Source organism: Tamandua tetradactyla, chromosome 6 (genome assembly GCF_023851605.1).
Source record: "Tamandua tetradactyla isolate mTamTet1 chromosome 6, mTamTet1.pri, whole genome shotgun sequence".
Taxonomy (NCBI): Eukaryota; Metazoa; Chordata; class Mammalia; order Pilosa; family Myrmecophagidae; genus Tamandua; species Tamandua tetradactyla.
The window spans coordinates 415,335-557,243 of NC_135332.1; the positions used below are offsets into that span (position 1 = coordinate 415,335).

At 52.0% G+C, this 141,909-nt stretch overlaps 2 protein-coding genes across 2 annotated transcripts; one reads left to right on the top strand and one right to left on the bottom strand.

Moving 5' to 3' along the window:
- The first annotated feature begins 9,351 nt into the window (after positions 1 to 9,351).
- On the top strand, positions 9,352 to 56,790 carry USP22 (ubiquitin specific peptidase 22). The gene is made up of 13 exons (XM_077163338.1): positions 9,352 to 9,526; positions 29,706 to 29,838; positions 35,473 to 35,586; positions 36,839 to 36,940; positions 39,409 to 39,578; positions 40,834 to 40,981; positions 41,076 to 41,181; positions 41,644 to 41,802; positions 49,128 to 49,254; positions 50,003 to 50,094; positions 51,623 to 51,685; positions 52,309 to 52,458; positions 53,092 to 56,790. Exons 1-13 carry the CDS (start codon positions 9,389 to 9,391, stop codon positions 53,132 to 53,134), a joined length of 1,545 nt encoding a protein of 514 aa, XP_077019453.1. The 5' UTR covers positions 9,352 to 9,388; the 3' UTR covers positions 53,135 to 56,790.
- A 3,197-nt stretch (positions 56,791 to 59,987) lies between these two features.
- Positions 59,988 to 111,790, bottom strand: TNFRSF13B (TNF receptor superfamily member 13B). The gene is made up of 5 exons (XM_077163339.1): positions 111,735 to 111,790; positions 81,949 to 82,086; positions 79,282 to 79,533; positions 71,155 to 71,337; positions 59,988 to 70,638 (listed from the first exon to the last, which is right to left on the bottom strand). The coding sequence occupies exons 1-5, from the start codon at positions 111,751 to 111,753 to the stop codon at positions 70,409 to 70,411; spliced, it is 822 nt and encodes a 273-aa protein (XP_077019454.1). The 5' UTR covers positions 111,754 to 111,790; the 3' UTR covers positions 59,988 to 70,408.
- Between the last annotated feature and the right edge of the window lie 30,119 nt (positions 111,791 to 141,909).

Genomic DNA, 141,909 nt, shown 5'->3' on the forward strand with positions numbered 1-141,909 from the left:
TTTTACATTTGAAGTCTAATTTGTTGGATATTAGTATAGCTACTCCTGCTCTTTTCTGGTTGTTATTTGCATGAAATATCTTTTCCCAACCTTTCACTCTCAACCTATATTGATCTTTGGGTCTAAGATGTGTTTCCTGTAGACAGCATATAGAAGGATCCTGTTTTTTAATCCATTCTGCCAGTCTATGTCTTTTGATTGGGGAATTCAGTCCATTAACATTTATAGTTATTACTGTTTGGATAATATTTTCCTCTACCATTTTGTCTTTTGTATTATATATATCATATCTGACTTTCCTTCTTTCTACACTCTTCTCCATATCTCTCTCTTCTGTCTTTTTGTATCTGACTCTAGTGCTCCCTTTAGTATTTCTTGCAGAGCTGGTCTCTTGGTCACAAATTCTCTCAGTGACTTTTTGTCTGAGAATGTTTTAATTTCTCCCTCATTTTTGAAGGACAATTTTGCTGGATATAGGAGTCTTGGTTGGCAGTTTTTCTCTTTTAGTAACTTAAATATATCATCCCACTGTCTTCTAGCTTCCATGGTTTCTGCTGAGAAATCTACACATAGTCTTATTGGGTTTCACTTGTATGTGATGGATTGCTTCTCTCTTGCTGCTTTCAAGATCCTCTCTTTCTCTTTGACCTCTGACTTTCTGAGTAGTAAGTGTCTTGGGGAATGCCTATTTGTGTCTAATCTCTTTGGGGTGCGCTGCACTTCTTGGATCTGTAATTTTAGGTCTTTCATAAGAGTTGAGAAATTTTCAGTGATAATTTCTTCCATTAGTTTTTCTCCTTCTTTTTCCTTCTGGGACACCCACAACACGTATATTTGTGCGGTTCATATTATCCTTGAGTTCCCTGATACCCTGTTCGAATTTTTCCATTCTTTTCCGGATAGTTTCTGTTTCTTTTTGGAATTCAGATGTTGTATCCTCCAAATCACTAATTCTATCTTCTTTCTCTTTCAATCTATCATTGTAGGTATCCATTGTTTTTTCCATCTTTTCTACTTTATCCTTCACTTCCATAAGCTCTGTGATTTGTTTTTTCAGTTTTTCTATTTCTTCTTTATGTTCAGCCCATGTCTTCTTCATGTCCTCCCTCAATTTATCGATTTCGTTTTTGAAGAGGTTTTCCATTTCTGTTCGTATATTCAGCATTAGTTGTTTCAGCTCCTGTATCTCATTTGAACTATTGGTTTCTTCGTTTGACTGGGCCATATTTTCAATTTTCTGAGCGTAATCTGTTATCTTCTGCTGGCGTCTGGGCATTTAGTCAGATTTCCCTGGGTGTTGGACCCAACAGGTTGAAAGATTTTTCTGTGAAATCTCTGGGTTCTGTTTTTCTTATCCTGCCCAGTAGGTGGCGCTCGTGGCACACGTTTGTCTACGGGTTCCACCAGTGAAAGTTGCTGTGGGTCCTTTAACTCTGGAAAACTCTCGCCGTAGGGGAGGTTTGGCAGCCGAAGCGTCTTGGATGAGTGCCAGCCGGCCCGGGGGTCCGAACGCAGGGAGGGTCGCCGGCCGCCGCAGCACGTGAGAGCGCCCGACCAAATTTCCTAGTCGGCCCGGGGCGCCAAGCGTGGTGGAAGGGCGCCAGCTGTCGCAGCCTGGGAGAGTGCACTGTTCCCAGGTGGACCGGGGAGTCACGTGTTTGGAAGGGACCCCCTGGTCACCATTCTCCGCAGTCTGGGGATTTCTGACCCAACTCTTTCAGTTGGTCCGGGGGGCCTCGCCTGGTGGGGACGCCAGCCGCCGCGGCCTGAGGGGACCACCTGCCCAATTCTGCCAGCTGGCCTGGGAAGGAGGAAGGGAGGGACCCCGGCCGCTTGCCGTCCCGCCCAGGAAAGCCCGCATCCCTCGGTGTTCTCACTGGAGCTGGTTCTCCCAGTCAGTCAGCCATTCCAGGATGGGGTACACTGTCCCTTTGATTTCCGTCGTGGCTCCGGGAGCTGCTCTGTATTGTCTCCACTCCCCCAGTAGCTGTTCTGGAGGAGGAAAGGTGAGGGTGGCAAGGCTGTCGAGGCTGGTGGCGGAGGAGCTGGTGAAGGCGGGGGAAGAGGGCACCGTGGTGGTTGGAGAGCCGCCGGAGCAGGAGGGGGAAGAGGGGAGAAAGAGAGGGGAGAAGGACGGCGGGCAGGTCGGCTGCTGCGGGGCGTGGGCGCCGCGCGGCGGGCCGGCGGAGAAAGAGCACATACATTCTTAATATATAAACATTCCATACATGGTGTACAATGAATGGCTCACAATGTCATCACATAGTAGTGTTTTCCTCACCATGATCATCTTTTAGGACATTCGCATCACTCCAGAAAAAGATATAAAAAGAAAAAAGAAAAAAACTCATACATACCATACCCCTTACCCCTCCATCTCATGGACCACTAGTATTTCCATCTATCCAATATACATGTATTTTTTAGTTTAACATTTGTTCCCCCTATTATTTATTATTTTTTAATCATAGGTTTTACTTGTCTGTCCATGCCATAGTTAAAAGGAGTCTCAGACACAAGGTTTTCACAATCACGCAGTCACATTGTGAAGGCTTATCTATTGTTCCTTCAGCCCTTAATAAATGACAGGTGCGTGCTGAGAGGATATATGAGCATGGCTGAGCTATAACTCACCCTAACTCTGCAATGCAGACGCGTGCTCTTTGCTGCCGGTATCTGAATTTAGCAGACGGGTAAGCAGGCAGTCTGTCCAAGGGTACCCTGCAATAACTGGTAGAGCCAGGAGTCTCATTTAGCAGTCTGACTTGTTTTTGTTTTTCTTTTGTTTTGGCTTAAAACAACAGAAATATAGTGTCTCACAGTTCTGGTGTCCAGAGGCCTGAAATGACGGCGCGAGCAGGGCCTGTGCTGTCTGAAACCTGCAGCAGACCCCTCGCGTGCCTCTTCCAGCCTCTGCTGCTGCTGGCATTCCTCGGTGTCCTCTGGTTTGTAGATGCAATGCTCCAATCTATGCCTTCTTATCTATCGTGTCTGTCTATGTCTCCTCTTCTCATAAAGACATTGGTTTTCTCGGATTTTGATTCATCAGATCTTCAAAGACCCTATTTCCTAATAAGGTCGCATTCACAGGACAGGGGTCAGGATTTAAACGTACCTCTTTGGGGGCCACAGTGAAGCCCAAAACAATAAGTAATTGCAAAGGAAATGCATTTTCATACTTAAAATCTTTTACCCCTAAAAAGCCAGCTATCACTTCAGCTAATTGGCCTTCATCATAGAACAGCAAATTGCAGGTTCTCAGCGCCCTTCCTGCCATGGGTCAGTCTTCTACCCACCGATTGTTCCTCTCCTCTCCTGCACCAACTTCACTCCTGTAAACCGCTCGCTGCACCTTCCCTCCATCTCTAATGGGGCTTCCCCGTCAGCCTAAAACACCTCTGAGCCTCCCCCATCCTCTGTTCCAGCCTGGGCTGGCTCTTCATCTGTCTCTGGCCATCACCTTTTATCTCTCTTGTACATCTCAGTCAACCTTTTTGAAAATAACCTCCATTCCTCACCTCCCAGGTACGTTTGAACCACACCAGTCTGGCTTCTGTTCCTACGTCCATACCCAAAGCCGTCTTGGCATGTGGCTGCTCTTAGCCCTCCTCTGTCTTATAGGTCGTTCCCTTGGCTGTCAGCACAGGTCACACCGTCATGGTTGAGGCGTCCTTTCCCGCAGCTCCTGGCTGATCCCCGACGCTGGGCAGCTCCCCTGCGGTCGGCCAGGTAGGCGCCTTCTCTTCTGCCCACCTGGCCGGTGTTTTGAGCAGATGGATAAACTCTTAAATTGAGTTCTCAGACCCAGATTTTATGGAACAGTGTGAATGTGTGAACCTGAGCTGAATCTCTTTCTCTGGACCTTAGTTTCTTTACGCGCCCTTATATCTGTGACATTTTGTCCTTCCTTTTAAAGTCTTAGTGATTTTCAGTACAAAATGGTACATGAACATTTCCCATGGTAACAAGTTTTGAACATTATGGATTAAGCCAAGTCTCTTTCTACCCAGTGGTTAACTATTGTTGGCTGATTTGACAGTTTCTTCCAGACGTTTAATACATGCCTATAGAAATTCATAGTATTTTTTTTTCCTGTAAATGTCAGCCTATTATACTATGCCAGTTTGAATCTGTGGTGGATCCCAGAAAAGCCAAGTTCTTTAATCCTCATTCAGTATTGCTGGGTGGGAGCTTTTTAATTGTTTCCATGGAGATGTGACCCACCCAACTGTGGGTGGTAACTTTTGATTAGGTGGTTTCCATGGAGATGTGTCTCCACCCATTCAAGGTGGGGTTGCTTACTGGAGCCCTTTAAGCGGGAATCCTTTTAGAAAAAACTTTAGAGCCACCAGGACCGACAGAGCCCTGGGGAAGCTGTTGAAGAGGTCTGGAGAGGAAGCTAGCAGATGTCACCATGTGCCTTTCCAGCTCAGAGAGAAACCCTGAACGCCATTGGCCTTCTTGAACGAAAGTAGTTCCCCTGATGCCTGAACTGGAACTTCTTCAAAGCCTTAGAACTGTAAACTTGCAACTTAATAAATTCCCCTTTTAAAAAGCCATTCCATTTCAGGTGTATCGCGTTCCAGCAGCGTACAAACTGAAACACATACTATCTGTAAGTTTCTTCAGTGTGAGTTATTCACTCAGTCATACAGACATTCCATGTGAACACTCACAGATCTATTTCATTCTTTTTTTAATATAAATTTTTTTGATTACCTAAGCTGTAGGTTTACAGAAAAATCATGTGGAAAATAGAGTTCCCACGTACCCCCAGCCTCATTATTAACACTTTGCATTAGTGTGGGACCTTTATCATATTGATGAAAGAATACTATTACAATTATTCTATTAACTATAGCCTGTACTTTCAGTAGGGGTTAGTTTGTGCTGCACGGTCCTATGCTTTTTATTTTATTTCTATTCTAGTAACGACTACACATCTAAATTTTTAAATGGTTGCATAGTGTTCCCTAGAACGGCTATTCCATAGTTTGTGTGACCATTTGCCTGTCACTTAAGTTATTTCTAAGGCTCTCCCATTAGAAAAGATGTTGTACCAAACACCGTTCCACACGCCTCTTTTGGAGAGTGTATTCTGCAGTTTTAATTTTATTTCTGAGTAAGGCTGTTCTGGTTGTGGAACACTTAAAATCATTATTTTTAAATTCAGAGAGCCCTGAAGTCCTCTTGGGGTGGCTTGGTGGGGTGTGCCCCAGAACATGCTCTAAACCCCATCCAGCCCTCGGGGCGTGGGCTCGCCCCCCTGAGGAGGCCCGGCTGAATCGGGAGGGGTCTCTGACCTGTCTCTGGAGGTCCTGGGGGAGGGGGAGGTCACAGAGAGCACCTGAAGCAGGGGAGACCAGCGGAAAGGCCGGGGGAAGCCGCGGGGCAGGGCCCAGGGCCCAAGGGTCCCCGTCTTCTGGAGAAAGCTGCACCTTCCTGCCGCCAGTCCGGACTTTTCTTAGCCTCAAAACCGTGAGCCAATAATTGCCACGCTGTTTACATTGTAGCGATGAGGAAATCAGAACAGATGACTCAGTGGATATTTAAAAATGCTGTAGGTACATATTAGGGGCCTTAATGCTAAAAAAGCAAGTTTTCAAAGCACTCTTCAACAAGTGGTTACAGGACAGATCCCAGAGTTTGTCACGGGCGACCACACCATCCTCTCCTATTTTTCCTTCTAGCTGCTCCAGAACATAGGAGGCTAGAGGGCTTAAATACTTTTTTTAATCACAAACTATGCTTTTTTTCCTTCTTTTTTTTGTGAAAAATAACATATATACAAAAAAGCAACACATTTCAAAGCACAGCACCACAATTAGTTGTAGAACATAGTTCAGAGTTTGACATGGGTTACAATTTCACAATTTTAAGTTTTTACTTCTACCTGCTCTGAAATACTGGAGACTGAAAGAGATATCAATTTAATGATTCAGCACTCATATTCACTTGTTAAGTCCTATCTTCTCTGTATAATCCCACCATCACCTTTGATCTTTCTCCCTCTCTTTAGGGGTGTTTGGGCAATGGCCATTCTAACTTTTTCATATTGGAAGTGTCTGTCACTAATATGGGGTAGGGGATGGAACTATCTGATGTTCTGGAGAGGCTGGGCTAGGTTTCAGGATTTATCTGCACCAGGGACACATCTGGAGGTTGTAGGTTTCTGGAAAGTTACTCTAGTGCCTGGAACCCTTGTGAAATCTTATAAATTGCCCTAGGTGTTCTTAGGATTGGCTGGAATGGTCCTGGATGGGGGTTGGCAGGTTTTGATAGGTAGCAAGATCTATGAAGCTTGCATAAGAGCAACCTCCGGAGCAGCCTCTGGAATCTATTTGAACTCTCTCTGCCACTGACACTTTGTTACACTTTCCCCCCCCATTGGTCAGGATGTAATTGTTGATTTCAGGGTGCCAGGTCTGGATTCATCCCTGGGAGTCATCTCCCACATCACCAGGGAGACTTTCACCCCTGGATGTCATGTCCCACAGGGAGAGCCATGATTCCACTTGCAGAGTTGGGCTTAGAGAGACCGAGGCCACATCTGAGCAACAACAGTGGTCCTCCAGAAGTAACTCTTAGGCATGCCTACAGGGAGTCTGATATTCTCTGCTACCTATGGAAGCTTCACAAGAGTAAGCCTCAGGATCGAGGGCATGGCCTATTGATTTGGGTGTCCCAAAAGTTTGACAGAGTATCAGGGGATTCCCTGCTGGTAAGGTTTAATAGTTAGTCTTTCTCCCCTCCCTCAGGGGTCTTTGCCAATACTTTCTTATTGTCTGCTTAACATACTCTAGGATGTTTCCAGGCATTACAATAATCTATTCAGGATTAAAGGACCTTTTTCTTATTCTGTGCTGTGTTTCAATTTACAATTTTACTTTTTAGTAAACTAGTATTTTCTAATTATCTGTAGCTTGCCTTAACCAATGTTCTGGGAATGCTCATCAGATTCTCTTATAACAGTTTGCTTGGATCAATTAATTAGTTTTTTGACATATTTGTAGAGCATCTTCAAGGAGTAGATACTTTTCTGGGCACTGGGGGACAGTAATAGTAAATAAAACAAAAATTATCATCCTCATGAACCTTAAAACATATACATGTATTTTTAATTGTAACTATTTTTAAACATTTTTTTAATTGTGAAATAGGACACATACACAAAGAAAAGAAAGAAAAAGCAGTAATTTTTAAAGTACACTTCAACCAGTAGTTACAGAACAGCTTGCAGAGTTGGCTGTGGGTTTGCTGTAACTATTTTTAAGTGGACAATTCTGCGCTATCAAGTACATTGACAATATTAGGTAACTTTCACCATTACCTATTTCCCGACTATTTTCATCATCCCAAACCGAAATTCATTCCTAATAAGCAGTAGATCCCCACTTCCCCTTTTCCACACAGGCTAAAAAGTCCTTGGGGGTCACAAATCCATGCAAAAGAGTGGACCCGGCCTGTCCCTACACACGAAAAGTAATTCCAAATGGGTCACTGACCTAAGTAAGGAGCTAATGCATAAAACTCTTAGGAGAAAACGGCCGAGGACCTTTCGGACCTTGTGTGGGGCAGTGGGTTTTTACAGCCCTCAGGGAGTTTTCATGCTAGCGCGGAGGTGACAAAGAAATAAGTAAATACATCCTGCGTCACAGAGAAGGTAAAGCAGAGTCGGAAAGGGAGGTTTCCTCGCGGCCGGGCGGGCGGGGCTTGCCCCATTCAGTGGCCGGAGGGGAGGGTGGACAGAGAGGGCTGGAGACACGCCTACGGGAGAACTCTCCAGCCCCAGGGCGCCAGGGCAGAGGCCTCGAGGGCAGAGGTCAAGGGGGGCCCGCCGGCCTGTCCTGACCGCAGAGGCTGTTTTCCCGTCCTCAGCCCCGGCTGTCTGCACCACACACATTCTCTGTTTCTTGTTCGGGAAGCCCCGGGCCGTGGCAGGCCTGGCAGCGAGTGTCCCTTCTCCTGCCACCCGTCGGGGACGCAGAGGCAGAGGCGGGTCGGGCTGGCGCGGCCCTCTCCGGGCCTCTCCTGCCCCAGACGCCGCTGCGCCGGCTTTTGAAGGGCTCTCCCCGGGGCGCCCGGCTCGGTTATGCGTGGACCCGCCACATGGAACTGACACGAGTACGGGTGGGCCGCGCAAAACACGCGGGGCCTCGAAGAACGAGCACAGCAAGCGGGAACTGTCTCATTACTACTCCGAGACTATTCCATGTAGACAGGACATTATTTTGGCTATATTGGGTTAAATAAAACATTAAATTTAATTCCCCTTGTTTCATTCCATTATTATTTTTATTCTGGTAACATGTGATCTAAAATTTCTCATTTTATTCACTCGAGGGTTCAATCGAGTGGTGTTCATTATTTTCACAATGTTTGCTGCCATCCATTACGGAAACTCTTCCGTCACCCCATAGAGAACCTGGGCACCCATTAAACACGAACCCCCACCCCCAGCCCCGGAACCTGTGTTCTGGTCTCTGATTCTACAAATCTGCAGCCCCTGGTCATTTCCTGAGATTATCTAGTATTTGTCCTTCGCGTCTGGCTGATTTCACGCTACATGACGCCCCCCCGCCCCGGGCAGCCCCGCGCCCCACTTGTCCGCGCGACGTGGCGGCCGGGGCGTTTCCAGTCGGCGACGGCCGCGCCCAGCGGGCTCCCAGCGCCGGCCAATGGGCCGGGGGCCAGTGGGGGGACCCCGCGCTGCTTCTCTGCGGCGGCGCGGGCCGGTTCCGGAGGCGGGAGACCCGTGGGCAGCACCGGGCGAGGGGTCCGGAGGCACCGCGGGGCTGCGAGGGGAGGGCCGCCTGCGGGATCCGCGCCGCCCCGCTCTGGGCCCGCCTCTCTGCGGCAGAGCTACGGCCGGTGCAAACCGGATCAGCCGCCGAGGACCCCGCCAGCCACCCCCCTCCCAGATGCGGGGCGGGGCCGGGGAGGGGCGAGGGCGCGCGGCCCGAGAGGCGGACGAGGCGGACGAGACGGACGGCGCCAAAGGCCAATGGCCAGGGCCTGGCCGGTTGCGCGGCGGGCCAATGACCGGGGTCCGGGGGCGGGACTCCACCGCCCCCTCCCTCTAGCGCGCGGCCGGCCGAGGGGGGCGGGGCTCCCGGGCTGGGGGCGAGCCGGGCGTGCGCAGACGCGCTGAGGAGCTGCAGACCCCTCCCCCCGGCGCCCGCCCCGCAGTCGTGGCCGGGCCTGCGCCGAGCCCCGCCAAAGTCCCGGGCTGTGCGGTCGCCGCGCGCCCTGCTCCGGCGCCCAGGTCTGGGCCGCAGCCCCCCGCGCCCCCGCCGCCCTGGCGTCGTCCTCGCCCCCCTCGCCGCCCCCCGCGCGCGGCCGGGCCCTGCCCGCAGCCGGGTCCCGGCCCGAGCCCGAGCCCGAGGCCATGGACGCTGAGCTCGTGTCCACCGCGCACGGCTGCGCGCACTTGAGCGCCTTCAAGGTGGACAACTGGAAGCAGAACCTTCGGGCCATCTACCAGTGCTTCGTGTGGAGCGGCACCGCCGAGGCCCGCAAGCGCAAGGTGGGCCCCTCGGGCGTGGCGAGGACCCTCGGGGCGCCTGGCCGCGCAGCTCCCGGAGAAGGAGGCGGGCAGGGCGGCAAGCTGCCCCTGGCTGCGGATGCCCGCGCGGGAAGGGCGAGGGCCTGGCCCGCATCCGTTCCCTTTCCTGCTTCTCCTCTTGGGCCTCCCTCCTCTCCCATCTCCCCTCCTCCTCCTCCCTTCCTTTCCTCTCATCCCCCTGTCTCCTCAGCCCCCTCCTCCTTCGCTTTTCTCCCAGCAGCCGGTCTTCTATCTCCCTCTTCCCGTCCCATCCCCCTCCCCTCCAATCCCCCTCCTCTTCCATCTCCCTCCCCTCCCTCCTCTCCCATCCCCCTCCCCTCCGCTCCGCCCTCCTCTCCCATCCCCCATCTCCCCTCCCCTCTCTCATCCCCCTTCCCGTCTCTCCCCTCCCACTCCTCCCTCTCCTATCTTCATTCCCTTTCATTTATCCACTCCTTTACCTTTCTCCTCTCCCCCTCTCCGCCTCACTCATCTCCCCTATGTCCCACCCTCTCCCATCTGTCTCCCTCTTCTCCCTCCCCCATCTCCCCCCCTTCCTGTTCCCTCGTCACCCCCCTCTCGTCCGCTTTCTCTGGCGTCACCCCCTTCATCTCACCTGCCATCCCCCCACTCCCGTCTCCCTCCCGTTTTTCCTCCTTCCCCTCTTCCTCTCCTTCCCCATTATCCTCCTAACCCTCCCGATCCCCCTCTCGGTACTCATCTTCCTCTCCTTCCCACTGCCTTTCAGCCTTTCTCATCTCCGCCCCTCCCCCTCCGCCCCTCCCCCTCCGCCCCTCTCCCTTCCCCCCTCTTAGGACCGTCACTTCTCCCTCCGGCATTCCCCGCCCCCACCGTCCTCCTCCCCTCTCTCTTGGGCGGGGGCGCGGAGCCGCGGCGAGGTGCGGTGGGCGGGTCTGTCCAGCCGTGGGTGGGGCGCCCCCCTTCCTTGGTCGGTCTGGAGCGCGGCTGCGGAGGCGGCTCGGGGGTGGGGGCGGGAGGGTGCGGCGGCGGGAGGGGCGGGTCTTCCCTGCGGGCCCCCCCCAGCCGGCCCCTTGGGCGTGGTCAGGTCGGGAGGGGGCGTTCTATGGGTGGAGGACCCCAAGCGAGTGAGGGTCTGGGGATGCTTAGGGCGCAGTTGTCGTTGCAGGGCCGGGCTGCGGGGACAGGCCGAGTGAGGTGGTCTCCCCCCCCCACTTTGTTCAGTGCTTTTTTCACGGTCGGACTTGGACGCGGGTGGGCGTGGCGGGCAGGGACGGGCAGTGGGGGACGTGGCAGCTCCCGCCGCCTGCAGGGCGGTCCCGGAAGGCTGCGGGAGGGGTGCAGTGTGGGGGGCGCCGCTTGGAAAGGTTGGGAGATCGCGCCCCGCCGCCCCCGGAGCGGGCTTAGAAGGGAAGCCCTCGTGGGGAGCCGGGACCCGCGGGTCTCCTCGAGACCTGCAGTGAGGGGTGGATTAATGGTTGGGAGTCAGGACGCACCCCTCATCCGAATAAACTTGGTTTTGTGGTTTAACGGTGGATGTTGTAGGAGTGTCGTGAGTGGCGTTTTCCCACTAGGGAAAACGATGCACTGCGTTCGAGGAATGCTCAGCGCTCGTTTTCTTTTCCTTTTGGTGCCGGGAAGCCTTCTCTCTTTAGGTGAATCAGTCAGAGTTGAACTCGGTTTCTAGTAGAAGCGGGTGACATTCTCGGAGCCCCTTAATCGGGAGTGAGATTGTGAGCTTTTAAAATTTCTGCCTGGCTTCAGCCGGTTTTTCTGCAGGGACCACCTTGTTCCCCCAGGTGCAGCTCTCCAAAAGCTTCTGCGTTAAGACGTCTGTGAGCTTCGTTTCTCCTCGGGTTAAGGCTGCTCCTCTCATGCTTTTTACCAGGGCCGACGGAGTCCATGAGCTTGACCGTATTTTCTGAAGGAAGGGTTTATAATGACTATGTATTTTTCTGTGCGTACCTCAAGTTAGCCCCGTAAATTCTGATCTCAGTTGCTAGTTTGAAAGCTGTCGAGTGGCGCACAAGGTGTGTAACGCGAGGGAGAGCTTGACCGGTGGGTGGAAGAGGTGGTAAATGGTTCTTTCCCCTTCAGGCCTGCCGGTTGCAGCACCTTTTGGTGATGTGCTGGCCACGAGCTCTTAAAGCAGTTCCTCCGTTATTCTCATTTTGGGTCTTTGGAGGGTCATTTCCTTGCTTCTCGTCTGGTCTGGAGTAAGTACTTTTTAGCGCAGTCTAGTGGCCCAGTGATGAAAGAGTTGGTTTGGAAAAGAACTGGTGGTTAACAGTCAATAATATTAACATTTGACAGTTTGCACAGGATTTTCAGCAGATCTATAGGCTTAATACATTTTTTGTTTCTGAAAATAGTTTCCTGTAAAACTTCAATTTAAGTTATAATCTTTGTAAATAAGTAAGGGCCTTTTAAAGTGACTGTCCAGTGAGAACAGCTATAAATCCCTGCAGAAGTGAATCCCTGGACGGAAGGAGTTAACCTTTTCTTGTCTGAGTAGAGTAGAGGTGGGTTATGGTTTTTTAATGCAAACGTGGATTCTTCTTTTGATGGGTGGGAAAGAGAAAAACATAATCAGATTTGGTCATTTCTGCCCAGTTTAGGCTTTTGGTGGAATTGCAGGAACGCTTTTGTTTTCCTGAATGTAGACATTCTCCCCTGATTTACGCGCAGGCTTACTACAGTGGACTCCCGCCTTTGCATTTGTGGTGTGTGTTTTGTAGAATAAACCTCTTAGCGCTTCAGGGTTTTAAGTAAACTGGCAACAGAAATTTCTGCGAGTTACCAGTTGTGGTGCTTATGAGCTACACCTGCATTGTGGATTGTTAGATGGTTTGGGGCTGGGTGATGGTTCTTAAAATAACGGTGCACTGCGTCCGCCTTTGGCCTGTTTCTGGTACTCTAAAATTCTAAGGTAGTTTATTCTCAAAACACGAAGCCCTTTTTGCCAATACAGTTATTTAAATACTTTACCACATCTGCTTCGCCACAAGGGAAGAAGGGTCCTCGGGAATATTGGTGGTGATTTGGGACCATGATGATGGGATTAGATGTGGGAGGTGATCTGGAGGATGGGAAACCGCATTTGCTGGCTTCACAGGAACAAACTTTGGGGCCTCGAGTAACTTTTGGGGAGGAAATTCCTTGGGAAATTTTTGTATTTGGGAGAGGGGCTGGAGAGGAGGAAAACTATTTGGGAAACAGTAGGTAAGAGGCAGAGGGCTTTAAGCTACAGAAATCATACCTTGCTGTAGCATTGTTTTCAGTTTCTATGTTTGTGGTTGTAACACGACTAGTTAGTGAAATGTGGATTGGACACCCTTTGAAGGCAATGGGATGACTCCATTGTTTTTCCGACCTCCCCAAATCTCTCCGGTCCAAAGTTAGCTCAGCAATAAAGGGGTTTGCTGACTGAGATCAATAATACACCCCTGGGTTTCTGCCTTGAATAATTGAAGTTAAAAAAAGAAAGTGATTTAACTAAAAATTGTCAAAAGACTGTTTAAACATAGATGTCTAGCAAGAAAATATTTTTCTTAAAATTTAAGAATATTTGTGGATGTCAGTGAAAATTCCTCTGCATAGGATGATATGATATATAATTGTATAATATATTGTGATTTAATGTATTATGTAATGATATAATATATATAATAATACATAAATGAATACGTAGGTAATTCTAGATGTTCAGAAATTGGTGAATTTCACTGAGGAGGCTTAAAATTAATGAAAATCCATGAATTAAAAAAAAAACTCAGGTGTTTATCACCATGAAGTGACAGGCAAATATAAACAGCATAAAGGCTTATTCCTGAAGTTCTGACACCTACTTTTTTTTTTTTTTTTTTCACATGGGCAGGCACCAGGAATCGAACCCGGGTCCTTGGGCATGGCAGGCAAGCGTCCTTGCCTGCTGAGCCACCGTGGCCCGCCCTCTGACACCTACTTTTAAGATCCCCTTCTTGTCTGGGTCCTCCAGATTTAAGAAGACTGGAATACATCTGTGTACATGTAAAGCAGAGTTGTACAATGTAATTACATGGAATCCTGAGTAAGGCTGGAGATCTTGTGGGTTTGTCCAGCTTAGTGTGATGCCCCCCTGTATCCCAGAGTAATTTGGGCAGAGAATATAAAAGTATTTGCAAAGTCCTCTTGGGAGACTGGGAAGAATGGAGGAAAGAAAAAAAAAACAGACACCAATTCTGTGTTTTCCTTTCTGTTTGCATGAATAGGCATGTGTGCTGTTGTGTTGTGTTATCTCTTCACCTGCCCATGCAGACAGATCAGACTTTATTTTTTTTTCCACGGTACCATTAATGATCCATTGAATGGAAATGCCATTGTTTCCTTTCCTTTTTTTTTTCCCCTTCCCCGGGGGCTTTCATTTTGGGTTAGTTTACTACGAATTTAAAAAATTTGGTCCTGGTAATCAGTTTAAAGAAGGAATAGTCTTAGGTAAGACATTTTTAAGTCTGTGTGTTGGTTTGCTGAGGGGTTGAAATGTGTGTGATTTGTTTACGTGGCCTCTGGTAGGAGTACACCCTTAAAGAGTGCGGAGAAGTGAGAGTGCCTGAGGCATTGTCCTCAGAGCCCACTGTCGCAGCTGTGCCTTGGCAGCAAGTGTTGCTTCTTGAGGTTACAGTGTTTTGTCTTTTAAATACAGTTGGTGTCGGTTGGTCCTGGTTGAAGCTAAGTGAGAGCCCATGGAAGCTTATCATGCTTTTGTATGTCTTTGAAAACTTACACAGTAGGGTGGATCCCTATAAAAATAAAATATGCCCTTTTATGTCCAGGCAGTGAGGGGGAGGGGGTTGAAAACCTGAAAGTAAGACATAAACTTTTACTTTAAAAGATAGTTACATAGAGCACAACTTTAGTGGCCTCACTTCATTTTGTGACTTTACAGAGTGATAATACAGGTTGTCATTGGTGTACAAATACCTGTTCTAGTCCCTGCTTTCAGTGCTTTTGGGTATCAAGGAGTGAGACTGCTGGGTCATGTAATAATTCTGTTTTCAACTTTTTGAGGAATGCCAAACTGATTTCCACAGTGGCTGCTGCGTTTTACAGTGCCACCAGCAAATTAAAGGGCTGCCATTTCTCCACATCCTTGCCAACACGCACTATTTTCTCTTCTTCCTTTCTTTTTATTTTTAATAGCCATCCTAGTGCATGCAGTGGTATGTCACGGTTTTGACCCACTTTCCCTTTTGTCCTCTATTTCCTGCCAGTGGGCAGCCAGGCCAAGAGGCTTGATCACACTTGTGCCTTCTTCCTCCGGCAAGGTGCAGGTAGCACGCTCTTTCATAAGGACCCCAGTCTTTCACCTCGCTCCCGGCCACAGGAGACACGCAGAGACTAGGTGTGTTAGAAGGAAACTCTGTTTTGGGGACTAAAATGACTAACTTTTCAGATCTTTGAGATCTCTTTTTTGCCTCATTTTAGTTGGTGAGCATCTGTAGCAGATGAGGCAAAGACCAGCAACTAAATAAAAAGAAATAGACTTGAGTGTCAGTAAGTCTTATTATCCATTGTTAGCAGCTCTGGTAAAAGGCCCAGGGAATGAAATGGGGCCAGCATGAAAATGAAGTTTCAGGACATCCTGGTCGCTCCTGGCGTGGGGAGTGTTGGAGGGTGCGGGGGCAGCTCCCACCTACAGCGGACTTACCTGCATTGGTGCCCCGCCCCTGCCGTGCCTCCAGCCTGACCCCGGGTCCATCCCCAAACCTCACTCTCATCTGCGATATTCATGCTTACATTTACAGAGCCCACATTTTATGAAGCATCATCACGCATGATCTCACCTTGGTTTTGATGGTAATTTAAATTTTTAGGCAGGTGTGGCAGGTAAGTCTCTAAGCTGTCTGAGGAGCTGAATACCTGCTGCACCTGGGCCCTGAACGAGGCTGCCTGCGCCTGCCGCCCGCGCCCACCAGCTGGCTCAGCTCTTTCGTGAGGGGCTGGACTGCGTGGGTTCCAACACCTGTTTTAACTCTGAGGTTCACAGGGTCTGGCTCTGGCTCTCTGAGGTTGGGAAATTATTTGAGAAGACTCTCTAGTTTTGGTCAAGTGCTTTAAACTTTTTGGCACCTTGTTTTCTTGCTGTAGAATTGAGGTGTTTATACCTGTTTCTCTGCTTATATCAGAAGTTCACTGTGGTGGAAAAGTATTTTGAGCCCTTGAAAAAGTCATTGCAGAAAACCCTGAGAATTGAATTCACCTCCCAGGACTGTCAGGTTGTCGTGGATGTGGTAATAGGTGGAAGTGTGTGTTTGAAGTGCATGTTGGGCCTCGTGCTGCTGGCTCGTACATTTCCACGTCTGTGGCTCAGCCCTCCAGTGCATTTAGAGGCAGCCTGCGCGGGGCGGGCACAGCTTGTCACACCTAAGGCCTCCGTTCTTTCCCACCTACCTCTGCCTTCTATTGGGACTAGACTAATGGACTCTAAGTTATCAAGTCCACAGCAAGTAGTTTAAATGGCCCCGTCTTCTATTCCTGTACTCTGCGTTCCTAGTTGAGTTGGTTGGGGTTTACTCTGCAAATCTCCCTGTATGATATGAAATCATTGCGAGGGCTCTGGGACCCTAGGCCTGCCAGCCTGCACACCCCTCTGCTCCTGCACTGTCAGCTGGGCGAGCTGCTCCACGGCTGTTGCAGGAGCCCCCCACGCCCCTCCCTGGCTGACATCGCCCCCTTCTGCCCCTGTATCCTGATCTGTTTGGAAGCCTGGCTGCCGGGGGGATTCATTTTCTCACCTGGGCAGGTGTCAGCAGAACGGAATTAGTCATAGCAGCAAGCGTCTTTTGAATCCTGCATTCTTCTTCTGTAACACATGACACAGATCTGTGCTTTAAGATGGTAGAAGTTTATTCCCACTTCTGGAGCCAGCAGCCCTGCCTCGAGTCCGGGGAGGACCCTCTTCCTGGCCTCCAGCCTCTGGCGGCCTCAGCGCTCTCTGCTCCTCCTCCACAAGGCCCTCTCCTTTGTGTGTGACTCTTGATGGGATTTGCAGCTTGCTGAGTAATCCAGGGTACTCTCCCATCAGATTCCTTAACTTGATCACATCTGCAAGCATCCTTTCTTCTAATATGGGTGTATCCAGGGGTCCCAGGAGTTAGGAGTTAGGACGAGGACGCACCTTCCTGGGTGCGCCACACAGCCCAGTACAAAATTGTCAAACTCCTGAGAGAACTGTCACTTCCTGATTTTAAAGCTTATAAAGCAGTAGTGGTCAAAAGAACGTGGTTCTGGCACGAAGACAGAAGTATTGACCATTGGAATTGAATCAGGAGTATGGAAAAAGACCACCAGATCTGTGGTCAGCTGATATTCGACAAGGCCCCCAAATCCACTAAACTGGGACAGAACAGTCTTTTCAATAAATGGGCATGGGAGAACTGAACACCAGTAGTCAGAAGAATGAAAGAGGAGCCCTGCCTTGCACCCTATACAAAAAACTAACTCAAAGTGGATCAGACACCTAAGTAAGAACTAGCACCATAAATCTTATAGGAGAAAATGTAGGGAAACATCTTCAAGTAATAGGAGGTAGCTTCCTAAACTTTACGCACGAAGCACAGTGAAAAGAAAGTTTTGGTGTCTTGTATACATAAATCACACAACTCACCAACAATAGAACAACTCAGTTATAAAATGGGCTAAAATACAGATGGCTTAGAAGCACCTGAAAAGATGCTCATTTCCATTGGCTATAAGGGAAATGCAGATCAAGACTACAATGAGATGCCACCTCACACCTGTAAGAATGGCTGCTACTAAACAAACAGGAAACTATAAATGTTGGAGAGGATGTGGAGAAACTGGGACACTTATGCACTGCTGGTGGGAGTATGCGATGGTGCAGCCACTAGGGATGACTGTTAGGCGGTTCCTCAGAAACCTAAATGTCAAGTTGCCCTATGACCCAGCAGTAGCAGTACCTGGTATATACCCAGAAGAGCTGAAAGCAACGTCACGGATATTTGCACATTGATGTTCATAGCAGCATTATTCACAATCACCAAAGATGGAAACAGTCCAAATGTCTATCAACAGATGAGTGGGTAAACAAAATGTGGTATATACATATGATAGAATATTATGCAGCAGTAAGACAAAATGATGTCCTGAAGCACATGACAAGATGGATGCGCCTTGAGGACATAACGCTGAGTGAAATAAGCCAGACACAAAAGGACAGACACTGTACTGTTCCACTTTTATGACCATGGCAAAGGTAAAATCAGGCTTATAATGCAGAATATAGGAGACTTAGAGATACACAGAAGTTAGGGATGGGTGAACGGTTAGCTCATGAGGTTGAACTCCAGTGTAAGGGAATAGATAGAAGTGAAGGTGGTTCTCTAGTGGGCCTATAAATATTATTACTATATTGAAGGTGAACAAGATTGAAAGGGGTTGTATAGACCCATGGGTCCCACTGATTAACACTACAAGTATAAATAAGTTCTTGCATGAACTACTTCAAAGGTATGAGTCTTGTACGAAGAGTGTATAATATCAGGGTGTAAGGGGAAGAATGCTATTGCATGCGTGGCTGTGGGCCGTGTTTCACAGGGAAACATGAACAGTGCCACAGCAACACCAGGGTACACAATGAGGGGAGGGGATAAGACAAGAATTAAGGGAGGTTTGGATTTTCTATTTGCTGAGGATGGTTGTTTTTCTCAGGAGCAAAGAAAATTGTCTAAAATGGAGAGTGTTGATGATTATACCACTAAGTGAGGATAAAAAGACGTGAACTATTGACTTTGGACATAATATATGATACCCAGTGGATGCAGGTGGCCGAGCATACGCGAGGAGAATGGTGAGCTGTGGTGTGCATGTACGATGGAATATTGTGCTGGCACAAGAAGGAACGAAGTTGCGAGGCAAGCAGTGAGGTGAATGAACCTGTGAGCATTATGTGATGCAAAATACACCTGAATGAAAGAGCAAACGCTGTGGTCTCATTTTGAAAATACTTACAAGAAAATTGTGGCTTAGATTGTAATTTTTTATAGCAGTCATATTTAGTCCAGATCTGTAATTGTTATTTCTAGATTCTGAGAGGCTGTGCTGTATAAATGGAACTTTGGGTACCTCTGTGACACCTGAGAGTCACATAGGAGCTCTGCAGTTCTGCACGTCAGCATTGCTGTGTACGAGAACTGTGATAGAAACCGAAAAAAAGAGATGAGGCTTCAATTAGAGAAAAGAATGAAGATGATGGGGCTGGAGCTAAGATGAATCAGAGAGGTGAGGAGGACATTGCATTTTAGAACCTCACCTACTCTATGAGACCAAAGGGAGGTTTATTTTGTCCAGAACCTAAATTTTCTGCAGCACAAAATCTGAAACATGACTTGTCTGGATAGATCATTTAAACAATCCAAACACAGGGGTCCAGAATGGAAACAAGGGCTTGTTATTCTGTATAGTGTAATGTTATGCCCAGATGCATCCCAGAGCGTGTTGAGCAGACAATTTAAAAATACTAGCAAAGTTCCTTGAGGGATGGGAGGAAAAATATGGAACTATTAAACTTTACCACTGGGGAAACCCCTGACACTGTATCAAACATTAGGGACACCGAAATCTGTCCGCGACTTCTCGCTCAGCGTCAAGCCCCCGGCCGGCGGGTGAGACAATGAGGAGAGACAGAGAGACGCAGACAAATCCGCGCTGGTGAGAAACACAGATCCAAGACACGTAGCAGTTGTAAGCACAGACCTTTACTGGAGTTAAGCTTGCATTCTCTGTTACAGGTTCCACGCGGGACAAGATACCCCGCGGGGGAACAACCTCTATGCGGCCGTCAGGCACGGCTCCCTGTGGGTCGTCTCCACCCACCCTGTCCGGGTAACCTCTTATATACTGTGCCCAAACCCAATAGGTTAGTGCCACGTATACAGAGGTGATTGGAAGATAGGGTTGGTGGGCGCGTGCGTCATACGCGGAAACAGGATGCGGGCGCCATCTTGACTCACTCGATGGGCGGGGGGAACTCTAGAGCAGGTTGCAGCGCGACCACTAGGCCCAACCCGGGAGGCGGCTCTCCACATCTCCCCCTTTTTTATTATTTTTGGTCCGTAGACCCTTTCTTAGACCCAGTGTCTCCATTGATGAGTGAGCTCCCGTGAGCTTGATTAGCCCACTACTTGTTTTGGTGCTTTGGGGAGTCTGGACTAGGCTTGCTAGGCACCAACCAGAATGCCTCCTCATATAGAGACCGGAGAGCCCGTGAACTGGAAACCACGTGACTCTCCCTGCAGTGCTTCGCCTCGCAACTGGGCTAAGCGGGGCTCAGGAGAGCGGCAACCAGAGTCGAGGGTGTCACTAGATGTCTCTGTGCAATGGCCGGAGTCTAGTCTGGCCAGGACCGTGACTCTGCCTTAGAGATCATCCTAAGACCAAAATTATGACATCTGGTGCCGCCTTTTATACCCGGGACACAGCCATGGGCCTTGCAGCAGATCCTGCCTTCGAGCGCCCCGCCCTGAGTGGCCGGGATGGACCGTCCGGTGAGGGGGAGGACCGGGCAGCGGGACGGTCGTTGCCAGGAGCATCAGGGGCGAGTGACATAGCCAACATGGTAGTGACACGTAATTGCTGCTGTGTCTGGAACAAGCGTTCTAACAAGCATTTAACAATGACTAATCCCACTAATAGTCCCACCGCTACGAGAATCCAAGTAGTCAAATTGGGCCAAGAGAACCATGAGGTGACTCGGTTCCACAGACTTTGTACAGTCTCGCCCAGTTTGGAAAGGTCGAAGGCAACGGGGGTTATTAAAACTGGTCCCCCTTCTAAACAATCGAAGGGTGACCGGCGTTTTCGTTGCTATCTCGTCAGTCGCCGCCGTCATCAGCAGAGTTGGAGACCGGATCTGGTGGCTCTGGTTGGAGGCTTATCAATTTTCTGGGCAACAGTTCCTTGGCGTCCTCGGGCGACGTCACGGTTCTCACCAGTCTTTCCGGAACCCACACTGGTTGACGTCCTGGTTCCTAGGGAAAAACACAAACAGAGCCTCTGGCCCAGCTGAGCACTGGGTCAGGGCCTTGCCATTGTCCTGACAGGACATCCTTCCAACGGACTAGACCTCTATGTGGAGGACTCGGAGTAGTATGCTGAAGAGCAGGTGTCATTCCTAGTGAATTTTCATTTAAAAAATTATATGTAAATAAGGCTACAGACAGTTGAGCCTTCGGGGACAGGCCGTGGCCTATTCCTCTAATGGTTTCCTCCGCCTTGCACGTCGGCCAGGCGGAGGGCCATTCCTGTTGTCTTATGATCGACCGATCAGCCCCGGTATCTAGCAGGCCCATGAAGGGTCTGCCTTGTACCTTAATAGTTAGCATGGGTCGAGACTCCAGGGACATATGGAGGCCTTCAAAAACTTCTCCAGTAGATCCAAACCCTTTATTTCCTCTCTGTCTGGTTCTACTCGGGAAGGATGCATGTAAGCTGGGCAAGAGCAGGAGCTGTGCCAGCTTATCACCCTCTGCAATGACTAGGGTGCCTTGCTGAGACTGAACCATAACCTGGGCAAAGCCTGTGAAATCCGAATCTACAATGCCTGGTATAACTGTTAGTCCTTTCAGGGCTGTGGATGCTCTCCCTAATATGAGCCCAACAGTCTTCGTTGGTAAGGGCCCTTTAAAGGAGGTCCCCACCAATTGGACTCCCATGGAGGGGGTCAGTACAAGCCTGGAGGTGGCACAGAGGTCCAGTCCTGCTGATCCAGGGGATGCGCGAATTTGGACGGGTGTTGTGTCGCCGGATGGCATGCAGGGGGGTCCTGTTCAGGGCGGCCAGAAAGGCGCACACCCTGCGCATTGAAGGCTGACCTACAGTCTTCTGCGCGATGGGGTCCCTTGTGGCAACGGCCACATAGCCTGGTTGCCGCATATGGTCTACCAAACTGTTGAGTGGCAGGTGGTTGGCCTTTATTGGGACAGTTTCTCTTAATGTGTCCCGACCGGCCACAGTGATAACATCCCTTAGGTCTTATTCCTAAGTCTTTGGTTTTCTTTGTATTTACTTGTAAGGAGCTGGCTAGCATGGCAGCTAGACCTGCATTAGTTAACGGGCTACCAGCATCTCTGCAGAGCCGAACCCATTCCGTCAGGTTTTTTCCTCTGTTTTGTACCAGGATAGCTTTACACTCTTTATTGCATTGCTCAAATATCATTTGTTTGACTACAGTCTCTGCCACTCCTGGATCTGAGAAAATTCTCTCAGCCGCAGTTTGCATTTTGGCTACAAAATCCACGAAGGGTTCTGTGGGGCCCTGATGTATGTTGCTGAGTGAGGCTTGAGCCTCTCCCTCACCTGTCAGCTTTTTCCAGGCTCCTACGAAACAACGGAAAATCTGGGCGTAGACTTCTTGAGGGAACCCTGTTTGATTCTGGGAGTGGGCACCTTTCCCCAATAGCATATCTGCATTCCACCCGCCACGTCTCCCCGCTGCGTTTTTTGCGGCTTGTTCCTCAGCTAGCTCCTCAAACCATGCTTTCCAATCTATATATCGGCCTGGTGGCAAAGAAGCACGGGCCAGCTGAAAAATATCTGCGGGTGTATGATTCAGGGCGGAGAGGTTTTCAACCATATTCAGGGTAAAAGGGGCATTGGGGCCATACTGATGGACGGCCTGCCTCAATTCCTTTAAAATTTTGTAATCATATGGTTCATGCTGATTGTTACCTTGGGGATTGATAATAACTGGGTACATTTCTGAGGCTGGCTGTGGCTCAAGTGGTTGGTAACCACCCAGCATGCCAAAAGGTCTAAATGTTGAGAAAGGGGTCCACTTCCAGAAATGTCTCCCTCTGTTACCTGATGACGAAGAGTTCTGAGGGCCTGTGTACTCGGGCGGGGGGCACGGCAGTAACTGCCCCTCCCCCGACCAGCCTGTAGGGGGTTCCCGGTCTCGCAAAGGAGGGCCACTGTAATTACCTGATTCGGCCACCAGAGGGAGCCCGTGGTGAGGGTTTTTGGCGAGATCACCAAAACCATTCACCGGAAGCCGCCGCGTCCCTGCAGCAGGCGCTGGCGGGGCGGAAGGCTGCGTGGGTGAGACAGGGGGCCTCCCCCAATCGATCAGCGGAGGCGCGTCTGCACCCTCGGTCTCATCACCATCTGACTCTGAGTCAGAGGTGTCTGAACTAGCGCCAGACTCTGGCGGCTTACAAGTGGGCGGCTCACTTTCACAGGAGCCGTCCGCTAAAAGGGTCTTTAAGGGAGCTAACAAAGGTAAACTTCCGGACTGCCCCATGTTTGCAGTCGGCACTGTACTTTAATCACTCGGAGAGCTCTTCCGAGTCCCCGGGGCTACCTGAAAGCCCGCGGGCCTTAACTCTCACGTAATAAGAAGTACTCACCTTCTCGCGGTGATCAAGCGCGGGAAGTCCGCTGCGAACTCAAGAAGCACGTCCTCACCAGCTCGGGGAAAGGCAGCAGAAGGGTTCCCCGTACGGGCCACCACTTGTCCGCGACTTCTCGCTCAGCGTCAAGCCCCCGGCCGGCGGGTGAGACAATGAGGAGAGACAGAGAGACGCAGACAAATCCGCGCTGGTGAGAAACACAGATCCAAGACACGTAGCAGTTGTAAGCACAGACCTTTACTGGAGTTAAGCTTGCATTCTCTGTTACAGGTTCCACGCGGGACAAGATACCCCGCGGGGGAACAACCTCTATGCGGCCGTCAGGCACGGCTCCCTGTGGGTCGTCTCCACCCACCCTGTCCGGGTAACCTCTTATATACTGTGCCCAAACCCAATAGGTTAGTGCCACGTATACAGAGGTGATTGGAAGATAGGGTTGGTGGGCGCGTACGTCATACGCGGAAACAGGATGCGGGCGCCATCTTGGCTCACTCGATGGGCGGGGGGAACTCTAGAGCAGGCTGCAGCGCGACCACTAGGCCCAACCCGGGAGGCGGCTCTCCACAGAAATCAATAGGCGAAGCCCTTGATCTTGAGGCTTACTCTTGTGAAGCTTATATAGGTAGCAGAGAAGCTTAGACTGCCTATAGTTATGCCTAAGAGTTACTTCTGGAGGACCCCTGTTGTTGCTCAGATGTGGCTTCTCTCTCTCTAAGCCCAACTCTGCAAGTGAAATCATTACCCTCCCTGCTACATGGGACACGACATCCAGGGGTGAAAGTCTCCTTGGAATTGTGGGATTGACAATGTTTTCCTGACCAAAAGGAGAAGAAAAAAAGAAGTTAAAAGTAGCTGAGAGAGTTCAAATAGTTTGGAGGCTCCCATGTAAGCTTCAGCTAGATACTGCTGTTTATCATGGTTTGCCGAACCCCAACCAGAACCACTCCTGCCAACGCTGAGGAACACCCAGGGCTCTGTCTGAGATTCCACGAAGGTTCCCTGCACTCTGATTATTCCCAGAAACCTGCAATCTCCAGATGGTTCCTAGAGCAGATGAGTCCTGAAACCTAGAGGCCCAGTCTCTCCAGAACATCAGCTAGTTCTATCCCTGTACCCCATATTATTGACAGCCCCTTTGGCGTGAAAAAGTTAGAATGACCATAGCCCAAATACCTCTAAAGAGTGAGAGAAAGATCAAAGGTGATGGTGGAGTTATAAAGAGAAGGTCAAGTTTAAGAAATGAATATGACTGCTGAATCATATTGACATTTCTAGTCTCCAGTACCTTAGAGCAGCTAGAAGGAAAAACTTAAATTATGGAATTGTAACCCATACCAAACTCTGAAGTCTGTTCTAACACTTATTGTTGTGCTGTGCCTTGAAATTTATTGCTTTTTAGTATATGTTATTTTTCACACACACATACAAATCTGTGCATCCACATTTTTAAAAATGAGGAAACTGAGCCAAGGAGAAAACGTAACTTGCTGCAGCCAGGGAGCTGTACGTGGCTTAGCCTGCAGCCCGCAGCTGTCCCAAGATGTCAAGTGATTCGCGGGAGCTCTACGCTGGTGTGCAAGAGTTTCTTGATTTTTTTATTGACAAATCTTCACACACACACACACAGTCCACACATGGTGTACAATCAGTGGCTCACAATATCATCACATAATTGTGTATTCATCACATAATTGTGTATTCATCACATTGATCATTTTTAGAACATTTGCATCACTCCAGAAAAAAAAGAAAAAAGAAAATGCTCATACATAACATACCCCTTACCCCCTTCACCGACCACTAGTGTTTCCATCTACCCAGTTTATTTTAACCCTTATCTCCCTGCCTATTATTTATTTATTTTTTATCCATGTTTTTTACTCATCTGTCCATACCATGGATAAAAGGAACATCAGACACAAGGTTTTCACAATCATGCAGTCATTGTAAAAGCTCTATCATTATGCGACCCAAACCTTTTCAAGAATCAAGGCTACTGGAACACAGCTCTACAGTTTCAGGTACTTCCCTCCAGCCTCTCTAATACACCATAAAATGAAAAGGGATATCTATATGATGCGTAAGAATAACCTCCAGGATAACCTCTCCACTCTATTTGAAATCTCTCCGCCAATGAAACTTTGTCTCATTTCTCTCTTCCCCCTTTTGGTCAAGAAGACTTTCTCAGTCTCATGATGCCAGGTCCTGCCTCATCCCAGGATTTCTGTCCCACGTCACCAGGGAGATTTAGACCCCTGGGAGTCATGTCCCACATAGTGGGGGAGGGCAGTGAGTTCACCTGTGGAGTTGGCTTAGAGGGAGAGGCCACATCTGAGCAACAAAAGAGGTTCTCTGGGGGTGACTCTTGGGCCTAATTTTAAGTAGGCTCAGCTGCTTCTTTGCAGGATTAAGTTTCATAGGGACAAACCCCAAGATCAAGGGCTTGGCCTTTTCGTTTGGTTGTCCCACCGCCTGTGAGAATATCAGGAATTCACTAGATTCGGAAGCTGAGTATTTCCTCCTTTGTCCCCAGTCCCCTAAAGGGACTTTGCAAATACTTTTTTATTCTCTGCCCAAATTACTCTGGGATACAGGGGGGCATCACATTAACCTGGACAGACCAACAAGATCTCATGCAGTGTCCAGGATTCCATGTACTACGGTGTTCACCCAAACTGGCCACACAGGTTAAATTAGGAAACGCGCAATCCAAAATATAAATTTTGCACCAAATAAACATCCATCCCTTTGGTCTCACACAGAAGTTGAAGTTTTAAAGTATGGACAATATCCTTTACCCACTATTCTGATTTACCTTAGTCCTATCCACGTCAGCTTCATTCATATCTCTGGTCAAAGTCTGATCCCTTTTTCAACTTTTTAAACAGTTCCTGTACTGCTGACTTTCATAGCTTCCTTCAGAACTCTGAGTTTCATGATAAATACCTGAAATTTCTGGGAACGACCAAGTTATATATGAAGCTCAAGTATCTCAGAATTTAGAACTAACTGTTACAATTCCTGAGTAGATGTGACAGCTGTAAGAACTTACAACCTAGGACCCTTTGCAAGAGGCCCCAGCCTGAGAACCCACGCTCTCGGCTTCAGTTCACTGAGTTTGTATGTTACGGTTAGTCCATTTGCGTGAGTCTTGATAATATTTGTCTTTTTGTTCCTGACATTTCATTCAACATACAGTCCTTAAGCTTCATTCACCTGGTTCAGACCTCACGACTTCATTCCTTCTTCAGCCGCTCAGTAGTCTGTCGGGTGTAAACCCCACAGTCCACTGTCTGTTCCTCTGTCGTTGTATCTTTGGCCGCCTCCATCCATTGTGGGTCACAGACATTGCCACCATAGGCACCAGTGTGCAGATATCCATTCCTGTCCCCACTCTCAGTTCCTCCAGGCATGCACCTAACAGTGGGGTGTCGGGATCCTGGGGCAGCCCCACCCTGAGCCTCCAGTGGGGCCAGCACCTGCCCTGCCGGGGCTGCCCCTCCGGTCCCTCCACCTGCCCTGCCGGGGCTGCCCCTCCGGTCCCTCCACCTGCCCTGCCAGGGCTGCCCCTCCCGGTCCCTCCACCTGCCCTGCCGGGGCTGCCCCTCCCAGTCCCTCCACCTGCCCTGCTGGGGCTGCCCCTCCGGTCCCTCCACCTGTCCTGCCGGGGCTGCCCCTCCCAGTCCCTCCACCTGCCCTGCTGGGGCTGCCCTTCCCACGGCAGTGAGCAGGTGCAGCTCCTGCGCCACATTTTCTCCAGCACTTGTTTCTGTTCATTTTTTAACAGTTTTACTCACACATGCAAGCCAACCTAAGTGTGTAATCCTGCCACTGTACTCTATCTGAAGACATTCCCTCTTCTTCCACAAAGAATCCATATGCCTTCCCAGCCTGCAGACATCTGGTTTTGTCAGGATGCCTTTGTTGCAATGTTACTGTTGACTATCGACGCTGGCTTGCATTGACTGTACTTTCTCCTGTAAACCATCCACTTTCAGCACCCTGCAGTGTTGACATTCGTTTGTTTCCCCATATGCAAAACCATTTTTTTATTTGTACGTTTAATCACCATTGTTGTACACTCTAGGCATTCCTGATTTCTACTGTCTCAGTCCTTATCCTCTGTCTTTCCTTCTGGGTTCATATGTGCCCCCAGCCCTCCTCCCTCAGCCATTCTCACAGTCGGCTTCTTTCAGTGTGTTTATTGTGCTACAATCAGGTAGTATTGTGTTAGCTGTTTCTGAATTTTTACAGTCAGTCCTGTTGTATAATCTGTATTCCTTCAGCACCCAGTTGCCCAATCTGTACCCTATTTCTATCTCCTTTTTGTCTCTTTTCTTAACTGAAATTCTTCAAGTTCATTCATTGATGTTAATTCATATCAGTGAGACCATACAGTATTTGTCCTTTTTTTTCTGGCTAATGTCACTCAGCATAATGTCCTTAAGGTTCATCCATGTTGTTACATGCTTCATAACTTTATTCTCTCTTGCAGCTGCATAATATTCCATCATATGTGTATACCACAGCTTGTTTAGTCGCTTGTCTGTTGATGGACATTTGGGCTGTTTCCATCTCTTGGCAATTGTAAATAATGCTGCTATAAACATTGGTGTGCAGGTGTCCATTTGTGTCCTTCCCCTGATGTCCTCTGAGTAGATACCTAGCAATGGGTTTGAATGCAAGATTTTGGAAGAATTGAAAGAGAAGCTGGTTTTACAGGAGGGATGCAGGTCAGAACGTAACTGTTTTCATAAGTGCTTGGTGGCGCTGATCACCCACCTTTGTTTAAACATCTTAATTTTGTTTTTGGTGCTGCAGATATTAATACTGTATTTCTGATGCTAAGGCTAGTTATATCTTCTGTAGTAGACCTTAGATGGCTTTGGCTTCTGTGGAAAATGAACTTGATAAAAATAATATTTAACTGCCCACTTTAGGATCTGTGCTGCCCTGTCCAGCGCTGTAGCCACTAGCCACCTATGACTATTACAGTTAAATAAAATAAAAAATTCTCTTCCTCGGTTGCAGTAGCCACATTTCGAAATTCTAACAGCCACAAGTGGCCGGTGACTACTGTAATGGGCAGTGCTGATATTGGACATTTTCAGTGTCCAGAACATTCTCTTGGACAGGACTGTCTGGAGAGAAATAATAATACAAAAGACAAAATATGTGTTAGGATGCTGGCTGCTTGGTTAGTGGTGGAGGACACTCCCTCGGCTTGTTGAATCCATCGGTGGGTACAGTGCTGTCTTCACAGGTGCAGCCTGCGCCGGGGCAGAGGCCGCCCCTGCCAGGTAGGCCTGGCCAGGTGGGTGGTTTTTCTTCTCAGGAGAAGCAGGCTTTCTGCTTTGGTTACTTCTCTTTACTCCCTGTGAATTGAGATCATATTCCTTCTAAGAAGGAAATGTTTATTCCATAGAATTCCGTAGAATTTTGAGATCTGTTCAAATTCCTTTTCTTGTATTCAGTCAAACGTTTCTGACTTTCCCCCAGTTCTCCTTAATCAGGTGTAATTGTTTCTCCTCTTTTCCTAGAATTTTATTTCTGTCTTCTTGCGTGCACACCTGTATTTGCTCTACGTGTTTATTTTGTGTTATGGTGGTTGCACATTTCTGATCTCCCCTACAGAAGTGCACCGAAAAGGAACTCACTCGCGCCCCTGCTGCATGGGCAAGCAAGCATGGTCCCCCGTACCTGGGTCGCGCTCTGTGAGCTTCTCAGGCTCAGGCTGCGTTGAGCTCCCTCACCGCAGTTTGTTTCCATCGCCTGCGAGGCATTCCATTGAGTGAAGATGCTGCAGTTTATTCTTTCTACACAGTGAATATTTTTTTGTTTATTTCTAATTTGGGGGTATTGGAAATAATATTAACATTCTAGCAGTGGAATTGTTTGGTTCATAGAGCGTATATTCAATTTAATAGTTAAGTTTCACCTTAATTTTGAAATTCTGAAACTACAAAAAATTGTGAAATACTAAAACAAGCATCATGTACATTCAGCCTGATTCATCAGTTGTATTTTTGCCGCGTTCACTTTATCCACCTTCTATAGGCCGTTTTTACGCCTGAATTATTTGAGAGGTGGTCGTGGTACTTGACCCGAAATGCGCCTCTTAAGCTCGAACGTTGCTGCACTGACCACAGCACGGTTCCCCAGCAGATCACAGAGCCCCCCCTGCAGTTCCTGGAGTCCCCCTGCAGATCCCGGAGCCCCCCTACAGATCCCGGAGCCCCCCTGCAGATCCCATCCCACAGCAGATCATAGAGCCCTCCCCAAGCAGTTCTTGGAGGTTCACTTCCTTGGTGGGCTGGGACGTGGCTGGTGCTTTCTGGGGCACACGCTGCGTTCCATTGATGGCCTTTGCTGTGTGAGCCCCTTCTGTGTCACCTTCCCTCCTTCAGCCCTCGGTGTGCTTGCCTCCCCAGCCCCCAGGCCCAGGCAGGAGAGAGGCAGGCGGCGGGGGTCGCCGAGGGCGTCTGCAGTCGCTGTGTGCATCGGGGGCGGCCTTGCTGCTCTGCTCATGGCTGCTGTGATTTGAGTTTAGAGGTATCTGTGGTCTGGGCAGTGAGTTGTTCCTTCTTTCAGTTCCTGCACAATTATTTGGGTCATGTTGCTTTCCCTTTCTCTCTCGCTCTGTTTTTTTTTCCTCTAAATTCGCCCTGGTCTTGGCAGCTGTAGCTGTGCCGATCGGGATCCCTGTGCTTGACTGTGTCTCTTCGAGAACCCCCATCCTGCCACGTGTATTTATCACTTTTCTCTATGCCTTCCAGGCGAAGTCATGCGTGTGCCACGTCTGTGGAGCCCACCTGAACAGGCTGCACTCCTGCCTCTATTGCGTTTTCTTCGGCTGCTTCGCGAAGAAGCACATCCACGAGCACGCCAAGTCCAAGCGGCACAACCTGGGTAAGTTCCCTTCCAAGGCGCGCCCGGCCAGGCCTCGCACGGTTCCCCGGCTCCCCTTCCTCCGAGACAGGAATGGCCCAAACATTTTGTCGGTGTCGTTAAGAATTGGTCGGCACCTCCTGCAGCCATGCATGATGAATCTGATGTTGTCCATGCTCGGCCCTCTTTAAAAGTCGATGCAGAGTCTTTAGTGCTCTCTGATGGGGTGTCTGAGCCTTGTCCTTGCTTTGACATGTGTTGTTGGGAGTTAGATTAGGCAGAAATGAGCAGAGATGCCTGGGCGTGGCGTGAGGTTATCGCCGCCGCCGGGGTAGGTGTTTGGTGTTCTTTCAGCGATGGGTTTTCATTGCTTCCACTGCATCTGTTCACTTTTCATAGACTTAAAGACTCAGACTGTGGTATACTCTGGCATTGACAGCAAGTGAATTTTTGTTGATTTTGTTTCCTGACTGTAATTGCTAAAGCTTTCTTTCTCCAGATTAGTGTTTTCAGCTAAGTGATTGTGAAGTTGTCATGATGTCTTCAAGAAAATCACTTTCTCAAGGTCCAAGCAGAAAACCTGTTCTGGAAAATACTTCATTGGGGCAATTGCAGTTAAAGATATTTTTTAGCATCTTTTCTAAAGTGCTGTAGTCTGATGCTTTCTTGGAAACATTAGTCTGAAAAACCCGAGTTGGGAGCAGTATGACATATCTTTCAAATCCACGTATGTCCTTTGAAGGTGCACATACACGGATCTAGGAAAGTAAAAATCCCATAGCTGAGATTTTTGTTAGTTGAAGCGATGTGTCAAAGAAGACCATTGAAGGTAAAACTTCTCCATTTACGATATGTTTTATCAGCTGATTGTTGTATCATGAACGCATGGCCACTGTCACCTCACTCACATCTGTGATTGTAGCAGAAACGCCTTTTGATTTCTAGGTGACATATGGTATGCTAGTTCTTATTATAGAAAGCATGAAAATTTGCAGGACAAAATCCGCTCCTCACTTTGTTTTATAGTTTACAAGTTTTTTTCTTTGAGTTTAATGAGTAGTACAAATGATAGTTTTTTAAACATCAGTTTTTTAGTTTTTTTAAACATTTTTTATTGTGAAATATAGCATATATAAAGAAAAGCAATAAATTTTAGAGTGCATTGTAATGAGTAGTTATAAGAACAGATTTCAGAGTTTGGTATGGGTTTAAAGTTCATGATTTTAGGTTTTTCATGCTCTGACACTGGAGGCTAAAAGAAATATTAATATTATGATTCAGCACTCATACTCATTTTTTAAACCCGACCTTACCTATATAACTCCTCCTTTCATCCTTCTCCCAATCCTGAGGGGAGTTTGGGTTGTGCCCTGTTCTAGTTTGCTAGCTGCCGGAATGCAACACACCAGAGACGGATTGGCTTTAATAAAAGGGGATTTATTTTGTTAGTTCTTCAGAGGGAAGGCAGCTAACTTTCCACTGAGGTTCTTTCTTATGTGGAAGGCACAGGATGGTCTCTGCTGGTCTTCTCTCCAGGCCCCTGGGTTCCAACAGCTTTCCCCGGGGTAACTTCTTTCTGCATCTCCAAGGCCTGGGCTGAGCTGCGAGTGCTGAGATGAGGAATGCCGAGCTGCTTAGGCTGTGCAACATTGCGCACTCTCATTTAAGCACCAGCCAATTAAGTCAAACGTCTCTCATTGCAGCAGACACACCTCCTAGCCGACTGCAGATGTAATCAGCAACAGATGAGGTTCACGTATCATTGGCTTATGTCCGCAGCAACAAGACTAGGTATGCTCACCTGGCCTAGTTGACAACTGAATCTAACTACTACATGCCCGTTCTCACTTTTTACATTGGAAGGGTCTGTCACTAATATGGGGTAGGGAGATGGAACTATCTGATGTTCTGGAGAGGCTGGACTAGGTTTCAGAACTTATCTGGTCCAGGGACCCATCTGGAGGTTGTAGGTTTCTGGAAAGTTATTCTAGTGCCTGGAACCTTTGTGGAATCTTATATATTGCCCCTGGTTTTCTTTAGGATTGGCTGGAATGGTCCTGGTTGAGGTTGGCAGGTTATGACAGGTAGCAAGGTCTACCTGAAGCTTGTGTAAGAGCAACCTCCGGAGTAGCCTCTTGACTCCATTTGAAGTCTCTCTGCCACTGATGCCTTGTTTGTTCCCCTCTTTTCCTCCTTTTGGTCAGGATGATGTGTTGATCTCCTCAACTTGAACTTAGAAATTTGAAGCAATCAACATTTTTTTAAACATGCAGGTTTTTTTTTCATTCAAGTCCCTTGTTATACTTTATTTTTTAAATACCAGAAAGCACATAACAAAAGCAAACATTCCTCTTTTGATCATTCTGTTTTACATCTATAATCAGTAATTCACAATATCATCACATAGTTGCATATTCATCATCATAATCATTTCTTAAAACATTTGCATCTGTTCAGAAAAAGAAATAAAAAGACAACAGAAAAAAAAAGATTATACATACCATACCCCTTACCCCTCGCTTTCACTGATCACTAGCATTTCAAACTCAATTTATTTTAACATTTTTTCCCTCTATTTATTTTTATTCAATATGTTCTACTCGTCTGTTGACAAGGTAGATAAAAGGAGCATCAGACACAAGGTTTTCACAATCACACAGTCCCATTGTGAAAGCTATATCGTTATATAATCATCTTCAAGAAACATGGGTACTGGAAAACAATTCTACATTTTCAGGCAGTTCCATCCAGCCTCTCCATTACATCTTGAGTAACAGGGTGCTATCTACTTAATGCGTTAAGAATAACCTCCAGTATAACCTCTCGACTCTGGAATCTCTGAGCCGCTGACACTTTATTTTGTCTCATTTCACTCTTCCCCCTTTTGGTCAAGAAGGTTTTCTCAATCCCTTGATGCTGGGTCTCAGCTCATTCTGGGATTTCTGTCCCACGTTGCCAGGAAGGTCCACAACCCTGGGAGTCATGTCCCACGTAGACAGGGGGAGGGTGGTGAGTTTGCTTGTTGTGTTGGCTGGAGAGAGGGGCCACATCTGAGCAACAAAAGAGGTTCTCTGGGGGGTGACTCATAGGCCTAATTTTAAGTAGGCTTGACCTATCCTTTGTGGGGTTAAGTTTTATATGAACAAACCCCAAGACTGGGGGCTCAGGCTATAGCATTGGTTGTCCACACTGCTTGTGAGAATATCAAGAATTCAACTTGGGAAGGTTGAATTTTCCCCCGTTCTCACCATTCCCCAAAGGGGACTTTGCAAATACTTTTCCAATCACTGACCAGATCACTCTGGGATTCATTGGGGCATCACTCTGGACAAACCAACAAAATCTTATGTCCTACCCAAGCTTCCATGTACTTATGTTGTTCAACCAACTATCTATATAAGTTATATTATTAGGAAATGCACTAGTCAAAATATAAATTTGTACCAAATAAACATTTTTTGCTTTAGTCTCACACAGAAGTTGAAACTTTAAAATATTAATTACCATCTATTTTCAACACCCTGCAGTAATTAAAACACACAGGTTTTTAAAAAATAACAAACCAATTTGCCCTCTTCTTCATCCCAGTAACATTTCCTCTCTGAAAAACTGATTTGAGTCTCTTTATTCAGTGCCTATGAAAACTTGTGTGTGTGGGTTGGTTGGTTTGCTTTGCACAGTTTCACACTCGCACAGCAGTAGCTTCCTGCGCTGGGAATGCTGTGGCATTGTGAAGTTGGAATCACGGTTCCGCAACAAAAACAAATAGCTTTCTTTTTTGTGCAGTATAGTTAAAAATTTGGTGGGTATATATTCACTTATGGCTATTTTGGGGATGAAAGTATATATAACATTTTTCTGGGAATGTTTTGTTCTTTCTTTTCCAAAGACAAGCAGTGCGCAGCGAGTCGACTAAGCATCTCAGGGTCACTCCTGGGAAGTTAGAGTTCCTGATTCTTACTGTCTGGAAACTTCCAGGGCGCGTCACTGTCCAAGTTTTATTTTATTACAGTTTTAATTCAACCCACTGAGCCCTTTCTTCCTCTACAAAATGTCGGAAATGAAAATGATTGGAAAAGTAGGTTTCAGAACCAGGATTTATTCTGTCTGATGAAATGGAGACAGACTGTGGTTTTTCAAGTGGGAGACTCAGCTTTTGCTTCTGTCTTTCCCGTAGATGGATGTTTTTGTCCAACTACCAACAGGTTTTCCAGAATTTCCATTTCTGGACTTTTACACTCAGTCCTGTCGCAGGTCCGTATTCCTTGAGCCCAGATGCCCTGTGCCCTCTTTCTGTCTCCTGATGACCTGTGGCCTACTTGGATTTTTAACTGGAAAAGCCCGGCAGGCCAACATGTGCTGTCTGAGGCGCTTCAGACCGCAGGGGCCATAGGTGCTGGAGGAAGGCCTGTGTATGGGCAGCGTGGCAGGGCCAGACGCTGGTCTCCCCCTGCCCTGGTGGCCGTTTGCCTTTGTGTGACCCGTGCTGGGGTCCCGTCACCGTTGTTCTGTCCCATGCAGCCAGCTCGAGCTGTCCATAGAGTTTTTGGGCTGAGATGGTGCCCCGGGAGCACCCGCGCGCAGGGGTTTCTCTGGGCATCCCCTGGTGGAATTGTGGTTGCTGAGAGAGCCTTGAAGGAGGCCAGGGGAGGGTCTCCCCATGCGCAGTCCTGGAGCTGCCCTGCTGCCCGGCCTCTCCCTGGCCTCCGGGAGCGCGTGTCCAATGAGATCACCTCTGAGCCTGGGTGCGGGCTCGGCACCACGCAGGCCGTGGGGACTTTGTCATGGTTTTGGGCAGGTGGGAGGGGTGGGGTGGGTTTGGCAATATTAATGGTTACTTTGATTATTATTTATCGTCACTTCTTAAATTGAGATTTAATAGGTCAGCTTTAGAGGACTTCCTAAGATCTGCCACAAGATTAACAGCCAAGCTCTTCCTGCTCACCAGGCAGCGCGTTCTTGCTGAGTTCTATGTTTTAACTTAATTCTCCCCCAAACCCGGAGGATTCGTCCCTGAGAACCGAGGTTTGGGGCAGGCGTCACCTGTCCGAAGCTGCCTGACTGGGGAGTCCGTTCCCCCAAATCCATGCCCCTTCCTCTCCACTCCACCTGCAGACCGCCAGGCCTTGTGCTGAGCGTCGGCAGGAGAAGGGTTTGCTGTGTGGTTGAGACCCCCGGCGTTGTTCCCAGCATGCTCCAAGCACTCTGTGTTCACCCTGTGATGGCAGGAGTGAGCGCCGAGACAGCTGGTCAGAAGACGGTTTTCCACCGTTCTGCAGCAGGAAGAAGGGCAGTGGCTGTGGCTCCATCCCGGTGGCCGTGGGCCTTGGGCTTGCTGTGGTCACTGACACAGTGTGTGTCTTTCGTGGGAAAGCGGCGGCTCGTGCTGCAGGCCCAGGGTGCTGGGTGCTGGGTGCCGGCACTCCGGGCCTCAGTTACACTGGGCCTTGGCCAGAACCTCCCGAGGGCAGGGCCACCTCCTCTGCTCGGGCCCGTCTGAAGCATGGACAGTCTTGTCCTCGGCTCCTGCGATCGGAGGGAAATGGTACAAACAATTGAGTGTCTAAAAACCTTGTGTTATGGTTTCACCTTCGCGTCCTCAGGCTTCCCTGTGCGCTGTGAGCTAGGCCTGTGTCTGCCCGTCCTCTCTTCCAGCCCTGGACCTCACGTACGGAGGGGTCTACTGCTTCCTGTGCCAGGACTACGTGTACGACAGAGACATGGAGATGGTCGCCAAAGAGGAACAGCGGAAGGCCTGGAAGATCCAAGGTCTGGTTCTGCTAGCTTCACTTTGTCTCTCACACCTGCAGTTCCCTCATGTCTGCAAAAAGCAGAACTCACTAAAGGAAAGGTCACTGTCCAGGTGGAGAGAAGGTGGCAGGGTGGCAGGCTGCGTTGGTAGGTTGTGGGGTGCAGGGAGCGGCCACCCCGTTCCCTGGGGAGGGTCTCAGGGTTTGCCGGGAGTGCAGGGAGGTGCTGCCCGCATATGGGGGCCCCGGGGTGCTGAGGGGGCAGTGGCCCTGTAGTGCTGCTCTGCTTGTCACTGGGGCTCTTTTCACTGCACACAGTGCTCCTTCCCAGGAGTATATAAAGTTGAGAGGTATTTGTACACGTTTTCTTTATTATTCATGCTGGTTGTCCTCAGTTTTCCGAGTTTTCACTTCCGGCCGATGGTCAGGACCCGTTCACGGTGCCGTTGTAGGCCGCTGCACCCCTAGTGCCCGACGAGCTTGTCTCAGGTGGCAGGACTGTCACTGCCAGTTTATGGAGAAGAGAGAAGAGAAATCTGTTTTGCAAATTCTTGTTTTGATTATTCTTCAAAAACAACCCTACCCTTTTTTTTTTTTTGAGGAAGAAAGAATAGAAACATGTTTTCGGTGATCAGAATTATTTGTTTCCACAGATTTTTCTAGACAACTCATCCTCAAAAAAATTCGTTAAGCATTGCAGCTAAGTCTGAGTTTGTTATTTCTTTGGGCAAAACACGTTAGCACAGGGCTAAGAAATGTGTGTCACAGAATAAAATTGAATTTTTCTAAAATCATCCATAGTTCTGTCAGCAAGATGTTAGCTCTTTCAAGTTCACTGAGCTATGCAGACATTTTATATACCATGGAAGAGGATATATGTATATTAGGGTGAAATGTGTTGCTTATTAACCTTTACCCTGTAGTTCTCTTTGGTTTGAATCTTTTAAGATTGGTACATTGGTCTGTTTCAGTTTGTTCACAAATGCCTTTCCTTGTTCCGCTCAGTCGTGGAAGGTCTCCTCCCAGTCCTTCTCGTGTGAGCTCAGGCCTGGACGCGGAGAGAGCCTGTGGGCAGCATGGGGCAGCCTTAGGGGGGCAGCCTTAAGAGGGGCTTCTTTTTCTTCTCTGCCTGGATCCTTGGCTTATTCGCAGCACTCTCGACACCCCTCAGTGTTCTTTTCAGCCCCTCGGCATGACTTCAGGAAGCGCTGGGGACGGAGCTCCCGCTGGGAGTGCTGGGGCCGCCCCTGGAACCGCCTCTCTCCTGCCAGGTGTGGGGGAGAAGTTTTCCACCTGGGAACCGACCACACGCGAGCTGGAGCTGCTGCGGCACAACCCCAAGAGGAGGAAGATCACGTCGAGCTGCACCATAGGTGGGTACGCCGGATGCGGCACGGCCGCCCTGGGGGTCCCCACTGGCCCCACCCCCGGCCCATCCAGCTGCTGCCTTGGGCGCTGCCCCCGCTGCGCCCTGCCTGGACTCTGGTGCAGAGCGACCAGCGGAGAGGACTCAGTGCCTGCGGCCTTCAGGTGATCCGTGTGTGAGAGAATGTTCTGTGAGCTCTCTAAGAAGTCTGGAAAGAAGTTGTCAAAAGTGAAAGTATCTTTTTTCCCTTTTTCGCTTTGGAGAGGCTGTGCTCTGACCTGGCCTGTTGCTATGAGAAACAACTTTGGACAGGTCTGTTAGAACTTTCATGGTGGCGTGAGTGGGGGGAAATACGCATAACTTTTTTTTTTTTTTTTAACATGGGCAGGCACCGGGAATCGAACCCGGGTCCTTGGGCTTGGCAGGCAAGCATTCTTACCTGCTGAGCCACCGTGGCCCGCCCATAACTTTTTTTTTATTGGCAAATCTTCACACACGTACAATCTGCGTGGTGCACAGTCAGTGCTCACAGTAGCATCACACATCTGTGTATTCACCACCGTGATCATCTTTAGAACATTTATATCACTCTAGGAAAAGAAAACAACTCATACATCCCATGACCCTTACCCCTCCCTCTCATTGACCACTAGTATTTACGTCTACCCATATATTTATCCCTTACCCCCATTAATTAATTAATTAATTAATTTGCACTTTGAAGGCAACTAAGTATATTTGTTACTTGTGTCCCTGGTAGTATTTTATTTTTTTAATTTTTTAATTGTGAAATATAACACATACAAAAAAGTAATAAACTTCCAAGTACATTTGGATGAAGTGATTTTTTTTTAATTTTTTAATTTTATTTTTTTAAGTACCAAAAACACCAGGCAAACGCAGACGCTCCTATTTTGATCATTCTGTTCTACATGTGTAATCGGTCATTCACAGTATCATCACATAGTTGCATATTCACCATCATGATCATTTCTTTTAACATTTGGAATGCGCACAGCTTGAGTCCTCTAGGGAGTCCTGAAAATGAGGGGTTGGAGCGTGTCTGCTTGTCCTTTTCTTGATGCTGAGTGAGTGAACCGAGTGACTGCACATGGGCCATGGGGAGCCGCTGGGCTGTGGCAGGGCGGCCATGGGGTCTGGGTGGCCGCGGGCTCTGGGTGCCTGCGGAGTCTGGGTGGCCGCGGGCTCTGAGTGCCTGTGGGGTCTGAGTGGCCGCGGGGTCCAAGTCGCCGCGGGGTCTGGGTGCCTGCGGGGTCCGAATGGCCACGGGCTCTGGGTGCCTGCGGGGTCCGGGTGGCCGCGGGCTCTGGGTGCCTGCGGGGTCCGAGTGGCCGCGGGCTCTGGGTGCCTGCGGGGTCCGGGTGGCCGCGGGCTCTGCGTGCCTGCGGGGTCCGAATGGCCACGGGCTCTGGGTGCCTGCGGGGTCTGGGTGCCTGCGGGGTCCGGGTGGCCGCGGGCTCTGGGTGCCTGCGGGGTCCGGGTGGCCGCGGGCTCTGGGTGCCTGCGGGGTCTGGGTGCCTGCGGGGTCCGGGTGGCCGCGGGCTCTGGGTGCCTGCGGTGTCCGGGTGGCCGCGGGCTCTGGGTGCCTGCGGGGTCCGAGTGGCCGCGGGCTCTGGGTGCCTGCGGGGTCCGGGTGGCCGCGGGCTCTGGGTGCCTGCGGAGTCTGGGTGGCCGCGGGCTCTGGGTGCCTGCGGGGTCCGAATGGCCACGGGCTCTGGGTGCCTGCGGGGTCTGGGTGCCTGCGGGGTCCGGGTGGCCGCGGGCTCTGGGTGCCTGCGGGGTCCGGGTGGCCGCGGGCTCTGGGTGCCTGCGGGGTCTGGGTGCCTGCGGGGTCCGGGTGGCCGCGGGCTCTGGGTGCCTGCGGTGTCCGGGTGGCCGCGGGCTCTGGGTGCCTGCGGGGTCCGAGTGGCCGCGGGCTCTGGGTGCCTGCGGGGTCCGAATGGCCACGGGCTCTGGGTGCCTGCGGGGTCTGGGTGCCTGCGGGGTCCGGGTGGCCGCGGGCTCTGGGTGCCTGCGGTGTCCGGGTGTCCGCGGGCTCTGGGTGCCTGCGGGGTCCGAGTGGCCGCGGGCTCTGGGTGCCTGCGGGGTCCGGGTGGCCGCGGGCTCTGGGTGCCTGCGGGGTCCGGGTGGCAGCGGGCTCTGGGTGCCTGCGGGGTCCGGGTGGCAGCGGGCTCTGGGTGCCTGCGGGGTCCGGGTGGCCGCGGGCTCTGGGTGCCTGCGGGGTCCGGGTGGCCGCGGGCTCTGGGTGCCTGCGGGGTCCGGGTGGCCGCGGGCTCTGGGTGCCTGCGGGGTCCGGGTGGCCGCGGGCTCTGGGTGCCTGCGGGGTCCGGGTGGCCGGGGCTCTGGGTGCCTGCGGGGTCCGGGTGGCCGCGGGCTCTGGGTGCCTGCGGGGTCCGGGTGGCCGCGGGCTCTGGGTGCCTGCGGGGTCTGAGTGGCCGTGCCTGCTGCCCCCAGGCCTGCGAGGACTCATCAACCTGGGCAACACCTGCTTCATGAACTGCATCGTGCAGGCACTGACCCACACGCCGCTGCTGCGCGACTTCTTCCTGTCGGACCGGCACCGCTGTGCCATGCAGAGCCCTAGCTCCTGCCTGGTCTGTGAGATGGCCTCGCTCTTCCAGGAGGTCAGTGCCGCAGCCGCCCTGCCGGGGCGGCGTTTCTTCCTTTTGCCCTTTCTAAGGTAAAGTGAGGTGAACGGTAAAAAGGAAAGGTGAGTAAGTGCCTCAGGACGACACGCTCTGTCCGTAGAAACTGTCGGTAAGGGCCGTTCAGGGGGCTTGCAGGGCAATGCAGGGCTCTTGGAAGGGGCGGACCCCCTTCCTTCCCCCAACCCGCTGCCCGCATCCCTGCCCTCGCCGTGAGGTGGAGCACTTGGGGTGGAGGGTGTGTGTTCCTGGGCACGGGCCGCCCGCCGGCTTGGTTCCGAAGGGTGAAGCACCTGCCCTCGGTGCTCCAATGGCTTGGCCCCTGCTGTGCCCCTCTGCCCGGAGTCCTGGGTTCTGCCCCCTGCCCCGGCCATGGGCCACTCAGCCTTGGGGCGCTCAGGGGCGCCTTCCCGACGGCTGGGGTCCTGGGGTTGTTGATGGGAGGCCGGCACAGTGGGCGGAAGACGTGGCCCCAGCTGAGAGGCGGGAGAACCTGCCCAAAGGCTGCCGAGGGGCTGTGGGTGCAAACCGAGTGGCCAGCAGGGAGGCCCAGCCCTGCCTCCTGCTCCAGCGGGGGAGAGCCTGCGGCCCGGAGGTGAGGAGTCCGCTCTGGTCCTTCTCCACGCATGTAGCCCCGCGCAGCCGCTCTCACCTGACGTCCTGACGCTGACACGGGAGGAGGGTCAGAAATGCCCTTCAGATGGTCGTACATGATCCCGCTGCCACATCTGAACAACCAAGTGCCTCCATGGGCGCTGCCATGGGGTGGTTCCTGAATTGAGGTGGATGTGCTGTGGTGTGGCTGTGGTGTGGCCATGGCATGTAGGACACACTGTGCTCGGGCTCCAGTTCACCGTGACAGACGCGTCACTGCCCTGGTCCCCAAGTGTGCGTAGTCGTGGGGAGCTGCACCACCCCTGCCCACGGGGTCCCTCGGTGTTGGCTGGTGTGCACCAGCCTGCTCAGCTTGGCTACGTGATAGGCGAAAGGGACAGGCCGAGTCGTTTTTATTTGCATTCAGTCTCACCCTAGCAAGTCATAATTCACCATTTAGTCTATTTGTGGGAAAGTGGTTGTTGAGAAGGTAGAACACTGTGAACTCAGAAGTCCATTGAGTCTTAGTGAAGATACAATAATAGAAAACAAACGCCCAGCTGCGTCTTTTGCATTAAGCTGGCACAGGCAGTCGCGGGTAAGCGTCCCTCATGCTGCGCTGTGCATGTCCCCCCCCCAGTTTTACTCCGGCCACCGCTCCCCCCACATCCCGTACAAGCTGCTGCACCTGGTGTGGACACACGCGCGGCACCTGGCCGGGTACGAGCAGCAGGATGCACACGAGTTCCTCATTGCCGCGCTGGATGTTCTGCACAGGCACTGCAAAGGTGAGCGCCTCAGGGCCCTGGGGGATGCGGTTCCCAGCCATTCCCAGACCGGTGCGCGTGGCCGTGGGCTGACCGTGGGGTCCTCTTCCTGCAGGTGATGACAACGGGAAGAAAGCGAGCAACCCCAACCACTGCAACTGCATCATCGACCAGATCTTCACGGGCGGGCTGCAGTCGGACGTCACCTGCCAGGTCTGCCAGTAAGTGTGTGGGGCTGCGGCCGTCCATGGGGGCAGCGTGTGTTCGTGGTTCCCTCTGTGCGGGTGCACCCCTGCAATGGCCGGCACCATCAGAGCCACCGTTGAGTGCTGTGACCGAGTATGGTAGAAGAGTCACCTTTGCCCCTAAGACCCTGACTTCAAATAGCAGACTGGCAGGAAATCGCCGTGGTCGGCATCCTGTGACGGGTTCCCCCACCCCCGGTCTGCTCCTCCCTCGCGCGTCCAGCTCTGTGTGCTTGGACGTGATGCACAGCAGTCCCTGGGGCACCAGCTGGGGCCCAGTCAGCACATGGTGTGGGGTCGTGATTGCCCCCAAGAGTGGTGCTCCCCAGCCCTGCACTGTGGGCTCCCCTGGTTGTGGAAACGGCTGCTGGAGGAGTTGTCCACATGGCCTCCCTGAGCACACCATGTGTCCACCATGTCCTTCTGCCTGTCCTCCAGTGGCGTCTCGACGACAATCGACCCCTTCTGGGACATCAGCCTGGACTTGCCGGGCTCCTCCACGCCCTTCTGGCCCCTGAGCCCCGGGAGCGAGGGCAGCGCGGTCAATGGGGAGAGCCACGCCGCAGGGACCACCACCCTCACCGACTGCCTGCGCAGGTAAGCTGGCCCGCAAGCAGGGCAGCCTCCCTTTTGGGGCCCCGCGGAGCGTGAGGGACGGTCTGGCTGCCCTTTGTGTGGTGCAGAGGAGGCTCCCGTCTGTCCAGCTCTGCCCCACGGGCTCCGTCACGAGCCTATCCCACCCTGACCCCGTCTGAATGAGCAAGGAGGCTTCAGGCCCCCAGTATTATGTGGCCTTTTCTCCAAGTGATGAAATGTTTGTGATTTCTGCGGTTAGTCTCGTTTTCGAATCTGGCAAGGGGTAAGTAGCCATGTGGTGTGACGTAGGATGCGGGTGTGATTCAGTGTGTCTGGGTGGCCATGGCCAGCCGCCGTGGAGAGGGTTGGTGTTTCTCATGGGGTTTTCGTGTCACTCGCGAGCAGGGCCGCACCTTTCTCCGTGTGTCTTGCTGCGTTGCCACGGCCGCATTTTAGACGCCTCGACCTGGTCACATGGAAAGGGCATGCGGGGGTTTGTTTATTAAGGGACGGTGTCTAGGAGGCAGCGGGGCCTGGTGTAGAGTATAAAAAGCAAGAAAACAACCAAAACCAAACATATTTTAGTAGAGTAAAAAAAGGCACTGTTGACATCACATTAGTTTCGTGTGCACTAAGGGAATAAAAACCTGAAGAAAGGGAGAAAAGGAGAAAAGGACATTGATTATTTTACCTGGCCACTGTCGTCAGCCCTGAGCAGATTGAACTCAGCCAAGCTTGGGGCCAAAGGTGCGTTTTGTACTTTGGGGTGTTAGGGGTCTCTGCAGTTGTTTGTGACAGTGCAGGGTTGTGTGGAAGCTCGGCCAGTGCCGGGCTGCACAGGAGAAGCAGACCTCATCACTCCTCTCTGCCGTTTGGGGTCGTGGGAAACTGGCGGTAGGGGGTGGAGCGCACGCGTCCTAGGTCATGCGGAGTCATCACAGCCGGTAGCTGTGACCCGAAGCTGCAGTCCTGCCGGGATTCCAGGTGTGCGGTGAGGCTGAGCCTTGTGGGAGCAGCCGCGGCCTCTGGACACCCCGTCCTCGCGTCCATCTTCTACCTCCTCCACCTCTTCCTGGCCAGGTCCCACCAGTCCTGGGAGGCCTTCCTTGGAATTGGGGTTGACAAAACCTGCTCCCTTTGGACCTCGTGGCCCTGTCGTAGTAGCCTCTCGTGTCCTTGGTGTCCCCACCTAGGGTGGGAAGGCCCGTGTTCCTCCCTGACATCCTCTCGGACATGCCTGGCCTGGGGCTTCCTCGCCGCCCCGTGGGAACTCAGCATCTGTGCTCACCATGGCAGTTCTTGGCTGCGAACAGCAGAAACTGACTCCATTTGATTCAAGAGCCATGGGAAGGCCAGGCGGTCTGCAGAACTTCCCAAACCAGCCTTCCCTCCTTGGACCTCTTAGTCACCCCAGGCCAGCGGCCTCCAGCTGGCCAGGCTGAGCTTAGGGCCCTGAGTGCTGGGGTGGGGGGGAACGCGGACGCCTGGAGGCTGGGCTCTGCCTTGTGCTGAGGGTTGGGAATTCCACAAAAGTCAGGACAGACCTGGGGTGGGTGGGTTCTTCGGGGCGGCCTGACTTTTCCCTCCATATCCTTCTATTTGTCATTAAGTGCAGGCCATGTCCCACGTGCCCGGCATCGTGGTAATTGTTAGGTGTGTGATTTTGGCATCGAGGCTGTTCGGGGTGATGCGTGCAGTGGCAGGACCGTCATGGAGTGTGGCGGAGGTGACAGCCAGTGTCGGGACAATTAAATGTCACCTGGAGTCCCGGCTGGGGAAAGGACGATGGCAACTCATCAGAAGCTCCTAGGAGAATTGAAAAAGAAAGCAGCAAAAGATTGCTTTTGATGGCTTAACATTTTGCCCACATTGGCATAAAATTTTAAAATGTGTGTTCTCATGGAGAGGTTTCTATTTATCAGTCAGTGACATGACATGGAATGTCATGTAGTTTGTGGATTGACCAGTTGATAGAAGGTGAATTCAGGTGGCTTCAACTTGTGCATCATCATTTGAGGGTGACTAGGTTGTTTATACCCGTAGTCCTTCCTGGCTGACAACAGAACAGTGCATCGGGAGTTTGGATCTGTTATTTAACACGAGGAGCGCAAATGAGAGCATTCCTGCAGGTGAAGTGTTGGTCGCCATCAGGGCTGCTTTTGTTTGTGTGTTTAGGGCTGAAGGCAGTTGGTGTTTCCTCCAGGGGAGTGGCAGGGACAGCGGTCAGGGCACAGCGGTCAGGGCCGGGAGTGCGTCCGTGGTCCCAAGTGCTTGTTTCTGCAGTGCCCACTCAGGGGACGGCCCAGCACCGGCCTCGCTTTAGCCACGGGCTGGGCTCCTGTTGTAAAATGTCAGCCTTTTCTTTACATCTGGGTAAATGTTTGTGATTATTTCTTCTTCATAGATTGATCCTTTTATTAATATGTGGTAATTTTCTTTGTCTCTTGTAAGAGTTTTAATATATTTAATATTTTGTCCGATACTTAATACAACCCTCCAAGCTCTCTTTTGGTGGCTTATTTGCCTGGAATATTTCCATTCTTTCATTTTCAGTGTACTTGTGCCTTTGGATCTAAGGTGAATCTCTTAAACAACAGAGTTTCTGCCATTCTTTGTCCTTTTTGGGGAATTTAATCTATTTCATTCAGTGTCATTTCTGATAAGGCAGGACTTCAGCCATTGTGGCTTTTTTATGTCTTATCTTTTTTGTCCTTCCTTTCCTTTATTACAGTCTACTTTTGTGTGTAGTTGATCTTGTGTGGCATAACTCGATTCCTTTCTCACTTCTGTTTCTGTTTGTATTTTAAACGTTTTTTTTTGTGGTTACCCTAGGGTTTGTGTTAAACTTCGCATGTCTATAACCTGCTAGTTTAAGAAGCTTTACTAGCTTTACTAGCATGCACAGTCTCTGTCCCATAACCCTCCGTTTCCCCTCTTGATGGTGTTTTTGTCCCATCTTACTTTATATTTTGTGCGTCTGTAACATGGAAGTAGGATTATTTCTTTCTCAGCTGTGCTTTAACCTTAGAGAAAGCAGAGGGTGGAGTTACCCGTGGGTTTTCTGTTTCCCATGTGGCTACTTTTCCTGGGGATCCTCTGGGCTCCCAGCCCTCTCTCCTGTTCCTTCCCTTCAGCTGCCAAGAAGCTCTTGAGGTTGAAGGCCATGGCGCTTCCGAGGGCAGGACTCCTGGGGACAACTCCTGGTTTTGTTTATCTGTGAATGTCTTGAATTCTCCTTTACTTTTCAAGAGCAGTTGTTCCCTTCAGTACCTTCAGCCTGTCGTCCCACTGCCTTCTCTCCTGGTTTCTGGTGGGAAACCTCACAGGGTCGTGACGCATGCGCTTCTCTAGTTACCACTAGAATTCTCTGTCTTTGGCATTGGACATCCTGGTTCGTACATGTCTTAGGCCAGGCGCGTTCAGGTTTGCTGGCTTGGACGTGTATGTTTGTGTCTTTCGTAAGATCTGGCAGAGTTTTGGCCTTTACTTCCTCAGATTGTCTCTCTGCCCACGTTTTCCTTCTCCTCTGGGCCACCCATAACGTGTATGCTGGCTGTCCACGCTGCCACACGGGTCCCTGGGTCTGCACTCTTTTCACTCTCTCTCCTCTTCACCGGTACACGCTCGATTGCTGTTCGATTAGCTGCTCCACTGTTTGCATCTCCTCTGAAGGACTGCGTTTTCCCTGGCTGCACCTCTTCCTGTTTCCTTGATGTGTGCCGTCTTCTGTGGACATCTGGGCGTCTGCTTGCTGGGATGTGCTGGGGCAGGCGGTCTGCCTGCTGCCTGGGGTTTTAGGGTGGCGTGGCTGTGCATTTAGGCTCTTCTCCGCTTGATCCAGTTTATCCTGAAGATTTAGAGCAGCCCGTGTTGAACAGTTTAAAGTTTCCTCGGGTCTCTGGGCACCTGACTTTGCCTGGGGCACGTGGAGTAACTAAACCTTACTGTGTGTCCCTGTGCTCTCCAGGACAGGGTTTCTTTCCTCTCCTCCTGCATCGGGGGCTGGTCTTACATTTATACACATGCTCTCCTCCCCAGCGATGAGCATTTGCTGAACTCATCTCCCATGCTCCGGACTGCCATTTTAGTCCAGTTTTGAGTCTGGGGTCTGCCCTGCCTGGCAGTGGCTCGGTTTCCCTCTCGGGCAGCACTTCTGCCTCTCGCACCCTCTGTGGTGGGGGGTCCTGGCCAGGTGGGGTCTATGTTCAGCAGCTCCCCATACTTAGGGGTGTGGGGGCCGTGTGCTCAGCTCGCCTGCAGTCACCCCCCCCCCCACGGGGCACGCTTGTTTTTGGGGGACAGCTTTGTGTGAGTGTGCTCGCTGACCACTGAGGCCACCCTGCGCCCTGGACTCATGCTGCCCACAGGCCCCCAGGTCGGTCCGTGTTCACCAGCGGTGCCAGGGTTCCACAGGTCCACGCCACTCCCACCTCACTCCCCCACTCGCCGTGCAGGGCTCACAGCGGCCGCTGCCCGTTTATTCTGCCTTCTCGAGGGGGTTGTCCGGTCTCCCTCCTGCTGCTGACCCCCACCCCCGGGCCTTGTGTCCAAACGCTGGATCACGGGGTAATGTCCCAACTCAGCGTAGATCCAGAGTCTTCCCTGCTGCTGTGGCCACACTCCTTTTTTCAGATTTCCCTGATTATCTTTAAAACATCCAGTTTCAGATCCAGCTGGGCCCATGGCCTGCGCGTGGTTGCTTTGTCTCACAAGTCTCTTAAATCCATAGCCTTCTGCTCCTCCCTTTCTCTTTTATGAAAAACAAGTCCCTTTGTCCTCCACCATTTCCCAGACTCCTGATTTTGCTGACTGAGTTTACAGGCTCTTCTTGCGGGTTCCAGTGAGACTCTCAGGGCCCTGCCCCATCTCTCTTCCCAGACAGTCACCCGCCCTTCACTTTGGGGCCTCTCGGGCCGGCAGGGCCAGCCCTGGGCGGACATCTCGAAAGAGGCATGGTGGCCGAATTTCTCGGAAATAGAAACGACTTCCTGGACCTGGTTTTGCAAATTGGGATTGTTTTTTGATTGTTCTTCAGCTCTGAACGTTGAGATTTGGCATATACTATATTGAATAAGCATCTGCTTTATTATTCTAATATCTGCCACTGTTCCTCTCCTTGCTGAATTGTCTCCTGCAGCCTTTATCACATAACTTATCTTCAGTGTTAGAATCACTCTTTCCCGAGTCCAGTCTGTCTTTAAAATTTTGAGATCATTGTAGATTCGGATGAAGCTAGCTGTAAAAAATAATAATAATAAAAAAAAGGTAGGCGGGCCTTGACCCAGTTTTCCCCAGTGGTGACGTGTTTTTTTTAATGCAGTTTTATTGACGTATTCATGTACCCTGTACTCATCCAGCGTGCACTCACTGGTCCCTAGTGCTTTGTGGCTGTGCCTTCGTCGTCACAGTCAGGTTTTGAACACTTTGATTACTTCAAGAAGATACATGTAAGTGTAAAAATAAAAAGTGAAAAAGAACATCCAAAATACCCCCATCCCTATTAGTTATTTATTTTTTGTCTTTATTTTCTTCTCTGTCCACCCGTTGGATAAAGGGAGCTTCAGACAAGGTTTTCACAGTCACTTGGTGATGCTGTAAAAGCTGCGTAGTTACACAGTCATTTTCAAGAATCCAGGCTACTGGGTTACAGTTCAACAGTTTCGGGCATTTCTGTCTAACTATTCTAATCCACCAAAGACTAAAAATGAATATCTGTATAACGCAAAGAAAAAACCTCCAAATGACCGTTCATTTCTGTTTGAAATCTCTCAGCCACTGAAATTTTATTTTGTTTCATTTCTTTCCCCCTTTTGTTCAAGAATCCCTTGATGCTGGGTCCCAGCTCATCCCAGGAATCCTGTCCCACATTGCCAGGGAGACTTACACCCCTGGGCATCACGTCCCACGTAGGGGGGAGGGCAGTGAGTTCGCCTGCTGAGTTGGCTTAGAGAGAGGGAGAGAGGCCCTCGGGGGGCGACTCTTGGGCACAGTTATAATAGGCTCAGCTTCTCCTTTGTAGGGATGAGTTTCATAGGGGTGAACCCCAAGATCAATGGCTCAGCCTGTTGAACTGGTTGTCCCCACTGCTTGCGAGAATATCCGGAATCCCCGGGTGGGGAAGTTTAGTATTTCCCAGTCCTTCAAGGGGGCTTTGCAGATATTTTTGTTCTCTGCCAGTGTTTATTGGACGTCACACTGACCTGTACAGCCAACTAGCTCTCGCTCCCTATTCAGGGTTCCATGTAATTACGGTGGTTGATTACACTGACTATACGAGATAAACTAGTGTGCTACAGAAAATACAAACTTTGCACCAGATACCCTTTCCTTTTGTCTCACCTGGTTAGAGCGTTGTTACTGTCCTTTGCCTTTAGTCTGGTTTGCTGTAGGCCTAACCCCATCTGCTCCCTTCGTATCTCTGATTGAACTCTCATCTCCTTTTCAGTTTCTCCTGCAGTCGCTGTGTGCGGAGCTCTAGCTCCGAGTCTCAGGTGTGCCCACATCAGTGGTGACATCTCGCAGCTGTATCTCAGGCAGGATGCGGTGTGGGTGCAGTCAGGTTCAGAAGGTTCCGCCAGCACTAGGAGCCCCCTGCCATCTCGTCACCCCTGCCCCATCCCCCTTGCTGCCCCGTCCCCCCTGCTGCCCTGTCCCCCCTGTCACCCCATCTCCCTGCCACCTCGTCCCCCCTGCCCCAGTCCCCCTGCTGCCCCATCCCCCTGCCCCGTCCACCTGCCGCCCTGTCCCCCCCGCCTCATCCCCCCTGCCACCCCGTTCCCCCCTGCCGCCCCATCCCTGGGAGCCGCCAGCTTGTCCCCTTTGTGTAACTTCAGCAGCATTGTGTGAGTGTCGTGCAGTGGGGTCTTTGGGGATTGGTTTCTCTCTCCCGCACCATCCCTCTGCATCCCCAGTTTGTTGCTTTCTGCGGGCAGCTTTGCGGCGCCTGGAGGCCCCGGTTTAGCCCCCCAGGGCATGGTGCTGCTTCCTGGACTTTGGCTCTATGGGTGAAGGTGTGTAAACACTCTTGCACGGCTTTTGTGTGGATGTTTTCACTTCTCTGGGCTGAGCACTCAGGATTGTGGTGGCCGAGTTGTGTCGTGCTTAGAGAAGTACTGTTTCCCCAGACCTGTGCTTTACAGTGATAGGGAGAGGATGAAGGAAGAAAGAGCTTTTCTATTTTTTTTTTCTAATTGTGAAATTATAAAATTCCTTGACTGTGTGCTTGTGTTTTTAGTAGGAAAATTAACCCCAATGAAACTAAGCAAGTTTATTCTTTTCTCTCTTTCCAAATATCTGTTATCCGTCATCTTTTTGGCCTAAAAATGTATTTTTTGAATGCCTTATAGATTTACCAGACCGGAGCACTTAGGAAGCAGTGCCAAAATCAAGTGTAGCGGTTGCCATAGTTACCAGGAATCCACTAAACAGCTCACCATGAAGAAATTGCCCATCGTAGCCTGTTTTCATCTCAAAGTAAGTTTTCTAGAAAACAGACTCTCGTGGCACACTCAGTTCTTGGTTCACAGAACGTCTTGGCTCCCAGCCTGTGGGTGAGCCGCGCCACGGCAGCGGGCTAGGCACGCGAAGGCCCTGGGGGTGGCCCTTTGCACTTCCCCTTCCGTCGCTCGTGAGGAGGCCGCGGGGCACCCCGTTTGTCATGGAGCTTTCTTATTTCTTCACTTCGTTTTTATGACTTCAAACCAAATCGTTCAATCCTGATCCCTGCCTGAGTTTTCTGTAAATGTAAAAACTGACACCACCAGAAAACACAGGCACTTGGCAGTAAGAGCCAGGCCGGGCATTGGCAGGCTTTTTCTGGAAAGGGTTGGATAGCAGATATTTTACAATTGTGAACCACATATTGTTCTTTGTTTTTCTTTACAATCCTTTAAAACTGTAAAATCCCCTCGCAGCTCTGCCTGGGTTCGTGAGTTCTGATCTGGGGCCAAGGGAGGGGGAGTAACGAGCTGTTTTTCCCATCACGGGTGGTGGCTGTGTAGCCTGGTTCTCTCCCGCTGCGCCCTTTGCTGGCTTTGCCGTTAGGTCGCTTTTTTGCTTGTGCTGGTGTTTATCCCGGAACGATTCCCGGACTTGAGCCCGATGCGTCCGGTGGGTGGTTGTGTTACTGACCTCTGAAGGAAAAGCCCACTGAGGGGGCGGGGGGGGCAGCAGCGTTGTCGGACGTCCCGGAGCCTGCGACCTCCTCTCCTCCTCTCTGCAGCGCTTCGAGCACTCAGCCAAGCTCAGGCGGAAGATCACCACCTATGTGTCCTTCCCGCTGGCACTGGACATGACCCCCTTCATGGCCTCCAGGTATGCGGCTGGCGGCCTGGTGGGAGGGCGTGAGCCCCGCGGCCTAGCGCTGGTGCAGACCTGCACGGGGGTATCTGTCCAGTGCTGTCTCTTTGCGGGTGGGGTGAACGCTGTTTCACTCTGGATTGTTCTCCAGCAAACGTGCCGCCTTCCGTGCTTGGAAAGTCAGCCCAGGCAGGGTCAGGCTGAAAGGTGGATTTTTAGCTGATGGAACCGATTTTGAAAGACACGTTAGCCTGAAGTTGTAGGTGCCATTTTTCCTGTTTTCAAAACTTTTCATAATAGAGCACTTGAAATTTACCCCAGAGAAACCGCAATGCCATCTACAAACACTTCCCGCAGCCGCTGAAACAGACCTCCTCAGGCTGGGTGGCTTTCAACAGGGGAATTCCCTCCACCGTTCCGAGACTGGGAGTGCAGCGAGCTTGGGCAGGGCGCGACCCTGTAGGCCAGGCCCGGCCTCCCCCCACCTGCGGGTCTCAGAGGTACCCCTCCCTCTGCCTGGGGGTCACAGAGTCCAGACCCTCCCCCCACCTGGGGGTCATGGGCCACCTCTCTGCCCCCCGACATGTGCCGTTGGTTGGCAGCCACCTGTCTCAAGACCTTTAGTTTAGTTACATCTGTAGTGATCCTTTTCCCAAGTAAGACCCCCACGGGCCCTGGCGTTGAGGACGCGGGTGTGTCCCCGGGTGCCGCCGGCTGCACCGTCTCAGGCAGGTTGGGATTTGTTACCAGCCTCGCCCCGACCCTCCCTCACCTTGGTCCCTGCTCAGGTGACCAAGGAAGTCAACAGGGCATCAGAGTTGCCTCCGGATTTCCAGGTTGTGGCTCCGTAACGGAGGGGTTTGTGGGTGCTCGTTTCCCGTATGGGGGAAGACACTGCGTCCCCAGCAGTCCCTGCACGGGCCTGTGTGTCGGTTAAGGGGGTGTGCCCGCCGCTGCCGTGCCCTGGCTTAGCAGGAGGTGAGCTGGTGGTAAACAGTGGTCAGGTGAGCCATGGCCACGGTTCTTCCTGAGGAAGCCACTGTCCTGGCTGTTCAGATGTCTTTGAAACCCTGCATCTGGGAGGATGTGTACTCACGGCATCCGATGAGTCCCAGAGCCGGCTCAGGAGTCCCCGGGCAGTGGACAGCCTGAGTGTCCTCTAAGAGATGACCATTGGTGACTGCCCCAGATAGGCCTGCGCTGAGCCCCCACCACGCAGATCCGCAGCTTGTCCTTAGATAGTCGAGGGAGGAGTTAGAATTCTCTAGAAATGTCCTTAGCGAGGCATTGAGCGCAGGTGGCTCTCATCATGCTTGGTCACTGTTGAGACTGTGCTCCTGGATAGGGTAGTGCTCCCCATTAGGCTTATGCTCCCCATTTAGTATTCCCCGTTAGTGCCCCCATTAAGGCTGTGCTCCCCATTAGTGCTGTCTGTTGGGCCATGCTCCCTGTTGGGGCTCCCCATTGGGGCCGTGCTCCCCGTCGAAGCTGTGCTCTGTGCATTACTTTACGTGGTGCTGACTTCTGGTGTCGTTGGCTGCAGCAAAGAGAGCAGGATGAACGGGCAGTACCAGCAGCCTGCAGACAGCCTCAACAACGACAACAAGTAAGTGGGCTCCAGGTGTCTCTGGACTGCATGGCTGTTCTTCCCCTGGCCCCTGGACACAGTCGCCTCTGTTAGTGGCCAGGCCAGTGTGCTTTCTTCTTCTGTCCTCACCTCCTGCCTTGTTCCCTGATGACCTTTGCTGAAAATAACCGTCTATCTGTTGGGCAAGGCCTGGCCCCCCCGGAGTCTGTGGCTAGACCTGACCAGCTTCTTGGTCTCTGTGGGAAAGCTGGATTTCGTCCCGGGAACTGCAGGGCCTGAGCCCTGGGCAAGCTGCTCTGCTGTCCTTTCTGTCCTGTGACAGTGAGTTCCTCTCCCTTTGCACTCGGAGTGCGGGAAGGAGGCGAGTGTGTTCATCACGCTGACAGTCCCCTCGTGGGCAGGGGTGGTGGCTCTGCCTCTCTGACCGTGGGCGCCACGGACAGTCAGGGCTGAAGGGGGACGACGAGGCTGGCCCTTCCTGGAGCCGCTGCTGCGAGTCGACGCGACTCCCGGGGTTGCCAGTCCTCGTCCAGCAGGCGGCCTCTCTTGGGGCAGCTGTGTTATGCCTGACGGCATCGAGTGCTTAGAGAGCACGTTCCTGGGGGCGGAGGGCACTGACCGCCGCTTCCTCCCCAAACCAGGTATGCCCTGTTCGCTGTGGTCAACCACCAGGGCACGCTGGAGAGTGGCCACTACACCAGCTTCATCCGGCAGCACAAGGACCAGTGGTTCAAGTGCGATGACGCCATCATCACCAAGGCCAGCATCAAGGATGTGCTGGACAGCGAAGGGTGTGTGCCGGGTGGAGGGGAGGGGGCAGGTGGGCCGGGGGTTGGTGGTGGGGTGGGCGGGTCCGGGGGTGTGCTGGAGTGAGGAGGGCCTCGGGGTGGGCTGCGGCACTGCCTGCCTTCAGGTGGGACGGGGTACACGTGCGGGCACCTCTGCGCTCGTTCACTCATTGCACCACCCACACAGCCACCTGCATGTGAGCTGTGCACACGCGAGCACCACCGCACTCGTTCACTCTCACTGCACACATGCACACTGTCCGCACTTTGGCCTCCCTCGTCATCTGCCCAGGGCCCAGAGAGGGGCCGCAGGTCCCCTTCCGTTTTGGACTGCAGGGGCGGAAAGCTCACCAAGGGTCCATTGCTGCTTGGGCAACAGGGAAGCTCGTAGAGAGGGCAGGTGGGGTTGCACACGCACCACGTCCACGCAGAGGCTGGGTGGCCACAGCGAGGGCCGGGCCGGCGAGGGTTCATGGACATTGGGCTTGGGGGCTCTCCTTGCCTTGGGAACTAACAGGCACTTGGCCGCGATACAAGACGCTGCAGGTGTGCACACAGGGACAGGTGGCCTTGTGTGGGGAGGGCCGCGTTGGTGCTTTGGTTTGGAGGTGAGTGCCCTTTCCCCTTCCTCCACAGGTACTTACTGTTCTACCACAAGCAGTTCCTGGAGTACGAGTAGCCGTCGCACAGCCGGTCGGAGAAGCAGAGGAACCGGCTGGGCTCCCTGGTGTGGATGATCCTGCCCCGCCCCCCTCATGGGTGCCTCTGCGGGGGGATGGCGGCTCCTGTGGACAAGCGCTGGGGGTTGGGGGTTGGGCTGGGGGTGGGGGTGGGGGGCTGTAGGAATTGAAAAAAAGGAAGGTTGAGGTGGGGTGGGTGCCGTGTGGGCTGGGGCTCTGCGTGGTGAGTTGTGGTGTGGCATGAGGCACAGGCCTGCCCTGCGTGTCTTGGCAGGTGCCTAGCCTGCCGCCCCCTCGCTCCCCCACCCCACCACGCGCTCCCTAATGGTGAATTTCATCCAAGTAGTGACTGTAAAGTGAGTGAATCAACGAGTTGATACTGAGATTTAGATTTTCTTTTTTTATTCTCAAGAGTGAACCTGCTTTTTACCTGCTGCTGTTTTCCTGCTTTCTCTCGCCCTCTGGCCCCGACTACCGCTGCAAAGCGCTTGTGTGATGCCGAGGCTGGTGGGCAGAGCTGTGCAGGGTCACAGACGTGGGCGGGCTGCTTTCTTGGTGGGTCCCGCCCCATCCCCTGCCCCCGTGTCCTCCGTCTGTCTCAGCGGCGCGGTAGGGGGTATGGTGGCCGCACGTGGCCTGTCAGCCCGCCGCGTGCCTCTGCTGTACACATTTGCGTGGTTTTAATTGTCGCAGGGAAAAGTCAGACTTGATGGAACGGGCTGCCGTGGGTCGCTGAGGCGGTAGAGCACTGTCAGTTTGTCCTTTGTGAGGTGTTTGCATGCATCTTACGTATTCAAACCTTATCTTAGACTATTTGTCCATTTCTGAGAAATTTTTACATTTATAGCCTAGGGATTTTAGGGGAAGAAAGGTGGTTTCAGTACCATTTTGAAAATATGCATCTCATTCTGTACTAGTCTTGGGAGCCCATTCTGTAGCTGAGCTGTCGAGTTCTGGAGAAAAGTAGAATAATTTATTCCAGGAGTTGGTAAACTTTTTCTGTGAGGTACCAGGTAGTAAATGATTCAGGCACTCGGTGGGCCCTGTGCCCTCAGCTGTCGTCGCATGGAGCAGCCCTGATAACCCCACACGTCGCTGTGCCGGGGCCCAGTGAGACTGGTACAGACACTGAAATTTGAATTTCATGTGATTTTCAAATGTCACCAAACACTTAATTCCTTTTTCTTCACCAATTAAAAAATGTGAAAAGTGCCCTCAGCTCGTAGGCCCAGAATGGACTGGGTCTGGCTCCCGGCTGCGTGCAGCTCCTGCCCTCTCGCTGGCTGTATGGAAGTGAGCGAACAAGTTGAGCAGAAATAACATGAGAATTTATGAAGCAGTCGCCGTGTGCCACAGCGTCATCACGTGGCAGATTCCCGAGCGACAGTTTTGCAGTCACTTTCCCAGCGTATCCTGTGTTACTTCTGCTTTAAAGAACACGTGTCGACATGTGGTTTTCGACAGCAGACGTTACCAGAGAAATAGGAACAGGTGCCGCAGCAGCCGTCCTGGCTAGTCCTGTGCAGTTGGGTGGCTGCTGTACACATGCCTTTTGCTTCTTTTTAGGGGCAGAGTCTTTAAATCAGGAACACCCTGGTGGGAAGGAAGATTGGCTTAAGGGGACTGGAGAGCTCTGAGCTTTCAGGCGTTCCCTGAGGTTCTGCAGCCCATGGCACCCGCCTCAGGGCGTTCTCTGGATGCCAAGTCCTACTTCACCTGGCGGCTCCCAGCATGTCGCCTGTGGCTTGTCGTCTGCTGCTCAGCTGGGACATCCCAAGTACCAGGGGCTGCCAGCCCTGGCCCCCGCCCCATTCCCTGTGCCCCCACCATGTTCTCTGCTCCCCATTTCCCGTGCCCCTGCTGCATTCCCTGCGCTCCATTCCCTGTGCCTCTGCCGCATTCCCTGCGCCCCATTCCCTGTGCCTCTTGCCACGTTTGCCACGTTCCCTGCGCCCCATTTCCCACACCCCTGCCGTGTTCTCTGTGCCCCATTCCTTGCGCCCCGCCGCATTCGCTGCACCCCATTCCCTGCACACCCACCGCATTCTCTGCGCTCCTGCTGCATTCTCTGCGCTTCTGCTGCATTCTCTGCTCCCCGTTCCCTGTGCCCCTGCCACATTTGCTGCACCCCATTCCCTGCACACCCACCGCATTCTCTGTGCCCCATTCCCCGCACACCTGCCTCATTCGCTGTGCCCCATTCCCCTCACACCTGCCACATTCGCTGTGCCCCATTCCCCGCACACTTGCCTCATTCACTGTGCCCCATTCCCCTCACACCTGCCACATTCACTGTGCCCCATTCCCCGCCCCCCTGCCACGTTCTCTGCACCCCATTCCCCACGCCCCTGCGATGTTCTCTGCACCCCATTCCCCATGCCCCTGCCGCATTCGCTGCACCCCATTCCCTGCACACCCACCGCATTCTCTGCGCCCCTGCTACATTCGCTGTACCCCATTCCTCGCACGCCTGCCACATTCTCTGCCCTATTACCCGCACACCCATTCCCTGCATCCCCACTGCGTTCTCTGCACCCCATTCCCCGCGCCCCCGCTGTGTTCTCCACTCCCCATTCCCTGCATGCCTGCTGCGTTCTCTGCTCCCCGTTCTCCGCCCCATTCCCTGCACCCCTGCTGCATTCGCTGTACCCCATTCCTCGCACACCTGCCACATTCTCTGCCCTATTACCTGCACACCCATTCCCTGCACCCCCACCGCGTTCTCTGCGTTCCCATTTCCCGTGCCCCTGCCAGCCCTTCCCAACTCCTCTGCTCAGCACCAGCCACCCCGGGAGCCCTGGGACTGGCGCTGCCTCTTACGGACACTGCCTGGCTATGCTTGTCCATCCATGTTGGCTCTTCTGACTGGTGTTGACATCTGCGATCTCCTTCTTGTTGGGATGGAGTGTGCACAGCCGACATCTGGTGAAGGTGCCCTTGGGTTGGCAGGACGGCTGTTCCCAGTGGAGGGCCGGGGCCTGTATCCAGGCTGAGGGGTTTGGGAATTTCTTCCTTTTAGCTCCAGTTCAGCAAATTGAATTCAGGAAAACTCTTTTTGCGTTGGCTTGAATTCACCCTGAGTAGGTGTCCAAATTGTTGGGGGCATCTGACCACAAAGGGGCCCCCTGTCTGACCCCACACCCGCTGGTGTGTTAGGAAAGCGGGTCTGAGCTGCCGGCTGTTGCTTCAGGGCGTTGCAGGAGAGAAAGGGGTTTCCTCTGAACTGTGTGGGGTGTAAGGAGCAGGCTAGGTGGCCGAGCGCGGCCCCCCTGGGGACACAGGGCAGACCTTTCCCAGAAGGGGAGAGCGAGGTGGGAGGTGCTTTCCCCGCCCCCAGCTCTAGGCCTGGCCCCAGACTTTGCTTCCTGCGGTGGTTCCCAGGCAGCGCGGACGCCCGAGTGCCGTTATGTTGGGCGCGTGCTCCTCATTGTGTGAAGTTGCTGTTCTTTTGACAACTGAAGTGACTCTTCCATTCACTGTAACTTTGAAAACTAAGCAGTGTAAGGAACAATCCTGAAGCGTTTGTGCCATGGCTGGATGTTTTATGACCGAGGTGTTTCTGCCACCCCTTCCCTGCAGTGGGGCCACGGGGCTCTCCCCCCTCACAGCTTATGGTCTCTCCTGTGTCGTAATAAAGCTGTTTTTTGTCCGGAAACTTGGCTGAGTCTTTACTGGCCCTGCTGGGGCGAACAGCGGGGAAGAGTGGCCAGAGGTGGCCAGAGGAGGGGCCTCTGTGAACGTCTGGGAGGGAGGCCTGGGGGCCCATCCACCTGCCCCAAGCCCGTCTCCAGTGCCCCGACCCCCCCAAGCCCCGAGCCTGCTCGCCCCCTGCACCCCAGCCCCCCGAGCCCCACTCCCGGGAGCTGTCCCCAGAGACATCCGTATAGCTGTCCCTCGGTCTGCCTGCTGCCTCTTTCACCCTCTTCCTTAGCGAGCACGGGAGTAACACCTCCCGGGTTCAGGGTAGTCAGGGGCTTTCACGTTTTCGTGTTCCTTAAAAGGTGGTGGAGGGACGCACATTGTAGCCACCCCCCACCCCTTCCGTGTGGGAGGAGGGGGCCCTCGAGGCTGAGCACCTGCCCGCACAGCTTCTCCTGGACCTGCCTCTGGCTGACCTGTGCTCGGGCTGCAGTGCCAGCTGCCACCCCACGGTTGCACACTCGGCTCACCTGAGCCCTGCTGACCAGTGAAAACTGTTTCTCAAAAGAATGCAGACTTACCTGCAGAAGAGAACATAGGTGATTTGTCCCAAAATCCTAGAAGTCTGCCGTGACCCTCCTTATTTGCCGTGGACGCTTTGGAGTGTCCCTGGGTCTTCTGGGTCATGAGACTCAGCTAGGAAAACAGCAGCTGTGACGCCCTGAACTCGCTCTGGTCACCCTGGAGACTGACCGTCTTGTGGTAGCCGGGCAAGACACACACTCAGGTGTGGCATCTGCTGCCCCACCTGTGGCCGGCGTTGTGAGGGGCAGTGACTGAAATTCCATCTTGGAGGGGATTTTTCATGCCCCAGATCGCTGAACCCTGAACCACCGGAGTAGGGGCCCCTGGATTTTTGTAGAGTGATTGTTCACCCTCTAATTCACTTCATCTTATGTGGAGGTATTTAGCGCCTACTGCTTGCTTATCCAATCCAGTCGGCAAAGCGTCAGCAGTGGAGGGGACCAGCCGATGTCTGCTGGGACATGTCTCTGCGGTTACGGCAGAGAAGACTCGATGCGGCCCCGCAGCTGTCCTATGAGGTCCCTGCTGGCCCACTGCATAGAGCTTTTGGTCTTTACCCTTCGGTGCGGGAAAAAAGCACTAGCCAGGTCTGTTCGTATGTCTTGGTGCCGGGTCCCTGGGGATTTGACCTCCGGCAGCCCCTGCAGCTGTATGGCGAGGTCTGCAGTCACCCACGGTGGTGCGGCCACACGGTGAGCCCAAATGGGAGGTCGTGGGTATCCTCGCTGCTTGCGCTTTCGAGTCTTCATTGGGGCACTGTTCTCTGGAGGAGCGTCCCTTCGGGATTTCAGAACTGTTCATGGCTTACCATCTCAGCAGGGAGGTGAGGTTCAGGGTTCCCCTCCCTGCCAGGGTCCAGAACTGGAAAGACAACCACAGTGGGTCCGCGGACCGCATGGGCCCTCTGGGGTGGCCGTCAGCGCAGACGCGAAGATCCCGACCCCGTACGTGGCACCTGGTGCTGTCGTGGCGCCTGGGGCCCTGGGGGTCAGTTCAAGCGAAGGCCACATTGTGCCCAAGAGGAACTTGCCCCTTGCTCCTTCACTGGAGGCAAGGCCGGGGTCTGGGGGGACGCCTGAAGATGGAGGGCCCTTCCTTAGTGGGAAACGTCCCTCTTCCATTGGGATGGAGGGGTGACCATGTCTGGAGAGCTGGACCCCACTGCCGTCCATGGCGAGGATGTGAGGTGGCTTCACTCGCAGGTGAGGGGACGTGTCCTACCAGGAGGCCTGTGAGGGGTGGTCGTGGCAGCTGTCCCAGCCCAGCACCAGTCAGCCGGAGGGGGAGGCTGCTGCACCCATGCGTGGGGCACAGCCCGGCAGTTAGGACCCATGGTGCGGAGCTGCGTAGACAAATCTCTAAATGTTTTGTGGAATAAGAGCCCCATGCAAGAAATCTCTGAAATAAAATGTAAGATGAAGGAGAACTGATCTATGGTGCTGGTTATCAGGGAGTGGTTGGGGGGAGGCTGGGAAAGGGTGCTCGGGGCTTTCTGGGGTGATAGATGTGTTCTGTGCCTTGATGGGGCGTGGGTCACACAGGTGTGCACGTTCATTAAAATCCATCAAACTGTCATTAAAAGCTCTGCATTTCAGTGTATGTAAAATGCTCTTAGTTTTAAGGAGTTACGGTTGCCTTCCTGGCAGAAGTTCTGAGCCAGGGCTCGTCTCCTGTCTCCTCTCCCCTCTGCCGGGCAGCTGGGCTTTGTCATGTGGATGTCCTGGAAGGAAACCTAGTCCGGCTGACCCCTGCTGGGCAGGGGAGCCGTAAATAAAGTTTTTGTTCTGAAAGAGAAACCTGTTCTCTTGGGCTGCATCAATGAAAGAAGAGTGTCTGAAGCTGGGGAGGGGTCAGGTCTGCCTGTCTTCACCTAATGTGGCGGCTGGCCCACCGTGACTACCCCAGGTGGAGTGTGATGGTGAGCAAAGGGCCAGTTCCCACCTGGACTGGGGCAGTGGGGAAGAGAAGTAAACGCTGGGACGGGGTTCTTGCGGTCTGAGAAGGGACGCGTCCAGCATTAGGCAACCTGGTGGGGTAGTCGGGGAGCCCAGCTGAGGAGGACGTGCAGCAGGGCAGGGGTCACAGCAGTTGGGGCGCGTCCAGAGGTCTAAGCACAGGGGACACGTGGGCACGTGTCCAGTGTGAATACCAGCGGGCCAGGGAGGCTGGGCACAGGAAAAGCACTGCTTCCTCAGAGGTGCTGGGGGCGGCAGGGTGAGAGGACGCCCCGGCCTGGCTGCACCGAGGGAGGGCAATGTGGCTGTTCAGTTAGGGGCGCGTGGACTCGCTCCACGGCCGCGGTCAGCATGTGGCAAAGCGAACGTGAGTCCTTAGACGCGACACGTGGGCCAACGAGGACGGGTTACAGAGAAGGCTCAGCCCAGCCGAGCAGAGAGCTCTCGTGTAGGCAGATATGTTTCTAATTGTCATCTCTTGCTGTCCTCAATATATAATAGCCTTTTTCTCTCCTGTAAACTTTTTTTAACTTAGTGTATTTTATCTGACGATAATGCAGGCACTCTGGGACCCTTTTTATTATTATTATTATTTTATTAATTTTTTTTTAGTTTTTAGATACAAAAAAAACCAAATAAACGCAAACATTCCTATTTTGATCATTCTGTTCTACATATATAATCAGCAATTCACAATATCATCACATATGCATATGAAACTGCATATTCATCTTCATGATCATTTCTTGGAACATTTGCATCTATTCAGAAAAAGAAATAAAACAAAAACAAATTTATATATACCATACCCCTTACCCCCTCCCTTTCATTGATCACTAGCATTTCAATTTAAACTTATTTTAACATTTGTTCCCCCTTTTATTTTTAATCCATATGTTCTACTCGTCTGTTGACAAGGTAGATAAAAGGAGCATCAGACACAAGGTTTTCACAATCACACAGTCACACTGTGAAAGCTATATCATTATACAATCATCATCAAGAAACATGGCTACTGGAGCACAGCTCTACATTTTCAGGCAGTTCCCTCCAACCTCTCCAATATACCTTAAACTAAAAAGGTGATCTCTATATGATGCGTAAGAATAACCTCTCGACTGTTTGGAATCTCTCAGCCATTCACACTTTGTCTCATTTCTCTCTTCCCCTTTTTGGTCGAAAAGGTTTTCTCAGTCCCTTGATGCTGAGTCTCAGCTCATTCCACGTTGCCAGGAAGGTCCACACCCCTGGGAGTCGTGTACTGTGGGACCCTTCTGATCACTGTTTGCATGGAGTATTTTTTCCACCCTTCTACTTTTAACCCCTTTGTGTCCTTGTACTAAAAGTGTGTCCCTTGTAGACAGTATGTAGATGGATTGTGCTTCTTGATCTGATCTGTCCATCTCGGTAGTTTAATAGGGAAGTTTAATCTACTGACATTTAAAGTAATAAGGAAAAATTTACTTCTGCCATTTAGCTATTTGTTTTCTGTTTATCCTGCATGGTTTTTGTTCCTCTACACCATTACAGCCTTTTTTTCTTTTTTAATTTAAAAAAATATATTTTTATTAACAAAACATACAAACACATACATTCTTAACATACAAACATTCCATATATGTCGTACAATCAGTGGCTCACAATATCATCACACAGTTGTATATTCATCACCGTGATCATTTTTAGAACATTTGCATCACTCCAGAAAAAGAAATAAAAAGAAAAAACTCATACATCCCATACCCCTTACCCCTCCCTCTCATTAACCACTAGTATTTCCATCTACTCAACATAATGTTGTTGTTTGTTTGTATGCTGTATGGCAGAGTCACATTTCATTATTTTTCCATGTGACTATTCTGTTATTACAGCACCATTTGTTGAATTTTTGTTTGTTTTGCTTGTTTGTTTTGTTTTAGGGCAAGTGCATGGACCAGGAATACCCAGTATGTTTTAACCTTTGTTTCCCCTATTATTTGTTTATTTTCTTATCAATATTTTTACTCATCTGTTCATACCCTAGAAAAAGGGAAAAGACGCAAGGTTTTCACAATCACACAGTCATATTGTAAATGTTTTATCTTCATACATTCATCTTCAGGAAACAAGGCTACTGGAACACAGCTCTATAGTTTCAGGTACTTCCCTCCAGCCACTCCAATACACCATAAACTTAAAAGGGATGTCTATATAATGCGTAAGAATAACCTCCAGGATAACCTCTTGATTCTATTTGAAATCTCTCAGCCACTGACACTTTATTTTTCTTTACTTGTCTTATTTCTCTCTTCCCTCTTTTGGTCGAGAAGATTTTCTCAGTCCCTTGATGCTGGGTCCTGGCTCCTCCTGGGAATTCTGTCCCTGTTGCCAGGGAGATTTACACCCCTGGGAGTCATGTCCCACGTAGGGGGGAAAGCAGTGAGTTCACCTGTCATGTCAGCTTAGAGAGAGAGGCCGCATCTGAGCAACAAAAGAGGTTCTTTGGAGGTGACTGTTAGGCCTAATTTTAAGTAGGCATAGCCTATCCTTTGCAGGAAGAAGTTTCATAGGGGCAACCCCCAGAATCGGGGGCTCAGCCTGTTGACTTGGTTGTCCCCACTGCTTGTGAAAAGTATCAGAACCCCTGTGTTAGTTAGGGTTCTCTAGAGAAACAGAATCAACAGGAAATACTCGCAAATATAAAATTTATAAAAGTATCTCACGTAACTATGAGAATGCAAAGTCCAAAGTCCACAGGGCAGGCTGTGAAGCCATTTCCGGTGGAGGGTCTGGACAAATTCCACAGGAGATGCTCTCTGGCCAAAGCAGGAAGAGAGCCTGTCTCTTCTGAATTCTCCTTAAAAGGCTTCCAGTGATTAGATTAAACATCACTCATTGCAGAAGACACTCCCCTTGGCTGATGACAAATGGAATCAGCTGTGGATGCGGCCGACGTGATCATGATTTAATTCTATGAAATGTCCTCATCGCAACAGACAGGCCAGCACTTGCCCAACCAGACAAACAGGTACCACCGCCTGGCCAAGGTGAGACATGAACCTTACCATGACATTCTCCAAATGGGGAAGTTGCATCTTTCCCCCTTCCTCCCCATTCCCCTCCCCATATTACAGGGGACCCTGTAAATACTTCTTTATTCACTGTCCAAATAACCCTGGGATTTATCGGGGCATCACACTAACCTGGACAAACAAACAAAATCTCCTGCCCTATTCAATTGAGATTCCCTGTACTTATAAACTGACCATACAAGTTAAGTTAGGAAATGTGCTACCCAAAATACAAATTTTTCACCAAATGAGCATCTCTCCCTTGCACATAGAAGTTGAAGTTTTAAGATGCGGCCGGTGTCATCCTTTACCGAGTCTCTGATACGTCTTAGCCCAGGTCAGCTTCAGTCACGTCTCTGCTCCATGTCTCTCCAGCCTTCCAAACAGCTCCTGTGCAGGGCACTGACCGCTTCCATAGCCTCAGAGTGCTGACTCTGGGTCATGGGTGTCACACCAGTACCCAGAGTCTCTGGGAAAGACCAGGTTACACACAACAGCTTCGTGTCTCAGAGTACAGAGGTAGCAGTCACGCCCCGGAGTCTGCGACAGCCGTCAGAGCTATGAGCTAGGGCCCTTTGCCAGAGGCCCCAGCCTGGTGACCGTGCTCTCAGTCTCAGTTCACTGGGTTTGTGTATTATGGTTAGTCCATGTGGTTGAGGCATGTGAACATTTGTCTTTTGTTCCTGACACTTCGTTCAACACACTGCCCTTAGGGTTCATTCAACTGGTTAATGCCTCACAGCTCCATTCCTCCTGCGGCCACGCAGTAGTCCACTGTGTGATACCACAGTCCCTTCCAGTCCTCTGTCCTTGTGCCCTTAGGCCACCTCCACCCACGTGGGTTAGAAACACCAGCCTGCAAATGTCCATTCGTGTCCCACCCTCGGTTCCTCCAGGTATGTGCCTGGCAGGGGGGCTTCAGGGCCGTATGGCAGCCCCCCCACCGCACTGCCCGCCCAGGGGCTGCACCTCTCGTTTACCTACCGACATTTACAGACTTCTTAATATTTAGTTACTTTTTTGATTCCCTTCTTTCCTTTTCTCTATAATTTTTAGTTATTTTCTTAGTTTCTTAAGATGTTCATTTGTAATTAGATTAATTACATCTTTAATAATCTAGTTCAATTAGTACCAACCTTAGTTTCGGTAGTTTGCAAACTTCTCATCTACCTCCTCTCCCACCTTGTATTTTTCATCTACCTCCTCTCCCCCCTTGTATTGTTATTATTTCATCTTCTATCTTTGTACATTGCCCATTAACATAGATGTAAACGTTATTTTCCGCATTTGCCTGTTAAGAACTGTAACGAGTAAAAGGTAGTTACAAACCGAAAGTACAATAATACAGGGTTTTATATTTCCTTGTGTAGTCGCTGTTACCGGTGTTCAGTGCTGTGTGTGACTGAGTTACCATCTCATTCTTTTCAGCTTGGCCTGAAGGGCTCCCAGTAGCATCTTTTGTAGCAGGTCTTAGGGTAGTGAACCCTTCCAGCCTCTTTTCATCATATATGTCTCAGTTTTTCCTTTTTAAAAGATCGTTTTGCCAGAAATAGAATTTTTGGTTGACGGATTTTTTTCTTTAAGGACTTGATTGATTTATTTATGCCATCTTACTGTCTTCTGTCCCCCTATGGCTTCTGATAAGAAATCTGTGGTTAATCTTATTTGGGGATCTTGTAGGTGATGTCACTTGTTGCTTTCAAAATCTTCTCTTTGTTGTCTCTGAATTTTGACGACGTTGCTGTAACGTGCCTTGGTTTAGATCTCAGAGTCTTCTGCTTGGAGTTTGTTGTGCTTCGCAGATGCACATGTCCATAGCTTTCCTTACATTTAGGAAGTGTTCAGCCATTATTTGTTCATATGTTTTTTTTCTGCCCCTTTCTCTCTCTCTTGTCCTTCTGGAACTAATGATGCATGTATTCATTTATTTCATGAGTCCCACAGGCCCCTCAGGCTCTGTTTATTTTCTTCATTATTTTTTCTTTCTCTCCTCATATTGGATAATTTCAGTTGTCCTGTCTTCAAGTTCACTAATCCTTTCTTCTCCCTATTCAAATCTGTCGTTGAATGAGCTTTTCATTTCAAATACTGTACTTTGCAGCCCCCAAATTTTGATTTGGTTCTTCTTTTACAATTTTTATCCCTTTATTTTGTACAGATAATGTTTTCCTAATTTCCTTTAGTTCAGTGTACATGGATTCCTTTAACTTGTGGAATGTATTTAAGATAGTTTAAAGTCTTTGACTAATAGTTCCAATATATGTACTTTCTTAGGGGTGGTTCTGGTGAGTTCTTTGCCTATGAATGAGTCATACTCCACTATTTACGTGTTTGTAATTTTTTGTTGAGAAGTGGCCATTTTGAGTGTTATGTGTTTTTCTACCTCTGGAAATCCAGTCCCCCCACTCCTCTGGGATTTCGAGGTTTGTTGTTTTGGTGCTGAGGCCTGGAGCTGTCCATCTGTGACTTTTCCAAACGATGTTTGGCCCCAGACCGGGAGTGGAAGAATGAAGAGGGAAAGTAACCTGGTCCCCTTTGATGGCGCCTCTGCGGCTTTGCCTGAGGGCAGGGCCAGACCACACTCGCCTGGATTTCGGAGGACGAGTGCCTGGTGGGCCACCCTGCTCCCAGCATGTTGCATTCCTGGCTGCTGCCTGCCCTGTGGCCGGGGTTGGGGAATGGTGGCCACTGTGCGGGGGGTAATCCACCCCCACTTACCACCATTCCCCAGCCCTCCCTCCAGCTCGCCCTGGAGAATGCAGCGTCCCCTTAGGCAGCAGAGTTCCCGAGCAGAGGACTCGGCAGCTCCTGCCAGTTCCGGCAGCTCCTGCCAGTTCCGTAGCTGCTCCAGGCTGAGTCCTGGAGCTTCCTGCACTGCCACATTCCCCCAGTCCTCCAACGCTTCGATGGTTCTTGCTTTGTTTTCTCCCTGTTTCTATTTCTGACACTGACACCAACGAGCCACGAAGAAATCCAAATAAATACCAGTGGCTGGGAGAGAAAGAGGAAATGAAAGACGTTGCATTTTTGTAGCATTTTAATGCTACAGGAGAATCTAGAGATGAACTGATGTGGCTCCAGCATTCTTTCTTTAGTTGTGCAAACATTTGGGGCCACCTCGTTGCAGGGACTGTTTCAGACACTGGGGAGCCTGCAGATTGCAGTGATGAATGCATGCTGGATTGTGGTAAATGCCGTTACTGGACGAAGGCCGTGGATTCTTTTGCCTAATGCACTCAATAACCAATTCCTGAGACACCAGGATTTCGAAGAGAGAAAGAGTATTACTGGGCACGTGGTAGGACAGCAGATTGCCTAGCGACCCAGAATCTGTCTCCCCGAAGTGCAGCCAGTGGGGTAGTTTTATTAGATAAAGATGGGCAGGGTGTACGATAATGAGCACAGTGGCCCCAGATGATGTCATTAGAAGGGATGAAATTATTGAGCATGAGCTGGTTGATTACATGCTTAGAGAAGGTAGGTAAGAAAATGGCAGAACGAGGTACAGGTGACCTCTACGTGAAAGTCTAAGCTACTTTGCATGTCAGACAGGCCCATTTTGGTTAGATCCAGTCCCAATTATCAAGATTGATAACTGTGGACTAGGGGTGGGTTAGTTCTGGCTGACACCACACCCTTCATTAATAAACATTAGGGGCTGTCTTTAGTGCTAACAAGACTCTAAAGTTGAAAAACTGGATAACTGGATACAAATGAAGGTTTGTCACAAGAGTTTTTACAATCACAGGGGTAGAAGATAAGGGCTACATAGTCATGAGAGATCGAGGCAGTGGATTACAATTTCAGGATTTCAGGAATTTCCCTTTGTTTACCCCATTATGCCAGAAGCAAAAAGGAATATCTGAGTAGTGATTCAGTGATCAAAACTATCCCTTACATCCTGAATTCTCAGCCACAGCGCTGTGGAAAAGAGAAACGGCGGCACGTGCGTGCTGAGTGGGCGGCAGGGCCCGGTGAGGCCACGTCCAGGTGGGGCCTGAGTGGGGAAGCGGCCGGCACATGGCTGCGGGTAGGAGAGGTGGCATGTCCTCAGACGGGACGTGAGGCCAGGAGGGCACTGTGGCGAGTGCGTGGCCGAGAGGACCCTCAGTGGGTGCCACTCTACCCTTTTACTTGGTTGTTTTCCACTTGTTCTCAGTGTGTGCCATAAAGGTTTGCAGGGGTGGTGGTGTGTGTCCGCGTGTGCGATTTCACTGCCCGGTTCCCACGACGAGCCAGCGGGAAGTCCCTCTCGGTCTCTGTCCAGAATTTCTCCAGCTTTGCATCCCGGGGCTGACATGGCTCTGCCGCCCGGTGGAGCATCACCGCGTACGCTGGGCGTGTCCAGCCTCTCCAGTCGTCCCCCGCACTTGCTGCGCCCTCCGCGCAGGGTTTCACGCGAGGAGCTCAGACCCTGGGGCGTGCTGGGGCCAGTGCTGGGCGCTCCGGGAAAGCTGCTGCCGTCTCTGAGCCCAGCTCCTCTTCCAGCAAACAAGGGTGCTGTCTCCTCCACGGGTTGAGTAAAACATGTAAAAACACCTTAGACAGTGCTTGGGACGTTGTGAGAGTTCTGTCAGTGATTCTTTTTAAAACCCGGACCTGGCACGCGTCAAAGCCTGGGGCTCTTTGGGGTCTGCTGCTTTGTCTTCTAACGAGGGAGAAAGGAACAAGAAAACCATCTGCCACTTTACTAGGATCCATTTTTAGTTTGCTTTTCCTTCTTTTGATTAGTCTATTGATGAACAAAGTGGCAGAAAAAAATTAGAGAGGAAAAGAGCTACTTGCTGAGTGGGCGTGGCCTGTCTGTGTTGGAAGCAGAGGTGGCCCCACCCCCACCCCGGGCCACGTGGGTGAGACACGGCGCCTCCACCTGCAGGCCAGGCTGCTCTGCAGTCACCTGGGGCTGACACCTGGCCCCGGCCTCGTTCCCCAGGTGATCGTGATGTGCCACTAAGGTTGCAGACCACTGTTCGAGTTAAATACCAAGGGCTAAACCCCCAAAAATCCTTCATTCCAAAAATAAATTTTGAAGAGCTTGCAGAAATACTCCTGACGCAATAAGAGCTAAACACTCTTGAGAAATCAGGGGAAGGAAAACCTAGATAGAATGAAAGGCTCTGAGAAGGTGACGAGAAAGCCCAGCCCTGTCCCAGCGGTTTCGGGTGGAGGGAGCGGCGGGGGCAGGGCTCGGGCAGCCCCCAGGCCAGTGAGGACTGAAGGCCAGCCGGGCGGGGGGCGTGGGGGCCATGGACACGGGATGACCCGAGGTTGAGAGGCAGCTGGAGGGCCGCGTGGGAAGTGAAGACCGTGTTCTAGAGGTGAGGAGACGCTGCGGATAGAGAGTCCCGGGGTGACTGGTGTTTCTGAGGTCTCTGGCTCCGAGCTGCCGTCTGGGACACAGACACGTGGCACGAGCATTGCTGCAGCCCCAACGCTCAAAGCCGGCCACGGGCCAGCCTGGCAGCCCCTCCACAGGAGGCTCCTGTGAGGACGGGTCTGGCTCACCTGAGCGCAGGGACAACAGCACCGCATCCTTAGGGGTGCTGAAGGTGGGTGCAGGTGAGCGAGCGCGACTCCTGGGGCCGGCCCTCGGGGCGCGCAGCCCTGGCCCACGCTCCTCCCAGACTGACACGGCAGGCAGTGGCACTAGAACAGATTTCTCATCAGACACCGGGCAGGGCCGAAGGCGACAGAGCGGCACCCTTAAATGCTGAAAGGAAGAAAACAAACTGGCAACTTCAAACTCCATAGCCAGAAAAAGATATCCCTCAAAAAATACATGGGAAATGAACACAGGCTTTTCCAGAGAAACAGAAACTGAGGGAATTCCTGAACTAAGAGTTCAGCTATCCTGAACTAGAAGAAATGTTAAAGGAAGCTCTGAGGGCAGAAGGAAGCCGCACCAGAGACGTGGGTGTCTACGGAGAAAAGGCGATCTGTGCAAATGAGGGTGAGTACGGAAGGCACTGCTGGTAGCAACAGTTTTAATCACTCTAAAAGATTCCGATTTCTAAAGCAAAATTGGTGTTGATGCACTGTGGTGCCATGGAACACGAGGAAGAGAAGTGACGGCAGTAGGAGAGCCGGGGGACCGCGTGGGGGTGAGTTTTCTCCTGGCGCCGCGGTGGCCGTGGGACGTGTAAGGAGACGCAGGCCGCGGGTGCACCTTTCCCCAGGAGGGGCCCGAAGACTGAGCTGGCCCGTCCCGCTCGTGAGAAGGCCTCCTTAGCCACTGTCCCCGTATTTGCCGCTTGTGGCCGCGTCCCCACGGCCGCACGGGGCCACTGTGCGTGGTAGAACCCGTGGGACAGAGAAAAATTGCCGCGTGGGGAGCAGTTTGTTTTGGAGTTCCTTGCAGGGGATTCCTTTCTTTAAAACAAGCAAATAATAATAAAAGCCAGAGACTTTTATAAAAAGTCGATTTAAAAACTGACCCCTTCACCCCAAAACCCGAAGGACACCCAGGGCGATCTGGACAGCAGCCAGGGAGGGGCTCGGCACTCTGTGCTGCAGGGCCCCGGCCTCCCCCCCCCCCACCAGGCCTCGGTGCCCTGGGGCAGGGTCTGCAGAGCGCAGCCCCGGGAGCCTCCCCAGCCGCGTCCTGGGGTGCACGGACACGCCGCTGCTTTGCCCATGGCCACGAGTGTCTGCCCCATGCCGGGCACCGGTGTCCGCGGGAGGAGCCGGGAAGCTGCCCACGACCAGACAAGCCCAGCCGGGCCGGACGCACATCCTCGGAGGAACCCAAGGTGATTTGGGGGGGCACAGAATTTTAAAATTCATCAAAAATGAAAACTTAATTTTAATTTATCCTCCTGTGTCAATGTTCCTAAGAATAATTGTGTTTTAAGTTACGTATTTAAGAATAGTTATTCAATATGTAATTTATGATTTAAATGCTACTAGAAATATGTTTAAATCTAATAAAATATAAAATAAATGCTAACAAAACAAATAATAGACAAAAATAAAATAATTAAAAATTTTAAAAGTTAAAAAAAAATACAAAAAATATATGTATATATCGGCATCCTCAAAGTGTGTGTGCTTCTCTTGTTGCTTATGTGTGGGTCAGAACGCCTGACATTGCCTGAGCTAAAGGCTGTGACGTGGGAGCAGGGCCAGCTTGGCCGGTTGATGGTGCCCGGCTGCCTGGCCAGGCAAGCGCTGGCCTGGCTGTGACTGCAGGGGCCCCTTGTGGGCTTAATTCCTCGGCCAGTTGACTGCGTCTATGGCTGACTGCATCTACAGTCAACAGAGGCGACAGCTTATCCGGCCAGCTGCTGGCCCTGGAAGGAGAAGGGGCGAGCTCAGTGTGGGGAGGACACCCGTGTCCACTTGGCGACCATTGCTCTTGGGGCTCCCGGCCAGCCCCCCAGCGCACCGACCTCCCCAGGAGCCTGGCATTCAACCTCGTGCACCCGCGCTGCATGAGCCCGAGCTCGTGACACTGGCAGCGTCGGCACAGGAGGCGCATTTAAGCAAAGTCACCTGGAAGAGGAGCATTAACCAGAGAGCGGCACGGACTGGGGGCACCACGGCGAGAGGTAGGCCGTGCCCCCCGCCGCCCCCCCAGGAGGGGCAGTTCGTAAGGATGGGTCTCGGGTCTCTGAGGGGATGGGGGAGCCTAGCAGGCCCTTGGGGCAATGGGAAGACACAGCCCGGCATGTGGGGGGAGGGCGGCCGCGCGGCCTTTATTTTGGGGGAGGTCCAGCAGGTGGGGGGTGCGTTGTGCATGACGCCTCCGTCCAGGCGTGGGGTGCAGGCCCAGACACGGGCCCGTAGGGGATGCTGGGGGCTCCCTGCCCCCCCCACCTCTGCCTACCTGTCCTCTCTCCCCTCATCCTCTTTCTCCCTCTCCTCCTCTCTCCATCTCTGTCTCCCCTCCTCCCCACCTCCCCTCCTCTCCATCTCCTCTTTGGTCTTGCTGGTCTGTCACCGCTTCTCTCTGACTCCCCTCTTTCTCTCTCTCGCTCCCCTCCTCCTGTGCCACCCTCTCTTTCCCTGCTCACGCCCTCCTTCTCTGACCCTCTGTCCCCCTGGGTTAGGTCACCAGGCCCCTCTCCTGCGAGGGGGCGCAGATGGTCTGGAGGCTGCTGTCCCCAGTGTGGGTGGGGGGCTGCACCGATGCCGTTCCGGCCAGGTGCCCCCACCTCTGGGCGGGCGGCTCTGAGCTCTCCTCGGTGGGCGCCCTCTGCTCTGGGAAGCAAAAGCTGCAGGTCTCCACGGGCTCTGGCGTCCCGGCCGTGCCATGTCCAGCCTCCACCCAGTGATCTGAGAGGGGGACGGCAGGAGTTTACCTCAGCGCCACCGCCCCGTCCTGCACCCCAGCTGCCCTCGGCTGAGCGCGGGCCGGCACCGTGGTGGCACATGGAGCAATGCTCGGTGCAGCCCGCCTCGCCCAGGCCCCACTCAGCTGTCTGCACCGGTGTCCAGCCGCCCCACAGCTCTGAAATCTCCTGGGTCCTTTTACGGCACCAGTGCTTCTGCAGGCCAGGGACCTCCTGCAGAACTTTTAATGTCTTGATACCACCCCCCTGCACCCCCAAACAAGCTGCAACCTCCAGGGTGGCCCCTGCCTCTGGCCTCGGTGTCCTGGGAAGCCCTTCAGTCCAGGACGTCCCCAGGATGGCCACCCCTCCCCCATCCCTGTTTAGATGGCTTAGTGTGGAAACCCGATTTTTACCTGGATGGAAAAACCTGCATGGATTTGCCCCAACCCTCCCCAGGGAACACCGGCCTGGGGCAGGGGCAAGCGGCGAGGACGGGGACCCCGAGTTCCACACTCACCCTTGGAGGACTCGGCCTGGGCTCGACAGGGCCCTGTGGGGCGGCAGGACAGCTGGTCCCCCCTCCTCTTGAGAAAGCAGGCCATGGCCACCAGGAGGCAGCAGAGGACGGCGCACAGGCAGAGCCCCAGCGTGGCGTAGACCAGCACCAACTGGTCCCCGCTTGGCTTCGGCCCCGGCAGGGCTGAAAGACAGGGTGGGGTCCTGAGTTCAGGGGCTCTCAGTCCCAGGGGACCTAGTCTTCCTTTTCCCCTTGTTAGGCCCATGCAGTCCATGTGGCCATACCCACCAAGCCAAGTGACCCCTGGGCCCCAGTATAGCTGAGTCCCAGCCACTGGCCCAGGGGAAAGCCGGGTTCTCTTCCTGGCCTTGAAGCTCGGCTCTCATGCTCTCTGCACCCCAGAGGAGTCAGCTCCCCACATCCTAGGCCAGTGGCAGCTTCTTGCAAGACCTTGAAACTGGAATGCCCTTGAGTTGGCTGAAAAGTTTTCTTCACTTCATGTGAGCACGTGGACTGTGACAGTGCAAGGGATGATGGCTGAAGGGTGGATGATGGATGATAGATATGGCTAGGTGATGGCTGATGGATGGGTGGATGATGGCTGAAGGGTGGATGATGGATGATAGATATGGCTAGGTGATGGCTGATGGATGGGTGGATGATGGCTGAAGAGTGGATGATGGATGATAGATATGGCTAGGTGATGGCTGATGGATGGGTGGATGATGGCTGATGGGTGGATGATGCATGATAGATATGGCTAGGTGATGGCTGATGGATGGGTGGATGATGGCTGAAGGGTGGATGATGCATGATAGATATGGCTAGGTGATGGCTGATGGATGGGTGGATGATGGCTGAAGGGTGGATGATGCATGATAGATGTGGCTAGGTGATGGCTGATGGATGGGTGGATGATGGCTGATGGGTGGATGATGGATGATAGATGTGGCTAGGTGATGGCTGATGGATGGGTGGATGATGGCTGAAGGGTGGATGATGCATGATAGATATGGCTAGGTGATGGCTGATGGATGGGTGGATGATGGCTGATGGGTGGATGATGCATGATAGATATGGCTAGGTGATGGCTGATGGGTGGGTGGATGATGGCTGAAGGGTGGATGATGCATGATAGATATGGCTAGGTGATGGCTGATGGGTGGGTGGATGATGGCTGATGGGTGGATGATAGTTGATGCATAATGGACGATGGATGGATGCATGAAGGATGAGGATGGATAGTGGAAGGATGATGGTTGATATATGGATGGATGATGGATGGATGATGGTTGATGGATGTCTGTCTTCCTTGAAATAGGTCCTTTCGCCAAGGAGAAGCCTTTCTGAGGGATCGCCTATTTACTGTCTAACATGGACACTGCTGCAGGTGAAACGGGGCACAATTGCTAATTTGAGTGCCAGAGGGACACTCAGCCCATGACCAGGTTCCTCCTCTGGTAATTTCTCCTCATTGCAGGCTTCTCCTGGGCTCTGGAATCGGGACATCCACAGCCTCATGCCGGAAGGACAGCGAAACCAGATTCCATTTAGCTATATGTCACACTTGTGATGGGGCCATCTATGAGCCCTTATTACCATGTGCCGGACACTGCGTTTTCTCCCTAAATCCTGGCCTGTGAAGAAGGACTGGACCCCCCCATTTAAAAAGTTGAGATATACTTCATAGACCATCAAATCCACCATTTTAAAGTGTACAGTGGTTTTCAGAATATTCACAAGGTTATGCAGCCGTCACCACCCCTAATTACAGGACGTTTGCATCACCCCCAAAGAAACCCTGTGCCCATGAAGCAATGAGCCCCACTCCCTCAACTCTGTCAGGCACTCATCTGGTTTCTGTCTTTGAATTTACCTGTTCTGGACATTTCATAGAAATGGAATCATGCAATAAGTGGTTTTGTGTCTGGCTTAGGTTCACTCAGCAATGTATTTTCAATTTCCATCCATGTGGTAGTGTGTACCAGTACCTAATTCCTTTTTTGTGGCTGAGTAGTATTCCATACTGTGGCAGACCACAGTTTATCCTTCCATCTGTTGAAGGAAATTTGTGCTGTTTCCACTTTGGGGCCATTATACACAGTGCTTCTGCGCTGCATTCATTACAGGGATTTGCATGAACGTGTGTTTTCAAGCAGCCTCTGCCGCTGCTTTCCTAGGAGCCCTGAGACAGTGTAGGAAGTCCTGGTGGAGAAGCCACATGGGGAGGCCACGTGCAGAAGCGTCAAAAGCAAGACAGCTCCCTTCACAGGCCGCCGCTTGTGCACAGACATGTAACGAAGGGGAGCCAGGCCTTAAAGATTTGCAGGATAAATCAGAGACAGCTAAGGTGGTGTCTTGGGGTGAGGAACTGGGCATCTGGGGAAATGGGGACTTTCCCCCAACGGGGTGCCTATTTTTTGTGCCTGCTTATTTTTTTAATGCTGTGTGTGGATCGTCTGTTGAAAACAGAAGGAAAACCGTTAAAATTGCTTGGGCTGTCCAGTCTCCTGAAAAGCCATGTCAAGGCTCAGCAGGAAGGTTTGCAGAGTAATCCCCAGACCTCGCATACTGACTGCAGAGCTGTCCGGAGGGTCTTTCTCTGCTACTCCAGGCAGGTTCAGCCCCTGGGCTTGGCAGGAGTGGGCGCCAAGACTCTCCTGAGGGGGCGGCGAGGGAGGGGTGCCCTGGCTTGCACACTTGTCCCTCTTGCAGTAACCGAGCACGCTGTCTCCACGCAGGGGGCCCCTGCCTGCCGGCTCCAAGCACCTGGTGAGGGGCCTCTGTGTCGGCTGCTGGCTGCCGGGAGCCGTGGGGCTTCGTCCTTGGCCTTGCCTGAAGGTGGGTCCCGGGGGCAGCTGTTCCGCCGTGTCTGCCCACGAGCCAGGCTGGCCAAGCAGGGGCACTCGCACTTCCAGGCCACGCTTGGAGCCCCTGATGGACAGCACGGCCTAGCTGGGCTCAGGCTGGCTCAGGACCTGCGGCAAGGGTGGCCCAGGCCTGACCAAGGATCATGCAGCCCCCACGTGGGGCCTGGGGCGCCGTGGCTGCTGGGCTCTGGGCCGGCCCGCGCTGCACGTGGCCCTGGACGTTCAGGCAAGTTCTCCAGGCCTCAGCTCCCTCATCTGTAAAGTGGGCGGTGGGCTGCCCTCCAGAGAGGAGGCGCTCTGTGTGAAAGCAGGGGCAGCTGGGCCTGGCTGGAAGGTTCCGGCAAGTCACCCCACCTCTAAGTTCAGCTGGCAGGGGCAGGGGGTGCGCCCTGGGGAAGGAGCCCTGGAAAGGCTGAGGAGGATGGGCCTGGGCAGGGTGGCTCTGCCTGTGACCTCTGATCTCTCGGCGCCTCAGGTCCAGTGACCCGCGACCGGCTGTTCCCTCCTGTCCTGCCGTCCTGGGGTGGGTGTCCCTCTTAGGTCACTGAGGGGCTTCTCACGATCTTTGTTCTTTGCTGGTGAGTTTTCCACAGATGAGCACGTTTGTGCAGCCATGTGCCCATATGTGTGTGTGCAGATGTGCAACCATGTTCGTGTGTGTGCATGTGTGTGCACATGCGTGTAGCCGTGTGTCCATATGTGCATGCACATGTCCATGTGCGCAGCCATGTGTCCGTGTGTGCGTGCATGCACGTGTCCATATGTGCAGCCATGTGTCCATGTGTGTACATGTGTGTGCAGCTGTGTGTCCATGTGTGTGCGTGTACGTGTGCATGCCATGTTTCCGTGTGTGTGCAGCTATGTCCATCTGTGTGCGCACACGGGTGCATGCTGTATTTCCGTGTGCGTGCACATGTGTAGCCGTGTGTCCATGTGTGTGCGAACACATGTGCCTGCTGTGTGCGCGTGTGTGCATGCCATGTATCCATGTGTGCATGCACACGGGTGTGTAGTGCCTGTGTGCACATGGTGGTTGTGCACGTGTGTATATGGTGTGTGTGCACACGGGGTCTGTGTGTGTGTGTGTAAGAGCCTTGGCTGCCATTCTGGGAAACACTTAGGGAAAGAGGTGGGGCTGGGCGCTGTCTCCTCTGTGGTGGGCTTTCCCCTAAGCCCGTTTCCAGAAGGCCAACCCCACCCCCACCGTACCCCCAGCCCCGCTTGGGTCCCTGAGCCCAGATCCTTTCTGGTCGCCCCTCCCTGAGGGTGAATCCCGCTCCGCTGGTGGGGGACGGCTTCCTGCCCTGGCCGCCACCCCTCCCTGCCCCGGATTTGCTTTCAGAGTGTCCGCCTTGCCCACGGCGGCCAGGCTCCCTGTGGGCCTGCGGCTTGGCTTCCCCCATGGCCCCCACAGCCCCCCACGACTCCCCAAGGCCCCCCAAGGCCCCCATGCCCACCCCCGCACCCCAGCCCTCCCTGCATTTGCCCTCTGGCCATCCACAAGTCACCCACTCACCCCTGCATTCCTGAGGGTGGGCACAGTGTAGAGTGACCAGGTGGCCGGGCCATCTGCATCTGCTCCCTGCCTCGAGGGAGGCTCCAGCCCCCACCAAGGCCATGACAGCCCGTCCACGCCTCCTGCCTGCCCCCAGGGGCTGCTGACACTCGTGCCCATGCCTGCCGGTCCCCACATGGCAAGTCAGATGCCCCCAAACAGGTGGCTCAGCCCGAGGGGGTGTCATTTAAGGAGCTCCACTTGCAGTATAGACAGGATAACTTTGTGGACTCATTATAATAATTTTCTGGCAAGAGGAAATCAAGAGCCTGGAGGAAGAGGCTCAAATTTTTCAAATTTGTGTGAAGGAACCCTATGGGTTAATGGTGGTCGAGGGAGTGAGCTCCCCGTCAATGGGGGTATGTAAGCAGAGAGAGTCAATTACATGCCAAGGACTCTGCATAGTGGACTCCCTGTTGGTCACTGCTAGCTCTGCAAATCGATGAAGGCTGTTAAAGTTCGGCAGCCTTTTTAGGCTCGCTCCATGTTTGGCGTGAGCTGTAACCAGCCACTGCTGAGTGTGTCCCCTCCGTGCCTGGGTGCTGGGCCCCCAAGGCAGCCATGACTAGGAGGCAGCTTGAATATGGGATGCGCAGATGGAGCCGTCGAGGCCATCCTGGGCTTGTCGCCCCCAGTTTGTGTCTGGTGGAATGGAGTTTAAGCAAAGGAGAGGCAGTGAAGAGCCTGGTGAGCTAAGCAGGGAAAGGGGCACAAGAAGAGTCCCGGCTTACGCAGCAGGACCCTGGCCATGGAGGGGAGAGCCCGCAGCCCCCCGCAGCCCTGGCTGGTCCCTCAGGATGGGGACACCTGGGGGCTCATAGGTCCTGACTGTCTTGGGCCAGACGGGCAGCCACGGGCCGGCCCCTCACACGGCCCTCTCCTGGGGCCACCTTCCAGAACTTTCCCCATAGCTTGCGTGCATGGTCCCCCCGACTCTGCTGGCCCCCACTTCTCCCGCTCCTGCCCCTGGGTGTCCCCACCGGCTGTCCCCTCCTCTCTACCTCTGTCCCGGCTGAGCTCGCCCCTGTTTCTGCGACGCCAGCTGCCACCTGCTAAGCCCGGGGAATCCAAGCATCCACATGTCCAGACCTTGGGGGCCCACTGTCCCCAGGCTCTGCCCACCCGGGGGCTGCACTCTCAACTCCTCTGGACCCCTGGGCCACGCCCAGGGTGAGGACATGCCCCCAGGACCTGTGGACGGGGCGTTTGCAGAAAGGTCTTCCCGCAGCTCGGCTGGGGGCTGCGAGGGATGGCGGGGGGAGGCCGCGAGGGGCCCAGGGGCCAGGGTTACGGGGTGGTGTTGTGATATTGTTCAGGAAAAGACAAAGTGTCCCCTGCACTGGTGCTGCGTGAACTTCCCCCCATCAGCCTCTGCCCTCCCGGCACCGCTGCTTCCCGCGTGACGTCCTCCAGCCGGGGTGGCTCAGGACTCGCCCCGGTTGGGGGACCCACCCTGCCCAGCCTGCAGCCCACCTCCTCTTAAACGGGGGTGGGGGGTCCCTCAGACGAGGACTGGCTGAGGGTGGCACTGGCCAGTCCCTTTCCCCCGTGGCCCCCACTGCCCGTGATGGGCTGCCCTGGTCTCTTAGAGCTGAGGTGCCAAGAAGCAAAGTGATTCCCTCAAGACCACTGGCTGGGAGGGGTCCACCAGCCTGGAGACCCCAGACCACCCAGCACCCAAGGCACCTCGGGGACCCTGCCTCGCAGGTCGCTCACTGCAGACGGTGGGTAACCGGCCACTGCACAAGGCTCGTCCACTGTTGGCCACTAGACGGAAGTTCTGGGGTGAGGCAGGGCCCCTTGCCTGTGCTGCCGCCCAGCTCCCAGGAGGGCGCCTGGCCGCAACCCCCTGGCCCTCCCAGAAGGTGGCTGCCCTGCCCACCAGGCCCGGCTACCTCCCGAGGACGAGAGACCGCGTCCCAGCTAATGAAATCCTGGGACGTGGAGCCAGCGCTGGATGGAGGTGATCGCAGTCGCGACAAACAAGCCACTGTCGCGCGAAGCCACCGAGTTCCGCAGTGAGAGCTACAAGATGCTAAGGTCCATCCCCTCAGCTCCGAGCCAGCTCTGCAACACGCTCAGCAGAGGTGCAGAGGGTACTGCCTGGCACGGCTTCCCAGCCTTATGGGCTTCCTCTCCTTCTGCACCTCCACTGGCTCTGTCCAGAGGGTGCCAAGAGAAGGCCGAGAAGCACATGGCGCCGTCACCACCAGCCAAGCCAGCCCCACACGGCGGGCCCCAGCCCAGCCCCATGAGAAGTCAGAAGCTGCTGATTTGGGGTGGATGTTACGCAGCATTAGCTGACTGATAGGAGAGCGGATGAGAGTAAGAGGCCACAGCCCAACCACGCAGAACATGAGGCTTGGCAGCCTCCACATTCGAGGCACACGAACCCTCTATGGTATCTTGGTAATGGGGACCAACCTCGTGGAAATTACATGATCATGAGAAAGTTACAGGCCAAGGAATGAACTAATCAGCCCCCTGGGAGCTGTCACCTGTGGAATATCTGCCAACAAGCCAACAGCAGGTAAATGTCTACCTCAGATGTCTACAGATGTGCTGGTTTGAAAGGACTGTGTGCCCTAGAAAGGCCATGTTTTCGCTCTGATCCCGTCATGTAGAAGCAGCCTTTTCCTTTAATCCTTATTCAGCACCAGAGGTTGGAGGCTTGATTAGATTGTCTGCACGGAGATGCAACACACCCGATTGTGGGTATTAACCTTTGAGGGGGATGTGCTCCACCCATTCCAGGTGGGTCTTGATTGGTTTGCTGGAATCCTTTAGAACAGAAAGCATTTTGGAGAAGGGCCGCGAGAACCATGAGAGCACTCACAGCCAGGGAGCTTTGGAGATGTGGAAGGAAAACGCCCTCAGGGAGCTTCATGAACCAAGAGGCCTGGAGAGGAAGCTAGCAGATGTCGCCATGTACCTTCCCAGTGGAGAGAGAAACCCTGAACGTCATTGGCCTTTTTTTGAGTGAAGGTAACCTCTTGTTGATGCTTTAATTTGGACATTTTTATAGACTTGCTTTAATTGGGACATTTTCATGGCCTTAGAACTGTAAACTTGCAACTTAATAAATTCCCCCTTTTAAAAGCCACTCTGTTTCTGGCTATCACATTTCAGCAGCTACAAACTAGGATAGCAGACCCCTAGGGCAATCCGTTCCTATCCTGACCTGCACCTCAGGGTAGGGCGGTGAGTGGAGAGCTGTTTGCTGGGCATATGCGATCAGATCACTTCAACACCAGGGGCTTTGGAGGTGCCCAGCTCCAAGGTACCCTCTTACCGTGTTCCAAATGGCCCCTCCCCCCCAACACATGCCCATGCGCTTTGTAACGCCTTTTCCTGCTCACTCATAGGAAGCCGCTGTTGCTTCTAAACCGATACCTGAGGTCTGGGCAGGAGGAAGGCACTGTCTCCTGACCCAGTGGCGTACAAGGCTAGTCCGGCCAGCTATCGGCCGCCTCATGTCTTAGGAACTCACCCTGCGTGGGCACTCAAGGCTCTAACCCCTTGGGGCTCATGAACATCCTTCCTTCCTTTACGCCCCAGGCTCCTGACATTTTGCCCACATTTTTCACTGTCCGGCGAAGAGCCTCCTGACCTCTAGGTATTTGCTAGGACTCTGGACGTCCTGCCTGGTAGCCCCTCCTCGTTTGTGCCTGTTGCCTGACTGTTGTCCCAGTGTCAACTCACCTGCACCTGCCTCCATGGCCCTGTGCACTGTCCCTGGGTGGCCACCTGCATTGTCCAACTTGTCTTCGGCCTCCCCGGGCTGCTGCCTCCTGAACGCGGGCGGGCCGTTCGCTCTGTTGCGTCCTGCTAGCTTGTTCTCGCAGACGTGTGCGCACTGCTTGGGGTGCTGTCCGCAGATGGAGAGGCAGCTGACACAATCATTCAGGAGCTGGTCATAGTACCTGCCTTGCTCCTTGCGGCAAGTAAGCGACTCTGGACAGAGAAACAAGTAGATGCTTAGGGGTGGCGGAGCCCCAGCTTTGCGTCTGGCCTCAAAAGGTGTCAAAGTTAGGACAAAAATGACAGTCCAAGGAATAAAAAAGCAAGAGTGATTCAAGTCCTTTTCCAACATGCAAACTGAAGGCCATACATTGCCCTCTCAGTACTGTTTTAGCTTCATCTGACAGGTATTGTTATTTAGTTCAAAATGTTTTTACTTTTCATTAATATTTCTTTTTTGACCTGTGGATTATTTTAAATTGCATTTCTTAGCATCCAAACATAAGAATTTTCTAGTTATCTTTTGAAATCAATACTTAGGTGAATTACGTGGTCTTTAAAATCTTTACTTGCACTTTTTTCAAACTCCAACAAGAAGAAACATTTCGTGTTAATACAAGAAAAAGTTGGGGAGAAACCAGAATCCTCTTTGGAAAGTTGGGGAAAAGTGCTGGAAGAAAGGGGGAGAGCTCATGCCAATAGCATGTCTTCTCTCTTTTCAGTAAGTGACAGCTGTAGGGGTTGCGACAGGTGTCCACGGCAAGGAGCGGAAGCCAAGGCATTAAAGCCCGTCTTGCTTCATGAGGGCCTTGCCTTAAGAGAGAGCAGTGGACTCAACTTTGAGTGCATGAAAGAAATGTGTTTGGGACAAGAGCTAATCTTGGGGAAAGACTCAGAAAATATATATTTTTACTTTTGAGGCAGGTTTCCCTGTCTTTAAGATAAAGGTCAATATTTATCTTAAAATTATCTTATTTATCAATATTTATCTTAAATATTGACCCATGCATAAAATTTTAGGGACACAACTCGGCAGCAAAGCGCAGGGAAGTGGTGAGAGAACAGAACTTGGTTTGCCATTTGCAGGCTGTGTGGTCTTAGCCTCCCGTGCCTCAGCTTCCTCATTTCGGAGACAGGGATGATTAGTAATAACCACTCCCCAGGCTGGTGGGTGGCCCTGGCTCCCGGCACAGGACCTGGGACACAGTAAGTGCCCAGTGAGGGCAGGCTGTGTCCACCGTTCATTTGGGCCTCTTCACAGGCAAACTCACACCCTACTCTGTGTCTCTGCAGGGGAAGGAAGAGACCAGAAACACAGTGGCAGTGGGACCTTCGGGAAGACTCTGAGATGCCCCCGCAGGACCAGGGCTCCCTGTCTTGGCCCCTCTGCATCCCCCTCCGGGTTCCAGGGAGCCCCACAGGGACCCCGACACCATCACTCAGGAGAGGGACTTGAGCCGATGGTTTTGATCCCGAGGGTCTCAGCAATCCCAGCCTGGCTGCTGCAGCAGCCTCTGCGCTCCCCAGACCACCCCCCTCACTGCCTGGCCCCTCAAGCCTCCCTCTGGGTCTCGGGGTCCCATGTCTCTCTCTAGCCAGTCTTCCAGCCAGGGCCTGCCCCCTCCCCGACAGCCGCATCCTATGAAGCCACTGGGCCCCTAGAGCCCGTGCCTGCCCCACCTGCCAGCTGGTGCCCCTGTGGCACGTACGATTCCACCTGGAAACATGGTCATAGGGGCAGCTGTCATTCCTGCGTAGGTGATAGCCTCCTAGAGGCTCAGGTCAGAGTCATCTTCACGAGGCTAGAAGTTTCCGTAAATATGTGTGGGATGAAACAGTGGCCCTGCTACTTCACTACGGGTGGTAGAATTTTCAGTTCTGGGTTCAAATCCTGACTTTCCCACTTCTATGCTGTGTGACCTCAGGCAACTCACTCTCCCTCTCTGAGCTTCACTCAACAAAGCACTTACTATGTGACAGGTTCTGCTCAGGGCTCAGGTCAGGCCTGGTTTCCCCTGCAGGGAGCTCCAGACACCAGCCGGCAGGGACCCAAAGCAGACACACACAGTGTGTCACCGCAGATGTGGTGGTTCTTCCAGGGAAGGGACAAGTCATAAGAGAACCATTTCAAGGTCCTTGTACAGTAGAGAATCGTGATTGAGTATTTATAGGTAAAATGTTATGAGGTCTTGAGTTTTCTTTAAAATACTAAAAAACACACTAAAGGGTCAGGGAATGGGAAGGCAGGACTGGCTGGCTTTTCAGGCTGGTGGGCACGCAGTGCAGTCCCATCGTGCGCCCCTCCCTGGCCCCTGCGTGGCCTGACAATTTCTCTCTTTTCAAAGGCAATGAAGATGGAGGGTGGCTAGGCAGGCACGACACCATCGGGCAGTCAAAGGAGGCCTCCGCGGGAAGGGGCTTTGGGAGGGGGGTGCGGGAAGGGGGATGAGGGACAAGCATTTCAGGCAGAGGAACAGCGTGTGCAAAGCCTGGGGACAGGAAACAGCAGGGCAAAGAGAGGCCAATGTGTGTGGCCACAGGCAGCCGGGTGGGGAGTGGGGAGGGGTGGGGGTGGGTGCAGGTGGGGGCCCGGCGAGCGCCCACCCCGCGGGGAGTGCCAGGACTCACTGCAGAAGGCTGCGCAGGTGCGTGGGCTCCGCTGGCTGCAGACGGGCTTGCAGGAGACGCAGGTCCTCAGCAGGAGGTCCCAGTACTGCTCGTCCGGACAGGGTCCCAGGGCCGCGGGGGGCCGCGAGCTCTGTGGGGCTGAGGGCCGGGGCCTGAGGTCACGGAGGGGAGTCCCCGGGCAGCCACCCTGCCCCGCCGCTCCCCACTGACCCCCCCAGCCCAGGCGGCCCCTCCTCTTTCACCCAGCGCCGACACCCGTGTGGCCGCCCGCGCCCAGACCGCAGGGCCGTCCCTTCCCTGCCACGTCCTTACTGGACGTCAGTGAGTGTGGCTGCGGTGACACTAACGTGTGCGGCTTGCGGCTGAGCCCAGAACCAGGAGGCAAAGGGAGTCCCAGGAAGCACAGGCCCGCCGGTGCCCAGCGCGCGGCAACTGCTCCTTCCGTGCCGCTGTCCTCCCCTCTCCCTTGCTTGTTTTTTTTTTTAATTAAGGTGGGTGCACCGGTTTGAAAAGGTTTATGTACCTAGAAAAGCCATGTTTTAATCCTAATCAACCTGTGGGGGCAGCGGTTACTTCTAATCCCTCTTCATACTGAGGCTTTAATGAGCTCATCCCCATGGAGGTGCGACTCAGTCAAGTGTGGTTTTTAAACCCGATTAGGCGTCTCCACCCATCCCAGGTGGGTCTTGACTGGTTGTACTGGAATCCTTTAAAAGAAGAGTGCTTTGGAAAAAGCTAGAGAACAGCAAGAGAGAAAGCCATGAAGTTCTGAGGGAGCAGAGGACACCGCAGCAACCCCAGGCAGAGGGTCCAGCAGCCAAGGACCTGTGGAGATGAAGGAAAACGCGTCCCGGAGCTGGAGAGGAGCCCAGCAGACGCCACCATGCCCGCCGTGGGCCTCCTCACTGGAGAGAGAAACCCGGGATGTCATCCGCCTTCTTGAACCAAGGGATCTTTCCCTGGATGCCTTAGGTTGGACACTTCTATAGCCTTGCTTTAATTGGGACATTTCCACAGCCTAAAAACTGTTCACTTGCAACTTATTAAGTTCCCCTTTTAAAAAGTTGTTCTGGAATGTTTGCATTCCAGTAGCTAGAAAACTAGATGGTGTGACACATGCGCAACGCAGTGTCTGCAGCCCATAGATCCTCAGGGCCCAGTTTGATGAACTTTCACCCGTGTATTCCCCCCAACGCTAGAAGCCCCCGAGGGCCCCTCCAATTCCACACTCATGCCCAGAGGTAACGAGGATTTTTACTTCTGCCACCACAGGTTGAAATGGCCTGACCTGGGACTTTGCTGCCCCAGGATATCTGTGACTCATCCACGTCGGTGCCGTGAGTCTCCCATTGCATGCACGGATCACCTCTTCTGTCGTTTTCTGCCTGACTTCATGGCTTGTGCCTCCCTAATGCCTTCTCCTTTGAACCTTTTGCAAGATGCTCGTTGATCCTTTCAGCAAAAGCAAGCGGAGTAAAGACCGGCAGCCTCCCCTTTAGAAGGCAGCTTGGACACGTGGGTTTAGCCTCCTTCCACTCGAAGCCCTACTAAAGCGACTGTAAAGGACATTTGTCCTCAAGGATGGGGAGAAGAGACTGCAGGGGGCAGATGCCAATACCTTTTAGGAAAGTGGAAGGTGGGCGCACTGGGGACACTGCTGCCCTGTACTTCCCTCCTTAGGAAATGGGGAGAAGAAGCTGATGTAGGTCACAGAAAATCCAGGAAACTTCCCGGGTTGGAGACACCAGGTACATCTGAAGGGAGGGGTGGAGGAGAGGCTGCGAGAGGAGGATTGGCTGGAAATACAGAGAAGGCGTGTCCCCAACCAGATTCCTGGCCCCAGACAGGCGACGGCTCCGGCAGACGTGGGGGTCTCCCCAGGCCCGGCTGAGGGTGGGGAGGTCTCCCTTCTGAGCAGTGGGACGGCCTGGCCCCCCAACTCTCTCACCCCAGCCCCTGCCTCAGGAGCGTTTGTGGCCAGGCTCTCCAAGTTGCTTCCCGACGTCCCCCATTTGGTGGGAAATCGGCGGAATTCTGCTCTGGGAAAACCGGCCCAAAGACGAGATCCAGAGACACGCCAGGAGGAGATTCCCTCGGTAGAAAGGCCCGGTCCCTCGCCCCCGAGCGGAGCTTGCATGTCACAAGCCTGTTTGCCGACCCAGAATTTCCCATCAGCTGTTACTGCCTCAGTCTTTACTGTGAGCCAACACCCAAAGTTCACCAACATGCAGAACGGCCCCTAACAGGAAAAAGAACTTGAAGCAAACAGAAAAACATGCCTGGTGTCAGCAAGATGACGTAGGGAACAGAGAGAACTTAAAAAATAGCAACAACGGCACAACTTATATCCGCAGAAAGATAAGAGAAAATGTTGCAGTCCTGGAGAGTGTATTATTACAAAAAGAAAGCCTTCATAGAACAAACAAGAATTATTAGAGATTAAAAATATAATAGCCATGATAAAAATATCAAGAGGGCTGGAAGATATAACAAAACAAATTATCCTAATATAGGAAAGAAAAGATATGAAAATTATGGAATCATTTCATAAAATCCAAAGGTTGACTAATAGAAGTTTCAGAAAAAAATAAGATTTGAAGCACATGAGCGTCCAGATTGAAAGAGCCAATTAAATGTCAGCACAATAAATTCTGACAAACCGAGATATAGCATCATGAAATTTAGGAAAACTAGAGATAAGAGAAGATTCCAGACCTTCCTGAGAACAGTTTTGTGAGTTGAGTCGTCAGCGGATCTCTCAGAAGCAATGCCAGAAGTGGGACGAGAATGGAGCAATGCCTTCAAATTTATGATAGAAAGTTATTTTCAGTCTAGCGGGCCACAGTGGCTCAGCAGGCAAGAATGCTCGCCTGCCATGCCAGAGGACCCGGGTTCGATTCCTTGTGCCTGCACATGTAAAAAATAATAATAATAAATTTTAAAAAAAATTAAAAAATATATTAAAATGGACAGTGTGCAACAAAAGATTACAAGACAAACAAAGAAAGAGGAAATGATGACCCACCCAAAGGAAGAAGATAAAAGTCCAGAGACCATCAACAAGGAAGACAAGACCAGGCAAAGACCTTAAAAAAATGACTCTCAATATGCTCAAATAGATCAAGTAAGACACAGAGGAAGAACTAAGGGATATCAGGAAAACAATGAATGAATAATATGAGAATCTTAATAAAGAGACCAAAAAATTTAAAAGGGAACCAGACTGAAATATTGCCGTCAAAGACTCCAATAACTGAAATGACTGGAAATGGCAGGAAATGAAGTCAGTGAACTCAAAGAAAAGACAATGAAATGATCCAGGCTGAGGAGCAAAAGAATGGAAAAAAGTGAATAAAGCCTGAGAGACCTGTGGGACGCCATCAAGCACAGCAGTATACATAGCTGGGAGTCCCAAGGGGAGAAGGAAGAACAGGGCAAAAGGAACACTCAAAGAAATGGTGGCAGGAAACTCCCAAATTCAGCAAAAGACATGAATCTACCCCTCCAAGAAGCTCAGTGGACCTCAGACAGGATAAATTCAGAGCGTGATGTGCCCAGAAGGCAAAGCATGCAATACCAAGGACAGAAGAGAGGATCAGTGAACTTGAAGACAAGACACTCGAGATGAGGCAGGCTGAGGAGCAGAAAGGAAAAAGAAATACTGAAAGTGAAAACAGCCTGACTCTGCTGCACCGTTATATGTGTTCTGGGAGAAGGAGAGAAAGAAGAAAGAATTGTCAAAAGTAATGAGAGAGAACTTCTGAAGGGACTTCCAGGTCAAGATGGCGGCTTAGCAATGTGCGCATTTTAGTTCGTCCTCCAGAACAACTACTAAATAACCAGAAACAGTACAGAACAGCTCCTGGAGCCACGTCAGTGACCAGACACACAGCGTACCCCAGTCTGGACCAGCTGGACCGGCTGCGAGCACCCCCCAGAACCGTGAGTTCCCAAAGCTGCGGTGGCCAGCGCCGTCCCCCACAGGCTGTTTCCTGAGGGGAAAGGAAAGGACTTTACCAGCAGCAGGGACTGGCCACAATCAAACGCCAATTGTGGAACTAATTAACAAATTCCGACTACTAAAAATAGGCCCCCAGCTTAGGTGAACCTGATCAAAGCGGAGGTTGCTCATTTTTGCCCTGGCGCCAAGGGGGCAGGACTGACAGAAAAAGGGGGAAAAAAAAGAAGGAAACGGAGGATTTTGTGACTGTGTATCTACAAAGGCTTGACTGCCTCTGGATACAGCAGCAGGACTTTTCAGGCTGAAACTGCCCCACGCATAGGCAGACGTGAGCTCTTTTGGGGGCTTGTCTGGAGCCTGTGCCTTCCCCAGGGGAGGGGTGAAGCCCAACTCAGGTGGAATACCTCCATCAAGGAATTCAGACACCAGGGCTTGGTAATTTGAAGCCATTAAAACCAGCCTACAACCTCTCCTCTGTCTCCACCACGCCCCCAGCAGGGAGAGTCTGCCAAAGTTAAAGGTACTGCGCATCATCTTATGCTGGTGGGACCTGCAGTCAGACAAGCGCCACATACTGGGCAGGATAAGAAAAACAGAGTCCAGAGACTTCACAGGAAAGTCTTTCAACCTGCTGGGTCTCACCCTCAAGGAAAACTGATGCAGGTGACTCTTTTCTCCTGATAGGAGGCCAGTTTTGTCTGGGAAAATCCGGCTGGGGTCTATAATACCTAAGTAGACCCTCCTAAGTGTGGGGGGAAAAGGCACCATATAAGCAGGGCAAGAAACAAGAAAACAAGAACTGAAAAATTCTCCTCTGTTAAACAAAACTTAAGCTAAAGGTCCAGATAAAGCTGAACGGAATGTCAAAGAACAGATAGACGCAAATTCATCCAGCAAGAAAACCCTAGATAGAAGTGAAAGCAATCTCCAGAATAAACTAATTAAGGTAATTAAATGCCTAGACACCAGCAAAAAATAACAAATCACACTAGGAAAATTGAAGATATGACCCAGTCAAAGGAACAAACCAACAATTCAAATGACATACAGGAGCTGAAATAATTAATTCAGAATGTACGAACAGACATGGAAAACCTCATCAAAAACCAAATCAATGAATTGAGGGAGGATATAAAGAAGGCAAGGAAAGAACAAAAAGAAGAAACTGAAAGTCCGAAAAACAAATCACAGAACTTATGGGAATGAAAGACACAGTAGAAGAGATGAAAAAAACAATGGAAACCTACAATGGTAGATTTCGAGAGACAGAACATAGGATTTCTGAACGGGAGGATGGAACATCTGAAATCCGACAAGAAACAGAAACTATAGGAAAAAAATGGAAAAATATGAACAGGGACTCAGGGAATTGAAAGACAATATGAAGCGCACGAATATACGTGTTGTGGGTGTCCCAGAAGGAGAAGAGAAGGGAAAAGGAGGAGAAAAACTAATGGAGGAAATTATCACTGAAAATTTCCCAACTCTTACGAAAGACTTAAAATTACAGATCCAAGAAGTGCAGCATACTCCAAAGAGAACAGATCCAAATAGACATACTCCAAGACATTTAATAATCAGAATGTCAGAGGTCAAAGAGAAAGAGAGGATCTTGAAAGCAGCAAGAGAAAAGCAATCCATCACATACAAGGGAAACCCAATAAGACTATGCGCAGATCTCTCAGCAGAAACCATGGAGGCGAGAAGACAGTGGGATAATATATTTAAATTATTAAAAGAGAAAAACTGCCAACCAAGAATTCTATATCCAGCAAAATTGTCCTTCAAAAATCAGGGAGAAATTAAAACATTTTCAGACAAAAAATCACTGAGAGAATTTGTGACCAAGAGACCAGCTCTGTAAGAAATACTAAAGGGAACACTAGAGACAGATACGAAGACAGAAGAGAGAGGTGTGGAGAAGAGTATAGAAAGGAAGACTATGAGTAAAGGTAAAAAGAAGGAAAATTAGATATGACATATAAAATCCAGAAGGCAAAATAGTAGAAGAAAGTACTACCCATGCAGTAATAACACTGAATGTTAATGGATTAAACTCTCCAGTCAAAAGACATAGTTTGGCAGAATGGATTAAAAAACAGGACCCATCTGTATGCTGTCTCTACTCAAAGGACATGAGGCCAAGGACACAAATGGACATTTACACACCAATGTTTATAGCAGCAGTATTAATTACCAAGAGATGGAAACAGCCAAAATGTCCATCAACAGATAGTTGGCTAAACAAACTGTGACATTTACATAAGATGGAATATTATGCAGCTGTAAGACAGAATAAAGTTATGAAGTATATAACAACATGAATGGACCTTAAGGACATTACGCTGAGTGTGATTAGCCAGAAACAAAAGGACAAATACTGTATGGTCTCACTGATATGAACTGACATTAGTGAATAAACTTGGAATATTTCCTTGGTAACAGAGACCATCAGGAGATAGAAATAGGGTAAGATATTGGGTAATTGGAGCTGAAGGGATACAGATTGTGCAACAGGACTGAATATAAAAACTCAGAAATGCACAGCACAATATTACCTAACTGTAATACGATTATGTTAAAACACTGAATGAAGCTGCATATGAAAATGATAGAGGGAGGAGGGCTGGGGCATAAATGAAATTACAAAGAAAGATAGACGATAAAGATTGAGACGGTGTAATCTAGGAATGCCTAGAGTGTATAATGATAGTTACTAAATGTACAAATAAAAAAATGTTTTTGCTTGAGGAAGAAGAAAAGAATGTCATTACTGCAGTATGCTGAAAATAGATGGTACTTAATATTTTAAAATTTCACCTTATGTGTGAGACTAAAGCAAAAAAATGTTTATTTGGTACAAATCTATACTTTGACTAGTGCCATCTCTTAATATAACTTATGTAGATAGTTGGTTGAACACCTTAAGTACATGGAACTTTGTATAGGACATGAGATTTTGTTGGTTTGTCCAGGTGATGCCATGATGAATCCCAGAGTGATTTGATCAGTGAGTGGAAAAATATTTGCAAAGTCCCTTTCGGGGAATGGTGAGAATGGGGGAAAACTCAACTTCCCCAAGTTGAATTCTTGATATTCTCGCAAGCAGTGTGGACAACCAAAGCTATAGGCTGAGCCCCCAGTCTTGGGGTCTGTTCATATGAAACTTAACCCCACAGGGGATAGGTCAAGCCTACTTAAAATTAAGCCTAAGAGTCACCCCCAAGAGAACCTCTTTTGTTGCTCAGATGTGGCCTCTCTCTCCAGCCAACACAGCAAGCAGACTCACCACCCTCCCCCTGTCTACGTGGGACATGACTACCAGGGGTGTGGATCTTCCTGGCAGCGTGGGACAGAAATCCCAGAATGAGCTGAGATTCAGCATCAAGGGATTGAGAAAAACTCTAGAATGAGCTGCGACCCAGCATCAAGGGATTGAGAAAACCTTCTCACCCAAAAGGGGGGAAGAGTGAAATGAGACAAAGTGTCAATGGCTGAGAGATTCCAAACCGAGTCAAGAGGTTATCCTGGAGGTTATTCTTACGCATTAAGTAGATATCACCTTGTTATCCAAGATGTAATGGAGAGGCTGGAGGGAACTGCCTGAAAATGTAGAGCTGTGTTCCAATAGCCATGTTTCTTGATGATGATTGTATAATGATATAGCTTTCACAATGTGACTGTGTGATTGTGAAAACCTTGTGTTGGGAATGTTTGTGTTTCTTGTAATTTTTTTTAATCAATAAAAAATTAAAAAAAAAAAGATCCCTTCCCTCTTAAGAATAAAAACCTTCATTCTTGGTAAAAAAAAAAAAACAGTAATGAGAGAGAACTTCCCAGACTTGGCAAAAGATGTGACTATGCTCAGCCAAGAAGCAGAGAGATCACGACATATCCAGGAAAAGCAGAAACTCGTCCCTGGTGCACGCGCCCTGCGAGCAATGCTGGACCAGGTTCTTCGGGCTGAAAGGAAAGGACACCAGACGGTGGACCTGCAAGGTACAAGGGGACTGAGACCTGCAGAAACGGCGGCCACGTGCAATTAAAAATGCCACTACTACTGCATTGCATGTAATTCTATTTTTATTTCATGCAGGTGATAAAATTAAAATGGGTGAAAAAATAATGAAATATCTGAGGTTTGGGATTACAGTAAAACAAAAAGGTCGGGGCGGGGAGGGCATAGGCCTGTGCCCCAGCGAAGCCCACGCTCCCTTACTCCAGCCCTGCACTTGCAGACGTAGTGTGCGTGGCCTTGTGCTTAGGTTATTCCAACTGCGACATGGCCCAGCCCTTCAGGGTGGTCTTAAAAAGACAAAAAAAAAAAAAAAAAAAAAGCTCAGAGAGCGAAATGCCCAGAGCGTTTGGAGAGAGCCGAGGGAGGTGCCCCGAGCAGGCAGCAGGCCCCCGGGGAGCGGGGGAGCAGGACCAACATCCCCGGGCGCCCTTCCCCGTGCACCCAGTGTCCCTTCCCGGAGGGGAGCGTCCTGGGAGCCCTAAATGGGATGTGTTCACGGCCTTAGACCTGCAATTCGAGAGCGAACAATCCTCAGTTGTCAAACCGACCTGTTTCTGGCCTACTGCATTCCGTCCCCTCAGCAAACCCAAACACACACCCAGGGCGCTCACTGTGGGGTCGCGGCGGGAGCTGGCAGGGGACGGGCACCCGGGGCCCTGAGTCTGGGCACAGCCGCGGTCCAGGCAGAGAGCGGTGGGGGCCCCAGGGAGAGGGTGGGGAGCCTCAGGGAGAGGGTGGCCGGCCTCGGGAGAGGGTGGGGGGCCCAGGGAGAGGGTGGGGGGCCCAGGGAGAGGGCAGGGGAGCCCAGGGAGAGGGCAGGGGGGCCCAGGGAGAGGGCGGGGGTCCAGGGAGACGGCAGGGATGCCTAGGGAGACGGCAGGGGTGCCTAGGGAGAGAGCGGGGGGCCCAGGGAGAGGGCGGGGGGCCCAGGGAGAGGGCAGGGGAGCCCAGGGAGAGGGCAGGGGGGCCCAGGGAGAGGGCGGGGGGCCCAGGGAGAGGGCAGGGGAGCCCAGGGAAAGGGCAGGGAGGCCCAGGGAGAGAGCAGGGGGCCCAGGGAGAGTGCGGGTTGCTCAGGGGCCACGGCTGAGCGCCCTGGGGAGCACATGCTGCTTGTTTTAAGGTACATTGACGAGTGGCCCCCACCCCTGCCTCTGTAGCAGCTCAGCCACCATGTCCCCCCTCGGGCTGTGAGTTCTTGGTGCTTCCAAAGCTGGGGGTTCGGTTTTTAAGTTGAAACCTGTATTTCTGTACCAGGTTCACTGTACCCTGAGGTTGATTTTTGGGTGTAAGGTGGACAATAATGGGTCACTGAAGTAAATATTTAGCAGACTCTCATTAATTTCTTTCTCTAAAAAAAGCTGCAGTATTTATTATTAGTTTCTTAAAATAGACAAGGAAAAGAGGCTGCTTAGCCACACGATGGCTTGGGTTTGTCTGGATTCATCTAATTGAATTAAAGACTGGTTTTTAAAATGAAACAGTTGCTGCTTTATAAAATATAATGAACTTTAAACCAATTTGTTCTTGGAAAAATTAATGAGATTTCCTGTGTGAATAGTTTTCATTACTCTCGCGGTGTACTGAGTAATACCCTAATTGTTATGTTTCTTCTCTTCAAACATTTCAGCTGCAATCACCCATCAGTTAGCTCCTTCCCAAATATCTTGTTATGCTTACCTGTTTTCCTTTTACAAACACGATCACCTTATCTATTTGTGATCTAATACTTATAAATCATTATAGATACTAAAGATATTTTCCCCCTTCTCTATGGACTTAAAATTAGCTTTGTTTGTATTTGGATTTATTTTTTGAAGTCAATGTCATAAACCTACATTGGGTTACAAAAAAAATTAGTTACCCAAAAAAAATGAGTTGTGGAAATGAATTTGTGGAAACATTTTTAAAAAATGGGTTACCCCGCGGCTAAAGGCCCATCACGGAGAAAATGCTGAGAAGGTTTTGGGGATGAGTCACTCGGAAGTGGTTTCGGGGGAATGCGAAGGACGTGATGTCTGGGAGAGAACTGCACCCTTTAGCACTCTTCAAAAACCAGGCAAGCCCATCCAGGGACAGCAGCACTGGATAAAGTTCTCAAACCTGCAAAGCCCTGACATGAAGACCCCTAGTCTGGACGACGGAGAGCCAGAGACATCAGAGGATGAAATTCAAGTTCTGCAGAAATTAAACTGAAACTGCAGCGACGTAATAAATGTGGGGTGATGGCTTTAGCGATGAGCCATGACTCCTGAGGTTGCACGCCAGAGAAGCAGCACTAGAAAGCTGAAGGAGAGTCAAAGTGCCTAAAAACTGTGAATGCTAACGTCGGCAATGACCTTCAGGCCCTAACCGATGGGTGCAAACCTGATGATGCTATTCAAACGTTCGAGTCGAGGGCAAGGGCCAATCCATGCGTGCTTTCATCTCAGTCCCCCCGGGAACGTAGCTCAGCCAGGAGAACCAAAGCACAGCAGCCTTAACCTTTATACCAAAAGACAGTTCTTTCAGGGTGTTCACAAAGTGGCTGAAAGTTCAAGTGAAGTACATTTTCAACTGTTAGATATACAAACTCCATCTATTTGTGAAAACCAAGAAAGGCAGGAGAGGCGGCCGGGCCAGGTGGTCAGTGTAGGCTGGTGCCGACGTCAGGGGACTTGAAGGAAGGCGGGAGTTGGAGCATGATGTCAGGAGGAAACGGGCAGGGGAGAGTCGCCATGGCCTAACCAATGGGGCTGTTGGCGAAGAAAGTTCAGACATTGCAATTCCTAGCTGGACCACTGAAATTCTAAAACCTGAAAAACAACTCACTCACCTAGTAGACTCCTTGGCCTGCCGTAGAGACGGAATGCCACCTGCGGAACACACCAGCAGTCACGGGAGACCGACCCGCAGACTGGGAACGAGACATCACAGAGCAGGGCAAGAATCGGCTGATAAAGCAGAAGCATCGCTTCACCTTCTGTAGCTACCACGTGAACATGAACCAAGAAAACCGGGAACATGCATCGTCAGCTCAGAAACTTAAGAGTGTCGTCGAAGCAGTAAGGCGCTGTACCAGCGATGAGAAGGGCTGGCAGACTCCTCAGTCACTCAGCAGACAAACCCAAGGAGCACTACTGATGCGGGGATTGCTCTGCTCAGAGGCCTTAGCAGCTTTCAGAAGGAGAGACTGTCCAGAACCCACGGAAACTTGAAGGAAGTGACTGAGAAATTGATCCAGACGTTTCTTTAGCACAAGATTGGTTGGCAGCATCTGCTCAGAACACACTTTGTTTCTGTCCACACTGATGGCTCGTGGACCCGCTCTGTGGGGCTCTCCGTCAGGGAGGAAATCGGATTTTGCTTAGTGACCAGGAGCTAACAGAGCAGATTCATCAGGCTGAATCTCAACTGAGTAAGTTAAATCATCTCCTTCTGACATTCTTCCTGATGTGAAGGCAAAAAGGAAAAATTTGGCAACAATAAACTGCCACAAATGGAAAGAGGATTATATGTGCATTTTTTAAAAAATGAAGGTTATCTGAAAGACATTGTGGAAAATTTAGAAAAACCAATTAAAAATAAAAATGTTGGTCTTAAAGATTGAAAATCATAAAAACTGTACTTTAATTACTGTATCAATTTGAAATATGCTGTTTTACATGCTAGGAGGACAATATCTCATATATAAAAAACACTAAATTTTTAAATTCAGTGTTATGGAATGTTTCCTTTAATTAATTCAAATATTATAAAATTTTTCTCAAGAAGAAATAGAAGATCTCAACAGACCAATAACAAGTAAAGTGATTGGATTAGTAATCAAAACCTCCCAACAGAGAAAAGAGCAATCACAGATGGCTTCCCTGGGGAATTTTACCAAATATTCCAAGAAGATTTAACACTAACAGAGCTCAAATTCTTCCAAAAAATAGAACAGGAAGAAATACTTCCTAACTATTCTAGAGGCCGGCAGTACTCCGATACCAAAGCCAGATGCAAATATCACAAGAAAAGAAAATTACAGACCAATGTCCCTTACCAATATAGATGCAAAAATCCTTCCTAAAATACCAGCAAATTGAAGCCAACAATACAGCTAAAGAACCATACATCATGACCAAGTTCAACACAAAATAACATTATTACCACTGTAACAGAATGATTAAAAAGCAGCAGCATTATGATTTCAATTGATGCAGAGAGGCATTAGAGAAAATCCAGCACCCATTCTCGATAAAAACAGAAATTCAGAAATCTAGAAATAGAGGGAAACTTCTCAACATGATAAGGTCACATGAGAAAGACCCACAACTGACATCACACTCTGGGGCGAGGGACTAACACTTTCCCCTAAGATCAGGAAGAAGGCAAGGATGCAGTGATGGTGAGGCTCTGGGGTCAGCTTGGCCAGGTGATGTGCCCAGCTGCATGGTCAGGTGAGCCCCGGCCTGACCGCTGCTGCAAGGGTATTTCTGGCTGGTCGACAAACCGGAAGGCTGGTGTGTTACGTTACCCGTCTGTTGCTTGCAGCTGTGACTGATCACATCTGCGAACAGTGAAGGCATTGCCCACAACGAGATAATCTGATCAGCTGAAGGTTTTAAGGGGGACGAGAGCCTCTCCTGTGGAGCTCGTCCGCACCCTTCATCGGAGCCCCCAGCTTCACCACCTGCTCTGTGGATCCTGGACCCTTCCGTTCCCACGGTTGGCGAGACCCCTTTATGCAGCTCCTATCTGCAGATCTCTCCTGCAGGTTCTGTGTCTCTGCAGAACCCTGGTTAACATAGATGCCCACTGCCACCACTGCTACTAGACACTGGGTTGGAAGCTCTAGGCAGAGGCATTGGGCAGAAAAAGAAAATTTGGGGCACATTCAAATTGGGAAGGAAGAAGTAAAACCTTTCCTATTTGCGGATGGCATGATCCTACATAGAAAGGACCCTGAAAAGCCCTCCACTCAGCTGTGGGAGCTAACAAACCAATTCAGCCACGGGGCGGAGCACACCAACGTGTCGCCACCACCAGTGTTCTCACACACTGGTAAAGAGCAATCTGAAGAGGAACTCAAGAAAAACTCCACTCACAATAGGAACAAATATAATCAAATATCTAAAAATAAATTTAATAAAAGGTGTAGAGGACTTGTACATGGGAAACTACAAAACACTGCTGAAAGAAATTGAAGACCTAAGTAAATGGTAGTGCATTCAGCGTACCAAGACTAAATATTGTTAAGATGCAAATTCTACCTAACGTGATTTACAGATTCAACACAATCCCAGTCGAAATGCCAACAGCCTTCTTTGCAGAAATGGAAAAACCAATGATCAAATTCACATGGAAGGGTAAGCAGCTCCAAATAGACAAAACCACCTTGGAAAAGAAGAGCTAAGTTGGGAGACTCACACTTCCTGAAGTTAAAGCTTCCAGTAAAGCCACAGTCACTAAAGCAGCGTGGCACTGGCACAAAGACAGACATGTAGAGTGATGGAATGAACTGAGAGTTCAGAGATAAACACGCTTATGACCAATTGATTTTTTTTTTTTTTTTTACATGGGCAGTCATTGGGAAACGAACCCGGGTCTCCAGCATGGCAGGTGAGAACTCTGCCACTGAGCCACTGCAACCCTGGCCAACTGATTTTTTTTAAAATTTATTTATTAATTAAAAAAATTAACAAGCCAAATAAAACATCAAAATATATAATCAGTAATTCACAATATCATCACTTAGTTGCATATTCATCATTTCTTAGAACATTTGCATTAATTCAGAAAAAGAAAGAAAAAGACAATAGAAAAAGAAATAAAATGATACCAGAGAAAAAAAAGATTATACCTACCATACCCCTTACCCCTCGCTTTCATTGATCACTAGCATTTCAAACTAAATTTATTTTAGCATTTGTTCCCCCATTATTTATTTTTATTCCATATGTTCTACTCCTTTGTTGACAAGGTAGATAAAAGGAGCATCAGACCCAAGGTTTTACAATCACACAGTAACATTGTGACAGCTATATCATTATTCAATCATCATCAAGAAACATGGCTACTGGAACACAGCTGTACATTTTCAGGCAGTTCCTTCCAGCCTCTCCATTACATCTTGGATAACAAGGTGATATCTACTTAATGCGTAAGAATAACCTCCAGGATAACCTCTCGACTCTGTTTGGAATCTCTCAGCCATTGACACTTTATTTTGTCTCCTTTCACTCCTCCCCCTTTTGGTCGAGAAGGTTTTCTCAATCCCTTGATGCTGGATCTCAGCTCATTCTAGGATTTCTGTCCCATGTTGCCTGGCCAATTGATTTTTGACAAAGGTGCCAAGTCTGCTCAGTTGGGAAAGAATATTCACTTCAAGAAATAGTGCTGGGAAAAATGGATATCCATATGCAAAAGAATGAAGTGCACACCTACCTCATACCATATACAAAATTAATCTCAAAATGAATCAAAGACCTAAATATAAGAATCTAACCTATGTTTTCCTAGAAGAAAAGAGGAAAGCATCTTCGGGGCCTTGTGTAGGCAGTGGTTTTTTAGACTTTACACCAAAAACACACACAATGAAAGTAAAAATAGACGAATGGGATTCTCATCAAAATTAAAAACTTTGGCGTATCACGAACTTTGCTATGACAGTGAAACGACAAAGTACAGAATGGGAGGAAATGTCTGGAAACCACATATCCAATAAGGGTTTTATATCAGAATATATAAAGAACTCTTAGTAAAATCATCTAATTTTAAATATGGGGAAAAGGCTTGAATAGACATTTCTGTAAAAAAGATAAATAAATGGTTAATAAGCACATGAAAAGGCGCTCACCACCATCAGCCATTAAGGAAATGCAAATCGAAGCCATGAGATACCGTTTCACACCCACTAAAATGGCTGTTTAAAAAGTGGAAAATCACAAGTGTCGGAGAGAATGTGGGTAAACAGAAAAACTTGTTCCGCGTTGGTGGGCATGTAAAATTGCACAGCTGCTATGGAAAATAGTTTGGCAGCTTCTCAGCAAGTTAAGTATAGAATTTCCTTTTTTACCAGCGATCCCACTTCCAGACACATACGCAAATCCCTGAAAGCATGAACTCAGGTAGATATTTGCACATCGATGTTCACAGTGAAATCACTCACGCTGCTAAAAGACGTCAGCTGATGGTCAGATAGACAAGGTGTGGTGTGCACGTTACTCAGCCTTAAAAAGGAATGAAGCCTGACGCATGCGTCGGCGTGGATGGGCCTTGAGGACAGTATGCGATGAAATACGTCAGACTCAGAAGGACAAATACTGTGCACGCTCACTGACATGAAATCGTCAGAATCAGCACGTTCACAGAGCCAGAAAGAATGCTGATGGGGGGGCTGACGTGGGTGGAGGGAACGGGGAGTTAAATCTTAACTGGTGCATATTTTCTGTTTTGGTCGAGGGAAAAGTTTTGGTAACGGAAGGTGGTGAAAGTACCACACATCGCACTACCAGGTTGAAAAGATTCAACCTACCACTGAATCTTATATTTGAATGTGGTTAAATGGGGAAATTGCATTAGAAAAAATTTTTGCTAGAATAAAAATAAAAACATAAGACTGTACAACACAAACACGAACTCCAATGAAAGCTATGGACTATAGATAATAGTATAGCTATAACAATATTATTCCATCAATTGTAACAAAGGCACTGTGCTAACAAAAGCATTGATAATAGGGAAAACTGTGCACGGACGTGGGTGTATTCTGCATGATTCTCATTAAAAAAAAATAATGAGCAAAGGACTTGAATTGGCATTTTTCCAAAGAAGATATACAAATGACCAATATGAAAAGGTCATCAGTAACCATTCAGGAAATACACGTCAAAACCACAATTTGATACCAGTTCACTTACACAGGGGTGGCGATTACTTTAAAAGCAGGAGGTAACAGTTGGTGGAGAGGAGGCGGAGAATTTGGAACTCGAGCGGCCTTACTGGCGGGAAGATGAAGTGGTGCCGCCAGCGTGGTGAGCGGGATGGAGGTTCCCCAGAGTCAGATGCGGAATCATACATGGCCCAGCCCTCCGCTCTAGGCACAGACCTAGAGAAAGGGAAAAGATGCTGCACACAGCATTTACAGCGCGGTCCACAAGAGCCCAAAGGGGAACGCCCAAGTGTGTGCTATAAGTGAGTGAATGAACCAGTGGGGTCCGTAAACACATTGGAATATTATTCGGCCACACCAAAGAATGAAGTCTTCAGACATGTTCCAACGTGGAAGAACCTTGAAAACATTTTGTTCCGTGAACTAAGCAAGGCATATGAGGACAAATATAATATAATGTCACTTACATGTCTAGAAATTTGCACAGACAGAAAGTGTATTAGAGGTTTCCAGTGGGTGGGCCGAAAGGGGAAAGGGACGTGTATGTTTGATATGGAGTGTGTGTAAATAAAATTAGGTGGAAAAGAAGACTTAAATGAAACAAATCAACATGTTATATGTTTCTGTTTTAAAATTGTGCTAGGTGCATGTCAAAACCTTTGCTGTGTATGTTTTCCTCTCCTACGCAATGGTCCATTTGGCCCCAAAGTACTGATGTTGTTATTTCATGGCTAAAAGCAGTCAGCAATTCATGGTTTTAAACCATGAGCATTAAGGAAAAAAGAAAGAATGAAAAGAACCATTGACAAAGCTAAAGAAAACCAGGAGAATGACATATGAAGATCAATTATTGAAGATCAATAAAGAGATATAAATGATAAAAAGGAGCCAAAGAGAAATTCTGGAGCTGAAGCGTGAAGCACTAATGAGAGGATTTCAATAACAGACCTGACAGCCGGAGGAAGAATGAACGAACCTGAAGGTGGGTCACTGAAGTGATCGAGTCTGAGGAGCAGAAAGCAGAAAGATGGGAGAAAAATGAGCAGAGCCGAAAGAAACTGCAGCACAGCCCCGAGCACGCCAGCACGCGTTATGGGAGTCCCAGAGGGAAAGACCAGAACGGAGTAGAGACAATATTGCAAGAAATAATTGCTGAAAGTTTCCAAGATCTGATAAGATTTAAGACTACCCACTCAAGAAGCTCGACAGATTCCAGGCTGGATCAAAGCAGAGACATCCCCACTGCGACACATTATAATCAGATTGTTAAAACGACAAAGAGAATCTTGAGAGAAGTGACAGCCCTAGCAAAGGGTCCTCCGGAGACGTACAGCAGACGTCTCCTCAAAAACACGAAGTCTGAAAGGACAGACAAAGAAAAGCAGTTAACCGAGAATTTCCGTATCTTGTAAAACTACCTTTCAAAAATATAGGGGACATTAAGACATTTCCAGAGAAAAGAAGACTGGGTGAGCTCACTGCCGGTGGACCTTCTCTACAAGAAATGCTAAAGGAAGTCCTGCCGAAAGGAAAGGACACCGGACAATACCATGAGGCCAAATGAAGGAATAAGGAACTGCGGTCAAGGTAGCTACAAGGAAAGGGTAAAGCCAGCATTGCAGTGTTTTTGATTTGTAACTCCTCTTTATATTTCCTATATGATTTAAAAGTCAAATATATGGAGGTGACGTCATCAACACGGTAATACAAACAGCTACTGAAAACCTTTCCTTGGAGATCAGGCATCAAAAAATAATTCTGAATTGTTCAGAAACCTGGGGGACGTTGCGGACTGAGGAGGAACCCTACGAATCCCAAACTGAAAAAGTGGAAGAATGCCAGATGGGAAATTTCCACCCGGACTGGCTGGTCCCCCACCCCAGCTCAGCCTCTCAGCAGGACAGTCAGAGGAGCTGCAGCAAGGGGCCCTCCAGAGGGACACTGAGTGTGTCCTCTCACCGCAGGGGGACAGGCCTGGGGACACTGAGCGCGTCCTCTCACTGCAGGGGGACAGGCCTGGGGACACTGAGCGTGTCCTCTCTCTGCAGGGGGACAGGCCTAGGGACACTGAGCGTGTCCTCTCTCTGCAGGGGGACAGGCCTGGAGACACTGAGCATGTCCTCTTCCCGCAGGCGGACAGGCCTGGGGACACTGAGTGTGTCCTTTCTCTGTAGGGGGACAGGCCTGGGGACACTGAGCACGTCCTCTCACTGCAGGGGGACAGACTTGGGGACACTGAGCGTGTCCTCTCACTGCAGGGGGACAGGCCTAGGGACACTGAGCGTGTCCTCTCTCTGCAGGGGGACAGGCCTGGAGACACTGAACATGTCCTCTTTCCACAGGCGGACAGGCCTGGGGACACTGAATGTGTCCTTTCTCTGTAGGGGGACAGGCCTGGGGACACTGAGCATGTCCTCTCCCCGCAGGCGGACAAGCCTGGGGACACTGAGCGTGTCCTCTCACCGCAGGGGGACAGGCCTGGGGACACTGAGCGCGTCCTCTCACTGCAGGGGGACAGGCCTGGGGACACTGAGCGTGTCCTCTCTCTGCAGGGGGACAGGCCTAGGGACACTGAGCGTGTCCTCTCTCTGCAGGGGGACAGGCCTGGGGACACTGAGCGCGTCCTCTCACTGCAGGGGGACAGGCCTGGGGACACTGAGCATGTCCTCTCACTGCAGGGGGACAGGCCTGGGGACACTGAGCGTGACCTCTCTCTGCAGGTGGACAGGCCTGGGGACACTGAGTGTGTCCTCTCACTGCAGGGGGACAGGCCTGGAGACACTGAGCGTGACCTCTCTCTGCAGGTGGACAGGCCTGGGGACACTGAGTGTGTCCTCTCACTGCAGGGGGACAGGCCTGGGGACACTGAGTGTGTCCTCTCCCCACAGGGGGACAGGCCTGGGGACACTGGGCGCATCCTCTCCCCACAGGGGGACAGGCCTGGGGACACAGCGTGTCCTCTCTCTGCAGGGGGACAGACTTGGGGACACTGAGCGTGTCCTCTCACTGCAGGGGACAGGCCTGGGGACACTGAGCGTGACCTCTCTCTGCAGGTGGACAGGCCTGGGGACACTGAGTGTGTCCTCTCACTGCAGGGGGACAGGCCTGGGGACACTGAGCGTGACCTCTCTCTGCAGGTGGACAGGCCTGGGGACACTGAGTGTGTCCTCTCACTGCAGGGGGACAGGCCTGGGGACACTGAGTGTGTCCTCTCCCCGCAGGGGGACAGGTCTGGGGACACTGGGCGCATCCTCTCCCCACAGGGGGACAGGCCTGGGGACACGGCATGTCCTCTCTCTGCAGGGGGACAGACTTGGGGACACTGAGCGTGTCCTCTCACTGCAGGGGACAGGCCTGGGGACACTGAGCGTGTCCTCTCCCCACAGGGGGACAGGCCTGGGGACACTTAGTGCGTCCTCTCACTGCAGGGGACAGGCTTGGGGACACTGAGTGTGTCCTCTCCCCGCAGGGGGACAGGTCTGGGGACACTGAGTGCGTCCTCTCACTGCAGGGGACAGGCCTGGGGACACTGAGAACGTCCTCTCCCTGCAGGGGGACAGGCCTGGGGACACTGAGTGCGTCCTCTCACTGCAGGGGGACAGGCCTGGGGACACTGAGAACGTCCTCTCCCTGCAGGGGGACAGGCCTGGGGACACTGAGTGTGTCCTCTCCCCGCAGGGGGACAGGCCTGGGGACACTGAGTGCGTCCTCTCCCTGCAGGGGGACAGGCCTGGGGACGGAGAGGGCATTGTAAGGCTCAGGTCAGCGAGAGACAGAGGGTCTGGAAAATGTGGACAGCAGCTGTAATTCCAACCGTGGGTCCCACAGTCCCCGACCCCTGTGAGCCGTGGCAGTGAGAGCCCAGTCCCCCCTGGGACAGCTGGGGTGTGCACGGCCACACGTAAAGCGGGGGCATCGGGACCCCCAGACCGGGCGGTGCAGCCTGGCCCCCGAGGCGCACAGCTCTGGCCACCGCCTTATCAAACACCGCCACCTGCTGGCCAGCTCAGGAAGTGCGCGCGACTCGAAGGGCTAGTTCAGAGACCACAGAGAACTCGGGCCAGGCGACCGGTGTGGACCCCTGTGCGGGAGCCGCCAGGGCCACCTTAGAGCAGGGCCCTGAGCAATCCCGTCCTTGCAGGTGAGACCCAGCGCCGCAGCGGGGCCCGCGGGCCCGGTCACTCCACATGGAGACCCTACAGGGGTCCAGTGCCTGCCCAGCCCAGGGCCGCGGGTGCCCGGTTTGGGGGGCACTGGAGGGCAGAGCACACCTGACAACTGGCTGATGAGAGACGGACAGACAGAGAACACAGCCAGCCAGGCAGACCCTAGGCAAGAAAGATAAAAGTCAAATTTAGAAAACAATGACTAAATCTACATGAATGAGGACACAATGCAGAAGGAGTGAATTTGTGACCTCAAGAGCTTAAAGAGCAGTAAAGGAGCTGAGGCCTGGCGTGCAATTGACGCTAAACTGGGATCAAATCAAAGGGATTTGCAACAATCCCCACATCAACCACTGAGAGTATATCTAAGAAACATACGCAAAAAGAAATAAGGGAATCAAAATAATAAACTATGAAAAATCAAGCACAAAAGAAGGAAATGTAGGAAATGAGGAACAAAAAATGTATAAGACAAAAGTCAAAAGGACAAAAGTAAGTCCTTTCTTATCAGTCATTATCTTAAATGCAATTGGATTAAACGCCCCAATCAAAAGGTGGAGACTGGTGGACAGGACCCAACTATATGTTATTTACAAGACACTCACTTTAGATCCAAAGACACACTAAGGTTGAAAGTGAAATGATGGATAAAGATATTCTATGCAAGTAGTTACTAAAAGAGAGCTGAGGTGGCTGTACTAACATAAGATAAAGTAGACTTTAAGTATAAAATGTTGCAAAAGACAAAGGAAGATGTTATATATTGATAAAAGAGTTAATTCATAAAAAAAATATAAGAATTATAAGCATATGTGCATCAAACAGAGCTCCTAAATATATGAAGAAAGCATTAATGAACTGTAGGGAGAAATAAATGATTCTCCAACAATAGCTGGATGCTTCAATTCCTTGCTATCACCAATGGATAGACTATCTAGACAGAAGATCAAGAAATAAAGAGAGCAGGGTGCAGGGGTGGTTCAGTGGTAGAATTCTTGCCTGCCATGTGGGAGACCTGGATTCAATTCCCAGTCCATGCACTTCCAAAAAACAAACAAACAAAAACAACCAAACAAACAAAAATTCAACAAATGGTGCTGTACTAAAAGGATACTCATAAGGAAAAGTAATGAACTGTGTCCCTGCCATACAGCATACAAAAAAAAAGAAGTGAAGAGGAGACAAACTATATTATAAAGCCGCTAGATCTAGCATGCTTATATCAACTGTCCATCCAATAGAGAGCACACATTCTTTTCAAGTGCACAGGAAAACTCTCCAGTAGACTATACAATAGGCCACAAAATTGTCTCAATAAATTTTTAGAAAGACAAAATCATATAGAGTGTCTTCTCCAATCAAAATGAAATGAAGCTAGAATTCAATAACATGAAGAAAACTGGAGAGTCCACAAATATTTGGAAATTCAACCACACATACTTAAACAACCAATGTGTCAAAAAAATCTCAGGGGAAATGACAAAATACTTAGAGACGAATGAAAATAAACACACAACATACAAAACTTATGGGATGCAGTGAAGAGAGTGCTCAGAAGGAAATTTGTAGTACTGAAACACCTACCAAAAAAGAATAAAGAATCTCAAGTCAATAACCTAACGTTACAACTTATGGAAGTAGAGCTAGGAGGCCAAACTAAAGCTAAAGCAAGCAGAAGGAAGGAAACAAAGACAGAGTAGAGGTAAACAAGACAGAGAGCAGATAAACAACAGAGAGAACCAACGAAACCAAAAGTTGGTTCTTTAAAAAGATGAACAAAATTGGTAAACGTTTAGCTAGACTGACAAAGAAGAAAAGAGAGAAGACACAAATAACTAAAATCAGAAGTGAAACAGGGATATTAATACCTACAAAAGACATTGTAAGTGACTTCTCTAAACAACTCTAAACAATTGTATGCCAATAAGTTAGATAACCTAGATGAATTGGACAAATTCCTAGAAATGCACAAACTATTAACATTGACTCAAGAAGAAATAGACGAGTCAGCAGATCAATAACAAGTAAAGAGATTGAATCAGTTGTAAAAAATCTTCCAACAAAGAAAAGACCAGGAACTGATGGCTTCACTGGTGAATTTTACTAGACATTCTGAGGAGAATTAACATCAATCCTGCTCAAACTCTTCCAAAAAATAAAGAGGAGGGAATCCTTTCTAACTCATTCTTTAGGTTAGCATTACCCTGATTCCAAAGCCAGATAAAGACATCACAAGAAAATAAAATTATGGACCAATGTCCTTTATGAATATGCAAAAATCCTCAAAATACTAACAAACTGAATCCAACATCACATCTAAAGAATTAGACACCACGTCCAATCAGGATTTATCTTAGAAATGCAAGGATGGTTCAACATAAGAAAATCAACTGATGAAATACAACATCTTAATAAAACAAAGGGGAAAATCACACAACCATTTTAATCGACGCAGAAAAAGCATCTGATAAAATTTGGCACGCTTTCACGAAAAACTCTCAGAGAACTAGGAATAGAAGGCCATAAATAATGAAGGGCACATGGGATAAAGGGCACGTATGATAACGGGCACACATGGAGAACCGAGAGCTAACTGTACTCAGTGGGAAAGGCGATGTGCTCCATGGTCAGGAGGAGGACAGGGTGTCCACAGCCCCCACAGATACTCACGTTGTACTGGAAGTTCCAGCCAGAGCAATTAGGCAAGAAAAAGAAATAAAAGGCACCCAAAGGGGAGAGGAAGAAGTAAAACTATCTCTATTTGCAGATGACATGATCCAAAACATAGAAAATCTTCAAAAATCCACAAAAAAACTACCAAAGCTAATAAACAAATTCTGCAAAAATGGCAGAATACAAGTTCAATATTAAAAAATAAGTTGTTTTTCTGTGCACCATCGATGAACAATACAAAAAGCACATTGAACAATCAATTCCATTTACAATCACATCCAAAAGAATGAAACACCCAGGAACAAATTGAACCAAATGAAGGACCCATACACTGAAAACTATGACACATTCCTGAAAGAATGATAGGGGATCCAAATGAATGAAGAGACATCCTGTGTTCATGGGTTGGGTGGTACAATATTGTTGATGATGTTACCCAAAGCAATCTACAGATTCGATGCAACCCTTATCAAATTCCAATGGCCTGTTTTTTTTTTTTTCAAATGGAAATGCTGATTGTCAAACTCATATGAAATGGTCAGAGGCTCCCAGTGGCCAAAACAATACTGAAAAAGAAAAACAAAACTAGAGGACGCGTAGTTCATGATTTCAAAACTTACTGCGAAGGCGCAGCGGTCAAAACTGCCTGGCAGGCTGCACATTAATTGGAGTTGCTGGAGACGAGAATTTTGTTTTAAATATCTTGCTATAACGTGCAACAGACTAATTTTACGGTATTCAGTCACTTCCCAGGGTTTCAGGAGAATAATTTCCCATGTGTTCACATCCACTGCACGTTTCTGTCCCACCTCACGTGACCCTTTCCCTCTTCCCTACCTCCAGTCTTTCATTAGCAGTACTGACCATCACATCTCCTGACCTAATAGCTGAGCATCCATCAAAAGATGTTTTATGTCCACTGAAATAATCACACATATGTGCATTAATATTGTAATGCTGAAATTTCGCCTCAGGAATGACATTCTAAAATGAATACATTCTCTGATGCAGGGATTTTCAACAAACATCTAAATTTGATGCAAAGCATGGGTATCTCAAGTCAACGGTTATCGTAAATATTGTTCGTACTAGAAAATGTCATTAACTGCTTCGCCAATTAATGAATTACTAAAGTAAAACAAAACAGAACAAAGAACAGGGTGGTGCTGGCAGAGGATGAGAGAGCAGACCAGTGGAATCATTGGGAGTCCGGAAATAATTCCATTCATCTACGGCCAATTTGTTTTTGACAAGGTGCCAAAACCGTTAGATGGGGAAAGGATAGTCTCTGCACTGGGAAAACTGGGCCTTAACAATCAACAGAATGAAATTGAACCCCTACCTCACACCATATACAAAAATAATAATAATTCAAAACGAATCACGACCTACATATAAGAGCTGAATCGAAAACTCTTATAGGAAAACACAGAGGTAAATCCTCATCATTTTGTCACTGGCTCCTTAGGTGATACCTAAAGCACGATTGGCAAAAGACAAGAAGGGATAAAATAGACCTCATCAGAATTCAAAACTTTTGTGCATCGAAGGACGCTTATCAAAAAGTGAAAAGAAAACCCTCAGAACGGGGGACCCAGACTCACTCTGAGAGCTGTGCGGGGCTGTGACCCCACCCACGCAGGATGCACATCAAGGACTTAATGAAGTCCTGAGGGAGCCCGCCAGCGGCTGCCTCGGTTCCCTGCTGCCTTCCCGCCATGTGGAGACCTGCCGGCAGCCGTGCGGTGGGAGCACATGGGAGCACCCAGGGCTCATGGTGGGAGGCCCAGCGCTGGGGCCACCCGGGTTGCCTGGGGGAAGGCTCAGAGCTGCCCACCTGAGGCCCCTCATCTGTACAACAGGCATCGTAAGCTTTCCCTCGCCAGCCCCTCAAGGGTGTGGAGGCCCAGCACGGATGGGACGCAAGGCTGACAAAGAGAGTCGCGGCTCTGATGGAAACAATAGAGCACGTGATGGATTACGAACAGTCACTTTATACTGACACATGATGATCATGGCATTAATAACTATTCATAGTGGCATAGCACCAACTTAGAGCGCCAGCTGGGAAGTGCTCCCAGGACCTGAGCTAGGGCTGAAGTCGCCATTCTCCAAGGACACCTGTCCCGGGGGCGTCTCGGGGGCCCCTCCTCGGGGCCTGCCTCGCTGGTCACGAGCCCCAAGCACTCGCTCCCTGGGTTGCTCCTTGATCTGTAATGTGACACCATAGGCTGCAGCCACACCTCCTCCTTGCAGAGCCTTACCCCAGAAGGCAGTGCCTTCAGAGCACCGGGTATACTGCCAGTGCCGATTAAATGCTTGTGAGTGGTCCGCCACCTTGCACACAGACATGCCCCGTGAAGGCTTGGTGAATGAAAAGGCCCCCCACCTTCCTGCCTTGTACCAAAAACAGGTAACAGGTGACTTTCCTTGTGCCCCGCTCAGCCTGCCCCCCCTCAGGTGGAAGTTAATCCTGGGCACCTTGGCTCGGGGGTGCGAGTGGGGGGGGACATCAGAGGGGGAGCAAAAATCCTGGCCTCTGCTTTAGAAACTTAGGAGGAAGGACTGTTGGGACAGACAAGGTGTATTAGCCAGAAACAAGCATACAGAATAATTTCTCTTAGATAAAAAACAGCACAAAGATTTACGTGGGAAGGAGAATTGTGAAAGTTCTAGAGGAACCATTCAATAGTTTCTTTATAAGGCTGGAGCATGAAGGTCTTTCCAGCTATGACCCCAAATCCGAAGCCATAAAAGAAAAGGCTGACAAAACAGACCACATAAAACAAGCAAACCAGAAAGTCGAGGGATTTAGCCAGGAGGGCAAAATGAGAAATTCACTGGAGCAACGTATTTAACAGCAAAAGATTGGGAGCAACCCAACTGAGTGAAGTGTAGTATACTCACACATTAGGTTATTATGCAGCTATAAAAAGAAGGAATGAGCCAGTTCTTCACACACAGCTATGGAGACAAATGCAACCATATTAAACGGAAAACAAGAACAAGGCATGCATGGGCTCTGTTTTTTGCAAAGAAGGAGGGACGTTATAAAATCTTTATTTTTAATTGTTGGCATTTGCATGAAGAAACCCTGTAATGAAACACAGGAAACCAAAACAGTGGTCTAAACAAAATACAAGAAGGGCACGGCTCGCACATTGAAAACTACAAAACACTGACGGAAGAAATTAAAGAAGAGCCAAATAAGTGGAGAGACGTGGATTGGAAGACTTACTGTTGTTAAAATGGCAATACTACTTGAGGTGATCTAACCACAAATTCAACACAATCCCAATCAAAATCTCAGCTGGCTTGTTTGCAATTTAACAAGTTGTTCCTAAAATTCACTTGAAAATGCAAGACAACCAAAAATAGCCAAAACAATCTTGAAAAAGAACAAAGTTGGAGAACTCACACTTCCTGCTTTCAAAACTTACTGCAAAGCTGTGGCACTCAGGGCAGTGTGGTGCCGGCGTAAGGACAGAAATACAGACAAGGGAGTAGAGTTAAGAGCTTGGAGAGTCCATTTATGGCCACTGATTTTCTACCAGGTGCCAAAACAAGTCAATGGAGAAAGGAACAGTCCTGTCAGTAAACAATGCCGAGTGCCCATAACTGGATTTCCACATGCGAAAGACCGATGCTGGGCACTTAACTCCACGGCACACACAAAAATCAACCCAAAATGATCGAAGACCTAAATGTTAGAGCTAAAACTGCAGAACTCTTATAAGAAAACACAGGAGTGAATCTCTGTGATTTGGGGTTAATGACACCAAATGCACAAACAGTAAAAAGAAAGATTGATAAATTGTATTTTATGAAAATTTAAACGTTTTGTGTTTCAAAGGACACCATCAAGAAAGCAATTTGCAAATCAAGTAGCTGATAAGGGTATAGAAAGAGCACTTAAAACTCAATAATAAAAGGACAAATAACCCAATGTAAAAGTGGGGGAAGGCTTTGAATAGAAATATGTGAATGGCTAATAAACACACTAAACGATGCTCAACCTCATTAGTCGTTAGGGAAATACCAATCAAAACCACCTCACGTCCATTAGGATGGCGCTGATGAGAAAGATGGACAACGAGTGTTGGTGAGGATGTGGAGAAACTGGAACCCTCATATGTAGCTTTTGGGATTATAAAACGGTGCAGCCCCTTTGAAAAACATTTGGCAGTTTCTCAAAATGTTAAACACAGTTGCCACAGGAACCAACAATTCCACTTGGGTCTCTGTTTACCCAGGAGAAAGGAAAACGTGGGCCACACAAAACCTGGACACCAATGCTCACGGAAGCATTGTCCACAAGAGCCCAGAAGTGGCAACAACTCACCGTGTCCATTAACAGATAATGGATAAAGAAAATGTGTTCTAACCACACAGTGAAGCTTATTTGGTCACAGAAAGGAATGACGTACTGATATTTTCTGTAACCTGGATGTACCTGGAAAACATTATGCTTAGTGAAAGAAGCAGCCACAAAGCACCAGGTATTGTAGGTTCCACTTATATGAAATGCCCAGAACTGGCAAAACTGCAGAGACGGAAAGGAGACTGGTATTTCCTCAGGGTGGGGGGTGGGGGATAAAAATGCCCTAAAACTGAATTATGGTGAGTGGCAGTTCACCTCTGTCACTGCACTGAAAGCATTTAGCCACACACCTTAAGCAGGAGAACTTCATGGGGTGAAATTATATCCCAATAAAGCCGTCAGGGGAGGCAGGAACTGGGGATGGGGAACAAAAAGAAAGGAGGAGTTTTTTCTGTATTCTTCCTATACTTTCTGGTTTTCAAATCACGTGGTATGCCACCTGTTTAGAAATCACCAGGAGGAGCTAGAAGGGAAAACCTGAAATTGTGGAACTGCAACCCATACTACACTTAGAAATCTGTTGTATAACCGCTTGTTGAAATGTACTTTAAAATGCATTGCTTTTCCTGTGTATATGCTAGATCTCACAATAAATAATGTTTAAAACTGAATAAATGAGGGGGTGTAAGGGTGGTTCAGTGGCGGAGCTCTCACCTGCCATGTGAGGGACCCGGGTTCGATTACCGGTCTATGCACTTCCCCCAAAAACAAACAACCGAAACAAAGAAAAAACAAATAAAAAGTCAACAAATGGTGCCGCAATAACGGATTATTCACATGGAAAAAGAATGAAATGTGACCCTGTCATACAGCATACAAAAAATTTTTTTTTTTAATGAATAAATGCCCCTCAAAAAAATCACCAGGAATGGATAAAGTGAAAGAGACCCTGCTCCCCTCCCACCTGAAGGGGGAGTGGCAGGGAGGGCGTCTCACTCTCTCTGACACACACACGTGCACACACATGCATGCACACACACACGCATGCACATGCACGCGCATGCACACACACACACACACACACACACACACACACAGCCCGGGGCGGCTGTGGGCGGGAAGGTCGTCCCTGCTTCCTCTCTACCACCACCTAAACCCCGAAAACCCCAGAACCATCATCCACCCCCAAAGAGGGCCCAGCTGGGGAGAGGCTGGAGAAAGAAGCCCGGGAGAGGTAAAGGGGCCAGGGGAGAACGCGCTTCCACTCGCCGGGGCTGGGGGCTGGGCTGGGCCCCAGGGTCCAGCCAGGATGAAGCAGCGGAGAGTCTCCGGGGCCACAGAGAGCAGAGAGGAGCCAAGAGGCAAGGGCCGGGTCTCAAAGGAGCTGCCCCGTTTCCCCAAACTGCCTGGGCTTCGTCACAGTGACCCACAAAAACAGCTCCCCTGCCAGCTTAGGCTGAAAAGTGCTGCGCTGAAGAGAATCAAGGCCTTTTTTTTTTTTGACTGCAGGCCTTCTCAAAGCCTTTGCTTGTGACTCTTCAAGGGGTGCTTTGGCAGGTACCAAGCCCTTTCTGGTTGGGGGACCCTCTGGCAGGCCAGAGGCCCTTCATTTTAAGGTGGAGGAAGTGGAGGCCCAGCAGGGGAGGGAGCTTGTTCCAGGCCCCAGGGTGGGTCTGCGAGCAGGGGAGCGCAAAGCAGGTCCCCTGGGCCCTGCCGGGAGTCGCGGCTGACCATCCTGCACACGTGGCTTCGCCCCCACCAGCGTGGCCCTGGGCTGGTCCCTGCCCTATGGTGCCAGCCGAGCCATCCCTACTCGCTACCCTGTCCAGCTCTCAGAAATGTGTGGGGGCACGGCCGCTGGACACACAGGGGGTCAGCGAAGGGACACGTGCCTCCCGAGGTGGGGGAGAGAGGGTGGCCGAGAGCAGCTGGAGGCTGTGCTGGGCAGCCCCAGGCCCCACCAGCCCCGGGCCTTGGGCACAGCCCGTGTTAGTTACTTACACTCCCAGCAAAATTGCATCTTCAAATCAGCCCATACAGCCCGCCCTGAAAAAATTCCATGGGACCCAGTTTCTTCACCAGAGAAGGAGCAAGGCAAAATACAAAAAAAGGAGCGGGAACTGTCTCCAACTAAAACGAAAGCACGATGCTGTGCTTGAAATTAATGCGACCGAATCGCACACTTGAAGGTGGTCAAAATGGGACATTTGAAGACACATAGAAATTTATGACAAATTTTACCAACGTTTTGTTGTTGTTGTTTTTATAAAGGATCTGAAGAAAAAAAAAAGTAACCAAAGGTGGGCTCTATGCAGACCCCCGTTTCAGTGAATGAGCGGGACTAGATTTATAAGGCAGCCAGGACCGCCCGGGAGCTGCCCGGCGTCTAGCGGCATGAAGGAAAGTGGGTGGCACGACGGTGAGTCCGGTTTTTTGGGCCCTTGTGTTTGGGAGACACACCCTGAGTAAACCCTCACCAAATGACGCGCTGTTCGTTAGCTTTAAAGTAATGCCGGGGCGACGAGAGGGGAATGGGGGGCCCGGTGATGGACAGCTGGCTGGACACAGGCCATTACAGAAGCTGGGGGCGTCTGCGGGCTTCTTTCCCGCTCCCTGCTGGCTCTTTGCAGCTGCAGCTTTAAAATGAAGCGTTGAGAAGGGCCACGTCCAGTCCGGCCTCGACCCCCTTCCCTGGACTGCCTGCTCCCCCCCCCCGCCCCGGCTCCCAGGGTCTGGGCTCCCAGCAGGCAGGGCCGGGGTAGGGTCAGGCTGCCCGCACCCACCCAGGTACTCACAGCGCGCGGCGAGGCTCATCCCTCGGGACGCGGGTCTGGCCGTGGGGTGGCTGGTGCCTCGGTAGCCCTGTCTGGGTTTTCCCCCACCCATGAGATGTAAATCAGCAGCCCCCGCCTGCCCCGCGCCTGCGCTACCAGGCCCAGAGCAGCCCAGCTGGGGCTCCTTCCGCCCCCTCCCACGGTGCCCCTGGAATCCCACCCCATCTGCGCCTGAGCACCTACTATGTGCAAGCAGGGAGCCAAGGCCCTGCTCATGCCTGGGATGTAGAGTAAACTCTGTCCTGAACTCAACCCTTCCCCATGTCTGCTTCGTCGCCTCCTCCTCCTCCTTCTTCCAGGCTAGGTGGAGGGGTCACCTCCTCTGGGAAGCCCTCCCTGACTGCCCCCACCAAGGTCAGTGCCACTCTCTGGGCTGCCTCTAACCCTATGAAAGCGCTGGAGAGGACAAACCCAGAGACAGGCAGACGGGGTTTGAATCTTGGCTCTGCTGCTTACCGGCTGGTGGCCAAGGGCAGTTTCCTTACCCGCTCTGGGCCTCCATTTTCTTGTCCTCACGGTGATGAGAAGGAAGTGAGTTAACCCAATAAAGTTCTTAGCATGAGTCCTTGGCCTGGAGTCAGTTCCCAATAAACAGAGCCAGGACAGAAAGCTCTTACTACACTGTTGTAACCTTCTTAACTCTGAAATCTCCAGTCTTACTCTAACACATCCCACGTACTTCCAGGTACAATTTTTATTCTGCAGCCAAAACAGGCCGATCCGACAGGTAAAGGCAATTTGCCCTACCTGCTCCTTTTCTCCAAATCTTAGCAACCTTCCCACAAAAGCTAGAAGGAAGCAGAAATCATCCATCTGTGCCCCCTGGGGGCGGGCGGGTGGCCTGCCCCTCTCTCCTCTCGCCCATGCGCTGGCCTCAGGTAACAAGATGTGGACACATAAAAAGTACTGTCTTCTAAATTCTATGCGGAGTAGAATTAAACACCACCTGGGAATTAAACATTGTTTTGAGGGGCTCAAAATTTAATTTATATTTAAATTACACAGACATGACACATTTTGACAAAGAGCTGCTGTGCAATAATCTCGTGATGTTATTTCTTTTTGCTTGTTTGTTTTTAAAGCTTTTATTCTGGTAACAAATAGCATAAAATTTCCCATTTTATCCACGTTCAATGATACAATTCAGGGGTGTTAATTAAATTCACAAAGTTGTGCCTCCATCACTATCATCCATTATCAAAACTCTTTCATCACCCCAAACAGAAAACTCCACGCCAGCCAAGCGTAACTCCCCTTTCCCCATCCCGGCCCCTGTGACTAGTAACTTGAATCATCATTTCGGCCTCTATGAATTTGCTTATTTGTCCTTTTGTACCTGAGTTTTTTCACTCAACATGCCTTAAAGGTCCATCCATGTATCAGAACTTCCTTCCTTCTCACAGCTAATAATATCCTGCTGTACATCTGCACCGCCCTTTGTTTAGCCGTTCATCGGTTGAGGGGCATGTGGGTTCCAACTGCGAAGAAGGCCACTGTGGATTTCCGTGTGAAAATACCTGTTTGAGCCCCTGCTTTCAGTTCTTTTGGGTTCACTCCTAGAAGCGGAATTGCCAGGTCATATGGAACTCGATACTTGACTTTCCGAGGAACCACCGAACTGTTTTCCACGGAAGCTGCACTCTTTTACACCCCGCAACAGTGCCTCGGGTTCCTGTCTCTCCACATCCTCTCCCACACTTGTCATTTTCCTTTTTTTTTTAAAGTAACCATTTTAGTAGGTATGAAAGGCTATCTTGTGGTTTTATTTGCATCTCTCTGATGGCTAAAGATGTGAGGCATCTTCTCATGAGCTTACTAGCCATTTATATATCTTCTTTGGAGAAATTTTTATGGAAATTTTTTGCCCATTTTATTTGGGTTGTTTGTCTTTCTTGAGTTGTCAGAGTTCTTTATATATTCTAGATATTAAGCCCTTATCAGATACATATAGTTGCCAAATATTTTTCCTTCAATCTGTAGGTTGCCTTTTTACTTTTTTGATAAAGTCCTTGGATCCTCAAAAGTTTTTAATTGATGAAGTCACGTTTACCTATTTTTTGTTTGTTTTTTTTTTTACATGGGCAGGCACCGGGAATCGAACCCGGGTCCTTGGGCATGGCAGGCAAGCATTCTTACCTGCGGAGCCACCGTGGCCCGCCCCCTATTTCTTGTTTTGTTGGTTGTACTTTGGGTATAAATTCTAGGAAAGCACTGCCCTGCATGTGGTCTCGAACATGCTTCCCGATGTTTTCCTCCAGGAATTGTATAGTCTTGGTTTTTATATTTACGTCTTTGATCCATTTTGAGTTCTTTCCTTTTCATTTTGGTTTGAAAAATAACATTTAAAAAATTTTTTTAAAGTTAATTGTGCAGTATAGAAATCAGAAAAGCACAGGAAGGAAAGAACGCAAAACTCATCCAGAATCCTCCGAATTCACAGCTAGGCCTCTCCTCCTAGCCCCTTCTGTGTCGCGCACGGCTGAGCATGCATTGTTGTGTGGCTGCGATCCCACGGAATGGGTCATGCTTTTTCATGAATATTTCGAGTCCCAAAGCCGTGAGGATTGTAACCAAAGTGCAGGACGCCCCGAGTCAACCTTTGAATGCGCTGCGGGACGGGTGTCTCCCTTCTCTCGTGCGGACACAGTTCCCAGCACCCTTTGATGAAGAGGCCGCACTGGCGCCCTTCTCAGAGGCCAGCTGGCCGTGGATGTGAGGCCCTGGTTATGTCTCTGATTCCCCTGCTCCCTGAAACCCAGCGCAACTTTTGGGGTGGCTGAGAATGGAAGGGCAGCGCTCCTTCGTCACCCTTCTGTCCAAACCTGTCTTAGAGGTTAGGAACTTGACCTACTGTTTCGTTTTCTTTGATGTGAGGTGCAATTTACATGCAGTGAAACCCCATGCGTGCTTCCACCCTCGGAGCTGCTGCCTTGGGGACCCAGACGAGCCAGGTGCACCCCAGAAGGCTCCCTCAGGCCCTTCCAGGCAGTAGAAAGCGCCCCACCCCACCCGGAGGTAGCCACCCCTCCGGCCCCTTGCCAGAGACGCACGGTGCCTGCACTTGGCATAAGTGCATTCATCCTATGTCCACCTCTTTCTCTCCATATTGGATATTAATGAACTGGACAGAAGCCAGCTGCGGCCTCGGCGGGGGGTGGGGGTGTCGCTGCATCTCCGGGGGGGGCCACGCCAAGCCCCCAGAATAACCTGGAGGAAGCACCCCAGCCCCCACCAGCCCCAAGGGCCACACGATGTGGGGGTGTCACTGCGGGGTGGCCCGGTGAGCCCCTGGACCTGCACACGTGGGGTCCCTCGGAGCAGGGGAGGGTTCTGAGCCCCCCAAGCCTCACTCTGCAGCCCTTTCTGGGTTTTCTCCAGAGGACCCGGGGTCCTAATTTTTTAACATTGTTCATTGTGAAAAATGACATAAACTCAAAGTAAAGAAAGAAATACTTTTCAAAGCACACTTCAACAAGTAGTTACAGAACAGATCCCAGAGTTTGTCATGGGCTACCACTCCACCATCTCAGGTTTTTCCTTCTCGCTGCTCCAGAACCTGGAGGCTGGAAGGAATATCAATATAGTAATTCAGCAGCCATACTCCATCTGTTAAATCCCATTTTCTCTGTTATACCTCCTCTTGTCTCCTCTGATCCTTCTCCCAATCTACAGGGATCTTTGGGCAATGTCTGTTGTGACTTTTTCATGTTGAGAAGGGATGTCTACTGAAGGAGAGGGGGATGGAACTAATTGATAATTCTGGAGAGGCTGGTCCCTCTGGGTTTCAGGAGTCATCTGATCCAAGAATCCTCTGGGAATATATGTTTCAGGGAGGCAAACCTAGAGATGAAACCTCTACAGAGTCTCAGTTCGAGCCCTAGGTGTTCTTAAGAGTCAACAGGAGTGATGGTGGTTGGGGTTTGGCTGACATGGGAATCAGCACTATCTAACTGAGGCTTGCGTGACGGCAGCCTCCAGAGCAGCCTGTCGAGTCGACTTTATTTCTTTTGGCCACTGATGCCTTAGTTTATTACATTTCTTTCCCCCTTTGGGTCAGGAAGGCGTTGCCCATCCCACGGTGCCAGGGCCAGGCTCATCCTCGGGAGTCCCGCCCCACGTTGTCAGGGAAACTTTCACCCCTGAGGGTCACGTCCCGGGTGGAAGAGTCAGGATTCCATGTTTACGTCTCACAGTCAAGGTAGCAGGAATCTGGGGCCCAGAATAAAACCACCAGGCTTTCGGAGCTGACACCTGTGCATATGTACGTCTGCCCAAACAAATGTGCTCGTGGTGAGAAAAAAATGAAAAAAGGGAACAGAAGGAAAAGTACATTTCTCTCCAGCTGAGATTACCCAGTCCCTACGCAGAGGCCCTGGCCATCGGCAGAGCTTGTCCCCGCGCTGTCCGGCAAGCCCAGGCATTTGGGAGCCTTCCTGAGTAACCGCATTATCTGCTTTGCCTTGCCCCACCCCCTTTCTCACACAGCCATGGCCCTCTGTGCACTGAACGCTGTGTTCAGCCTCTTCCTTTCTTTCCTGGCACACACAGCCGATCGTCTGTCTGTTTCAACGTGCTCTTAAAGTGCAGAGACAGTGGTGACAGCAGAGCCTTCTGCAGCCCTGCCCGCTGCAGCGACTGTTCTCACCCCCTGCCCCGCTGCAGCGACTGTTCTCGACCTTTGTCTGCTCACCACACGTGTTTTACCTTCTGACTGACGCGGGGTTTCTCGTCCTGGGGAGGGAGGCTTTTGGCCGGTGTTTGCCAGTGAGCAGCTCAGATTTAAACAGGGACAGCTGTGAAATGGCTTCTCCTAAGTTCCTCAACCTGTTCTATATGTGGCATCTGGGCAGTGAGAGTTTCTGTCAGGGCCGCTCGCCGCCCCTCGCAGGCCCTTGGGACCTCGCTGGGGACACTTCTCCCGCCACCCGCCAGAGCAAGACAAAAGCAAAAGTGTCCAAAAAAAGGGTATTTCTTAGAAATGCAGTGAAAGCCCCAATTTTCATTATTGCAATTTACACACATTGGCTCCGTCTCTTACACTGAATGTCCTTCGTTCCTGCAAATCCCCCGGTTTGGACAAAGTTCTCAGAAACACTAGAGGCCATTAGTTGAGCCAACTTTGCTTCCTAGACAAACGGCGCTCCTTTTCAATGAAAGCCCCAGCCTTTCCGGGGAAGGGCAGGTTCCTTTTTTATTTTTAACCTCCCCCACGTTGGGGGTTGACTGGGCCCCACCCCCGGCTGGGGTGCCCCCAGGTGAAGGAAATGGGGCTCAGAAAAGAGAAGCCCTGGGGCAGCAGAGGCTGGACAGGGCCTGGAGAGAAAGGGGCACCCGGGGTGTTGTCGCATGATGGAAACCCAAGGAGTCCAGGGTGGGAGGCCCTCGGGGGAAGTGGCCGTGAGCCGGGAAACCCCTGACGTTAAGCCCACCCCGCGTGTGGTATTTGTTAGCAGCTGGGACACTAAAACGCCCCTAAACGTGAATGTAAGACCGAAAGTAAACTACAATGCACACCCACAGCACTTCCAACAAGATTTGACAACTAGGAGAACGGGGCGTGTGAGTTCTTTTTCCTTTTTATTTCCTTTTCCGGGGTGATGCACATGTTCTAAAAAATGGTCATGGTGATGAATGCACAACTGCGTGGCGACATTGCGAGCCGCTGATCGTACACCAAGTGTGCCCTGTGTGGGGGTGAAGATTTCTCAATAAAAACATGTTTTAGAAAAGCGTCAGCATGCCCATGTTCTGAGAGGTGATGTGGGGATGAATACACGGTGAGGTTGTGAGCTATCGATCATACACCAAGAAGGAATGACCGTGTGGTAAGAATGTTCATGTTCGTATGTTGTTATGCTTGAGAAAAACTTAAAGATTTTAAAAAGAAAGGATTCAACAACTGCTCGCGTGAAGTTCCCCTGGAGCTGGGCTCGCTGCCTTTCGGCAGAGAACCTGGAGAGCCCCTGCGGCCCGAGCTGGGGGGAGGCCGGGCCCCTGCACAGGCCGCGCTCACAGCGTCACCCCCGCCGTCTAACGAAGTCTTCTGTGGCTGATTCTTCCAACAGAGTGAAGGAAACGGTCACACATCGGGTTTGACCATTACGGCCTGGAGTCGTGGTGGGTTGTTTTCTTTTTTCATTTTAGAACAAGCCCCTCTTTTTCTTTTCTTTATTCTTGTTTTGTTTGTTTGGCGTCGACCCTGCAGAAGCTTGGCCACTGTCTCACAGCCGCCCCACACCAGGACCCCTGACCGGTGGCCCCCGGGACCTTTCTCGGCCATTTCCTGGAAACCGAACGCGAAGGCGACGGCTCGTGGTGGCTTCGGGTGCAACAGTCCTGGAGAAAGGACGGTGACGTCACGGGCTAGTGAGCCGCGCCCAGAGGCACAGCGACCACCCCTGCTCCGCGTGGCCTCTCGCTGCGGGGTGACCCGAGTCCCGTCAGTGGAGCACGGACCCCTTCGCTACCGGTGGGGCGACTCTTTGGGGATTGTGAGTGACTTGTCCCCCAACAACCTTTCCCTTGACAGCTTTAGAGCACCTCAGTCATCCTTGGCTGCAGCGAATGTCACACTGGAGTTTGTAAGGTGGTGATGTTTTACTGTGTGTTTTTATAATTAGAGAAGTTGTGGGTTTGCAGAAAGATTGTGCAAGAAAATACAGAGTTCTCACATTCCTGCCCCACCTGCAGCATGTTGCAGAGGGTGGTACCTTCGCTACCCCCGATGGGAGGCTGTTGGTATAGTTGTACCACTAACTGCAGCCCCTGGTTTACGCTGTGGCTCAGGGTAGGTGTCGTCCAGTCCTGTGGTTGTTTTGTTTTATAATTTTTATTCTGGCCACATATATGCCACCTTCTCACCACATTCAGGTATATAATTCCCAAAATTGGGACATCAGCTCACATTCACACGTTCAGGTGCTTCCTCCCTTTTAGCTGACGCCCAGTATTCCCCCTTCACCAGCCCCCTCTGCGGGGGAGCATTCAGGATGTTCCCATTTTCCCGCTTTTACAAACCAGGAAGGCCTCTTTGGGGTTGTCTGGGGGACCCTCCAGGGGTTCACTCACAGCAGGTCTCTGAGTTGTGGGGTCTACACTTCCCAGTGCCTCTGGACACGGCCATGCAGACCCACAGCTGCTCGCCAAGTGGGTGGGTGCACCCAACTCCCTGTCTTTGCCAGCTGGGGCAGTGCCGGGTGTGGAATCTCTGGCCAGTCGAATAGTGGCCCCTGGCCCCTGGCTGCTTTCCTTTGCGCTTCTGAGTTCGCAGGCGGCTGTGTCCCAGCCATCCCAGAGGGCAGCGGCCACTAGTTCCACGAGCCTTGTGGTCTTCAGGGAGGCCGGGGGGCTTCGAAGAGGGCCATGGAGCTGGGGCGTGCTGGCCAGCAGCGGGAGGCCTGTCTGTGGTGTGGGCTGCTGGAGGTCCTCGGCCGCTCCTTAGCGAGGACGGGTCCTTCACAGCCCTTCCCAAGCCAGTGGAGACGCGACACCTGCTAATGTGTGAGTGGATGTCAAGGAAGGAATAATGAGGTTATTCTCAATCCATCATGTCCCTTTATTTGTGCTAAGAACAGTACTCAGCACTTGTTACTGGCTTGCCACGAGTCCAGCACTTCACCTAATTTAATCCTCTAAGGAATTCATTTATTAATATTCCCATTTTACAGAAGAGGAAACTGAGGGTCAGAGAGGTACAGTGACGTGCCTAAATCCCCCAGTGACCAAATCCTTCCTTTTCTACTGCATGGCCTCTCCATACTCCTCCCACCTGCCGGAAGTTCCCAGAAAGGAGAAAAGATGGATTTTTACTAACGGAAGCCAGAGTTTGGTTCTCCTGAACCCCTGTAGCTGCTAGCCGAGCAGCTGTCTGTTAGGAAAAAGTCAGATAGTTCCTGGGGCTGTGGAGCAGGAGGCCGAGGCGGCCGTGTAACGCCCGTCCACTGCTCAGGGACGGGAGAGCTGTTTCCGTTCACTGCTCAAGCAGCCGCCAGGCGATGGGTGGGCTAACACAATGGGAATCTTTTGGCTCATGGCCTTGCGACTGGAGAAGCCCGAAGTCTGGCGTCGTGGCCCGGCGTGTGGGGCTGCGGGGCGCCTTGGCCTTGCTGGTCCCGTGGTAGGTCCACCGCGTGTCTCCCGGCCTCTGCCTTCCCTTCCGTTTAGCTGCTGATCAGCGCTGGGGCTCCCCGTGGCCTGCGCGCTCTCTCCCTCTGTCTGTCTATCTCTCTGAATTTCACTCTGTCTATAAAGGACCCTGGTAACTGGGTGAAGACCCCACCGGCTGAGTGGCCCCTTGGCTGAAGGAGCCTCGTCCAAAGGCCCTGTTCACTGGGGTCTCGCGTCCGGGCGCCTGGCTCCAGCCACAGGGCTGGGGGCCCCCACGGCTTGGACACCGGCTGTAACCAGGATGGGTGGGGGATGGCGCCATGGGACCCAACAGGGAGAAGGTTTTAGATCTTCAGTAGGGAGCAACATGAGACCTGTCTCTCTCCTTCTCCCTGTCTGTCTGTCTTTAGCTCTGCTCTCTAACATTCTCTGTTGCCCGTGCGCTGTCAGAGAGATGTTTGCAGACTTTCTCAAGGCAACCAGGACTCGAGAAGAGAGGAAGCTTCCAGGGGGGTGAACTCTCGGGTGTTCCAGTCCCGTCTGCCCACTGTACAGATGAGAACGCTGAGGCACTGGAAAGAAAGGGGGTTAACGGCGAGGCCCTGGGCTGGTGAGCCCCAAAGGGTCTGACGTGTCCTCAGGACCCAGCAACGCGCTCCCCACGTAACACACATTCCATGAACATGCGCTGAGGGAGTAAGGCTTGGACATGAAAGGACAAACATAGTAAGCCCAAGCCCCGGGTGAGGGCTCCTCTGGCCTCTGCTGGGTGGAGGGCGGTGGGGAGGGAGGTCACTGAGCCAGTCCCGAGAGGCCGAGCGGGGCCCGTGGCAAGGCTGTGTGACTCGATGGGCACCAGGCCACTGTCCACAGATTGCCGGGGCCCGGAAAGGGGAAGCAGTGGTGGAGGACGGTGCGGAAGCCACCTGCCCCTCCCTTGGGTCCTGGCCCTGCCCTGCGCCCTTCCCTCAGTCCCCCTGGGGGTGGGACCCGCGGGCACACGGAACCTCTGAAGACTGTTAGGGCGGGGCCCAGCCCAACGTGAGCGGAGCCTGGAAGCTGAGGGAGCTTGGGCCCAGCGGGAGGAGACGGAAGGGGAAATGGACAGACAACCATGTGACAAGGCGGAGAGAACATTCCGGATTGCAGGCCAGTGCTTCAGGATACTGCAAGCTCCAGAGAACGCGCGGCCCTGTGGCCCCTTTGGACTTCCAGCCTCCAAAATGGCGACATAAATCCTGCTATTTCAGCCGATGGGCTGTACAGTTTGTTATGCAGCACCAGCAGACAGAGACAGGCCTGGGGTTGTGGGGACACTCAGTCCGTAGGCCTTTTGCGCAGCTGAGGCCAGCTCCAGCATCTCTCCCTGAGCCGCCTTCCCAGCCACCTAGCCGGGCCCTCACCCCAAGCCCTCCTGATGCTTCAGCTGGTTGACCCCACTGAGCCCTGGTTGGGCCACCCACAGCTCCTTCCAGGCCCACTGTCTCTGCCCCTGCACCACTGCTGGGCCTAGCACATAAAGGACCCTTAGAGATAACAATTGAGAGGATGAGAGAAGGTGTGTGGGGTGGCTTCTGGGCTGGAGCCTGTGGCCATCTTGTGTTCCAGCAGGAAAGGGGGCTAGGCGCTGGGCAAGTATGTGCCAGGCAGGCCTTAGGCTGGTAACGAGGTGCTACCATCTGTAGGAAACTTACTGTGTGCTGGCCATGGTTTTTGGAGCACCTACGGTGTGCTTATATTAAATCGTGCCAACCTTGGCTCAAGGCAGCCGCCACCATGCATGCTCAGCTGAGGGGTCCTGGAGCATTTTGCCCGCAGTTTCGGAAGGCATGAGCTGGGATTTGGCCCTGTGGGTGTCAGACCCCAGAGCCTGCTCTCCCCACTGCATTTGGGACCATCTTACACATTTTCATCAGGCCCCAAACATGAACCCAAGGCCCTGCCCGCCTGGGGACCCCTGGCCTTCCCGGATGCAGAGCTGTGCCCCCATCTGCTCGGTCCATGCAGTCAGAGAGCACCGGCATGTGCCGGGATGCGGGGGGCAGCATGCGAGTCAGTCCCTTCACATGGGGCAAAGGACAACAAGGAAGCGAGCGAGCAGACAACAAGCTGCAGACACCGGCCCCTGGGTACTGAGTGGGATGTGATGGGATGGACGTGAGGGTGGGCAGGGCAGGGGCTCAGGTGGGGTGGACAGAGCAGCCCCTCTGCGGTGGGGAGGGGGTCAAAGAAGACGCGGGGGGGGGGGGAGCAGGCATGAACTCAGCAAATTAGAGGGATGTGATAAAGGCAGGTGGATGGAGGGTTTACTGCACAATCATCCAGATTTCATTTGGGGAGTCAATGCTTGGCCCAAGGTTGGCACAGAAAAGGCTCTCATGAAATATCCAAATTAAATCGAAGTGAATCAAGGCAGTGTCAGCTTGGGGGAGGGGAGACAGGTCTGGTGCAGCCTGATTCCCAGGAAAACGCCGCCTGGAAGAGAGGCTGGCAATCCAAGAGCAACTGCCTGCAGCTGGGGTAGGACTGACCGGCAAGCCTCAGGTTGCAGACCCAGAATTGAAAGTCTCAGGTAAAGGACAAAAAATGCTTAAGATGTTTTGTGTGCATGATCGGAGCTTAATTTCCTGCTGCCATTGAAGGCTAATCTTCATTTCCTGGTGAATAGAGCATGGGTGCTGGTGTGGGTGCTGGCGTGGGAGCTGGCGTGGTGCTGGTGTGGGAGCTGGCGTGGTGCTCGCGTGGGTGCTGGCATGGGAGCTGGCGTGGGTGCTGGCGTGGTGCTGGCGTGGGAGCTGGCGTGGGTGCCGGTGTGGGTGCTGGCGTGGGTGCTGGCATGGGAGCTGGCGTGGGTGCTGGCGTGGTGCTGGCGTGGGAGCTGGCGTGGGTGCTGACGTGGGCGCTGGTGTGGTGCTTGCGTGGGTGCTGGCGTGGGTGCTGGTGTGGTGCTGGCGTGGGTGCTGGCGTGGGAGCTGGCGTGGGAGCTGGCATGGGTGCTGGCGTGGGAGCTGGCGTGGGTGCCGGTGTGGGTGCTGGCGTGGGTGCTGGCATGGGAGCTGGCGTGGGTGCTGGCGTGGGAGCTGGCGTGGGTGCCGGTGTGGGTGCTGGCGTGGGAGCTGGCATGGGTGCTGGCGTGGGAGCTGGCGTGGGTGCCGGTGTGGGTGCTGGCGTGGGTGCTGGCATGGGAGCTGGCGTGGGTGCTGGCGTGGGTGCTGGCGTGGTGCTGGCGTGGGAGCTGGCGTGGGTGCTGGCGTGGGAGCTGGCGTGGGAGCTGGCATGGGTGCTGGCGTGGGAGCTGGCGTGGGTGCCGGTGTGGGTGCTGGCGTGGGTGCTGGCATGGGAGCTGGCGTGGGTGCTGGCGTGGGTGCTGGCGTGGTGCTGGCGTGGGAGCTGGCGTGGGTGCTGACGTGGGCGCTGGTGTGGTGCTTGCGTGGGTGCTGGCGTGGGTGCTGGTGTGCGAGCTGGCGTGGTGCTGGTATGGAGGGTCTGCTCTCACCTCCTGCCCTGTTTGGGCCTCCCAGCTGGCGAGGACGAGGGCAGTCGTGACCAGATGCGCCTCCAGCTCGGAAGTCTCGCTCAACGATAGGTCACACTTAACCATCCGAGTAGAGCTACGAGGCGGTGAAATTCCAGCCCCGCTGTAGAGGCAAGGAAAATGAGACTCAGAGAAAGTCCCACGCTCACACTGGCATGTTGACAACCACCTCCTCTCCCAGCCCTCCCGCTCGGTGAACATGCAGCAGCATCAGCACAACGGCTCAAACCTGAGAGCGCAGATCATTGGGTCCTTCCTCGCCTCACCCTACATCTCGCCGGCCTGCCTGGCCTATGTTAGCAAGCTTGCGCTCCCCCAGTGCGCCGTGCCCCCGCTGCCCCCAGTTGCGTGTCTCCCCGGAGCCGAGCCAACCTCCCATCGCTGCACGGGGGCTGCCGACTTCCAGATTGTTCCGTCTTTGGTCTCCAGCAGTGCTGTTGCGCCGTGCCTGCGTGTGACGTACGTTTTCAACCCCTTTGGGTTGTTACCTGGGAGCACAGCTGCTGGACCGCACGGGAGGCTTAGCTTTGCAGGAAACTCCCAGACTGTCTTCCAGTGTGGCTGTGCCGCGCTGCGCTGCCATCTCTGGCCCTCAGGGGTCCAGGCCAAGCTCCTTGGCACCCCCGGGCCTTCGCCTGGGCCCTCCCCTCCATTTGGGGTGCATTTCCCTGGCCTTGTCCTCGGGTCTCTGTCTGCAGGTCCTGTCCTCTGAGAGCCCTGGCTGGGTTTCCCATCCCAAAGATGCCAAGCCCCCAACACTACAGGATGTGTACCACACCCACACTCACACTCACATGCACACCCATACCTACACTCATACCCTCACATGCACACTCACACCCACACATTCACATGCACACCTACGCTCACAATCACATGCAACCCACACTCACCCCACACTCCCACATTCACACTCACATGCAGTCACACCCATATCCACACACTCACTCATATGCACACTCACATGCACACTCACACTCATACCCATACTCATACTCACACGCACTCACACCATCACCCTCACATGCAACCCACACTTACATGCCCACACACCCACACTCATGCACACTCACACCCACACATTCACACACACACCTACACTCACACATGCAACCCACACTCCCACATTCACACTCACAGTCACACCCATATCCACACACTAACTCATATGCACACTCACACTCATACCCATGCTCACACACACTCACACCCACAGTCACCCTAACATGCAACTCACACTCACATTCACACAGTCACATGCACACCTACACTCACACACACTCACATACACACTCACACTTATACTCACACCCACACTCACATGCACACACACACACTTCTCTCTCCCCCCCGTGCTTACATTTATTCTCTCTCGCTTACTTTCTTCTTCCCACTTGATGGAAGCCCTCTCAGGTTGGGTCCCCCGTACACAGACCCTGCGGTAAAGCTGCACATGGGGTTTGTCTGGGAATTGCCCGTGAGGGAGATGACAGGGAAGGAGGGAGGAAAGGGTGCGCCACCTCGCCAGTGGCCAGAGGGGCCTGGAGCATCATCCCACAGGGAACCCCGGGAAATGGCATCACATTCTGACTCGGGGTCGTGCCCCCAGGGGGAGAGGGCTGGGGTGTTTATCCATTGACTGGGGGCTGCTCCGGGAGCACCCCAAGTCCCGGCACTTCCCTGCCCTCCGTGGAAGCGTGGCGGCCCTCCCCCATGCTTCTGGAAGGAAGTGCTGGACTAGAGGCCCCCGCGGGTGGCTGGAAGACTTCGGGGCGCGATGAGGCAGTGAGGCCTGGCTGCTGGTGGGTCGGGTGTAGGGGGCTCTGTTACTCCAGCCAGGCATGGGGCCTGGCACACATCCGGGACTTACTCCGTGATTGTTGCCTCGGTGGGCTGTGAGAAGTCCCACAGCCTGGGGCTGAGGCCACGGGTGGGTGTGGGTCCTGCCCGCCTTCCACCTGCCTCAGGCCAAGGGGCCGCTCCACGGACACCAGGCTGCACCCAAGAGGCCAGGCCCAGGATAAGGACGATGGAGAAAATCTGCATGCACAGGCCCAAGGTTGGATGGTGAGACCTGGGTGGGCCTGAAAGGTCCCTGACCCTATGGGGGTCCTGCGTCCACACACCGAGACCTGCTGACCTAGAGGCCAGAAGGCAGCGGCTGCCTTGCTCGTGGCCCAGAGGGGTGGCTGTGCTGGGGACACGGACACAGACTTGCCCAAGCGAGAATGGGCCCGGGAAGCTGGGGTGCAGGGGGCGCCTGGGCTCGGGGTCCTCCCTGCTGGTCTCCCGCTAGCAGGGTGAGTCCCGCTCTGAGCTCTCGTTGGCTCCTTTGCAAAAGGGGGTGGCGGGTGTCCCCATCTCAGGGCTGCTGTGGGACAAAGCCCAGCAGCCCACACAGGGTGGGCACAGTGTCACCCTGAGCCCCGCATGCCCTACAGACACCAATCAAAAGCGGGGGCTTCTCTGCCCAGTGCTCCGATGCCCAATTCCCCAGACCCCCGGTTCCAAAGAGAGAAAGTCTATCACTAGGCGTCTGGGGGGAGCAGACGCCTCGCGGCCCAAAGCCCATCTCCCCGACCCACACTCATTCTGAGAGTTTTATTAGAGAAAAGGACGGGCAGGGTTTAGGGCAATGGGCCCAGGGGCCCGGGTGGCGTGGTTGGAGGGGATGTGAGGAGCATGCGCAGACGGAGCACACGCGCGGTCACAGGTGAGGACACGCGGCCTGCACGGACGGGGGCTGGTTCTCAGTATTATAATGAGGTGTAGGTGACCCGCAGGTGAGCGTCTAAGCTACAGCGCGTGACAGGTGGGCCCACCTCGGTGAGGTTCCGTCTCGGGTGTCGAGATAACTGTGGACTCAGGGCGGGACAGTTCTGGGCTGGCCCAGGACCTCCCTTCATAAACATCAGGGCCCGTTTCTAGTGACCACAAGACGTGGAAACAGACAACGGATAAAATGGCATACGCACGGGGCTGTCACGAGGTTTGCACAATCATGAGGCAGAAGGTGAGGGCACACTGTCCTCCCGGGGGTCCGAGCGGCTGGGTCACAGTGCAGATCTCCAACGCTTCTGGCTGCTGCGCTGATGCCCTAGCAGTGTGCACCCCAGGGCTCAGCCTCGGTCCTCCCGGGCATGCGGCAGTGCCCAGTACTTGCCCCAGCTGCGACCCCCTCAGGCTGGCTCCACCCGCTATGGCCTGCTCTCAGCTTCCTGGAACGTTCCAGAAGCCCTGGGCCCGTGTGCCCCTCCTCTTGCAACAGGCCTCACCTCCACTCCATGTGCCCTGGGGCATCTGGGAGAAGCCAGCAAGGGTCCTTGCAGAGCCCACCCTCTGCCCCTAGCCTGGACCCGTTCCCTGGTGACGCCGTGAGCTGCTGAGAGGCGGTGTGAGCAGGAGAGCAGGCGTTGTTCTCTTCGATGGAGGGTGAACTGAGCCCTAGCAGAGGGCACAGCTCCTGGGGGCTTGATGTGGTTTTAGGGCTGAACCCCCCATGTCACCAGTGTCCGTTAGTGGCAGGTGGCATGGCCCCCCAGACCCCTGCCCGGCCCCTGGTAACTACGGGCTGGAACTCCATTGCAAGGATCCATTTGACGGTCCTTCTGTGGAGTCTCACTACCCATCTCCTGGTCTGGCTCCTCGCACCAGCACCACGTCACCCCTCTCGTGGGCTTAGCACCCACATCCGCCCCTCTCGTGGGCTTGGCACCCCCGCCTGCCCTCCCTGGGCTGCCCGAGCTGACGCTGTGGAACGGGTCACCTTGGACAGTGGGGTTTTCTCGCTGGCAGCTTGTAGCTGAGAGTCCAATCCAAGGTGCCATCAGGGCGCTGCTCTTGCCAAGGGCCGTGGCTGCTGGGGCTGCCGGTGACCCCTGCCTGTCCCCTCTCTCCTGGGTTCCATTTCTGGCTCTCTCTCTGTCGGAATCTCATTCTCTTACAAAGGCGTCCAGTGGCTGAATTAAGACCCACCCTGACCGAGGCCCCTCACTGGAGCCGTCTCGTCCAAAGGTCCTGCTGCAGCCGCTCCGCCCGCAGGCATGGCCAGCAGGAAGCATGTGGGGACACAGCTCCAAACCCGCCAGGCCCCGAAGTCTGTTCCTTTTCTCTGCTGTGTAGTTTTCCATCCCATGAGGACACTGCGGCTCCTTCCATCCTCCGGCTGATGGGAGTTTGCACAGCTCCTTTGGAGGTTACCGCAGCTAGTGCTGCTACCGACAGACTTTCATGCGTGTTTTGGCGACATGACACATCTGCGTTGGGCATATATCCAGGATGGAAGTTGCTGGGTCCTGGAGGTAAGTGTTTACCTTTCGGGAAGGCTGCCAGACCCTGACAGCCTTTTCCAATTTCCCCTCATGGTGGCCTGAGTCTCTGGCCCCACAAACACGTTCAGGTCCAGCCCAGACCTGTGCGGTGACCCCGAGGTAAACAGGTCTTTGAAGGGCCTGTTTAGGTGAGTCAGGGCGTGTCTTGATGTGGCGTGACTGCAGTCCCTCCTCCGAAGCCCAGGACATTTGGATAAAGACATAGAAGCCACAGGAGGAGATGGAAAGAGGCCCCCATGCAACGGAGGCAGAAGCTGCCCCCAGGACGCCCCAGGCTGCGGAGAAGGTGCAGCCCGCATGCCTGGGGCTGGGCTCTGGGCTGCAAACCACGGGTCACCAGCTCCTGTCGTTTAACTGCACAGGGCACGCTGCTCACCCCAGAGGCATTGACAGGCAGAGACACCTGTCCCCTGATGCCCATGATAGCCACCCACGCCAGCCGCCCCTTTCCACGTAGTTCCACAGCCCTTACAGCCCCCTGGCCCCGGCTTCCCTTCCTTTAGCCTCGGCACTCGGCCCTGAGCAGTTCGCGTTCTCCTCGGCTCCTTGGTGGCTGTCCGTCTCCTTATGGGGAAACAGGAAGGGGGGCTCCATGTGACCACTGACGCCACGCCGGGGTCCACAAGAGAGGGGAGGCACCGCCAGTGTTAGTGCTAAATGCTGACATTTTACCAACAGAAGGCAGAAACTGGAGATGAGAAGAGACTTGGCAGGGCCGAGTGAGCCACGCGAGCTGCTGCCAGCGCAAAGACGGGCGGTGTGCCCGGCGCTGGGCCAGTGGACAGTGGCTGTGGCACAGAGTCCCATGGCCAGAACGGGCAGGGCGAGTATCGGACCCCCTTCCCCTTCCCCCACCCCATCCAACCCACTGGCAAATTGTGCGGCGTCACCCCCAAAATGGTTCTTACTGCCCCACCCCCACAGAAAGGAGGGAAGAGGGAGGAGGAAGGGGGAGGGGGAGGGAGGGGGAGGGCAGAGGGAGGAGGGAGGGAGAGGGGGAGGTGAGGGAGGAGGGGGGAGGGGGAAAGGAGGAGGGAGGAGGGGGGAGGTAGGAGGGAGGGAGAATGAGGAGGGAGGAGGGAAGAGTGCCACCACACTGTTCTCATTCTGGCAACTCACACGGAGCTCCAGGCAGCCCCCCGGTGGGGTGGGGCACAAGTTTGCCCTGGTACCACTGCAGGCTGTCAGCCATGCACAGGGGTCTTGGGCCAGGCCCCTCCCAGCTGCACCCCCACCTCCTCTTCCCAGCCTTACCCACCCCCAGGGGTTATTAGCATGCTAGGAGGACACTGCCCCTCCCAAGAGGGGGAAAGCATGGGGTGGCTCTCAAAACTCATCTCATCCCTGCTCTGACTGGTGCCCAGCGCCCTGAGTGGAGGGAGCACTGGGGTGGGTCAGACGCTGGGCTTTGGCCCTGTGAGCCCCCGGCTCAGTGTGGCTTCAACCAGCATTTAACTTTCCCAGGCCTCAGTTTCCCTGCCGTCAACGTTGGGGGGACTGGAGACCGTCCCCCCGCAAGCAGCCCCCGTAGATGCTCTATGTATCTGTAAATAAAATGTGCCCGGCATTGGCCAGCTGAGAGGCCTGCCAGCCAGACCTCCCGACCTCACAGAGGGGTTTCACCCTGAGGCGGCACCAGCTGCACCTGGGCCCACGTCGGGGTCACCTGCCCCCCTTCCCGCCCCCCTGTCCTCCCTGGAGGGACCGGGGTTTCACACACAGCAGCCAGGGCCATAAATAGCAGGGGGCCGCTCCCAGGCCAGCCTCCCAGGGCCCAAAAGGGAAGTGAGAGAAAGGCGGGCCGCTCTGTTCTCGCTGTAGAAAAGACTATTTCTGCACCGTTCCCATCAGGGGCTCCCCGCGCGCATCACACTCTGCTTTGCCCCACCCCCTCCATTTGATCCTCTCCGGGGGCCAGTGAGGGGCCCCACGGGCAGGTGGTCGATGAGGAAACAGGGGTGCTGGGGTTGCTCCCAGGGGTGCAGCTGAAGCCAGCCCCTCAGGCGTGAGTCAAGTGACTCATCCTGACTTCAGGGGCCCTGCAGGGTGAAGGACCCCAGGGGCCTCCTCAGCGAGTCACCAGGGGGACGTGACTCAGGGCGATCATTCATGGGGTGCGTGCACTTGCATAGCAAAACAGTCATCCCCAAACTCCTCAAGTAAAACTAGACTTTCAGAATCCATGGCCCCTGAGAATAGCCCGGCCCAGCAAGACCGTTCTGGGGACGTGTCTCACATGAGCAGAAGGTGGTGCGGGCAAAACGGTCAGGGCAGCGCCATCGGAAATGGCGAAAGTGACAACGGTGCCTTGTGTGTTGCTTCCCTGTAAGCCCACCCCACTTTAAGTTGTCCTTCTTTCATTCCTTTCCCATTTTTGATGTTCCTTCCACCTGTTACCTGTCCAGACTCTACCTGATACACCAACAAGGAAATGGCTGAATACAACGTGATACATACTTACAACGGAATATTACACAGCTGGTAAAGCACTAAGTGAGCTCTGTGTGTCTGTAGAATGGGTCTCTAAAACACAATGTGTTTTATTTTGTATAGTTTCTGTTGCTATGTTTTCAAGTTCACTAATCTTTTCTTCTACAGTGCCCAATCTGCTATTGATCACATCCAGTATATTTTCCATCCCATACATTGTAGATTTCATTTCTAAAGGTTTGAACTGAATCTTTAAAAAAATCTTCCATGTTTGTAGTTAACATGTACAATCCCTCCTCTAGCTTTTTGAACATATGCAATGCAGTTATAATAACTGCTTTGATGTCTTTGTCTACTAATTCTATTATTTGTGTCAGTTTGGGGGTTGATGTCAAGTGATTGCTTTTTCTCATTAGTGATCATATTTCCCTGTTTCAAGTGACTGGCAATTTTTTTATTGAATATAAGATGTTGTGATGTTTACTGTGTTAATTGCTGGATGTTTTTGTGTTTCTATAAATACTCTTGACCTGAAGGTAGATTTAAGTTGCTTGGAAATATTTAATACCTCTGGGTCTTGCTTTCCACCTTTGTTAGTTGGTGTCAGAGCAGTAGTTGTTCTAGAACTGACTGTGCCCCACTGCTGAGACCTGCATTCTCTGCCCAGTGCCGTTCCCAGCCTGGCTGAGACGCGCAGTCTGGCTGTGGTGAGCTTCAGGGCTGTTCTCTCGGACCCTTTCAGTGGGTTCTTTCCTCAGCCTCCGGTGCAGTTTTCCTCGTATGAATGAGCTCATCAGTACTTAGCTGAGTGCTGAATGAGGCACCTCTGAAATTGCCCAAGTTTCCTCTGTGTTTGGTGTCCCATCTCGGGTCCTCTCTACTGGCCATGCTGTCCTCTCTGGACTCCCTGCTTTGCCTCCGCGACTCAGGAAGACCGCAGGACTGTGCCTGTGGGGCCCCTTCCCCCACCTGGGCCGTAAAGTCTTTGCAGCTGCAAGCTAGGCAATCAAAGGGCATGTCTGGTTTGCCCCCTGCCTCTCAGGGATTCACTGTCCAACACTGACTCATGTCCAGTGATTCAAAAATAATTTTTCAGACATTTTGTCAGTTTTTAAAAAAATATTTCAATATGTTTTTTAGGTGTTTCAAATGGGATGATAAATTCAAGCTCTATTACTCAGTCTTTGTCTGAAATGGAAGTTCTCTGGAGTGCTCTTTACTACCTAAAATTCTTTTACATTTTTTTTGTTACATGTGTGTTTTCTGTCTTCCCCACCTGAATATATATACGTAAGCTCCAAGAGGTTAGGGGCCTTGTCTGTGTTGTCTCCTAAAACGCCTGCAGAAAAACCCGATTTTAAAAGGGTTTAAAACCACAGAGATCAGCGGCTCAGTGGCAGAGTTCTTGCCTGCCATGCTGGGGACCTGGGTTCGATTCCTGGTGCCTGCCCATGCAAAAAACCCCACAGAGGGCCAATCCTCATTTTTGGCGCACATTCCCGGGGATGCAGGCTGCGTTTTGGTGTTGCAAGCACACGGGCTCCCTTCTGATCACACGTCACTGCCACGGCAAGTCACGGTGTCCTGGCTTCAGAGGGACGGGGAGGGGATCTCCTGCTGTGACCCAAAGGCTCAGACAAGACGCGCCCGGGTTACAGAGGCCGCGCCGGAGGCCCTTGAAGGGCTTCACCTTAGAAAGCCAAAGTCACAGGAGCCTGGGGAGAGGAGGGGGACAGGTTGGGCTGCCGGGTTCCAGCCGGTGACCCCGGGGCGTCACGGGCCGCTGGAGGGGAGGTGGGCGTGGGCAGCCAGGCCCATCTGCAGGGGTGGTGGCTGAGGCCCTGCTCCGCCCCCAGCACAGGCCTCAAGGGTTGCCACCCGCGTGGCTGCGGGGCACCGTGGCAGCAGCAGGGCAGGAGGCAGGCTGGTCCCCGTGTGGACTCCGGCAGACAGGGCTGACCCCGGCCGCCTCGGGTGCACATGGCCTTGGCGCCCGAACCTCTCTTGGGTCGAGCACCGGGCGGGCTCAGGTCGCTGACCGAGGGCCTGGGGGTGGGGTGGGGGGAGGGGCTTGGCCCAACCCCTCCCCAGCGCCCGCCGGGTTCTTGCCCTTCCCGCAGCAGATAGGCGTTTCCATCCTGGCTCCCACCCTGCCTGGGAGATGCGCCCGGGGCCCGAGGACGCCGGCTCACCGCCCCCTGCCGGGCAGAGCCAGGAGTGCAAGGGGAACGCGGGGGCTCGGGGTGGGGGGGCGGCGGGTGTGGACCCCTGCGAGGGAGCCGCCACGGCCGCCTTGGAGCAGGGCCCTGAGCAAACGCGGCCTCGCAGGTGAGACCCTGAGGGGGCCCAGCCCCTGCCCAGCCTGGGGCCGCGAGCACCCGGTTTAGGGGGCACAACACACCTGACAACTGGTGACGGACAGACAGAGATCACAGCCAGCCACGGGCAGCAGAGCTAGGACATCCCTGGACTGAACCAAACTGCCGCCCAAGCACCTGGGGTCCCCGCGGGCCGCGGGGGGCTGGACATCCAGCTCGGGGGGTTGCAGGGCTGCACCTCCTCTGAGGCCTGCAGCTCTGGGGGCCTGAGGCCTGGAGCGCTTCCTCTGCCCACCCTGCGCCCCCCGCACTGGCCGTCCGTCCGCCTGTCCGTCTGTCTCCCGGCCCGTCTCCCGCTGGGGCTCCCGAGGACTGGATGTGTGAACCGAGGCTGCCGAGGCCAGTCCAGCTGCACCTAAGTGCCCCGTCCTCAGACGGGGCCACCGCCCCGGGTGGGGTTCTGGCTCGCCCCTGCCTCGGCGGGCTGCAGCTGCCTCCCCCCACTTCCACCCTCCGTTTCGGTATTTATGAATTTATTTCATCGTGACATATGTATGTTCTTCTCAGAATAAAGGTGTCTGGTGTGACCGGAGGCTTGGCTTCCCCCTGCTGCCACCCCTCTCCGCTCCACCGCAGCCCTGGCGCCCGGGCGGGGCCTGCCTCCACCCTTTGCAATCGCTGTTCCCTCTGGTCGTAAAACCCTTCCCGCCGGCTCTCACGTCCCAGCGCCCGAGAGACCTTCCCTGACCATCAGCTTCGAGAGTGTGCATATGCACACTCACGTACATGCACACACACATGCACAAACGCACACACACACACATACATGTGCACTCATGCATGCACACACACGTGCACCCATGCGCACATTTGCACACACGGGTGCACCCACACATTCACACACATGCAAGCGCGTACAAGCAGGCACACACTCACACACACATGTGTACCTGCACACGTGCACTCCTCACACACACACATGCGCATGTACACACACATTACACATTACTCAGCATTTACCCTGCTTTATCTTTCACTGTACTGGTTGGGGTTTTTCTGTCTGTTACTACGAGAGATATTACTATCTGGAAAACTGTTTGTCCCACGACAGCCGGAACCGCACCCGATGCTCACCTGGTGTCTTCAGCTCTCAGAACAAGATTGCGTGCGCAGGGGGGCTCGGGAAGCCTGAGGGAACGAATAGATTATATTCAAGTGTGGTTGTCACTGTTGGTGCACTGAGGGCCTGGAAAGGTTTGCAGCAGCCTCCCCGGGCCATGCCTGGCGGGGACACGCCACCTCCAGGCCGCCACTGCCCGTAGGGACCACGCAGTGCTGCCCCTCCCAGGCTGGCTACACCAAGCTTTGAACACCTGTGGGTAAAACTATCACCCACAACCTGGGTGTGCAAACAATGTCACGTATTTTATTTCCACAAATCAGATTAAATTTGATTTTTGCACATCCCCCACCGTGGTGGTTTGGAGCTGTGTGCACCCCCAAAATCATGTTTTTAAACTCAAATCCTGTGGGTGCGAGAAGGCCCTTCTGACGAGGGGCCTTAGTGGGGATCCCTCCTCCCCGGCTTGGGTCCTTCACAGACGAGGGAATCAAGGCGGGAGAGAGACCAGGCGCCGGGGGGCCGGAAGAGGAGGGGACACGCTGGGACCAAGGTGGCCAGCAGTCCCGAAGCCACTGTCGGGAAGAGGCCATGCCTGGACGTGCATGGACGTGCACGTCCTCCAGCCTCAGGCCATGAGCAGGTCAACACCAGGGTTTACGTGCAGCCCGTCCCTGGGCTCCACTTGTGCATCACAGGAGTCTCCCCTCACTTGGGCTCCCTCTGCAGGGTTGCAGGGCTCGGGTGCCCTGGGACAGGCCTCCTGCTGGCCGGGCTGCAACCCAGGGCCATCCTGCGTGGACTCTGTGAAGCCCCTCTCGGGGTCTTGGCGGAGACACGGCTGTCCCTTGGCACGGCCATCCCCTCAGCCACCTCGGGGCCTACCAGGAGCCCCAACAGCCACCGGCCTCAGCCCTCCCTGGGTTGGGGCCTCCCCTCCTTTCCCAGCAGCTCTCAGAGGCACAGGGTCCCCCACCCCTCTCTGGACATGCAGGGTCACCTCCTGGACCAGCGGCCGGGAATCCTCAGTGGGCAGCCGCTGGCCTGCATTGCTCGACCCCCACTGAGTTTTTTTTTTTAATTGAGGTGAAATTCATATAACATAAAATTAAGTTGGCATTTAGTACACCCCCAGTGTTGTGCAACCACCTCACCATTCCAGTCCCAAAATGTTCTGATCACCGATGAACCCCAAGCCCACCGAGCACTGCCCCCCACCCCCTCCCGCAGCCCCTGGAAACCATGACCCGCTTCCTGTCTCTCTGGATTCGGGTATCCCGGATCTCACCGCAAGGGCAGCACATAACCTGTGACCTTTGTATCCGGCCCCTTTCACTACAGCGCTGCTTCTCAGGGTCACGCACGTGGGGGCCACACGGGCCCTTCATCCTTCTTACGGCTAATCGAGGTTCCTCTGTACAGTCAGCCCACGCTGCCCACCGGCCGCTGGTGGACAGCTGTGTTGTGTCCTCTCACAGCTGTTCCAAATAGAGCTGCACGAGCACCCGTGTTCGCATTCGTTTGAACCCCGCTTTCGTTTCTTTGGGAGATTTACCAGGAGATGAACTGCATTGTAAACCTTTGTTTAACTCTCTGAGCTACTGCCCGGCTGTTTCCCAAAGCAGCTGCACCTTTGTACGTTCCTACCTCCAGTACTCAAGTATGTACCTTCGTAATGCAATCCTTTTCATTAAAAAGTGAATGGATTTAAAGAAAAGCATATGCAACCCACTGTACAGGGGTGCAGCGGAAGTCACGAAGGTGGACATTGAAGCGGGTCCAGGGAGTGGGCGAGCAGTGCTGGGCTCTCTGTCCCCCCACTTCCTGGTGGTTTCTAGAGGGAGGGTTTTACATGCTAAGGCTGTGGAGTGCTGCCTACCAGACATGGAACGGCTTCTAAGAAGGGGACCTACTAAGTTGCAAGTTTTCCGTTCTAAGACCATAAAAACGTCCAAACTAAGGCATTCAGAAAAAGATGCCTTGACTCTGAAGAGAAGGCCGATGGCGTTCGGGGTCCCTCTGTCTCACGGGAAGGCTCGAGCTGACTCTGCAAGCTTTCTCTGCAGGCTTCTGGTTTCCAATGGCTTCCCCAGGAGTGTTTTCTTTCTGCATCTCCAAACGTCTCTGTGGTAGTTAGATTTGGTTGTCAACTTGGCCAGGTGGAGGCACCTAGTTCTGTTGCTGTGGACATGAGCCAATGGTACCTGAACCTCATCTGTGGCTGATTACACCTGCAGTCGACTAGGAGGCGTGCCTGCTAAAATGAGTGACGTTTGACTTAATTGGCTGGTCCTTAAACGAGAGAGCTCAACGTAGCACAGCCCAAGCAGCTCGGCATTCCTCATCTCAGCACTCGCAGCTCAGCCCAGGCCTTTGGAGGTGCAGAAAGGAATCACCCTGGGGAAAGTTGTTGGAACCCAGAGACCTGGAGAGAAGGCCAGCAGAGACCACCCTGTGCCTTCCCACATAAGAAAGAACCTCAGTGGAAAGTTAGCTGCCTTTCCTCTGAAGAACTAACAAAATAAATCCCCTTTTATTAAAGCCAATCCGTCTCTGGTGTGCTGCATTCTGGCAGCTAGTAAACTAGAACAGTCTCTATGTCGACTCTTAAAGGGCTCCAGTAAGCGGATTAAGACCACCTTGAACGGGTGGGTCATATTTCCATGGCAACCACCTAATCAAAAGTTCCCACCTAAACGATAGGTCTGCCCCCCCAAGACCAGTTTAGGAGAAAGGACACCACAGCTTCCAGCCCGCCCAGGAGGAGAGCCAGCTATCGACGCATCGTCTGAGAGCCCGATCCACCCCTCAGCGCCAGCTCTGAGGTAATGCAGCCGGGCTCTGCAGCCTCTTGCACCGCCTGGCTCGATGCCTCATGTTGCCCGTGGAGACTGCTGGGGAAACTTTGGAGGAAGGAGAAAACGGATGTTTTCTCTCCAGTTCCAGTGTCCCCTCTCTTGAGGCACTTGCTGCCCAGGAGGCGTCCCCAGCACCAGCTCCCCCAGCACGCACCGTGGCCAGCACCACCCTGAAGCTGTGGGAGTCCACGGACAGCTTTTGGCTGGCAAGGAAACTTCCAGAGAACCACTCCCTGGGTAGGTGAACTTCCGGCAGGTTCTGAGGCACAGCAGCCCCTGGATGGCTTCCTCTGGTACCCTGGAGGGTGGGTTTCCAGGGGCTTCTCTGCCATTGGGGGTGGCCCAGCCACGCCCTCCCCCAGTGAGGTCTGGGGGTCCCAGCCTGGCTCACAGAGGTGGGGGTGCTCCCTGGTACTGAAACTCGGCCCTGGGCAGCTGGCTGCCCTCATCTCTGCCGTTCCTGTCTGCTTTAGAATGATCTTGACTTTTTAGTAGATACTTGGTCACACCGATATAAACACCTTCCACCCACATCGCTTTGGGTTTCTGTCTTCTAACTGGGCGTGGCAAACACTAAGGGCCCAGCTCTGCACCCGCCCACAGAGCCTGGCAGGTAAGGCATGTTTGAAAGCGCTGGGTGCAGCCTTCACAACGGGAGCTCTTTTTTGGGTGCACTCACAGAGGAGTAGCTGTTCTGCACCCATGCGTGGGAGCCACAGGTGGACTCTGGAAATGAACGAACACAGATTCGGGCACCTACCAGTTAAGGCTTATCCCTGGTGCCGCAGACAATGCAAAACTGTGTGTTTGCAAAGAGAATAGCCAGGCTGCTCTCACTGCTTCAAGTTTAGGAAAATGCCTTCGACCAAACCTGCTGTGTTTGTTTGTTTTAAACAACAGACCCAAGGTGGGTTTTACTCCATGTGTTGGTAGAAGACAGAGAAGTAAAGGTAAATAAACAGACTCTGGGGCCAGAATAACCGTGCTCCCTGCCCCCCCCCCCCAGGAATTTATCTCAGTTGAGGTGCCCAGAGGGGGCTCGGCTCAGTTTCGGAATTGAAAAGTCCTCAGATGCAGCCTCCAGCCCTGTGCTCTGGTTTCCCAGGTTAGGAAAGCAAAGTGCCTTAAGGCTTGGGTCACCGGGTTTGGGATTAGAAGACCTGGGTTTTAGCCAAGGCTTGGTCCAGGCAGGCTGTGTGACCTAGGCCAAGTTGCTGAACATCTCTGGACCTTGGTTTCCTCATTGAAATGAGGGAGCGAACATGCTGGCCCAGGACTGGTGGAAATGCGTCTCCTAAACCCAAGGGGCAGTGTCCGAGTATGTGCTCTCCGGGGGGCAATTGGGTAACAGGAATCAGGAGCGGGGGTCTCAAATCCAAGGTGGGTAATATAACAGAGTCAGCCCTTCAACACAAGGGCATTTCATAGTTTTCCAAGATAAGCCGGGAATCTGAATTCTTTTTTTCTGATTTTGAGATTTATTATAAAGCCACAGCGGTTATAAACAGCATGGTACTGGCACAAAGACATAAGTACTAGCCAACTGAATCAAATTGAGAGTGCAGAGAGAGAACACCAAATCTGTGGCAATTGATCTTTTTTTGCCCTATTGTTGATCTATTTTTAATCCATATTTTTTACTCATCTGTCCATCCATAGATAAAAGGAGGGGAATCTGATTTTAATGGGAAATCTTAAGCTTTAAATGTCAGCATGCATTAAAGAAAAAGTTGCATGGTCAAATCAAACTCAGCTAAGAGCCAAATGGACACTGTGGCCATCAGTTTTAGATCTCTGATGGGGAAAAAACCTAAAGAATCCACCCTCCTTTTGACACAGGAATTCCACTTCTAAGAATCTATCCATAAAAAAATGCTGTAAAATGTGGGTGAAGATTCACACATACACCTGAGCGTTGTTTTAAAAGCCCAAAGCTGGGAAGTCCCTAGGGAAGTTTAGTCAAAGGCTCCGTGGCCCTCCCCAGTGGAAGGAATGTTTGTAGGTGCTTAAGGTGGTTTTTATGGAGATTATGGAATGTCTCTAACAGGCAGGTGATGTACTAATCAAGAAAAACCTAAATATATATATATATCAAAGGCATATATTTAGGTTGACATGGCTCATCTTTTTTTTTTTTTGGTACTTTCTGCATTTGATTCATTGTATCAAAACATTGTAAACATTTTTATCTCAGAAGCACATTTCTATATATCAATTTCCCTTTTGCTCAACCCACTCTTGCCCTTTCACATACAGGATCTACTTTGGGCAGAGATCCGTTCCCCTTGTGCTGTTCTGAAACTGTTCTGTACCCCAGAAAAGCCACGTTCTTTTCATCCTGATCCACTCTCGCGGGGGCAGGCCTACCATTCGGGTGGGACCTTTTGATTAGATGGAGAGGTGACCCCGCCCATTTAAGGTGAGTATTTATTAGTTTCTTAAAAGAGCTGAGACAGGGAGCATACGCCTAGACACGGACACTTGGAGATGCCTGGAGAGCTGACATAAAAGCCACTGGATTGAGAAACTGGAAGCAACACAACCTGGAAGCGAAGGCCTAGGAGATGCCAGCCGCGTGCCTTCCCAGCCGGCAGAGAAACCCGGCGTGCTCTGCCTTTCTTGAGTGAAAATGTAACGTGACGCCTTCATTCGGACACTTTTAGGTCCTTGGAATTGTAGCCTGTAAAAGCCAATCATTTCTGGTATTTTGCATTCCAACAGCCTTAGCAATCCAAAACTCGCCCTGCCCAATCCACACCTATTTACCTTTTTGCTCTTTTTCTAATAAGCACGTCACTCAAACCTCTTGAGCCCAGCTGTGGACAGCGCTGGCACAGGGCCCAGGCCTCTGCACAGGGCAGAGCACGTGTTGCCTCCTCTTCAGCCCTGGATAAAAACGGGCGTTTGGGCGCTTCCTCTTCGGAATTCGTTTTCTGGGACAGGTGTGATTCCGCAGACATCGGACAGGTCGCGCCCTGGGATCTTCCTGTAAAACCTGAATTCCGTTTTGAGCACTGTGGGCTCGAGGGCAACGGCAGGGCCTTGATAAGAGAAAGAAAGAAAACACGGCCGCTGTGCTTGACGCACCTGCTCAGGCACAGCGGCTCCGACCCAGACCCGGGGCTCAGGTGAGCCTTCCCCACCGCCTGGGGCCCAGCTGGGGTCTCACGGCTCCCTCAGAACTAGCCTAGTGTCCGAGCAAAGGGGCCTGCCCTCAAGGCGCCAAGGGGTGGCTTTAGAGAAGAAATGCCACCCACCAGCGTGCCCAGGGAAGAGAGGTGGTGTATGCAGGAGGCTCTCCCGGTGGACTGCGTGGAGGAGGCAGCGTTCGGGCCGGGCCTCGAGGGACGGGGAGAGAAAGGCGAAGAAAGAAACGATTTCCACCGTGTCATAAGAGCGCCCGCCTGTCCGGGGGGTCCGCGTCGGTTTTCCTGGGGGACACCCCTCGCTCTCCCGCCCGGCTGCGCCCTCCTCCCGGGCCCCCATCGCGGGCGCCGCGCTTCCCGCCTTCCCCAGCAGGTGGCGCCCCGGCTTGCCGGCAGGGCACGCGGGGAGGGGCGGCCCGGCTCCGGGCATTGCTGCCGGGCTGGGCGCGGGCGCGCTGCCGGCCGGGCCACCCTCCCGTCGGGAACTCGGAGCCCCGGGGACGCGGAGGGGCTTGGGGGCGGGAACGTGCGTTTGTTCGCCGGGGTGGGCTGCGGGCCACGGGGGTGGTCACGGGGAGGACGCGGCTCCGTCCCGGGAGGGCGCGCGTGGCCGCTGGGCCCAGCTCGGTGGCGGCGGGCCGGCGGCCCCCACGTACGCCCCCGGCGCCCTCGCGGGGTTTCTCCACGAGGGGAAGAGCCACGCGTGCGCAGGGCCGCGGGGTGTTCGAGGGCAGCGCAGGCTGAGCCAGAAGCGTGGACGCGGTTCAAGGGAAACGGCGGGTTGAGCCTCCGCTGCGGGAATAAAGGTTTTCAAAGCAGCGCACCCGGCTGTGCCCGTCGCGGGGACCACCGGCGCGGGCCGCGGCCGAGTAAAAAGCAGCTGTGACCGCCTTTCTTCGCGTGGGACAAAGGTGCCTCACTCGTGCCAGTGATAGTGGGGGGCGGCAGGATCCTTCTGTGAACCTACAACTTCTCTAATTAAAAGGAAGAAGGCGTTATTAAAAACAATAGTGCGCAGCGGGCAGTGAACAATCACGGACTACAGCTGAAGCCCACGGCACGGGTGGAACTAGTGCCCGGTGCCCGGCTGCGCTCGCTCCGCCTTTCCCCGGAAGACTGAGCTCCAGCTGCCCACGCGGGAGCCCCCACCCCCACCCCATAGCGCCCCCGTCCTGCACTCCTCACCCCCCCCCCCCCGCCTGACTCCGCGGCACCCCCCGCCCCTGCCCAAGGCAGTGGGCAAGCCAGAGGCTGGACAGTCAGGCTCTACAACCCACCGTCGCGGCCACAGCACTGCAGACACCCCTTGTCAAGAGGATACGATGCACAAAGTCCTCCTGTGAAGCCCGGCACCCTCCGGCGCTCAATAAATCACAGCTGAGTCGTTTCACGTGCTGTCCTGGGCGTGTGCCGTAGGAGAGGCCCCCCAGCCCGGCTGCAGCATCCCAAGATGAAGACATCCGATTCCAGGGCCCTGAGACGCAGCTTCCCAATACCCACCCATGTCCGGCCTATTTCACCACTATCCCCATGAATGCCCTTTTAGTCTCTCCTTGCATACCTCCAGGAACAGGGGGCTCACCATCTTACGAGGTCACTTCTCAAATCATTTGAAAGCTTGGCCCTACACTGAGCCGGCATCTGCCTCCTGTGGGCCTGGCTCAGCCATCCAGGGGCCGTGGAAACCTTGCTGGCCAGAGGGGGCCCCCGGGTGCTATAGCATGTGGGCCGTTCACGCCTGCTCCCGCCCTTCTCGGAGTGCCGCACCCCAACCACTGTGGGCTGGCACTGCCTGGTGGGGAGGGCAGGGAGGCAAGCAGTCTCCAGCCTCTCTGTGGTGAGTCCACACGTGGCTGTGGCCTAAGGCCCAGACTCAGGTGTCCCCAGCAAGTGGCCCTCTCCCCGGAAGAGGGATGTGGGCAGGGTGCCCGGCGTGTCCCCTCCAGCCACTTGCCAGCTGGATGACCTTGAGCCACAAAGCGTCTGCCTCCCTCTTTCTTATATGTGGGATATTGGCCAGCTGATGGTAGAAGGCCCAGGGCTGTGCCGGACTCACACTGAAGCCGACAGGATCCCTGGCAGCTAGGAGGGAGGCCTCGCCTTTCCCAGGTCACAGAGGAGGACCGGAGATCAGAGAGGTTGGGCAGTGTGCTCACAGCTGCACAGCCTGAATATGATTCAGAGCCCACTGCTTTCACCCGCCTGGGGTTCCAGATGGTAAAATAAGTACAGCTTACACTTTGCATGTGACCGCCTGCAGGAGCCTTGAGGACATTATGTTGAGCGAAGTAA

What these genes read in the sequence shown, in the direction of transcription:
- USP22 (XM_077163338.1), top strand. Translation starts at nt 9,389, where the DNA reads ATGGACGCTGAGCTCGTGTCCACCGCGCACGGCTGCGCGCACTTGAGC. An exon ending in CCGAGGCCCGCAAGCGCAAG is followed by an intron (nt 9,527 to 29,705) that starts GTGGGCCCCTCG and finishes TATGCCTTCCAG; the next exon opens with GCGAAGTCATGCGTGTGCCA. An exon ending in CACGTCGAGCTGCACCATAG is followed by an intron (nt 36,941 to 39,408) that starts GTGGGTACGCCG and finishes TGCTGCCCCCAG; the next exon opens with GCCTGCGAGGACTCATCAAC.
- TNFRSF13B (XM_077163339.1), bottom strand. An exon ending in CACCTGCGCAGCCTTCTGCA is followed by an intron (nt 79,534 to 81,948) that starts GTGAGTCCTGGC and finishes TTCTCTGTCCAG; the next exon opens with AGTCGCTTACTTGCCGCAAG. An exon ending in CCAGGCCGAGTCCTCCAAGG is followed by an intron (nt 70,639 to 71,154) that starts GTGAGTGTGGAA and finishes TCCCCCTCTCAG; the next exon opens with ATCACTGGGTGGAGGCTGGA.